Consider the following 135,938-nt stretch of genomic DNA (forward strand, 5'->3'; position numbering starts at 1 on the left):
CCTCTGTCTGTATCCATTTGTTGTCTCTTATACTTAGATTGTCAGCTCTTTGGGGCAGGGAGGGCCTTTTGGCTCTGTTTGTACAGCACCTAGCACCATGGGATTCTGGTCTATGATGGGGGCTTTTCAGCACTATGATAATACAAACAAACAATAATAATTAATTCATAATAAATCAGAGTTGGCTAAATTTGTACTAGCTAACTTTGACCTCTGCTCATAGCCATGTTATCACTCAGAGATTATCTCTGACAAGTCATTCTGAAAAATTAGGAACTGTGAAATGACTGGTTCTTAGAACTACCGTTCTGCCTTCCCTCTGCGGATTCTTCTGCCCCAGCATGTGTCAGGCAGACCTTGTACCATAATGTTGACATAGGAATTACCGTAACTGGTGGGTTCGCCTTGACATTAATGTATGCAACCCCCATTTGTTATGTTCCTCTTTTATGTCAGTGGAAAGAGTGGGGTACATCGATCTGCATTAAAAGCTCAGAGGAATGAACAGATAGAGAAACTGTTGGCAACTCTTGGGGTTTGAGCACAAGTCTCGCGATATTTGGTGTTTTTAACTTAAGCCCCCACCCAGATGCTGGAATTAAGAGATTGCAGGAGAAACTCAGCTTTCATTAAAAAAAACCACCAGCAAACAGCAGTAGGTCAGCGTACTGGGGAACTTTTAGTGTGCAGCAGCAGGGTTCACACAGACAGTTAGTATATGGCATACTGGAGTGCTTTAGCGTTACACTAGGGTGACCAGATGTCCCGATTTTATAGGGACAGTGCTGATAGTCAGGGCTTTTTCTTATGTAGGCGCCTATTACCCCCTACCCTCTGTCCCCAGTTTTTCACACCTGCTGTCTGGTCACCCTAAATTACACTTCAGCTTGCCACACAGCGTTTAGACATGCCCTAAGCACTTTTTTAACCCCCAGGGTTGCAAAGAGAAGTTTGGAAGTGTCAAGCAAGTGTATCCTAAAAGACTGAGAATCCAGAAGGCAAATAAGAAGCCCCTAAATTTGCTATTTAAAAAAAAAAAAATCTCATGAGTTTTAAGCCAATCCTGTGATTTTGTGGGGCGTGGCTCCGGATTTTGGCGCTCGTGAGTCTGGCACGACTCCGACACCCCAACAGAAGTGCAGCCCATTTCTGACGATAGGGAAACGATGACATATATGCAAATGAAGGGTCCCCTTCTCTGTATGGGGTGCAAAACTGGGGCTCCCACTGATTTAGGAGACTCTGACTCAGAATGCGTTGATGATAGTTGGCATTTCTGAGCTGATGGTGGCCGTCTTGACTCGACCGTGGCAGACTAGGGGTGAGGAGCAGAATTCCTGTCCTCCCGTGATAACGATTTAATGATTGGAAAAGGAGCTTTTCTGCCCTGGGCATGTGCAGCGGCGCATGAGATTTGCACGTGTGCTTACCACAGTTGTGCACGCAAATCTTGCCACGTCTGAAGCTGCCTGACTACACGTGCGGTTGCACTAAGCCTCACGCAGTGGAATACCCAGCATCCCAGCTCCAGCCGCCCCAGCCCCTAATATGCATGTCCCCGGCATCATTCTTCTAACATCCCTCACGCATCCTACTGTCAGTCATCCCCCATCCCACGATAAATAAAAACCCCGGCAAGGAACACAAAGTAACACTCACTAAGACTATACACAGTTCTCATCATTAACGATTACAAGACTTTGGCGGGAATGTTAAATCTTCCTAGAGTGTACATAGCACTTTTGAGCCACAGATCTCAAAGGAGGCTGGTATCGTTATCCCCATTTTACAGGTGGGGAAACTGAGGTACAAGGAGGAAAGGCAATTGCCCAGGGTCACTCAGCAAAGTAGTGTCAGAGCCGCGAACTGATCCCCAGTTCTCCTGAGTCCCAGTCTAGTGCCCTACGCACTAGGCCTCACTGCCTCCCCTTTAATTAATCTCTAACTATTAGAGACCAGGATGAGAGCCAATGTAGAGGGCAGATTATCCCCCATATGCTGCAGTGGTGGGGAGAGGTTCTTACACCTTCCTCTGAAGCTCTGGTGCTAGCATTGTCAGGCAGGCCAGGGGAAAGGATGGCCCTTGGGTCTGAGCCAGTCTGGCAATTCCTGTGTTAATCCCAAAGCTTTCTGGGTTTGAGGCAACTGCTGACCAACCGATCGCTTGGGCACGTTGTTGGGGGATGAGCAATACAGTGTTTACTGCAACCGCCCGTGCAATCACCTGCCACGCCCCCACATTTAATGTGTGACCCCACCCCATGCCCAGATTGCCAGCTGGGGCAGGTGGAGGTGACGTGACAGACCCCAGGTGCTCCAAAGCCCCTGACAGGCTAGAGGCTGGGGCGGCGGGCAGCTGATACAGGTGGCGCACACAGATAGACCAGTGCCAGCCGCCCTGTTACGTACTAAAGGAGGAAGGCGGAGCCGGACGGGCTGGGCAGAACTGGCCTCTGCCGCTGAGCATACGTCAGTTCTGCAGGAGTCACCGCGCTGGTGCTGGAAGGAGCCGATCTGAATCGAGCCAGTTTGGGGAGGGAATCGGATGCCACCTCCCCACCCCAACTGGAAACAGCCCTGTGGCCTGGCACTGCAGAAGGGGGGCTGCTGGGTGCGCCGTGTCCTTGCTGATGTCAGGGCCCGTGCGTACATGCCCGTGGCACAGGCTGAGATGGATATCTGTGCACAGAGACCTTCACTCCCCAAGGTTCCTGCTGCCAGCCAGATTTATCACCCCAGTGGTTCCGGTGCCCTTCACCCCGCCCCCCGCCCGCTGGCAGGGAGTCAGCAGCACAGAGCAGCCCTTTATCTGGGTGATTCCCTCTCCCGAAGCGATGCCTTGTGGTCAGGAAACAAGGTGGTTATTCAGCTAATTAACTCCGATGTGTCCCTGGCCCCCATCTCCTGGACCGTGTTTCTGCAGGGATCTCTGTTCTCCCCAGTGCATTATGGGAGATATACTCCCAGGCCTCCCAGGGTGTCTGTCCCCCCAGTACATCATAGGAAGTGTTTCCCCCAGTGCATAATGGGAAATGTTTCCCCAGGGGCTCTCTGTTCCCCCAATGCATTATGGGAAACATTCCCCAGTCTCAGGGGGATCTCTGGTCCCAAATACATTATGGGAAATGTTTCCCTAGACCTGGGTCTCTGTTTTTCCCCAATGCATTATGGGAAATGTTTCCCCCGCCCTCAGGGGTCTCTATTCCCCCCACTGCACTGTGGGAAACGTTGTCTTTGGCCCAGAAGCATTTGTGCCCTCACCTTACAGTACAGGAAATGTCTCCCCCATGCCCTGGGGCTTCAGACAATCCCAGCGCTCTATGCTGTCTGTCTGTACCACAGTCAGAGCAAGAGAGCCAATTAGCACTAACTGAGGTGGTTGCCATGGGGTCTGGACTGAGGCTTCCCCTCCCAACCCGTTAACTCAGAGGTGGCCGGTGTTTAGGAGAGAGAATGGCTCCAGGAGCTGTGGTTCTCCTCTCAGACAGTGCAAAGCTCAATGGCAACAGCATGAAACTCAGCCCCATGGCAGGCTCTCGTGTAGAAGGGAGTGGGGACCCAATCCCTGCCTGGTAATGATCGGGTGCATTGCCGAGGCGATGCAAGATGCAGTTGAGCTGCAGGGCACGAGTGCGCGCTACCCCTGGCTGGCCAGCCCATGGAGGGAGCCATGGACGAGGCACGTGAGGGAAATGCACCTACCGCACAGCTATTTACAAGCGGGAGGGAAAGAGCCATTTGGACAGACAAGTGGCTAGTGCTTGGTCACATCGGAGAACCCTCACCCCCGTTCTCTCACCCCCAAGTGCTCAGGAACTGTGAGCACAAAAGCTGGGGAGACACTGAGACCTGGGAAGAAAAAGCCACACGTTCTTCAACAATGAATCCAGTTGTGGGCTGGGTTCAGCCTCTTGCATCTCCAGCCACTGGGGAGGAAAAGGGGGACGGAAGAAGGGCAAGGCACTCCTGATCACCAGGAGGGTCCCAGATACTCCCACCCCACCATGGCCCCAGCCCCTCAAGCCTTCCCCCCAAGGGCTATTCCAGGACTGGCCTGAGATGCACAACGAGCCCGGTCTATGGTGACATAACTCCTGCGGCACCAGCAGTAGATTTAGGTCAGTGTTGTCTGTTCCCAGCCTGCTTTCCCACCCCAATCCCCCCAGTGGGTATTGCCCAGCCCTCCTTAAGCTGTTAACTGGAGGCCAGGTGGGAAAACCTGAGAACCTTCTCTGTGTGCATGCATAATCGTTCCTTTGTCTGCACAGGCAGGTGGCTGGCCTGGAAGTCCTGTTTCATTCTAGCCTGAAGCCCGTTGGTGGGGTTCTTCCTCGGACACAGCGAGGCTAGCCCAGGTACCCAGCTGAGTGATCAAGTTCCCCTCACGCCTGCAGATTTAACCTGTTGTCTTAACTGCCAGCCCAATTATCTGACTCAGTGTGGTGTGTAAGCCCGGCCAGCAGAGCAGGAAGTCGAGGTGGAGGGAGGATTAGAAAAAGCAGCAATTAAGATAAATGCTTTGTCAATAACACAGCAGAGCTGCCGGGTTCTCAGCCAGAAGCCTGGGAGAGATCCAAGGAGGGGCAGAAGACAGGGGTGGGTAGGTCAGGAGTAGAGTTGCCACCTATGAGAGGCAAAAAATGGGACATCTGGGATGATGCTGAGCCCATACACTGGACAGCTGGCAGGGTGTACTGAGCACCCTTCCAATGTCTCAGAACAGCTACCTCAAAAAAGGGATGATCCTGGAAAAACCTGGCGAGGTGGCAGCCCTAAATGGGAGTGCAGGGATTTTGGGGAAGCCCAGGAGGTCTGTGTAGGGAGGGCAGGGGGCATCTGTATGGGGTGCTGAAGAGAAATCTTGCAAGATCAAGGTCTGTAGAGGGGCTGGGGCTGAAAGGGTATGTAGGAGGAAGAGACCTGTCCAGGGTCCAGAGGGAGAATGGGGCACCCTTGTGATAGCACTTTGTAACTATTACCGTTACAGCTGGCCATCGAATTATCCTGCCTCTCATAGAGCCCAGCGGAGTGTATAGGAGAGGGAACTCGCCCCTAACATAACCCGCCGTGGCTGGGGATGGCACAACAGACTCCACTTGCCTAAAGCTTTCTGCCAACAGCCACTCCAGCCCCATAGTCGTGGTCTTCCTCTTCTTGTGACTCAGCTCTCTGGCTACGTCATGTTTAGTTCCATCCCTCCCAGGGTAAACGGAGGTGAGTGTCTATGCTCAGTGCAGGATCGATTTTGCGGGTTCGACTGAGCGGCAGTGAAGGCTCGCTCAATGGAACAGGGAAGCCGACTCTGTAAATCCATCCTGGCAAGAAGCGTAGCGCTGCGTCAAGGGGAGGGCATTTCCCGGCGGCACAGCACAGTGGGGACGCCGCGGTGAGTAGACGTTAGGAAATCGATGGGAGATACACAAGTCACTGGACATAGCTTGCCTATCTCCCATCGACTGCCGCCGAAATCCGCAGCCAGTGTAGACCAGGCCAGAGAGTCCAATAAATTAACTCAGATGCACTCCTATCAGGGCTCACTTCTCACTCCCTGTAGGGGTGTCCCGTCAGGGTGATTTGTGCACTACCTTTTCTAGTGGCCAGTAGGGGAATCTAGGCCCTCCCTCTCCTCTGGGCTCTAGTCCAGGGATCATGTGATGAGCTGTCACAGATTCCTCAACGCCTTCTTAGACATCTTCTTACCGTGGCCTTCCTTCAGGCCTTTCCCACAGCTCCTTCCTGGGCTTACTGTACACCTGCCTCTCTAAGCCAGAAAGGAACTGCATGGTTCTTCACTTCTCTCCTTGCAGCTCCTTTCTTATGTGGGCTTCCCCCCTTTATGCTCACCACCCAGCTCCTCCCGCACCGGGCTTCGTCATCAGGTGCAGCTCAGTGTTTTAATTGAGCTTGCTAGCTCCAGTTAACCCTCTTAGTGCTAGTGTGGGGTATATTGCGTATCACACAGTGCTTGCGTCCGCCCTCCTGCAACAGTGAGTTCCACAGGTTGATTATCGGCTGTAATGATTGGTTTTAAGGCCCCAACCAAGATCAGGACCCCATTGTGCTAGGTGCTGTGCAAACACATAGTGAGAGACAGTGCCTTCCCCAAGGTGTTTATAATTTCAATAGATAAGATAGACACAGGGTAGGAGAAAGGAAGGATTATTATCCCCACTTAACAGATAGGAATTGGGGTCCAGAGAAATTAAGTGACTTGTCCAGGGTCACACAGAGAGTTTGGCAGAACTGGGTACCAAGCCCAATTCTTTTGAGTCCAGGTCCAGATTCATAACCACAGGGCAATCCTTTCTCTTCAGTTCTTTTTACTTGTTTTAAATGCACCTGCCATTGATTTCATAACCCGATCCCTTGATCTTGTTTTATGGGACAGGTCAAACCAGGAGTGACTCATCTCCATAGTCCCCTTCCTAATCCTCAATACCTCAATCAAATCCCCTCCATCTCTTGTCCTGTCTAGGTTAAATAATCCTAGTGTTTGCCGTCTCTCATCACATATAAGTCCTGCCCAACTTCTAACCTTCTTGGGACCTTCTCATTCACCCCTCCCAGGTCTCTTATTTCAGCCACTGGGATTGCAGTATGCAGATGAGTAGAGGAGGAGACCAAGGAGGAAGAGGGAAGAGATGTAGAGGTGACTTATCTCTGATTCCTCATCTTTACCTCTTAGCAATATCTATGACCCTCGTTCCTCAGCTCAAGATGAAACGGGGCATGTTGGGAACTGCAGTCTCTGTGCACTACTCCCCTGAATTAAGGAAGGTGGATGCTGGCCATATGGTAAAACATCACAGGTAAAATCCTGACTCTGTTGAGACCAATGGAAGTTTTCCCATTGACTTTAATGGGGTAGGATTACACCAAGTGTGTGAATTTGGGACACATTTTGTCTATCCCGGAAGTAAGGCACGGCTCCATGGATGCTGAGATAAGGGGAGCGATGGACAGACAAAATTTTAAACAGACTAGCTGGACCGACGGAATGGGGAAGGAACGGTTGATTGATATGCAACTTTCTTGTGCAGAGTACAAACAATGGAAAAGAACCAAGCCTACCATGTTCTCCAGCTTCTCGGCCTCCCTCTTGAAAGTGTCCGAAGCGGAGTCCTTGTAACTGGGATGGTAGGTTTCATTCATCAGCTGGAATGAGCCCATGAAATACTGACTGGCTTTAATTCCTTCAGCCTGGCCAGGAATATTTTGGGCTGAAGTTAGTTGCTGAGGAGGTGTAAAATTCCTGGGTAAGTATCCAGAAAGGATCCTGCCAGATGAAGAGGCGTTCACTAGCCCAGGCTGTTGTGTGTGTGTTTCAATGGCAGTTTCACTTGTTAGGACCCTGGTTATGTTCACAGCATGCGGTGACACAAGCCTGGAAAACTCTGGAAAAGAACCACAATTTTATTTTCAAACAAGCTGTTTATTAGAGATGGGCCCAAACCAAGACCCAGATCTGGGAGGTGGATCTTTCTAAATCCTAACCCAGACCCAGATCGGAATTTTGCAAATGTTCGCTGAGCCAAATCCCCAGCGGATGTAAATGGGCATAACTCCACTGGCTTAATCATAATACCTAGCTCTCATCATCCTTAGATCTCAAAGGGCTTTCAACCCAGGTTAGCTGCCCCATCCTGGGGTATAGGCCAAAACCCAAGCGAGGCTTTCACTCAGTCTAGTAACCCACCCACTAGCCAGGGAGGATGCAGGCTAAAGCGCTCGGGTGCTCTGACCACCTGAGCTATTGCAATGCAGACACACTGATAAAGATAGTCTGGAAACCATCTGACCTGTGCGGGTCAGGACAGCTCTCCTCTTGCCCATGGAATCAGTCCCACAGCGGCTGCATGCCCCGCTCCTGCCGGTCGCTGCCTCCTCGCTGGCTGCGCATGCTGCAAACTGAGGGTGCAGAGGAGTTGCAGCGTCTCTCTCTGTGCAGCACACGCAGCTCCGCGTGGGGCAGCGGACGGCAGGTTTAAGGCACGCAGCCATGGGCACGCCAACGCCACAGGCAGGAGGGGCAGGGGCAGTGCTGACCCAGGTTCAGAGGGTAGCGTCGGGTTGGGTCGGAAACAACTTGACCCGCTTGGGTCAGAAGGGCTTGGGTCTGATTCAGGTCTATACATTAGGCCCAAGCAGACCTGTCGTCTTAAATTGGGCCCCCCACGCAAATCGCTGGTCACTTGGGGAAATCTTACCCATTTCAATACGCCTGATTCCCCTCAGCGTGTCTAACAGACTGCCCCCCTGTGAAGTGAGGCCCTTACCTAGAAAATACCACAGCACCGTGAAGGCTGATGCTATCAGGATGAGCAGGACAAATCCACTGAGCACCTCAATGCAGCAGTAGCAGCCACGCGTGGCCCGCTTCTTGGGCTACAGAAACAGTCACCAGAACAATTCGGTTTGTTCATGCTCCAGATAAAGAGCCTTGCCCCAGACCCTGATGGAGAAAAGGTCATAGGCAGGCTGGATGCCCACCTACTGCTAGTTAATAACAGTATCCTGTCTGAGCATGCGGGGGGCCTCACGTGCTACCTGGGGCAACTCATGCTTCGGGGCACGCGGCAGGGTGGGCAAGTGGCTAGAGTATGGGACTGGGACTCAGGCAATCTGGGTTCAAAGCCTGGCTTGGCTCCAGCGTTCCTATGTGCCTCAATGGCCCTGTGCCTAAAATGGGGATAACCCTACTCATTTAAAGTGTTAACCCTTGGGGATGGGAACATGTCTTCCTATGTGTTTGTACAGCACCTTGCACAGGGGGCCTGTCTTCCTGACTGAGGTTTCTGGGTGCTGCTGCAATAGAAATAATGAAAGATGGGAGCAGTGAGGGGATCTTTCCTGGAGCGGGGAGGCTGGGGAGTTAGTTATACAGGACCAGTTTTGGGGACCATTCACTTTTTGGTACCTTTACCTTTCTGTAGAAGAACTGCTGTCCACTGGCATTTTCCGAGTTCTGCAGGGAAGCCATCTGGGCTCAGCTGTAGACAGGTTTGAAGTGTTTATATACAGTTAATAGCAGATATACCTTTCGGCCCCTTCTTTCCCCATGGCAGGCTGGCTGAACAGCAGCTACAGTAACCTCGTTTGCTCCCTATTTTTATTTCCGTGTTAAAACATCGCCCGGCATTATGAGAGATTATAAGAGCTCAGCACTGATAAATCCATCACCACCGACCACTCCGCCTTGGTCACTGTGCTGAACATCACAGACGCTTAAAGCTCCGTGCTGACAACGCCCCCACCTGCAACACTTAGACCTAGTCTTCACTTCAGTGAAGACCCGCTCAATCGATCCGGAAGTCGACTTGTTAAAACCACCCCCTCCCGTGGCGCAGCACAGCGAAGACACCGCGCGCAAGGGAAGTCAAGAAGTCAACAGGAGTTACACAAGCTACGCAGAGTAGCTTGCGTAACTCCCATCGACTGCCGCTGAATTTTAAGGTTAAGTGTAGACCAGGCCCGTGTGATGACGCAAGGTCGACCTACGTTTTAGGTGTAGAACAGGCCTTAATTTACACACTGGATTTACACAATACCTCTGCATGTGACCCCAAGTCTAGCTGAATGTGAAGAAAGTGAAGTAGGTGTAAGAAAAGCAGCTACAAAAGTATATGAAAGGTAAGGTAGCACCCTCCCTGCTTAAACTCAAACCTTCTCAGCAGGTACATTACACTCTTACTCATCCGTAAGTAGGTATAAGGGAATTGGATTATGAGTGTAACTTTCCCTGCCTTATGCAATCACTTTGAATTTGGCTGGTTATCCAGGCACGAGGGGCTGCTGCAGTCCAAAAGTTTGAGTGGCGTAAAAAAATAGGGGCTGTGCCTTAGACCAGCAAAATTGCAAATTCCATATAGACCCCAATCTTGTAGCTGGAGCTGCCTGCACAGACCACTGCTGCCACGTGGATTCAGTTGCTAGCCTGGAACTTTAAAACAGAGAAGCTGCTTTTCTGGCATGTGCAGGAGGCAGATAACTCGCTGACCTTGGCATCGGGAAGGGGCGGGTGTTTGGAAGATGGCACAACCTCCCCTTTTCATGCTTCCCCTTTGACATCAGGAATGCAGATCAGCTTCTTCCCCTCTTTTCATCATAGCCAGCTCCACAACTACCCCTCACTGCAGACTCCGCCCAGTCTGCACCCCACACAAGGGACTTTTTTGTTCTTTGCTAATACAGTACACTATTTGCATCAGGAATTCTGAGTCATGAAGATGACAATGGTGCTTATTTCCCTGCAGCCACCCATAAACTCCAGCTCATAACTTGGCATGTGTCCCACGTTTGTATTCCAACAGCTAGAGGGGTGGATGCTCCCACCTGTCCTATGCTACTTGATCGCACATGTCACAGAGACCTTATCTTATCTGGTCCTTGTTACACATTCCCATGCAGCTTCAGAGCCCCTGTCTTCTTCATCTCTGCTCCTGCACCAAGGACTCACCAGCAGAGTGGGGCGAATAACTGATTTTTCAGCTCGGAGGCTGAACTAAAAAATAAACTAAACTAAAAAAGAAAGTTCTGGGTTGACCCCAAATGAAAAATGTCCTGATTTTTTGGCACACTGCCGGGGTAAAAAAATGTGGTTTGTGTGACCCGAAATAAAACGTTCCATTTCATTTTTGAGGGTTGTTTTTTTTTGTTAAGCTTTTTTTGGTTTTAATAAAACTGACGTCAAATTTGAAATGTAAAGCTGTTGCCAGTAAAAAACTTAAAACGTTGCATTTAAAAACTGTCAAAACAAACCGGGCCGATTTTGTCAGACTGTGTTTTGGTTGATTGGTCGGGGTTGTTTTCCCCTGACTGAAACAATCTGGCGGATTTGAGCCAAATTCACAAAATATTTCGGCTGATCCAAATCTGCATTGTTCAGTGGGAAAGGTTTCATCTGAAAAACGTCACCTGGCAGAGGGGAAAAGAGAAGCCTGATGAATAGTGGGGAAATACAGGGCTCAGCGGGGTAAAACTCAAGCCCCCAAATCAGCACTCAACCAGGAGAGCCGTGAAGCCCTGTGTCCTCAGGGCAGGGGCGGAACACACAGCTCTGAGGTCAGAACTCAGCATGAGAGAGGGGGAACATGGGGTGAAATCCTGAGTCCATTGAAGCCAATGGGAGTTTTGCCATAGACTTCAGTGGGCCTAGGATTTCCCCCCTTCCCTCTGGGCTCACCAGGGCAGCAGGGCAGGGAGCTCTGAGCTGAGGACTCAGCAGCAGAAAAGTGTGGCGCCAGAAAGCTTTATTGAGAAAGTTTTGCCATCCACCTTTATAGTTTTGTGCTGCTAGGCTGTGTTCTGCCTCTTCTCCTATCCCCGTGGCCCTTTTACCTTTCCTGCCAGCCCTGCTGCCTCTGCCAGACCTTCCCTGACCAGTGCCCCAGCCAGCTTGTTATATAAGAGGCTGAAGAATCACTTGTTTGTCTCTTGGCATTTATACAGCCACGTATTGAAATGCTGAGAGCGACAAGGCGGGCCCAGAACGGCAGGGATCCAGGAGGTGAAAACTCTGCCAAGGTTCCCAGCACAGCATGGAGAGCGGGTCCCCGATCTAGTTATGGTACCAGAAGCCAGAGCGTGGGAAGCGGGATCCTTGCTGGAGCATCTAATACCGCACAGCCGTGTATCGTAGGCCAGGAAGTGAAAGGGCTCTTGTCCCCAGGCTGTGATTAGTGAGAGAATGACGGGCTCCGGGCTGTTACGCAGGAACGTTTCCCCAGTGAGACATTCACTTACCCGCGCAATGCAGACTATACTGCCCTGGGGACTTCACCACGGCAAACAGCCTTGAAAGAGTTAACAGTCACTGTGTAGTGAGATCACTGGGTGGAAGGCATGTGCTCTGTCAGGTTCCATCTAGTTCAGCTCCTGGAGTCCTGTACCCTCTATTCTCCAGAGTACTGCCCTGAGGCACTCAGGGTATGTCTACACAGCAATGTAAGACCAGGGTTTGAACTCAGGCTCAAGCCTAATCCCCCTTCCTTCTACACAGAAATCACACTAAGCCAGGGCTTGGACCCAGGGACCAAGGACCCGTGGGGGTGGAGAGTCCAAGTCTGAGTCAAGTCGGGACCCAGGGGTTAAGCCCTATTGCTTTGCAGTGTAGACTCATGCTCTGGGAGTCCTCCAGAAAGTATCCCACAATCCCACAGGCCAACTTTTTTTGTCCTCTGGACAGTCAAGTTTGATGGACAGTCTAGTTTTCACACCCTGCACCACGAACAAAGGACTAGAGCGGCCATATTTTTTGGGAGGGCGCTAGGAAGTCTGGGATACGGGTGGTTGGACTCGGGCCTGCATAATGCAGTGTAGACACTGGAGCCCCAGACTGGGACCCAGGGTTCAACAATTCCTAACCTGGGGTTACAAGTGAGTATAGGCCCTCAAGCCGTAGGTTAACAAACCCAGGGCTGCTAACTCAAGTTCTACTAACCCTGGACTTGCATTGCAGTGAAGACAGACTCTGAGATACCATGGTGGTGAGCACAGAATAGAGGCCTGGCTCTGTATCATTCAAATCAATGGGAACTGTGTCTTTGATTTCAATGGGTGCATAAACACCTGGATAGAGGGATAGATTTGGCCAGTCTAATTTTAGATGCATCATGCAGTCCTTTCTTTCCATCCTCAGCCATTGGTGGCTTCAGCTTTCTCCTCTGGTTAGTTCATTGTTTTTTTTGTTTGCATAAGGTGGTATTGTGTCTCTTCACTGTTTGTTTATTTATTTATCATCATCACCGTTAACACACCCATTTTGTGCAGCTCCTGGTTCAAGGAAGCAACTGATCTGCCCAGACAAACAGCATGGAAACACAAAGCAAACAGCTACACCCCATGTGAAATGTGGGCTGCCCACGGCCAGACTATCCAACAAATTTAACCCTTTGTCATGCCATGGAGAAGCTGAGTCTACTTAGGGTGACCAGATGTCATGATTTTCTAGGGACAGTCCTGATATTTGGGGCTTTTTCTTATATATGTGCCTATTACCTCCACTCCCACCCCCCATCTTGATTTTTCACACTTGCTATCTGGTCACCCTAAGTCTTGATCTTTGTTTAAAATGTCCACTGACATCCTGGGTAACTTACGGCACATACACTGCAGTCAATATACCAGAGACAGGTTCTGTGGGATGTCCTGAAGGCCAACTCCAGTTGAAGTCAGTGGAAAGGTACCTGTCTGTCTAGCTATGGAATTTCTAAGGTACCTATCCCTTTGCTATCCAAGCACTTGAATAAGGACCACAGCAGGTCCTGGGCCTGTATATACAGGAAACCAGCAGTGCACACGTAAGTATTTATAATATAGTCCCATCCTAAGCTTTCGGTGCACCTGCAGCCAGGACTCTTAGATTCTATTATCACCCCCGACTGCTGACTCATGGTGAGATCTTGAGCCCAATTTTTCCAACGTGACCACTAGTTTGGGGTGCCCGGTTTTAGAAGCCTGGAGTTTGGGGAGCTCAGCATCTCTGAGAATCAGGACCACAGTCCCTACAACGGGACCCCCTGAAACGGAGGTGCTCAGAACTAGTGGCCGCTTTAGGAAGCGTGGGCTTTGGGACTGAGTTTGCAGAGGCTCCTTCACACTCAACTTGATGGCATTCCTCAGTCTGTCTGTAACACAATCGCTTTTGAATGGCACATCTGATCAATTCCAAAATTGCAGGAAATGCTCTGGGCATCAGTGGCCAGCACCCTATTGATGTGGGAGGGAAATTGGAAAACCAAAAGGGGGAAAATAAAGGAGGGGAACACATGAAACCTCCGCAAGCATCTAGACATCAAACAACTGGTTAATGGCATCCATTTATGCCTTCCAGCATAACAATACCTGTATGTCTTTTCTGCCCACCCTGCCAGTAGAATTTAACATGCCGACACCCTGAAGGACTTATATCTCCAAGGCAAATAATAATGATGGTGTGGAGACAGGGAATGGGGATGTGCCGAAAAGTCCCTGACATGGGGGAAAAATGGGGGTCCCTGGTATAGAGGGAGGAGGGCATACAGAGTGTCCAGCATGGCGGGGAAGGAGGGAATGGCAGGTGAACCTTAGAAGATTTTCCCTTAACTGTCGGGAACTCTCCTTGAGAACAGGTGGCTCTGGAGTAGGTTGCTGGGCCGTTAACATTCCTGACAACCAGTGCGAGCTCATTGCAAGGCCATGGGGCTCTGCAATTCCCAAACAGAATTCGAGGGAAATCATCTTTAAAACACCCATTGAAAATGTTACTCCCCAAAATGAGCCATAACTTGCCTTCCAAATAAACATATAATCAGAAACCATAAAGGGCGCCATTAAGTCTTTCACTTCTTGCCCCTTGCCCCGACTGTGCTGGATATCATGTAATCAAATATCATGTTCTATATGCTGACACAGCCTTGCCCCCAGAATTGTTCGGAAATAGCACCCCAGAGCTATTCGGAAAGCGTCTCTGCAGAAGCGACATTGTGGAAGGTTCTGTGTTGGCCTCATAGCGATCACATTTCCTCCATTTCCAAGCAAAACTCTTGGTTTAACGGCCAGCCCTGCAAACTCCCCCTGGGATCTGGGCATTAAGCTGGGTTCTGCCTGGTTTACGGGCTGGCACTGCAGATTCTACCGTTAGAACTTTCTCCTCTCCATGCCCTGCCAGTTCTCCACCTGCTGGTTCTAAGCCCCCCGCCCACACTCTGCTGGGGATTCCTCTCCTTTGCCGCATCAGTTCTCCCCCCTTCTCCTCCTCCATGCTGTTACCTCTCCGACAGTCCTGCCGCTGGGCTAGGAACCCGCCAGATTCTCCTGTAGGGAGAGCGAAAGGGCTTTCGGGCTCCACAGCTTGGCTTCCTCCAGCTGGATGGCAGGGATGTTTACCCTGCTTCATTAACTTCCCAGAACAATGCCCAATGATGGCTCTAATCCCCGTCACTGTAGAGCTGGCCCTGCCCACCCACCCTCTTGCGATGGCGGCCTGATACATCGCCAGTGCTAGCAACCACAGTTGCTTTGCAGAGCCGTATTGGACCAGCAGGTGCAGACTGGCTTAGAGGATGCATGATGCAGTATGCAATTATTGACGCTGGAGATGGGCCCACACCAGCCCTCCAGCCCCAGCCCCATCAAACTCAGGGGAAGGTCAAATCCAGATTTCATAGCTGTTATCTATATAACAGGCCAAACCCAACCTCTGGATTTAAACTCCTTGCACTTTGGGGAATGGCCGATCTGACTTGGATAGAACGGTGCAGCTCGGGCCCAGCTCCAAGGGGTATATTGTATGATACAGGCCGCAGCCCTTCTGTTACACTGTGTAAAATCAAAATGAAGAGACTATAAAAGTTTGCCTTGTTTAGCTTAGCAAAGGGGAGACTGAAGGGATCTGCTTGCTGTCTATGAATACCTTCACCAGGGAGGGAGAAGAGCTACTGAAGCTACAGAACAAGCTAGGCACAAGAACAAACAGGGATAAACTGGCCCTGAATAAGTTTAGGCAGAACATTAGAAGATTTCTACCCACCCGTTGAGGGAGATGCTGGAACTGCCTCCCAGTAAGCGTTGTGGAGGGAAAACAGCTAAACTTGTTTAAGATGGAGCTTGGTAAATTGATGAATGGGATTGTATGACGGGGTTACCTGTGAATAGCAGGGGACTGGACTCGATGACCCAGAAGGTCCCTTCTAGTCCTGTGGTCCTAAGATAAGGCTGGAGGTGGAAAATGAAGAGAGCCAGCTGCACAATACCAGTTTGCAAAGCAACCAGCCAAAGCGAGCTGGGCTCTGTCACATAGGTGCCATTATCCAGCCTGTCCTTCTTCCTTCACAGTAGGGCTGGTTCTAGGGTGAGTGAGCAGGGCGCCTTCCCGAGAGGCCACCTTCCACGGGATGCCATGCCCCTTGCCTTCTTTTGCTCCTCTCTGATCCACTGAAAGGGTGGGGAGGGGCATGGACACTGAAAACGTTTTCAAAACAGCGAGGGCTTCTCTTGTTCCCAGGCCTTTCCTACGGTGCAAGAGAGGCAGCATGGTAGGAAGATCTACTGCTGTGTTTCTTAAGTTGGTGACTTCAAAATTCTTCATGCCCCCTGTGAGGCTAGGCCCGAAAAAGCCAACCAACTTTACAAATTGCATGGCCCAAATGTGACCCTTAAAGATATATTATAGGAAAATACAATGGTATTGAGGGTCATTCCTCATAAGTAGACTAGAGCTTTGATATGCAAGTATATTTTTGGCAGTTATTTGATGTTGTTCACATATCTCTTGTTAGAGGTTAGCAGCGTAGATAAACTGCTTTCCTGTCTATCACTGTTCTATTGATTAAGAGTTCAAAAGGAACATAGGAACATTTAGATGGAACTTTGACTGTAACAATACTAGTGTTTGTATTTCTCTTTGAAGGTTAACTAGTAAATACCTGTAAATAGTTGTAAGTGGCCAGTTACCTTGTGCTAATGTAACTAGTTACCGTTGTGCACAGGACGTAGGAGACGATACTTCAGAGTCCCAAGTAATCATCTATTAATTGTTCAAGGAGATACCTGCTGTCAATAGAATATCAGTCAGCCTGCATGGATCCATAAAAGACTCTAGTGGACTGATCTTTTTTATCTCAAATCTGTCCAAGCTTGTCAGGGAAAGTTTGGATCACAAGACTGAGATCCCAGCACCGGCCTGGAATCGCCCAGCTAATTCTCATGGGAGAATTTGAACAAACTCTGCACATGGACTATTTAGTCTTCATTTCTCTGGGCTGGATTTCTAACAAAGAAGCTGTAAACAAGGACTGATGTTTACCCAGCTGTTTGGGTCATTTCAGAGACTTTGCAATTTAAGAACTTGGCAATTCAGTTATCATCTCTACTTTGAAACTGACCTAAGAGCATCATTTTCATCTGTGTCTGTATACCGACCTTTTAACCCATTACTCTCTTTCCTTTTTTTTTTTTAAATAAATATGAGTTTCGTTAATAAGCATTGGCTTTAGACATGTGTTTGGGTAAGATCTGAACTATTCATTGATTCACTGTTTGGTAATGTGTCCGATCCTTTGGGATGGGTAGAACTTTTTTTACATATAATGGATAAAGATTGTCAATAATCCCCATCATGTTTGACTTGGCTGTCCGGGTGCTAGCCAAAGGGCTGGATAGTTTGAAGGGAACTGTGTTTTGTCTCCTGAATGACCAGTGAGGTCACCAGAACCTGTTTGTTGCTGGCTTGGTATATCTGATGGAAGAAAAACCACCAGTTTTTAGGGCTTTGCCTGCCCCATTCGTTGCAGTTTGCCCTGTTTAAGATATCTCAGCATGGCTCCCCTGGAGGCCGGTGTCACCCCCCACCCTTACATCTACTATGAAAGTAAAAAAAAAGGCAGCAATGATAATAATGCTAAGCCGATATCACTTAGTTGTGAGGATGCTCTGAGAGACTGCCAGAAAATACTTGATCTTGAAGGGTCAGGATGGGCAGGGAGTGAAGCAGGGAGCAACATTTCCTTTTCTTTAAATTGTAATAAAGTTTTCAGTGCTTCACAATCGCCTGCCCCAACTGCCTTTTGTGACCCCTGTGCTCCAGGGGTCACGTCCCACTGGTTGAGAAACACAAGTCTAGTGAACTAAGCAGGGGACTGAAAGCCAGGAACGTCTGATTTCCAGTCTTGGCCCTGCTACTGACTCCCTCTGTGGCCTTTGTCAAGTCATTGGATCTTTCTCTACAATCACACAGAGCTGAAGGTAACAGGACCAGCACTTCCCAGATAGGTCCAACAGTTTCTGCAGAATTTTAAGCTTCTGGTTTAGCATTTCTTTTTGAGGTGGTAGGTCGACACTCTGCCACATGACAAAGGTGTGACACATTTCAGGGTTAACCAAGCTGTCTGGGGTGAATCACTATCACCTGCTTCCAGTGGCAGGGAGCCCTGTCTGCATTCTCCAGAGAAAACTCTCTCCAGCTACCAGCTGCTGGCAATACAGGCACTTCCGTTTGCTCCAGGCTCTGTGAACTGCCCTCTTTCCTCCTGCAGACTAGCAATTTACACACTCCATTGTGTTACACACAAATGCCAGTGCTTTGTCTTTTGGACATCTGCAGTTCACACTGATCTGCTGCCTCTATGAAAGCAGGGCAGCCCAGCTCACTGATTTCATCTCGGTCCAATATGCTTGTTAGTACAAGGAGCTTAGGTTTATAGTAAAGCCACACCGAAGTTCATTGAACAGAGCTTGAGATAAAGATTCAAATAAAAGCAAGCAGAAGGATTCAGAAACATCAGGTTATAGGTAACGGAAAAACATCAGATGCAATCCATAGTCTATACGTATTAAGAGGTTACTTTCCTGTCTAATAACGTATTCCTCAAAAAGGTTATTGCTTGTAACACTTGCCCAGTCCAGTGAGCACAGATCCACTTTTCATAAGATGCTTCTGCTGGCAGAAAGTCCCCTCCTGTAATGGATCACAACTTGGGCCATTTCTTCTGCTCTGATACATGTACAGGCCATTGTTTCTTAGCCCGGGGATTCCCTCCGTTTGTCTTTGTGGATGCTCAAGTCTCCACTTGACCCAAACAATAAACAAGGTGCTTGCTCACCAGATGTCCATTATTTTCAACATTGCTTAAAGTAGCCCTGAGACCACACCTCACCTCAGTCTGACTTCAAACCTTTTGCCGCCTGATAGTCTACATGTCACATATGTTAGATGCTATTTCCAATAAAACATCTCGCAACACCAGGACAATCAGCTGGTTTTTAGCTCTCAGCAGAGACCACACACGACCCCATCCAGCGTCATATTGAGAAGATGATTGGACCCAGGCGTAATATAACCCTCTAGGCACGTTTTGGTGCTAAAGGCATGATTGCTGGGAATAGGAAGTGGTTTGGGTCATCCAGGAGGAATCATGACGTACGTGCACCTGACCTGGGTGTGGTTCCAGCGTGTGAGTGTGACTGATTTATTAATCATTATTATTATTATAGGTGGAGCTGGTAGCTGTGTAATAAGTAGTAGGTGAGCATGTAGTTAAAAACTGTATTATAATGTAGACACACAAGGGGGTCAAATTAAGGGTGGACAGGAACTTTGGTGTGCTTGACTTTGCACCTTAAAATTCTTTTCACATCTTTTTTGTAGGTAATGTATCGTTTATATTGCAGCAGTGGCCTGAGGGCCCCATGGTGACACACAGCTATGGCTGTAACCCTCGCATCTTGTTCATTCATGCCACTAATGACTGTCACTGCTTTCATGCCCGACTGCTTCCGCCAAAGGATTTCTTTATCCTTACATTCATCTATACCAGTGATACACATTAAAGCAAGCCCCCTAAAGCAGTGGTTCTCAACCTGTGGTTTGCAGACCCTTGGTTCCAAAGGGGTCTGCACCTCCATTTGAAATTTTTTAGGAGTCCGCACATGAAAAAAGGCTGAGAACCATTGTCCTAAAAAACAAACAAAAATGCCATTAGGAGCAGTAACTACCAGGCTGGTGGAATTAACTCTTTAGCTCCCAGGCTCCAAAGAAGTGACGTGTCGTGGTGGCGTGTACTTGCAGCATAAACTGATGGGGAGGCAGAAGGGGAAGTGCCTTTTGCTTCAGGGATCACACCTGGATCAGTGCATGAGGCAAAAGGGTTCTTGGCCCTCCACTATTTAACATTTCTATTAATGACCTGGAAGAAAACAGAAAATCATCACTGATAAAGTTTGCAAACGACACAAAAATCAGAGGAGTGGCAGAGAACAAAGGGGACAAGTCACTGATACGGCGCGATCTGCTTTGCTTGGTAAACTGGGTGCAAGCACACAATATGCATTTTAATATGGCTAAATGTCAGAGACCTGCTCTAGGAGTTACGCTGGGGGAAGTGCTCTGGCCTGTGTTATGCAGGAGGTCAGACTAGATGATCACAATGGTCCCTTCTGGCCTTGGAATCTCTAGGTCCAAGCAGAAGGAGACAGAAGCGCTGCTCTGGGCCCTAGTTACGTCCTGTCTGGCTGCCGCTGCAGTGCTCCTGAATGACTGAAGCGTGTGCACGTAGATCGCTCCTGCTGCAGAGTTGAATCTCTCCACGTGCACCCTGATAGTGGGCTGTTGATTTCAATGAAATACTGAGGAATGATGGCAGCCCAGCAGGTGTGGTAGAGGGCCAGCAGTGAAAAGGTTAATTGTGTAACCAGCTGCCATTTGAGAGAACACTGGCCTCTTCCAGAGAAACGTGCAGATTCCAACCTTACCGTAGCGTATGGATGGGAAAGTACAGGGCGTCCCTAGGACACTTCCAACTTAATATGAATTATCACTAGATAATTCTAAGGGGCTGGGCTGTGGGGCAAAGACAGAGCCACAGCAACCAGGTTTAGCATAACCCCTCCTCCCTGCCTTCCCCGCCCTTTCCACATCTGACTTTCCCCTCGGCTTAAATCACACAGGGTCAGCACCAGAGATAAAAAGGAAATTGGAGGACAAGTTTGTGCAGGCACAATTCTTCATCTTGCAGCTACGTTCACCTCTCCAGCAGAACTAAAGAGCCCCCAGATCTTGTTAATCAGCTTTATGTGGAATAAGGAACCCAGAGAAGGACCTTGCCTGTGGATGTGTGAATGCAGCAGGCTCTCCCACCTCAAGCAACATCATATAATACCAACTGGATGGTAAAGATCAATTGATCAAAATAACCAAACAAGGACCAGAAGAGAGCCAAAGTTGGTGACGTTGGGAAGATCTCCCCTTGAGAAGGTTGGTGGTCTTAGTTCCTCCCTGCTGCAGTCACTTTGACTAGTGTCCACAGTTTTTGTACCAGTATAACTCACATTTAGGGGGGATGGTTTTTACTGGTACAACTCCTTGTGTGAACACAGTTATATTGGTGTAAAGGTGCTTAGTGGATAGAGCACTAGACTGGGATTCAGGAGACCTAGGTTCTATTCCTGGTTTTGTCCTGCTGGGTGACTTTGGGCAAGTATTTCACCATCCTGTGCCTGAGTTTCTCCCTCTGTAAAATGGGGACAGTGATACTGGCCTCTTTGTAAAGTGCTTTGAGATCTATGAATGCAAACTTCTACGTAAAAACTAAGTATCGGTATAGCTCATTCCCTTTCCCATATAAGAACAAGCCATACTAGTATAAACACTTTATACCAGTATAACTTGGCCCACACTAGGAGGCTTGCACTTCTTTTACTAGATCACTTAAAGCAGTACAACTTTTGTCTGTAGACAAGCCCAGAAAATCTTTATTGCATGTTTGACTGGTCTGGCTTCTGCTCTTCTGATCACCGGTTCACTCTTGAATGAATATTGATTGTGTAACAGAGGCAAGGGGCCTGAGTCACCACTGTTGCTCCACTTTTATGCTGACGTAACTGCTGAAATCACTAACTGGATTTATACCAATGTAAAGGTGGAAGAATGCAGCGGGGAATCAGGCACAGGAAATCCAAGCCATTGTCTGAGCAATAACTAGAGCTGAAATAAGAGCGCTCTACTTCGATGTAATTTAAATAATTAAAAATCATCATAAATTATACATAAATCAGACATTCTTTGTTTGAAATTAAGTGTCCCCATATAGACATGCACTGAAATAACTGAAGATTGAATTACAACCCATTTAGTTATTTTGGTTCTAGTCATCTTGTAGACGAGCCCTGAGATCAAAATATGACAATATTAAAATAGGTTTTCCTTTGGAGTTAGATGGTGAATTATCTCTGCAGGGACAATTGTTTTATTATTAAATCTAAGAGCGTGTAACATGGATATTTCGGGACACACCCACAGCTTTTTCTTAGGAAAGATGCTCTCCCGGTTAAACCTGGGAATTAGAAAATCTTTGTTTAGTTACCAACTCTGCCACAGCCTCTCTGAGAGACATGGCCTAAATGGACTTGCCCAAGGTCAACACTACGGCCACTACAACAGCATCGCTGCGAAACTGCAGCTGTAGTATAGACGCTTCCTATATCGACAACAGGGGTTTTTCCATCAGTGAAGTGAATCCACTTCTCCGAGAGGCGGTAACTAGGTCACCTTTCTGTCGACCAAATTGTGTCTACACCAGGGGCTAGTCGACCTAACTATGGTGTTGAGGGTACACAATTTTTCATAACCCCGAGTGACGGAGCTAGGTGGATTTAATTTTTAAGTGCTGACCAGATCTTATGCTCATATCTTCAAGGGTAGTCAGGTGCTTGACTCCTACTGATGTCCCTGTGAGGGTCTGGGCCTTAATCTGGCAGTGCCTCAGTGTCCAGTTGTAAAATGGGGATAATCCCTGGTCTGTCTTGCTAGATAGACTGTACACGCTGGGGGTCAGTGCCGGTCTCTTGCTAGGAAGGGGTCCAGCTTCTAGTGCAATGTACAGCCCCAGCAAACCCAGCCGGGCCTTGCACCCTGAACCCCAGCCCCCAGATGGGCCTGAACCCCAGCAACTCCCCATCCTTCTCCTGCCCCCCCCAGCTGGGTCTTGTCCTCCAAGCTCCCTTCTTCTCCCTGCCCCCCACTAGCCCTGCCTGCGCCCCCAGCACCGTCCGGCCACGCCGCCGGCAGAAAGTCAAGTCAAGTCAAGTCAAGTCCAGTCCGGTCCAGTCCAGTCCGGCCCGCCCCCCTCGCCCTCTCGGCTCTCAGCCTGGGCGGCGCTGTCTCTTTAACAGCCCCCCCGGCCCGGCCGCGCGCGCGGACTGTACCAAGCGGGGACGCAGGAGGGGGGGGGTGTTAGCGCCGCTCCGCGGGGGGGCGGACCGACTCATCGTGGGGCTCGGGGGCGCGGAGGGTCGCGTCTCCGCTCCAGGGTCCGAGCGGCGGCGGCGCAAGAGGCCGCAGCGCCGGGGCCAGGCCCTCGCCCCCCGGCCCCGAGGTGGTAGGTGCCGCCGTACGTGCCGGCCGCGCTGGTGTACTCGGGCGCCCCCGCTCCCCCCCTTCCCCGGGCCGGCTGCAGCCGCCGAGACAGAAGGTGGGTCCGGGCCGGGGGACGGGGCTGGGGGCCTGGAGCCGCGCTGGGCCGGGACGCCTGGGTCCTCTGCCGGCGGGGGGGGGCAGGACGCCTGGGTCCTCTGCTGGTTCGGGGGGGGGGGTCTAGTGGGGGTAGAACGAGGGGAAGGGGGCAGGACTCCTGGGTCCTCTCCCCGGTTCTAGGAGGGGAGCGGGGTCTAGTGGTTAGAGCAGGGGGTCGGGAGCCAGGACTCCTGTGTTCCTTGCCCAGCACCGGGGGGAGCGGGGTCCAGTGGTTTCAGGCTGGTGAACTCGCAGGTTCTGTTGCTGGCTCTGGTGGGTTCGGGCCGGGGAACCAGGACTCCGGGTTTTGTCCTTGGCTGGGTCTGACGCTGACAGTTTTCCTAGAGCTGCGGGGGCCTGGTGCTGGCTCGTCAGCTCTGCCCCCTGTGCCCCTGGCTAACCGGTGCGCTGGGGTGAAACCTTTCGGATGCATAGTTTTATTTCTTGACGAATGCAGTTTTAATGGACCCAAATCCGACAAGAGTCTGCCAAAAATGCAGTTTTGTCAGAAGAGGAAAGTGAGGCTGGGGTCACCAAACTGGGGGTGGGGTGGTGGTGGTAGCAGCATCCCTGCCCACCTTTTAACTCTTACTGCAGTGGTGAGGGCTCTCCCCTGGGATGTGGGCATCAGATCCTGGTTCTGGAGCAGGGATTTTAGTCGAGGTCTCTTCTTTCCCAGGTGAGTGCACTAACTCCCTTTCACTTGTTTCAGTGGTTTCACTTTGTATACATAGCTAAATGTTCACTGGAGCAGGTGAGTGCCCTAATGATCACTCTGTAGAGTCCTCCTCATGCTCTGTTTCTGGCCTAATGACTGGTCGAGTATTTTAAAACAAAATGGAACAGCTTCAACAGGAAAGATGGAGGGAGACCTCCCCCAAAATACCCCCAAGCACTGCAGTCCAGTGATGTCTCTTTCCTCTCCAGCTCCTGTGTTGTGGTATAAATCTGACTTGGCTATTGAAACTCAAACTCCTGTGTTATCTCAATAGCTGTTTTACTCACCACCTAGACAGTTTGGCCCTGGAAATGTATTTCCGTCTTTAAAGTATAGCTAGACAAAGGAACATCAGTAGGCATAATAGGGTGAAGTTAAAAAAACAAAACATAAATGTATGTTGAATAGACTGAAGAACAATCTCCACAAAGGAAGTGGTGGAAGCCTCCCTTATTTGAGATATTTAAAACTATCTGGGAGAAGCTGCAGGGAACATAATGGCCAAGATTAATCAGTAGAGTGGGTTCAACTGTCAAGTTTCTTCATGCATAAGAGTAAATGACCCATCCTGTAGCACTTAGATTGGGTTTTGGCAAAACATTTTGTGTAGTCTTGGTTGAAAGTGGCTATTGAAATTAAAATAAGCCATTGGAAGAGGGGACCTGATATAGAGAGGAGGACTCATTTTACAGTTTGTCTGTTCATTTCATCTGAACAGGATGAACTGTATCATTGAAGTTCTTTTGCATTTTCACCTTTCTGATTTTTTTTTTTTTAAATCAGAATTTGTTCAATAGCTATTTGCAGGCCATAAGCCAAAAAAATTGAGACTTCTTCACTACTGTCACTTAAAATATTTCCCAGTTCTGAATGTGAAATAGCATTATTTACACTTATATGGAGCCTTTACTTCCAAAATGTTTCAAGCTTGATGTACTCTTCATAGTGGTCACTTTGTCCGCAGCTGAAATGTAGCCAACCCGGGAGTGAAATAGAGTAACTGCTTTCAATAATGCACACTGACACTGTTCAACAGTTCAGACTTGGAATTAGGGAAACTTTTTACCTATTGAAATGTCCTATTAGCACCAGGCCAGGGCATTAATACAGAGGGAAGAGCACCATCTACTGGATTGCCAACCCCACTTTTTCATTGGCAGCCTCTCATCTATGTACTAACAAGTTTAACTGGAGATCTCCTGCGGTCATAGCTGCAGGTGGCATGGGTGCAGAATTCCACAGCATTTTTTGTGTGTGGACATTTCTGTTCTGTGCCTGTTTGTTCTAAAGAATCTAGCTGTAAGGGCAATAACAAGACTGTCTCAATAGGTCTTTTGTTTTTCCTTCAGACCCTCGAATATGTATTTTGAACATTCAGGTCCTCCTGAATGTGTTTAAAAAGAACAACAAACAAAATCCCTCCTTGTACTGCATAATGTTAATGCGATACCCTTTAGAACTTGAAATGTGCTTTGAGATGCTTGTCAACTAAGCAACTATTTAAACAATAGGTTGAAAAACTTGAGACTATTGGGCATTGTAAGTTGGTGTCTCTTTAAGCAATTAACCTGTACTTACAATAACTCGATTTACAGAGCAGTCTGTTACTGAATAGTCAATTTCTCACTTTTCCTTTGTTGTTCATTTAATCAATTTCCCATTTGTGGGGATCTTTTATACAGCAACAGGAGTGAGAAAAAAATTTAGAATCAGGAAAACTTGATTATGAAAACCATCAAAACAATTGGGAAACCTTAGAGGCAGGTGTTAAGACCTGACATGCCTTTAAATTTCTTTTTTAATAATTTGAATTCCAGTCAGTTAACAGTGCCCTTTGAACTTAGACATGTGAATGAAGCAAATTTGATACAGAAGTCACAGAGTAATGGAACTTTTTAGTCACTTTTCTGACAATAGCCAGTGTTGGTGTGATCTGCAAAGGATTGGGGTAATCCATTACCTTGTTCAGCGCCATACACATTCTGTTCTCACCCTTTTTCTCTTATATAAAAAACTGTCCAAAGGATGGTATCTATCCTGGGTGAACTTTGTTCTGCTTTCTTAACTTAGACACTGTAAAAACATAGTTAATGGATCTTACGTAAGTTGCTTTCCCAGTATAACTTGATCTTACTAGATGCTGGGATCACTGTTTACATGGTATTGTAATAGGTGAGTCACATGTTCTACAGTATCGGTGTACCCTTTCAAAAGATCAATATTTGAAGAGTCTTTAATGAGCTTAATTACCTGTTCTACTGTATGCAACATGGACCGTCTGAAACTTAATAATCTGTGATTACCTCTTACTCAGTTAAACACCAAAATCCATTTGTGTGCTGCTTCTGTGCCATAGAACCTGCAGAAGGAAAACATTGATCAAGAAGTCTTTGTAGTACTGGAGGCTACTCCGAAGAACCATGACAGTTTAAAGTGACGTGTAGGGGACAGTTGGTTTCACTTATAGCTGCATAATATTGTAATGTTCTTGCTTAATTAGCAACTAAGGGTGTTTGCCTAATAGTTTTTTTTAAATGATACTTACCTTTTTTCTTTGGAATGTTCTGAGGAGTAATAATAGCCTAACTGTTCTTTTAAATTTGTACAGCGCCTTGCATCTGAAAATTTCAAAGGACTTTGCTAGAGGGTCAATTTCACCACCTCTTGTGAGGCAGGTAAATATGTTTCTGTTTAATGGATCAGGAGAGGAGAGCGATTGGAATTGTATAGAGAAATGGGTCAGATTTTCAACTCTGAAAATCTAGCCTCGATTGGGGATGTTGAAATCTTTTAAAAATGTGACCTTAAGTGTCCTGCTGAACTCACTGTAAGTTGGTAGCAGATCTGGAAACAGAAACCAGTAATCCTGGCTCTTTCACTTTTCTGCATTGACAACCACACTCTCAGTATAATATCCAGATACCACACCAAGTCACTTCTAAAATGCAACTACTGATCCCCTCCCATGGAACATGACTAGTGTTTATTCCGGTTTTTAGTCAGCCACTCCTTTGGGGTATCAGCCTGGTAAAGTGCAGGATAGAAGGATTGCACAAATCATAATTATGTAATATTGGAGTGGAGTATACATAACTGTGTGAGGCGAAAGATAAGCCATTCACATTGAGACAAAGAAAAACACTTCAATAATTTTCAGGTACATTAAGAAAAAACAAATACATGAAATATTTCACGTTCATACTCACTCTACCCCAGATGCAAAGACTGTGTCAGAGAGCACTGAATTATAACTGTTCCTCTGAAGTGTTTCCTGGTTCAAGCGAAATCAAGCTCTTTCACTCAGACTTCTTAACCTTTAGCAACTATCATGGATCTTGCACATTTTGCATAGGTTGGTTGTATTTAAAACACAGGACTGGGAGTCTGGAGATCTGGGTTCTATTTTGTGCACTACCACTGATGTAGTGAGTGACATTGGGCAAGACACAGCATCTTTGTTCTCTCATATGCAAAACGGGGGTAATAATACTTCCCACCCTTATGGGGGTGTTGAGACACATTTAATGTACGTGAAGTGCCTTGAAGAAATAGTGTGATAAGACACTAATGAAGAAACGTTGGGTTTAAGAAAAATTGTGCTGATGTTTGCTAGTTTGGCTTAATTATAGATCTTTGCAATTCTTAAACTTTTGCAGAATCTAAGCTTTCATTTAACATCCCTCTTCTCTACCATCACCACTTTTTTTTTTTTTTTTTTTTTTTTTTAAGCACATACAGTTGCAAAGGAAACTTGTCAAAATAAGAACGGAGGAACCGCTGTAGGTCTGTTTGCCTGAGTCTGCAGCCAGACAGTTCCAGTGCCTCTGCTGCTGCTCAGTGCTTTGCCAAGGGGCAGCAGAATGAAAACTTGGTCTTTTCCCTTTTCAGGGCTGCTGCTGGGATCATTGGGAAACAGTGAAACTGACAGAAATTCAGTCAGTTTCCTTCTGCTGGTCGGGAAAGCTAAGAGCAACAGCAGAGGCAGACACTGGAGTTACTCACTGGGGAGCAGGATTTCGAGGCTGGGGACATACCCTTGCAGCAACTAGGAAACAATGGGCCCAGAGAGAAGCACTTTCCCTCCTTATAAGTAGCTGCAGTGGGGGGGGGATGGTGGGGGCTCTGTGTTTATCAGATATATCTCACCTGTTGCTGTGTGAAAGGCCTGTTTTTCCAGTTGTGTCGGTCAACTGTGAGTACAAGGGGACTCAGTGGAGATGACTATGCACAAAGAGCTCTCAAATGCACAGAGCAAACGAATTGATAGGGGGAGAAGATGCAGTGATTGTAGATGTTGCTTGTAATGTTTTCAGACAGGAGTGTGATATGTAAATTGGCGGTATCCTTTTAATCATATCAAAGTCTCCAAACATAAATCCCTGCAGATACATTCTGGAACCCTCCAGAATATTCAGGTTTACGTGTGGCTTTTAAAATTCTGTGCCTAACCCTGTGCTGTGGTGTTGCCTGTGTAAATAATGCCCCACAATACAGTGTGCACAAAGTTAAGTTAACCGTCTTCTGCCCTGTCTTGTTACAAGGATTTTTTACAGTGTTGTTTTTGCCCTTCATCAAGATGCTGTTTATAATCTGAACTTGTTCTCCAATGGGAAAATCAAATTGATCTATGGTTTTGATTGGAAGATGGTGTTATTTTACCTCATGAACTCATTGTTTCGAATGATCTAGGGATGAGAAACAAAAACTCCATGCCAATTTGTGTTAATCTGTGTATAAGTAACTGTGGAGTTCTTGCTAGGGCAGTTTGACATTGAGACAAATGCCTCACAACAGTAACTGCTAAAAATCAAAAACAAAGATGGCTTTTCAAAACTGAAATTTTGCAAGTGAATGATTCAGGGTTGTTTAAAACAGTTGTTCCGTAAGTTCACAATAATGAATAACATCGAATTAAATACAAGAGGCATCACATAACAAAAATAAGCTAATCTGAATTGGCACACAGTATGCTACATAGAGCTACCATCTTTGTCACCCCCCAAAGGACAGAATTCTCTTTCTGTCCTGGTGAAACCATTTTCTTTTTTCTGGTGTTCTGTCTTCTAGCTTTTACAACCATTCTGCTCTCCTCAAGTGAGGGCTGTTGCCAGTTTTCTTGGTTGGTAGTGAAAGCCCAAATGTACAATGCTTGAAGCTGAAATTGTGTTTTAAAAAATTCCCTAGGAAGAAATACACTTGATTTCTATATTGTATATTGTACTTTGAATACAATCTGTTCCAGTCTCCATCTTGTGAGTTACAGCATCAGGCTTTGATTAGCAGGGAATACATTCATGAGTGATGAAAGTGGCGTTTTTTTTGTTTACTCTGTGTAACTAAAAAAGTACCCTTCCAAGTTATGCATTATGCAACATGTTTTTTTTACTCCTTGAGTTGCTCCTAGAGCCAAGCCATTTGCTTAGATTGGGAATTCCGAGCTGTTGAAAATTGTCAAGAAATCAATGTGTCTTGCAAGGGAAAACACCGAAAGTGCCTTTTTTACTGTTGCATGGCGAGGCTGTACCTTTCTGCTCCATGCTCTAGTTTCCTTATCATAAAACAGGATTGATAATACCTATCTTGGTTGTGAGGCTTCATCCATGCTGCTTCTGTCCTTGGTTGGAAGGTGGTGTAGAAGTGCCAAGCAATGGTATGATAAATATTTACGCAAAGCAAGAAGAGATTTATTTGAGCTTTTCCTCAAAACTTTTACATGAACTCACTTATTAGCTCACATAAAAACTATGGAGTAGGTGCCTGATCCTGGCTGGTGCTGAGCAGTCATAACTGACATGGATTTTATCAAGAATTGTTGGAGCTGAATATCAGTCAGGGCTGGGCCCTACTGCAGTGAAATGTTTGCAGTTAGGGTAGGAATTGGACTTGGAATGTGCTTTGTGTCTGGGTATTAAATTACCCTCTCACTGAGATTTGTGAAAGAAGAGAGGACCTCTTGCGTCAAGGCTTGGGCAGCTAATCATGCCAATCGTGGGGAGTTAGGAAAAATTCTTTTCACCCAGGGTGAATAGAACATTTTTTTTCCTTGGGGGGGGGGGGGGGGGGACAGGGCCAAGAACAAATGGGTAAAATATCCTTGATAATGAGGAGGAAAAACTAACCATCTGGGTAGCTGGCAGGCCAGCAGACTCTGTGCCTGGCTGATGTGTCTTCTTGGAAGTTTTGTAAGGCTGGTTAAAAGAGGTTTTGGCATTGACATTTTTCTTCTATAACTAGGTGTATTCTTCTGTCATTGAATCAAATAGCTGCTTGCAAAGTTTTCCTTGTATGTTTCAGCACTCCCCCTCTGAAGCTTTCTCTATAGTTTCAATCATGAATTAATTTTACTGACAGAATCCTGTCAGCATCTTTCTGGACCTTTTCTGTCTTCCTACTGGAGAAACCACATTTTCCTCCTGGAAGTTGTACTTTGGGTCGCTGTCCTGTACTCCCACTGACCACCGTGCGAGTTCTGTTTCCATAAGGAATATAAAACCAGGCCCTTTGACTGTAGCAGGCTGAAATAATGCCATGCTCGAAGAAATGCCATTGGATCTGCTAGAGAAGGGGGGTGAGGTCTTGGATTGGACCAGCTTCTGTCTGCGAGTGGGGCAACCTTTCCAGCTACACAGAGCTCATCTTCAGGCCATCTGTTCACCTTTGCTGAAGTGAGTGTGACAAGCAACCAGAATAAGTGGTTCTTTAAATTCCCTCGGGATAAAGAGGGAAGGAATGGTAATACCTATAGCAAGCCACCCTGAAGTGAGACACTCAGCAGCACATCTGCCTGGTCCTCCCTGCTTTATCTGGCCAAGTGAAGGTGTATTATCAGGGAAAGCCATGTTCTTGAACTGCACAGGTGTGGAGAAACTGCTAAGCAAAATGCATTAAAAAAAATCTACTGAACTGCCCTGAACTCAGAAGGTGAGGAATACTAAATTGTCCAAATCCGAGCTTTCATTATAGTGAACTACGTTTGTTTGGCAGCAAAAGTGCTGCTGAACAGATATGGAGAAAGACCCCAGGTGCTTTCACTGCAATGCTGCAATGTATAAATGCCATGTACCACAAAGGCTGTGAGACGAGTTTCTGTGCAGAGTATCCTGCCGCAGCGGAGACTGACATTTAAGGCAGTGTGTTGTTAATAATCAGAATAACGAATACCTAGATCTTGTTCATCATTAAATCTCAGAGCGCTTCACAAAGGTCAGTGTCGTTATCTCTATTTTACAGATGGGAAACTGAGGCCCAGAGCTGATATGACTTGCTCAAGGTCACCAGCAGGCCAGTGGTAGAGCCCGGAATAGAACCCAAGTCGCCTGAGTCCCGTCCAGTGTGCTATCCACTAGGCCACAGTGCCTCCCTTAAGACGCCTTAATTTATAAAACACTCCAGATATGTGGGTGTGTGTGTGTCTGTCTGTCCCCTCTGCATATTATGACACTGTTTGGCTAACATTAATTGTGCTCACTTTAATAGCTCTCTATTAATTATGCTTTAACAACATCTCTCCCTTGTAACTTTGATAGCTGAAAGAACTGAGAATCCCTGCCCTATACAGTATTTCAAAATGAACAACTTCCTTCATTTATATTGCATGTTAAAGATCACCCCCTGCCCTATTCGTAAGAACTGGGGAGTGCTCCTCCACTATGCTTAGGCAAAACATCCTGCTCCTCCTGATTCCCCCTCTCCCCCCACTGTCATGCTGTGTGACAGTTGTTCATCTTGGCTCCACTCCAGAGGTGATTGCAGTTCACTGGTGCTGTTCGTGTACAGTTTGTAAAGTGCTCTCATGGCTGATGTATTTGACCAAGCACTTCACTCCCCTCCCCCTGATATTTTTGTTGGTATCTCCAGTTAAGTTGTAAAAAGAAGCAAATGGTTCTGCTGTCTCTCATCTTTGTTTTCATTTCTGCACCTCAGCTGCACACAGGGAAAAAGTTCGATTGTATCCTCCTAATGGAGGGAGAGGATGATTTCTACAATTGATGGGGTAATCCTCTGTGTTCTCTCAGGGATGCTAAAGTTCCTGGGGTGGAAAATCATTGCTGCCTTATGTTTCAACGTCCTTTTTATTAATGATGTCTGTGTTGAGTCTTGCTGATTCAGGGGTGTCATGTGACACAAAGTGCTGATTTGCTAGGCCATCTCATGTGTTGCCACAGATATTGAGCTGTGATTTTCTATATCCGCGTCACGCTTTCTCCAGCTTCCCCTTTCTTTGGTTACTTGCGTCAGCATTTTCTCTGTAACAATCGTATGTTGCTTTGGCTGGATTGAAGTTGCTTCAACAACTCAGTCTTAAAATAAATGTTTTCAAGCAAATTGAACTTTGTTTAAAGCTTGAAACAGGGGCTTTTAGTGTTTGCCCCTGTTCTGTTGAAGCCACCGTTAGATGTGGTGCTGATTTTTGTTCTGTGGATACCTTTCCACAAAGAATAGCACAACGCTCAACTAGTAAGGACTTCCCCTTACTATCTGCTTGGTGGGATCCATGCCCCATTCTCAGTTCTCTGGCTCTTGTTTGTAATTGGAATGTACATCTTGAGCAACTCAAACTATTCTCTTAAATTCCTAATTGCAGGTCTCTGTTTACACATCCTCTGCAGATCTGCCAGCAGCCTCCTGTGCTGTGTTAATCTCTGACCTAACCTCTTACAAGTTGCTGCTGCCACTGATTTTACCTGTTTGGAAACAGTGAGTAGCTTGGCTTATTGCTTAGAATAAAAGTTCCTGGCACAGGACAGAAGAGTTATGGTGTAGGAAATCTCATTCTACCCCTCTTTTCTTCTGTCTTCTGCATTGCAATGTCCTGAATCAAAGGTACCAAAATCAATGATTAGATAAAGGCTATCCAGAATCTAACTCTATGTGGGTGCACAGTAGTGGTAAATGGAAATGGGACACCTGCTTCCTCACCCATTTCTACCTTGCATGGCTTGTATATGAGCTGGGCACAGTTCCAGACCTGATGGCAATGTGTCTTGGATGATCCCCACTGGTTCAGTGGCTGAAAACTCAGTGAGCCTGAAATTGCCAGAGACAGAGTTGTCAATTTAGGAAAGAGGATTGAACAGCCCAGGAGAGTAACTTGGAGCTTCACGTTGTGCATGGGTCCTGAATCTTCTCTTGCACGTTACTCCATTGGTGTCAGTGGAGCTACACCCGATGTACACCAGTGCACGGGAGAAGAGAATTGAGCCTAGAGGCTTTGTCACTAGGTGTTGTAGGGAGAAGCCAGAACTCCAATCATGGTGCAGATGTGAGACATGGGGTAATTCTTTCACTCTGTGTGACACTGGTGAGGTCTCAGCTGGAGAGTTGAGTCCAGTGTTGGATGCCACGTTTAAAGAAGGATGTGGGCAAATTGAAGAGAGTTTGGAGAAGAGCCACAAAAATGACAGAAGGTTTAGAAAACCTGACCTGTGAGGAAAGGTTTAAAAACCTGGGCATGTTTAGTCCTGAGGAGAAAGGCTGGAGGAGGCCTGCTAACAGTATTCATGGTCTGTTACAAAGAGGATGGTGATCAATTGTTCTCCATGTCCACTGAAGGCAGGAAAGAAGTAATGGGCTTAATCTGCAGCAAGGGAGATTCGGGTTAGATACTGAGAGAGCCTCTTGAACTATAGAGATAGTTAAGCTCTGGAATAGGCTACTAAGGGAGGTGGAGGAATCTCTGTCATTGGAGGATTTTAAGAACAGTTTGACAAAGGTGTCCGGGTTGGTCTAGGTTTACTTGGTCCTGTCTCAGCTCAGGGGAATGGACTAAATGACCTCTCAAGGTCCCTTCCGGCCCTTCATTCTTATGGTTATAGAACTGGAAGTGAAGCTGACCTAATGTGTAATTGCAACAATGTCTCTACCTCCATCTGTGTCTATGAATGTAGGGTCACAGATATTTGTATTAAAAAAGGCTCTTTTGTTTACCTTTGCAGACAGCCAAAACATCAATTTTTTAGAAAGTTGGTCGGGTCTCACGACTCTGGGATTTTTTGGGCACATTCTGAGATTTGATTCTTTTCCAGTAACTGTGTAGTAAGGGCGAAACAGCACAGTCCAGGCACCACCATAGGGTGCTGGTGACAGGATGGGTAGCTTAAAGCTGTATTCTTGCCCACCCACAATTGCCACTGAAGTCTGAGTAATGCAGGATCAATCCCAAAATTAGCTTTGAGGAGCAAAACTTTCCTTGCAGGTCGAGGTGTAGTACAGAACCACTGTGGTGGATAGAAAATCCTTGAAATTGGGACAGAGGAAACTCCTTTATTTTCAGGTAGCAGGCTTCTGTACTTTGTGCCAACCAGCTTGAGTTTTCAGGCTATCTTGTTTTCAAGGATGTCTGTGCATCTCCATTTTCTTTTGACATGTCGTTGCTTGCAAGATTTTCAGGGAGAGTTTTAGGCTGCTGTCAACTCTTCAGGACACTTCCTGCCAAGGACTGTGTTTGTGCATGACTTAGTTGACCGTAATTCACTAGTGCTAGGACCTGGTCCTGTGACCTCCACTCACTCTGCGGTCAGTGTTGAAGGGTGGTAGGCACCTGTGTTGCTCCTGATTCAGTGAAATGTCTGGCACTGAAGTTAAAAAGACGACTTTAATTAAAGACAAATGTAATGCGGGGGAGTTCACGGCGGTAGAACATCTCTGCATGACTTCACAGTGACCTGAACTTTATTGAAACTTGTGGCCAGTTGCTGCTCCTTCTCTCTTTTGGACAGGGCAAGTGGCTTTTGAAAATCACCAGCTAGTGCATTTGACCGGTTTCCTTCTAAAATTCAAGCCCTGCATTATGGTTTGTGCCTGACGCACAGATTACGCTGTGATCAATGCCTCTGATAAATGCCTTGACAGAAGCCAGCTGTAGCTAAAAGACCTAGAGCCGAACTTGGCTTCTTGATCTCAGGCAGGGCTTTGTGCTTAATTGCTCTTGCTTGCACTGTGTCTTGGTATCTATCTCTTGAACACAAGGTGGTGACTTTGCCTAAATTTCAAAATAGACTGTGCTTATTTGCCGCGCTTTGAAGGAGTGGAGTGAGCATTTGCATTTTGATTATCCCCTTATCTTCATTACTCCTGTGCCTATGGCCTTTGACTGAGAGCTCTTTGAATGCAGAGTGGAAGTGGCATGAGCTGTAGTAAGCTGATGGGGAGACTCTGCATTAATCGGCAGGGTTTTTTTTTCCAGCAGGAGTAAATTTCTGTTGCTTACAGTAATGTTTCATCATATGTTTTTGATGATAAACACAATAGAGTCCCTTAGGGATCATGCAGCCCTCTGCTTCCAGGGGTGTGTCTACACAGCATTTTGTAGAAAGCCTACCAGCCCGGGTTGACAGTCTTGGGTTAGCAGGGCTTGTAGACAGTGCTTCGAAGTTGTGGCTTGGACTCTGAAGCCCATCCTCTATTTTAGGCTTCAGAGCCCAAGCGTGAGGGAGAGGGTCCCAGAGCCCAGGCTCCAGCCCGAGTTTGAACGCCTATACCTCAATTAAACAGCCCTGTAGTCCCAGCCTCGCAAACCCAAGGTAGCTGACCTGGGCCAGCCATGGGTGTTTAATTGCAGTGTAGAGATATCCAGTGAACGGCACACAGAGGGTGGGTTAACTCAATCGCTTAATTTATACATCGAAGAACAAAGAATGTCAGCTGTACTTACACAATGGGGGACTTTCTCCTGGGAAGCAGCAACTCTGAAAATGATTTGGGGGCTGAATCAGCTGAACAGGCACTCTCAGCGTGACCAAAAGAGCTGCCGTGATCCTGAGATGTACACATGGGCATTTCAAGCAGGAGTAAAGAGGTTATTTTACTTCTGTATGTGGTGCTGGTGCGACCAAATTAAAGGGTTAGAAAACCTGCCTAGGAGCTCACTCTATCTAGCTTAACAAAGAGAAGGTTAAGGGGTGATGTGATTACAGTCTTTAAGTCCCTGCATGAGCAACAAATACCTAATAATGGGCTCTTCAGTCCAGCAGAGAAAGTATAACAGGATCCAATGGCTGGAAGTTGAAGCTAGACAAATTCATACTGAAAATAAGATGTAAATTTTTAACAGTGAGAATGATTAACCATTGGAACAATGTAGCAAGGATCGCGGTGGATTCTCAAGTTTTAAATCAAGACGGGATGTTTTTCCAAAAATCTGCTCTAGGAATTATTTTGGGGATGGTCTCTGGCCTGTGTTATACAAGAGGTCAAACTAAATGATCACAGTGTTCCCATGAAGTCTATGAATCACTACTCTGCTGGTTTCGTAATACGACACCACCTGCCTCCACTTCCCCTCTGTCAACTTTGTCACTATTCTGTACACAACATGTCCATAGTCTTTCTGGATTGGCAGAAAGCCTGATCATAAGGGAAGGAGCTTCTCTGCCCCCCTGAATCATGGTTCAAGTTAATCATCTGCTTGCCTGCTCAAAATTGCATTCTGCCCATCATGAAACTAAACTTCCAGTGTGGATCATGATTAATAGAAGTCAGCAGCTTTGGGAAGCAATGGAGTAGGAGAAGGAGTAGCTGTTTATTCTGAAGGGTGGGATGGCTGTGGTTCTGGAAGCAACCTGGGACTTGCAAGACCTGGGTTCAAGTCCCTGCTCTGCTACAGACTCCCTATGTGTCCTTGTGGAAGTTACTTAACCTCTCTAAGCCTCAGTCCCTCACCTACACAATGGTGGTAATAGCGCTGCCCTGCCTCACAGGGCTGTTGTGAGGATAAATAAGTTAAAGATTGAGGCACTGAGCTAATGCAGTAATGAGGACCAAATATGTACCTTAGCTAGGTGGATCAGTGGAACTGCTAGTCAAACTGTGGTCAGTGATCAGCTCTTTTCTGGGCACTTTTCAAGGCTGAGTGGGAAATAAGAACCATTGTTGAGAGATCATAACACCTGGTTAATTGCATACAAATCAACATAGAGGTAGGTGTTCCCTGAACAGTCCCATCCAATCCATTACATTGCTCTTGATCATTTCAGAAATCTGTCTTCAGCTAATCACTTTAATGGTCTAGAAGAAAGAAAAAAGCTGTATATTCATAAAACTGGCAGATGCTAAATTTGAAGGGTGTGCAAATACCCATGAGCACAAAGGCAATGCTATCAATGGACCTAGGATTTACTAGAGAGAATAAAAGGTGGATAGAAATAAATAAACTGGGCTTCATCTTGGAGGAATGGGCACTCGAATTCAGTACTACCAACAGGGAGCTAGAGGTGCTAGTGGACAGCAAATTAGACGTGAATTTGAAGCCAAAAAAAGAAAAGTGCATGCAGCTTGGGGATCCTAAGCGGCATCACACCATGATGCAGGAAGGGAACGGTCCCTCTCTGTGGCTCTGGTGTGGTTGAGTAATATGGCAGTAAGTTCTGGGCCAGAAAGATACAAGAGGGAAGAGCAACAAAGACAATTGGGGTGGCTGGAGGAATTGACTCCTCCAGATTTAACATGCTGAATGTGTATTACTGGGGTAAGGGCCAGCTAAGAATTTGGTCTGCCTCCTGTTACGAGCTTTGCCACTGGCATCGAGGGAAGCCAGATCAGGAACTCTGAGATGGGCACGAAGCTGCAGGTGTTTGAATTGTGCTAACGCCAAGGATGGAGTGGAAGCTGTTTAGGGCTGATGCAACTGCAAAGCAGACATTTGGGCTGAATATAGCAAAAAGCTTCTTAGCAGTGAGATGCATTAGGCTGTGGAACGATCTGTGATGGCCTCTCGCTTGGGATGTTGAAAGCTATACTGGAGTAAGCATGTGCTGAGAGGTCTTTTCCATCTCACTTCAGTGATGCTCTGGTACTGTTTGCACTTTGATTATATGTCTTTTTTTTTTTTTTTCTTTCCCCTTTCTAGTGTTGTTGGTTGCCATGGGGGATTCTGCCATGGACTCCACCGTTCCCCCCACTGAGAGCACCGTCCAGGAGGGCGCCCTCTTTAGCATCACTGACGTCTTTCTCTTCTCTCTCATCATTGGCCTCCTTTCTTACTGGTTCCTCTTCCGCAAGAAAAAGGAAGAAGTCCCTGAATTCACCAGAATCCAGCCAATGTAAGTGACTGTCCCGATGCACGTGGGGTGAATGTGCTTCTAAATTGTATTGGTCGGTTGTGAAAGGGAGGCTTACCGCCAATCCTGCCTAGTGGTCAGGCAGGGGTGTGGCAAGTTGTTTTCCTCCCGGGTGATTCCCTTTCTCATTACATATCTGCCTTGTGGAGATCTGTCTGTTTAGTGTCTCAGCACTCTGGCTGGGTCACATGTTCACGCCCAATTTTTGCGGGGTACACTTAGAGTCCAAAGATGGAGAAGTCTTCAGAAGTCAGCAAGAGCTTCAGGGTTTCCCCCTGGCATCAGGATGTTGGGTATGGAGCCCGGTATCTTCAGGGTCTTGGTTCCTTGGTGAGGGAGAGAATTCTGTTATTGTCCCCTCTTTAGTGGCTGAGCGGGGAGCCTGGGCCCATCCACCTTTCCACTGGGCTCCAATCTGGAGCTCGATGGTTGGCAGCTAAGCTCTGCACCGTGGGGTGCTATGCAGCTACCTCCCTGGATCACTTCCTGCCAGTGCCCTCCCTTCCCACAGGTAAAGTAAATAAGTGAATTGCAGGCTGGGATGGGGGACTTGCCACTCAGAACTGTACCTTGCAGAGCAGGAGTAAAGTCCACCTCGGTGCTAGCCGTTAAACTCCCCCCTCCCCCCCCATGCCTTGTGTACTCATTTACCTCTGTGTTAAACACAGCTGTCTGTGGGGTAGCTTTTCATGCTCACTTTGCACAGGTGTCCGTGACCACACCAGTTGCAAGGCTGGGGAGAATCAGGCTGCAGATCTCATCAGGACCAATGGCCAGGTCCTTGAGATGAGAGGAGCTCATGTCCTAGCAGCCCTTCGGTGTCCCCCAGCCAGCAGAACATGCCATCCATGTGCAGTGAACACGGCTTGGCTGTGCTGCTTGGTACGGTGGAAGCACCCAGCCACACACATTCAGTTCTTTTCCTCGCTACACCTAAGTCGCTAAAGCAGGGCATGTAGACTTTTAGCTTAGAATGTGGCTAGAGGTCTGGGGCCAGTGTGAGTGAGTTCACAGGATTTTAACCTTTATCCTGCACTGTCACTTATTCCAGTTCTAGCAGTTTTGCACCCCATGCTCTATATCCACCCTGCCCTGCTGCTCCACTGGTGGTCATTAGGAACTGTGGATACCTCCCTGAAGTGCGAAAATCTCCTGCCCACTGGGACGTTGCCCGTTTCCAACAGCTGAATGAGCATGTCTCTCAAGGTTGCTCCATAACTGGTGTGTCTGGCACGATTGCGTGTTGCACTTCAGCAATGCTCCCTAAGTCTTATCTATTTTGATACCAAAGGAGGGCGGGGCAGTGCGCCTTGAAGTGGCTTCTTCCCACGCGATCCAGAGTCAGCCCTGCTGCAGTGACCGTCAGAAGCTCCATAACAGTCATGTTACCAAATAGCCTGGAAGGCTTTGCTGGTTGCCTGGCCCTTAAACCAGTGGCACCACAAACTGTGTGCCTGCCATCAAAGGCAAAACTAGAGGCTGCAGCCAGACAGTGGCCCTGTGATTGTGGTTGTAGCTACATTTTTAGAATAGTTGGAATCCGGAGAGAAATGAATGAGAGAGGCTGTTTTATCTGGGGATTTACTTCCCTCCCATCCTCAAGCCCACGGTCAGGTTTCCTAATTGATAAATGTGCAGACAGCATGAATCCGTGAATTGCAGAATCAGTCAGTCAATTACTACTAATCCTGGTTTACAGATTTGTCAGCTAGCCTGGCCATCTTGATGGGTTAGCCTGACTCTGATAATGGATTGATTAGTCAGCTGTTCTCCGCACCCTAGGTTCTGACACACAATGCAGCTGGGTATATTAACCAGGCAGGACTCAGAAGGCCGGATCCTAGTAAATGCCCGGCCCCCAACTCACTTGGATTTCAGTGCACATTGCAATTGCTCAGCGCCTCAGAGAATCAGGCCCATTAGGGCAGACGGCCCTCGGGGCAAGGCTACCAATGTCTTCAGCACAGACCTCGATTGTTACAGTGTGTTGGCTTTATTCAGTGCTGTGATTTTCCTCCCTCTGCTTGTCTAACCCTGGCTCAAAGAGGCTCCATAATCTCCCTCTGCTGATGGCAGACATCATGGTTTGCAGAAGGCTTCCTGGGTTGCATGTTTAGTACCATTCCATGTTTGTCCCACCACCGTATAAAGTTGCCATTTGTTTCCTACCTCTCGGAGCAGTGCTGTGTTTTTGTGTTTTTAAGTCATGAAAGACAACTTTGGCACCTTACACTGATTGCTTCCCTCAGTGGATTTCTTCAATATGCTTTGGTTCACCTGTCACTTACTAATATAACACTTCACTGGTGCTAGACATTCACACCAGGGCTGTGTCCATTTAAAGAGGTGAAAAATCAATTGCTTGTTTTCTTCCTAATTTATTAGCTACTTGCTCAGCATCCACTGGGTGTGTCAGGGCAGTTAAGTATTGATTTAGGTTACTGGCTGTCTGTTGTTGCAATGTGGAGCAATTTAGTTTGTAGCCTAATCTCATGGGGTGGAATTGAATAGGTTGCCCTAATGGATGGAAAAGGCCAGATAAAAAGACCTCATCTTTGCCCTGGAAAGTAGATAACTATTGATAGTATCCAATATGTCTTTTGGACTAATCTAAAATGCTACTCCTGGAGACATGAATTAAAGCCCAAATTGAGATGTAGCTATCTGTGTAAGTGAAGAATTTGAGTAGTTATCCAGATTTCAAGGGGGATAATCCCTACATGCCCCACTGGAGAAAATGCTTCAAATCAAGACTATTTCCTAATTGCATTGGGCTAGAGCCTGCCCAGATCTCCATGCAAAAACAAACTGAGCAGCGGAACCAAGAGTTGGGAGGGAAACTGGAGATGTCTGTGCACTGTTACTTCCCAGGACGATTTATTTAGTATGGCTGCTGCTGCTACTTCTCCTTCAGATGTGTAGGCTGCTCTTTGTTAGACAGAAAATATTATCTTGATTGTGATAATGCAGAAGAGGAGGTGATGGTGGCTTGGACCACATGTTCATGTGTGGTGGGAGTCAAGTGTACTACCGTGTTGAGATTATTATGGTCACTAGGGAAACTGCTTGATCCAAAGATCCTGTTCTGGACAGTCTTTATTGGGGCCCGTATGGAGAGAATTGAGCAATGGCAGCATTCTGTCATGGCTAGGGCACAGCAGTGGAAACCAGGACTGCTTGCTCCTGTCCATAGCTCAGTCACTGACTTTCTCTTTTGACTTGGGCAAGTCACTTGACTCCTTTGTGCCTCAGCTTTCCATCGGCAGAACAGAGATACTTTTCCGTGCAGGATGGGTCGTGAGGGTTAATATTCGTAAAGTGCTTGAGGCCTTTGTTACAAAAGACTCTGTATAAATGCCCCCTGTCATTAGCCATTCATGGCAGGCTAGAACATTGAAACCTAGAGCAGTGTGCTTGCATTTTGACCATTCAAAGACTTAATTGAAACCGTTAGGGTAGCATTCTTAAAGCGCCTGCTCCACAGATGTCATTAGAGAGGAATGTCCCTTTGATCTCCATGGGTTCATGGACTAGTGAGTTTGCAACTTGCATTTGGGGGGAGTTATTGGGGAGCTAGCTGTTTGCAAGGCTACATATGCATGTTTCATTATCTTCGATTTCTCACCATGTCCTGTGGTATTCCTCTTTCTCTGCTGTGGTATTTGTTGGACAGTTACCTTAGGAGAATACGTGGAGACACGTTAGGTGGTATGTCATTATTTTCCATCTGTCCTGCAGCATTATTTGGGACGAAAACTGGTTTATCTGTATCCTCAAATATTAGGGAGATTAATTCCCTGAACTTAAAGGGCTTCCTAGTTTTAGGAATTGTTCCAGTTTTTTAGCTTGATTAGTTACCGGAGTGGTAGAGGGGGGAAGAGTAATTGTGAGGCCATCTCTAATTCAATTGAATATGATCCCAAAGAGAACAAACTCGCTATGATCAATACAGCCTTTCTTCCTAATGGATGGCACAGCCACAGTAACATTCAGCGCTGCCTCTCTAATGTCAATCGCTTCATTCAACCTACCCGGTTTCCTTAAAAAAAAGAAAAAAGAGGCTATGAGATAAACTGTTGCTGAGGTAACAAGGGTTTGGGGGTGGGAGTTTTATCCCTCTTCCATACAGAAGAAGGGAAGTTGGGGGGGTGGGGGGGGGAGTGTGCTGCAGAGAATCATGGGAGGTTTCATTCTCCACTCCTAATTCCTTTCTGCCACTGCTGCCAGATGTTGCAGTTTCTCAGGATTGTGTGGATCTGCTTGGTAACTTTCAAAGCGTCCGGCGAGAATCCTAGCGAATTGAACTGCTCTGATTATGACCTGTGCAGGGACTTGGCGTGCAGGCTCCGTTCTCCTTAACAAAAGGAGACTGGCGATTGCCTTTCATTTCTGAGAGGTGCAGAATGGAAAGGCCTGCATGCACCTTTTTAAACGGCTTAAGTTAAAATCTCTCCCCTCTCTGACGGATACAAAAGCTGTGGGACTCTTTTTTTTTTGTTTTTTTTGTTTGCCTTTTTCCACCCTAACCATGGGATGTCTGTACTCCCTACCACAAGAGGAAGCGACCCTGGGGAGGTGAGTCAATCTGCCTGTAGATCTTACTCCCGGGACCGCGTTTCTCGTAAGAGTTGTATGTAATTGTATATTGATCTCCCTGCTGAACTCTGAGGGCAGGAAGAGCTGGGAAAGGAGAGTGATGCTACTCAGACAGAGAGTACGAGAGACTGCTCTCTGTCCGGAGGGGTGGAGGGTGCATAGGGTGGTTTCTATCTTTTCCTGACTCTGTGACATCTAGACCGAGGATCTTGTGCTGAAAAATACATACAAGTTAGTGCCGGTGCTAGCCCATTGCATGCCGTAAGCAGGAATATTTTTTGGCCCCCTCCTGCCCAAAAAACACCCCAAAACCCACATATTAATAAGGAGCCACCTTGAGCTGCTTCGGGCCCAAAGCAATTGCTTAGTCTGCTTATGTCTAATGCCAGCTCTGCAGGCTGATGAGTAAAGAAGACTGCTTTGCTGGGACGGCGCTGCCCCGGGAGCTTTCTGACAGAATGTGGATGGTTCTGATCTAGAGATTTCCAGACCCTCATCAGGCTGTGTTGGCGTTTCTCTCTTTTGGATTGTTGGGTTTAAACTCAAACCGGAGGAAGAGTCTCTCAGGGAGGTTCTCTGCATTTTTGGATGTTGGTAGGAACAGAGAGAAGCATGGTTGTATGGTTGTATATTTCAAAGATGTAGGTTAAACCAGGTTAACCTCCCCTCCCTCTGCCTTGTTCCTCACTTGTGTTACAAACCATACCTCCGACTGTTAGAACTGGAAAAGAATTGTACGCATTGACAGTGCTTTTCACCCCTTAGGCTTACGGTTTTGATTCTCTCTGCTTTTGGGCAATGAAAATAGACTTCTAATATGGCTTTTATCATCCATGTCTGTCCTTTGCACATCCAGGTTCTCATGCTCTATCAGGGTGCTGCAGTGGAATGCTGATTTTAAAAAACAAACCCAGACCTGTTGCCTTGAATCTGTTTCATGTTTATGGAGTGCCTATCACCACAATGGCTAAACACTAGAGGAGAGAGAGTGTCTGTCTGTCTTAAGATGTGTAACAGCTTCTAACAACCTAATCACCTGGTTGCTTTCCCTGAAAATTGGTCTAGTACAGCTGCTGTGTAAATTACATGGCATAAGTGGATCTAATAATGGTCTGACACTGGCCCATAGTTCTTTTGTCGGAGTAAAGTAAAAAGCTAAGTTAGGGTTTGATTTTGCCAGGGGTACTAACAATAGTAGTGCTCCCTGTTGTAAGTAGCCACTTTCTTTCTCCCCGGACACCTAAACTATAGCTGCAAGGGACTTATTTCTTGCAAAGAGAATTGGATTCACCCAGAGCGGGCAGAGCCTACTGTGGGAGCTGTAGCTGCTCATTATTTTGGGGTGGGGAGAGGAGGCCTGGAGAGAGATTTATTTAAAGCCCTCTTTGCGCTGGGGATGTGCTCAGACACATTCTCCAGGATCCTTCTCTTGGGGCCGTGTGGTTTAGGAAACTGTTAGCAACTCTGCACATTCTCACACTGTCAGAAGCCAAAGCCATTTGTTTTTGCCCAGAGGCCCCTCTTCCCACGGGAGACCCAGCCTCGCATTCTTCCACTGTGAAAGGGAAATGGGAACGGGTCCCATGTTCCTTGCCTCCTGTGTGCTGCTGAAGCCCCATCCGGTGAATGAGAGTGAGCAAACGGCTGGCACTCATCCTGCTGTCTGGGAAAAGGCCCCAGTGTAGAATGTGACTCGCTAGAAAACCACCACCTTTCCTGGGATTCCCGGGACCAGATCACGCACTCATGTAGTTTACTTCTGTCCACTTCCAGAGTCCTCTGGGTCACTTACATCCATGCCACCTTGTGAGGCCATTGGGGTTGCACTGGTATAACCGAGACATTGTTTATACTGCCTTTCTAGCCACTGACGTGGCTGCACCAGCGCACGCCCGTAGTGTAGACGCTATTTGAACTGGTGCGGTTTGTCCCTCTTTCAGGCTAGAGCGAGCTGCCCTGATACAAATGGCACTACGCTAATGTGAATTGTGTCTGCATCAGTGGCTGCAGTGCCTGTGTAGACAAGGCCTGAGACCAGACTTTAGCCCTCAAATGGCAGCAGCCTCCTTACAAAGGGACTCTTTGCAACTCTGATCAGTAATAAGTCTTCACATAAGCACAGCTCTGTTTCGGGGAGGTCTCGAGGTGTTTGGTTTTTAGGGTGCGTCTACACTGTGGTGTCACTACACTCGGGTCAGCTGATGCAGGCATGCAGGGCTAGGGCTGCGGGGCTGTACAAATGCTGTGTAGTCGTTTGGGCTGGAGCCTGGGCTCTGAGGCGCATGAGGAGAGACGTAGCCCAAATGGCTACACTGCAAATTTTTAGCTCTGCAGCCTGGGCCCTGTGAGCCAAAATCAGCTGAGCCGGGCTCTGACACTTGATGCCGTGGGTTTCTTATCACATGCCCGTAGAGGCTTGTGGCAATGGTTTATTCTGTGAGCAGAGCAGACGTGTGCCCTGGCTCAAGCGGCAACCACAGAAGGACACAGAAGCTTGTCCTAGAAGCTTTGTAATGGAGGGCAGCGGCACCTGTGGGCCGATATGCCTGTCTTCTGAGTCAGGTGTTGTGTTTAAAACATACTCTCCTCTAAAGCGAAGCTTCAGGTGCTGATGAAAGTGCATCCCTTTACGGTCCCAGGAGAGAGGCAAGAAGTTCATCCGTCTCTTCTCTTGCCTGCATTTCCCTCAGCTCTGCTCTACGGGTAGTGCATCTCTTCAGCTATTTCCAAGGGACATGGCCCACTCTTGCCCAGATGCACCAGGAAAGGGATGTTGTTGCAGGGCAGTCCTGAGAACCAGTAGAATGATTAATCTCAAACTGGATCATTTCAGCCAAGAGGTGGGGGAAGGAGAGCAGGAAAGGATGCTTGAAGGGATTCGTGTTGAATGTTGAAATCCATCTGAATCGGAGGCCTCTAGAACAACAAAGGGGTCGAGACTTTGTAGTGTCAGGCTGCGAGTTTCCGAGCTTTTGCCGCATGGAGGTTTGCCCGAGAGGGGGAGGAGGGCATTCTGTGGAGCTGTGAAAACTGAAACGTCTCTTTGCAATAGCGAGCAGTTTGTTGGCTGGATTGTGTGATGAAGAAGCCCTGCAGCTGACCCGCTGGGGTCCTTGAGGTTGCCTGAACTTAGGAACTGCCAAACCAGAACAGAATAATTGCACATCTAGTCTAGTAGCACGTCTCCAGCAGTGGCCATTGCCTATCTCTGCCTCCCCACTGGCAGCACTGGTAGGAACAGGAAGACTGGGGATCTGCTTTTACTCAGGCCAGGTCTCCACTAGAGCACTTTGCTAGTACAGTTATACTGTTAAAACTATACTGGCAAAGCACTCCCAGTGTGGACACAGCTTATACCAGCAAAACTGCGCTTTTCCCAGGCCTCCATCCTTGCTGAGCCAAGCGAGCTATCTTAGCAAAAGCAGGGTTTGATTGATATAATTGTGTCTACACTGTGGGCTTTGCCCAGCCCAGCTGTGTCAGTCAGGGATGTCTCCCCTTCCCACCTCTGACCGATAGGGCTCTGCCATCCAAAGTTTGTAGTGCGGATCTGGATTTAGAAGTCTGAGGAGTGTCAGCCCCTTGCAGTCGGTATCCTAGCTAGGTTAAGTGCAGATGCTGTATTTATTCACATAGGCATCTAATTGTTTGCGGTTTTTTAATTCTTCCTCCACTCAAGCTGTCTCTTCCTGCTGCAGTTTGTTCAGGGGTTGATGTGCCTAAAAGCCTTTCAATTGTTTTCTTTTTATAACTTTATTGAGTGCCTTGTGGGACAGGTTAAATAAAAGCATTTGATTGAGCATCTCTATGGACCTTGCTATGTTTACAGAGATCTATCAGATCTGCTTTCTAGATTAAATAGTCCTTGAGCTAGATTTACAAAGGGATTTAGGTGCTTGAAGATGCAGACGGGCACCTAGAGGGATTTTAAAATTGCCTAAGAGAGTTAGGCACCTGAGTCTCATGGATGTCCTGATCCCAGTGACTCTGATTATTTCTGTTGTCCTCATCTGTCTGTCCGTTATGACCGAAGCTGACTGCACCACTGTTCAGGGTGGGGGTATGCCCATTGATTCATAACGCAGTGTTATCATAAACTTGGTGACTGGGGCAATGAAGCCAAGAAAACAATTGCTCGGAGGAATAGTGTGTAGGAGCGAGGGAGCGTCACTGTTTACTACAAAGGAAGTGAGCTGAGGAAGTGAGCTGAAGCCCACGAAAGTTTACGCCTGCTGACATTAAATGTGTTAGTCTTTAAAATGCTACAGCACTCTGGTTGTTTTTGCTGTAGACAGACTAACACGGCTACCTCTGGAACTGTTTACTATGTGTTCTTCGTTTCCAGTGAACGTAGCTTGTGAAGATCAAGGAGGTACAGAAGTAGTCAGGCTCTACCACCATGAGGGGGTTTATGCTTCCAACATAGTTGTTGTTTCAGTCTACATCCATAGACCAGTGTTCCCCAGTCTGGGGGGCATAAGAGCAGTCTGGGCGAGGCAGAGGGGAGAGGAGAAGGTTCGTGCATAGCATGCAGCTGGTTAAATAATCATGGGAATCCTGAGTCTTCTCTGCATTTCAATAGCTGCTTATAACGGCTATTGGGAGAGGGGAATGAGTATTGTCATCTTCTTTTAGGGCTGACTTTCTCCTTCCCCAGCTCATTGATCTGCCCTGTATGGGTCACTCTTCGGATCATCCAACTGCTAATGCTCTTGGAGTAGGCTGATTTCACCTCTTGGGTGGAGAGGGAAAGTCCTGTCTGCCCCCTCACTTCCATCCTGCTCCACGTTCCATGTAGGTGGGATCTCAAGGTAGCTAATGAATCTGGGCCCTTGTGAAGGGTGGTGGGACCTGTTCACCCAGCCTGCTCTCCTCCATAGCCTTGCTCTGCCTTGGTAAAGTGGGTCTCTTCCCTCGCTATTTGTAGCAATACCCTCTGGACTCCACGCTACTTGCTCCAAGCTCTGATTGCCCCATTTTGCCCCTCTTCGGCTTATACACCCATTTAAAGGGAGGCTTTTGCTGTCTTTCAGAGCATCCTCGGTGAGAGAGAGCAGCTTTGTTGAGAAGATGAAGAAAACGGTATGTTTTTCTTTCTCCCTTTTCGATGCTGTGACAGGAACAGGTTCTTCCTGTTCAGCCGGGGTGGAGGGGATGGTGGCCTCTTCCTTCCCCATGGTGAGAGAATTGCCTTTCTGATTCCTGCCAGCGTCCATTGCACTCTGGGGAGCCAGACAGCTTCTTGTGTGAGTTACTGGACCCTCCCGCTCTAAAGAAGCAGGAGCCGCTTAGCAACTGAGCTGTCTAGCTAGCATCAGCAGGGAACTGCTGGGATATGGATTCAGTCCTGCTACTAATGAGCGTCCTTGTGCAGTAGCTGAGACCTGGAAGGCCAGTAAAATTAAATAAAAGGAGGGGGAGATCAGGGCTGTTTTTAGAGCGCTCTGCAGATGCCCTTTAAACTAGACAGATGAAATCTGCCTTACTGAAGAAAAAGGTAATTCAGGTGAGGGCTCTGCAGCAAAGAGAAGTGTCATGTGGAGTTGGGGTCAGGAGGAAAATAGTGGAAGTCCTTAAACTCACTGGCTGATTATTCTTTATGGTAGTACCCACTACATGCTAGCTGCTTTCCAAATGTTTAAGAATGGCCAGTCTTTGCTCCAAGCGGGAGCTTTTCTCCAATCACGACATTCATCGCTCCCTCCAACCCCGTCCACAGAATAATAATTGGCTGCATTGTAGCATGTTTCCATGGTGGATCTCAAAGCACTGTACAAGCATTAGTTTTGCCTTCCAGTCGACAGGTATTATCCCCATTTTACAGATGGGGACACTGAAGCCCAGAGATGTGATTTGCCCACATTTGTGTCAGAACCAGAAATAGAATCCAGGACTCCTGGTCCTTTCCTTTAACCATGGCAACATCCTCTTTTCTCCTGAATGCCAGTTACTGGCCAAATTAGCAATTTGTGTGTAATTGGGTCTCTCTCTCTCTTTCCAGGGGCGAAACATAGTGGTGTTTTATGGTTCCCAGACTGGTACAGGAGAGGAGTTTGCCAACCGCCTTTCCAAAGACGCCCATCGTTACGGCATGCGGGGTATGGCAGCGGATCCGGAGGAATATGATTTGGTAAGTTAAACTGGCAAACGTGGGCTCGCTGTGCACAGCATCTTTACTCCATTATCGAATTCCATGCATGCGAAGAGCACAGAAGCAGTGTCTGAGAGCAGCTCTGACACTGGCATGCTGAAGGGATATGTTGTTCATTAACAAAGAGGGGGATGAGCTGTTAGCATCAGCTGCTTGTAGAAATTATGCAGTGAGATATGGCACAGAGATGAGGAATGTGTCCCTGAACCACTTAGTGCTAGCAAAATCTAGGGCTTTAGCCCCTGGAAAGTGATGTGCTGCCTCCTGTGGGAATGGGGAGTGGCACTTTAGAGTTATTCCAAAAAGTGGAGCAATCGTGAACTGAACCAGCCATTTTTAGGGTCCCCAAAAGTGCCAGACCTTCCCCTCTGCTGGGAGGGGAGAAATCCATTGGCCCTTATGGCAGTGGGGCTGAAGGAGGAGACAGGGCTGTGAGTTGCAGAGCTTTGGGTGTGCTCTAGGTCTTCAAGCTGCTGCTTGCTTGATTGTTCCTGAGGCGTTGCTGACCAGGGCAGATCATGCCGTGCAGTGAAAGGGAAGGAACAAGCAGGAAGCTGTTGTGGACGTTTCGCCTCTGAAGAGCCCATCCATTCTGCTCCATGTTCCTCCATTAGCTAACCTCAGCCCTCTGAACTGAGACCTCTGTGATCTCAGCGTTCTAGTCAGAGGTGCTACTGAAGAGAGAGAAAATAATAGCTGCTAACAAAGTGAAATGAGTCAGAAGCCACTCTTCTGAGGCCTGGCTGGGTGGGAGGCCCCCTTGCTCTGGCTTTGGAGTCAGAGGAACTTTACTCCCAGGAGGAATTGGACCCCATACGCTGAGGTCAAGTGAGTAGGAGAAACATCTCAATTGGGACCAGAACTCTGATGTCCTTGCAGATCTTCCATCCCTTCAGTATCACAGAGCACACCAAGGTTCTGGTGATTTGATAGGTCACGTTTACCTTGGAAATCTGTTCCGTGGTCCATCTCTTAGATTAAACGTTTGGTCCTGGCCATTGGTCGTCTGTCTAGAATCTCTCATGGTGCTTTCCTCAAGAGTAAGAGTGTTAATCGCAGTGTCCTGGCCCCAATCCAGTTTAGGTAATCAGCTTTTGTTCCCTCTACCCTCCCACCAGTAATTTCAGGTGGATATGGTATTCCCCACTTCCTGTTCCAAACTGTTAGTTAACACTGCAAAGTAACACCAAACAGTTGCCACATTGCACACCTGAGGCAGTTGCGTTTTAGTGGTGGTGATGCGACCCCCATATAACACGCACAATAACTTCTTTGTGATCCTTGAAGTTGAAAAGTGCTACGTACATGTAAGGAACTTAATCTCTCTGGCCTTGTTTCTAGTCTGATCTGAGCCGCCTCTCTGAAATTGACAATTCCTTGGCCGTGTTCTGCATGGCTACATATGGAGAGGGTGATCCCACGGACAACGCCCAGGATTTCTATGACTGGTTGCAGGAGACTGACGCTGATCTGATGGGTCTCAAATACGCAGTAAGTCAACCAGCCGTGCGTTACTGCTTATGCCTGATTTAGGCAGGAAAGTCCCTCCAGGCATGTGCCCAGATCAGACGTGACCCTACAAATGAGCATGCGGTCTCAGTTTGCATGCCTTGCCTCTCTGACTTGCATACCTATCTCAGGTGCGCACCGTTGTGTGCTGCACGTGTGTGCAAACATGGGTCTGTGTCCTTTAAAAATAACTATCCTGTCTCCCTCCTCCACCTCTACATCATGAAGGATCATTGGGTGCACTCTGCTGCAGCTGGCGTCTAGCCTGCACGTGACCATGAAGGCTGTAACTAAGTTACAGGCTCCTGTTGTTGTTTAGCAGGCTAATTGGACAGCCCTAGGCCAGATATTCTCCTGCAAATTAGATCATTCCCAGAAATGTATCATTTCTTTCCTGTACTTAAATTTAATAATCGGCTGAGATGGAGCTGCCTTACCTAACTCCCCTGCAGATTTCCTGGCTAGGTGATACCCAGAATAGCAAATCATGAGATAATCCATTGCCTGGTCTCCAAATTAAGCGTGTTTCACCCCAGTGGGTGCATAACATACAGTACAAACATGTCCCTCGCTGACAATGGACTGGAAGGGGTGGTAGAGTAGAGAGCTGGATTTTGATGGTGGGAGGAGATGCTGAGCCCCAGAAGAGGCACCGCTTCCCTCATGCAGTCCCACCGATGTGCCTGAACCAGTGTGGCCTAGTGGCTCAAGCACAAGACAAGGACTCAGGAGAGCTGGGTTCCATTCCTGGCTTGCCAACTGGCCTGTGACCTTGGGCAGGTCACTTCCCTGCAGTGTGCCTCAGTTTCCCCATCTGTGCAATGAGCACCTTTGCAAAGCCCTTTTGAAATCTACTGATTAAAAGTGCTATAACAGAGGCTGGTGATGGTATTAATATTATTTATAACGGGACAACTCAGCCTCACGGCTCATTCAGTGCAGGGCCCTTCTCTTAAGGCTTCTGAAAAGGAGCCAGTTGTGTTGATGGTTTTTACTATGGTTCTGTCCACAAGGAACTTAACAACCGCTGTCCCCCCCTCCTTCCCCTGGGCTCACTACATCTACCACCGAATAATCAGCAGATCGTAACAGCCTTTGGCCACTGCGGGTCTGGGCTGAATTTGAACCGGTGGCTGACAATGGTGATAATGAATGATGGGCACAGAGAACCTATCCCCTTAGCCAGCCAGAGCCCTCCAAATGGACTCCCCGACTCCTTCTGACAGAGACTTTGTATGTTTATAGCCAGCCCTGGGGCATGGGGTTTTTGAATTCATGCACTGGCTTAGTCTGATTGGCTGTCGATCCCTTCCAGGTGTTTGGGCTGGGCAACAAGACTTACGAGCACTTCAATGCAATGGGGAAGTACGTGGACAAGAGACTGGAGCAGCTCGGAGCCCAGCGAATCTTTGAGCTCGGGATGGGAGACGATGACGGGAAGTGAGTAGACGGGGATGTGTGGTTCGAGTATTCGCTAGCTCCGAGCAAGTGTGGCGGAACTGAGCATGCCATGAGCGCGTGTCTCTGTGAAACACATGGCAGCTTGGTTTGGGTCGTGGGGCTAACTTCCTGCTACGTCGTATAGGTACCTGGCTAGAGTATGTCTGCTGAATTGGAAAGTGGGCTTTCCATCCTCGCCGAGGCGGAGACCAGTGGGACCGCTGTTTGGTTTGGAGTCACTTGTGCGCCAGTGGCTGTCTGTGTGTACGCAACAGGGCGTAGCTAAAATTTGTTAACTTTCAAGTGTATGAACTAGCTGGACTGATCTGTGTTTCTTCACCCCCACATCCATATCTTCCGGACACAGTGTTGGTACGGTAGCTTTTGATTTGCTTTTACATGCCTGGGTGCACAGCAGATGGAAACTTACGTAAGCACAGAGCCTGCCTTAAGAGTTCACCCTCTCACTCTGCAGTTAAACCTATTAAATAAAACATAGGCCTCATGAAACCTCTATTGATCTTTCTAGGTAATGTTGCCTGCAGACTCACTACTTAGTGCTCTGATCTTATTAGTGGGGTCAGGCCAGGATAGGAAACCTCCAGAGGTGCAGGAAGCATTGCTGCACACATTCTTCTGATTCAGGGGTGTGTGACCTGGAGTTAACCAATGAACATGGAGTTACCAGTCTTGCACCTGCAGCCTGTTGCATGGGTGCTACATGAATCACTGATCATGCTGCAGAAATGGAGACGTGGCTTGGGTCTGAAAGTGAATGTGTCGTCATAGCTCTCTGGGGTTCAGCTAACACTACTCATCTGGTGTGTGAACTGGAGGAGGGCAGGTATGGATGGGAGCACAAGGCGACGTTTCAGTGGGGCATCACCGCAGTTTGCTTCAGGAGCACCCTTCTGCCTCTGTCCAGGACATGGCATTGATCCTTTTGCTTCTCCCCTCCTGCCCTGAACAGCCTGGAAGAGGACTTCATCACTTGGCGCGAGCAGTTCTGGCCGGCAGTGTGCGAGCATTTTGGCGTGGAAGCTACCGGAGAGGAGTCCAGGTAAGTGTGGGAGCAGAGGAGATACTGGCATGGATTTTTGCCAAAATCCCAAGTGAAAAGTGGCATTTTTGCCATCCAGTCCCCATTCAGGCCTTAACTGGCATCTGCTTTTAAACCCACTCCATTGAGACTTAAAACTTGAGAGAAGCATTAAGTAGATTCACCCTTGGAAGTGAGAGATGGGTCTAGTTCAAACATCCCCACCTTCTGGGGTAAGTTTGACTCCAGCTCAGAATTTTTTGGCTCAATTTATTGAATTCACTGTTCCATGGCACAAAACCCTTTGTAAATAGCCCTCAAGTAAATAATCTGGACATGAATCCAGCTGTGCTGATGCTGCTGTTTCTCTGGTCTGCCTCTTGTCTGTCTCACTGGGTCATCTACCAGGTGCTACCTTACCCTCAAATTATCTGTCCTTGTCTGATAAGACACTTAGATCATCCACCATCGCAAGCCTAGACACCAGCATGTCACGCTGAATGCTGATGGACGGCAATCTGTAGCTAGAACCAGTCAGATGAAATCTGAAGTGCCCAATGCATCTTGCTGAAGGCCTTGTGAGACAAACATCTCAAACCTCTTGGAGATCTGCACGCTCCAAAAGCTCAGGGCCATGGAGGCAGTAGCATGGGGAATAGCCCACCTGCTTCAGCACACCCCTGGCTCCAGTCAGCATAAGACAGTGAGGTTGTACAGAGAGCAAGAATCTGTCGCGCAGTGAGGAGGAGCCTCCATTAAGGGCTTTAAAAGCCAAAGCCCAAACCTTGACTTCCCTCCATGTGAGGCGTCTAGAACGGAACAGCTGGGAGGCAGCAGCTTTCTGCGCAGGGGATGCCAGAGGGCAAGCAGATCCCCTAAGTGATATCACATTAGCTGTGGTTGAGAGAGAGAAAGAGACGAAGTCTGGCTAAAACCCTCCCCTCCCCATGGCCTGCACCTGAGCCATCGGAATCCGCTCCTGGTCAAGGACAAAGCTGTGCAGCAGCTCCCCATTAAAAGCCAGGGAAACGTCTGTCTCTCTCTCTCCCCGGAGCTCCCCACTGACCCTAGTGGTGAACCGTGTTTGGTTGGGTTTATTCTTGGCCAGCTGAGTGGTGGGTAGAGCGGTATAAACGCTGACATTGCATGGGCCCCTCCGAGCTCCGCAGGAGTGAGGTGTAACGTGCGCTATCTTTGGCATAGTAAGTGGGAGCCGCTGTATCTATTGGGAGCATTGTCGAGAGGCAGCACATCAAGACTGGCCTGCATCAGAGCCAGCCCTCGCCCACCCTAATGCAGCCCAGGGGCACGGACTAAAACTCATTCAGCATGTTCTCAGTCATGCCCAACTCTTGTCAGCAGAGAAGCCAGGGCTCGGATGCACGTGGAGAAGAAACTATCCTCTCCTCCCTAGGGGTGGTCAGTTGTCAGATACCCTGGGAGGGCCCGGGCAAGTTTCCCCGCCCCCAAGGCAGTGACTGGAGCTGCTGCATGTAAAGCAGTGGCGGTTAGTCTCCAAAGCTGCCAGCCTGTCTCTTTCCTACCATTAATTTATTATAGAGCAGATAAAATGCTTGATAATGGAATGTTTCAATGCTCCGGGTTTTCTAGGAGCAGTGGTATTAATATTCAAATTTTGAACGTATTCTTTCTTATCCTGGACAGCACCAGCACAAGGGGCTCCCGGGGCATATGGATATTATTGCAATACGGAGAATAAATCCAACGTTTTCCCAGTGCTGCAGCTGTTCTTTGCCGGGGGGGATTTAGCATGGTTTCATGAGTGAATTTGCAGTAGGTTAGAATTCCTGACGCTCATTTCCACAAATGCTTTGAAAACAGGGAAATGGCTTCTTTTTCTCTCTGCTGTTCCAGCTCCCCTGTAGTTCATAAACTGGGAACATTTGTCCTACAGCCTGAAGCTGATAAACTTTGCATCGATTAACAGCATGGGAGCAAAGTCCCACAAAGAACGTTTTCCAATAAACCATAAAGGGTTCAGCAAAGATCAGCACTTGGTGAACTTCATTTCTTCCTTTGGAAGCTTCCCCCGGTAGCTCTGGCTCTGCTCTCTTCTGAGTAAGCTGAGTATTGTGCCAAAATACTGAGTGTATTTTGTGATGAGGCCTGTGTTCCCTGGGCTGTTAGACTGAGACCTCCAAACTCATGTCGTGTGTGACCTAAGCAGCTCTAATGAGCATTTTTGAACTTTAAAATGCTAAAATAACCCATCCTGCTATTTCCCACCGCTTCCAGAAGTGCTTTGTCTGCAAGGGGGCAGGAGAACAGGGTTGTTGATTACACCCAGCAAACCAGGAGTTGCACATGATCCAAGCCATGTTCAGTGGTTCACAACCGGCTCCTTTCTCTCTCTCTCCAGCATCCGTCAGTATGAGCTGGTGGTCCACACAGACGTCAACATGAACAAGATCTATACTGGCGAGATGGGCCGGCTGAAGAGCTACGAAAGCCAGAAACCGTGAGTACCAGATTATCGCAGGTACCTTGGCCAAGTGCGGTCAGTGCAGAAGTGTCCAAGACCGTGGGATTTAAAGCTTCAATATTAAATGTTTCGCTGAAAGAGGTCATTTCCCTAAGGCTGCCTCCTAAAATACCTGCCACCGGTGGAGAGATGGTTACAGTGCTTAGACCATAAACTCTTTGGGGCAGGGACAGTCTTCTCTTATGGGTGTACAGTACATAACACAACAGGACTCTAACTGGGGCCTCTACGTGCCCCCCAGAGAATGCGGATTAATGATCCAATAGTGATGAAAAGTCAGCTATATTAGACTTGTGGTAGGCTTCTGCTTTTGAATGGAGCCAATGCTGTTAAGGGCCACATGAGGACTTAAATTGTACCTGCATGGACATGCCGTTGTATATACAAATCCCACGTGCAGATGTGTACTCGGCCTGCATTACATTGTTTGTGTGTGCACATTTTGTAGATTAAACCCCATTATTTGAATGAGTGGCTGTAAAATACCAGAGTCCAGATTGAAAAACAAAAGTGGTGTCCCACAATGACTTGACGAGCGTTGCTGCTATCTTTCCTTTAGGACTTTGGGACTCGAACTATATTCTGTCCTGTATCATTCCTGAGCCCTGATTTAGTCTGAGAAAAAGCATTAGGCAGGTGACAATCTTTCATTCCCTCTGTGCTGTATTGAGCTGGGGTTGGTCGATGTGGGATGGGTACGACTGACTCTGCTGGACTGAGAGATGGATCCAAGGCAGTGATCAGAGTTCCTGAGTTGGAAATAACCCTGTAGCTTCAGCGCTGCACTTGTAATGTGGGTTTGGGTATTTCAGCTTTATTTATCACCTTTCCCAAGAGACGAATGCATGGGGAAGTTCAGGACAGAGCAACAAACGTAATGAAAGATCGAGACCTGGGGGAAATTGCTGTCTTCTGCGGGGAGAGAGGGACGAGTTACTTTCATATAAGACAGAAGGAAGAAATAGGGGTTACTTGCAGCAGGGTAAACTCAGGTCAAGTATCGGGAATAAGTGTAGGAATCAAACAGCAAAGGGAGGCTGTGCCTGAGAGTCCAGGCTAGACACCCATTCCTTAGGGATGGTGTGAAGATAACGAAATCAGTCCTGTTGAATTGCAGCGAGATGGTTTGGGTAGATGTCACACTAAAGAGCCTCTTCGGACCCCAGTGATCCTATGATCTGGTCTTCCATGCGGCCAGGAGGAGCCATTTTGGTCCAGAGAGAGAGCGAGCGAGCTAGCATTGATGCATCTTCTGACACTTTGCCAGCTTACAAGATTGCATCATGCTAACTTTCAACTCATTTAGAGAGTGGGAAGAAGAGAGGAAGGGTGGTACAGTGGTTAGGGCACTAGACTGTGACTTGGGAGACCAGCGTTCAGTTGCTTGCTCTGCCAGTCTTCATGTGTGACCTGGGGCAAGTCGCTTAGTTCCTCTGTGCCTCAGTTTCCCATCCCTAGCCTTCTCTTAGCTGCCCTTCTGGAAGGCTGTTCCTGAAAGCAAGTCCTAGGTAGCAGCAATGAGGGATTCAGAGCTCACTGTGTTGCAGAATTCCCTCTGCTCCCTTGAGTGTAGATGGCCACTGAGGAAAAGCCACGTAACAAATGTGACGTTCTCAGAAGAACCATGCACATGTTGCAATGTCTATTGAAACATGCCCCAGAGAGGGTGGGGACAGCGTCACTAATTTGCAGAAAGATAATAGAAACCAGTGCTTGGCCCAGAATCTTGGCGGACGAAAGCTGTGAAAAGTCCATCGTGTTTTCCCTGTGGCCTCTGTTAACCTTCAGAGGTATGGCCTGGAAAGTTGCGATCCAACAGAGAGTCATCTGATGCCAGGTGCAAGGTCATCCTCTGTGTTCTTTTAGTGAGGACACTGTGGCCGTTCTTTGCCTTAGGCAGTGATCCTTTAGGCTGACTCATGAGCAGCTCCGCATTTGGTAACATGAGTCTGGCATCTGTGCCAGGCGCACCCTCCTATCATGGTGTTGGTGGGTGAAATGCTAGCTGTGTTCAGATCACAGGAACTGCTTTCTCTTTTGGGAGCTCTGGGGAAATGCAAACACTTGGAACAGGCTGTGGCAAAAAAAACCCTTTCTGGCGGGAGGGAACTGAAATCTAGCATACTTGCTCTAAACACTAGGGGCCATGTTTTTAACCAGGGCTTTTTAACTGCGTGCAGATTTGAGAGGCTGAATGGATTTGTGTTGGAGTCGTTAAGAATCAGGAGATCAGGTTTCTGTTCTTTGCTCTGCTGCTGACTTGCTGGGTGGCCTTGGAGGAAATTGTTTCCCCTTCAGGAGAAGAGGGATTATAATCCTTCCCTATCTCACCTGGGCATTTGTGCTAAATTCATTAGTGCATGTGAGGTGCTCAGACACTATGGTGATGTGTGCTGTAGAAAGGCCTATAAATAAATAGCATTTCAGTGCCTGTGTACCTCTTGTATCTACACACCAGGCAGTTTAAGTGTGTACATATTGTCACCTGCCTCTGTGCAGGAACAAATTTAGAGGCCAGATTTGCCTGTAACCTTGATTAAAGCAGCACCTTTAGCAGCTTGGATTGGTTGGGCATCAATTTCCTTGGACTTCTGGGGAGGTGGCAGATGCATGAGGGTTGGTATGATTGGGGGAGAGAGAGGTGGGGGGTCTCATATCCCTCTGGCTGGGCTAGTTCTGGGCTGTTGGTGAGAATTAGCTGCTAGGTTTTATTACTTCTATATGGACTGTTTTAAAGCTTGTCGGAAGCAGCTGGACAGTCACACACATCATTGTAAGCAGAAAGAGACTCATTTTTCAAAACTAATCTCCCAGGGATCTGCTTCTAGACTGAATGCAGGCAGCTCTGCATTCATCCCTATGGGTCAGCAATCAGGCCGTAGGTGCTACCTGGGCGTTGTCTATAACCAAGTGCTGCAAACTGTATTCCTGCTGTAGAGGGAAGTGGGAGCATTAGCGGTTCAGATACTATTGCGGTGGGAACAGTAATAATAATACGTAGCTCTTATATAATGCATTTCATCAGTAGATCTCCCAGCACTTTACAGAAGAGGTGGTATCCCCATTTTATAGGTGGGGATACCCATAATGAGAAGGACCTAGACAGGGTAGGACTTATCCATTGCTGTTGCCATGCCATCGAGCCAGGCAGCTGTTCCTCTCAGGGTGAAGTTACCTAGTGACCTGTCTATTTGAAAAAGAAAAAAAGAAAAGCTCCATTAGAAAAAGGAAGAAAACGAACCAAAAGCAGGATCAGCACAGTGGGGTGAAACGAACCATGCTCTAAGTTGCACAGAACAAGGATACTGGAAAGTCCAGTTGTAAATGGAGTGCTTGCTATTCCCTGCAGCCCGTTTGATGCAAAGAATCCCTTCCTGGCACCTGTTACGCTGAACCGAAAGCTGAACCAGGGCGGAGAGAGGCACCTAATGCACTTGGAGTTGGACATTTCTGGTTCCAAAATCAGGTACCTTTCCACTGGGGGATATTTTCCTTATACTGGGAAGGGGTGGAGGGACATAAGTTAAGTTTGGGAATACACGTGCCTGACTTGTCCAGAGCTTAGAGTAGAGCCTCGCTGTTGAGTTTCCTGGCACCAAGGATATATGAAGTTCTTTTGGATCAGGATAACTTTGAGAGATCAATTTTAATTTTTTGCCTTGACGTTATTTCCTCCTGTCTTAAATACTGTGTTGCTTCATCACAGAATGGCTGCCGTGTTCCTCCCCAGAGGTGGCTGTATGTGTCAGTAGCAGTTGAGGAATCCCGATAGCTGCAGTCAAGTGTTCTTTGGGCTCCTTCTCCAGTAAATATGCTAGAAGAAGAGAGCATCCTAATGGGATCAGTAGCACTCCTCTTTTTGGCCTAACTTCGGCTAGTGCTGTACAGGCCCCGCAGATCATCTGAGATTGGAACAGGCAACTTTATACTGAAACCTCTTTAATGGTAGTAAATGGCTTCGCTAGTTCTGGTATGTGGAAGGCTGAGGCCTGTGAAAAGAGGGTGCAAAACTTCGTTGGTGGACTCTTAAAGCAGAGGAAGATGTCACAGAGGCTTTAGGGCCCATTGTATTCAAAAGCAAAGGGCATCTTTTCTGAGCTGAAATCCTGTGCCTATTGAAGTCCGTGACAAAACTTCCATTGATTTCAGTAGGGCCAGGGTTTCTCCCCTAAGCTTAGCTTTAGGAAGCCTTCAAGAATGTAGGATAATCAACCTGGTGCTGTTTAGCCTAATTTCTAGGTCTCTTGGCAATGCTGATGGCTTGTTAATGAAGGACCAGAGTCTGCTCTCTGCTGTGCATACACGGCTCCCTTTGTTCACTCAGTGAATCTCAAGGGATAGAATCTGGCCCTATGCTTTTGTGATTGCGAGGGGAGGGGAGAAGCCAAGTCTAAAGACAAAATAAATAAACCTGGACCAAAAGGTTTTGTCGTGTCGTCGTCGTCGTCGTCGTGTCTCTCCCCCCCCCCCCAACCTCTTTTGGTTCCTTAAGCCTGATTGGACTCTGAGCCAAATGTTCCCGGAAGCTGATGATTCTGTGTGGAATACTGTTGTGTTCTGGAGATTGGGGAAGTCAGAAACATCAGTGTGTTCATTATAGCTTCAAAATATTGTCTCACACTCATCAGTTTCTAGCTGTGTTAACTCAGTCATCTCCCTTTTCTGACTGGCTGAATCTCTTTGCTTGCAAACACGCTGGACAAGATCTGACATCAAGTAGTGATGATATTTCACTGAAATTAACTCTGAAACTAAGTTGTTGCAAAGGGGTTGTCAGTCCATCCTCCTGAAGAGACGCCTTTTTAAAATGGTTATTACAAAGTGTGCAAAAACCCATAAGAAGATAGCTCTTGCCTCCTTCTTATGACTAGTATTTGGCCGTTAGATTAAACAAGCACAGAGTATCTCCCTGACCCCTACAAATCCATGCAAATAATAATTCAGTGCAGATGGTAAAAGAGACGCTTTTTGCATATCATCCCTCTGCATGCTCCACTTCATGCTGCACTTCTAGCTGGTTTGCTTGCACCTGTTTGAGTGGACGTGAACCAGTGTTGGTGTTGCATGTTGATGTCGTTTTCCTCTCCCTAGGTATGAGTCTGGGGACCATGTTGCTGTGTACCCAGCCAACGACACATCACTAGTGAACCAAATCGGCGAGATTCTGGGTGCAGATCTGGATGTGATCATGTCCTTAAACAACCTGGATGGTTAGTAGTCCAAACGAGCAATCGTTCCAGCAGCCTATTGGAAAGTCACTCCTTTTCCTTTATTTGTGTCTGAATTTCTGTGTGTCACTTGCAGAGAGTGGGGGCATCCCTACATGAGACAAGCTGAAGAACAGCTTTTGATCACGATATCAGTATTTTTGAAGAGAAGGATCTTTTAGTTTGGTTTGGATCATATTTTGTATGAGGCCCACAGAATCAGGCCAGTGGATTTGCTCCTTCTGCCTTTCCATCAGGACCACAAGAGAATGAACTTCAGATCCTGCTGCCTCTGTGGGGTGGGGACCATGTTTCTGTTCTGTGTTTGTGCAGCAGTTAGCACCGCTGAGTTTCGGTCTTTGACCATGGCTGTAGGTGCGCCCAAAATATAAATAATTCATCATCGAAACGAGAGGCCAATTCCATCTCCTGTATGGAGGCTGGATTAAGTGTAACTGGCATTTCTGTCCCGCGCACTGTTAGCCAAACATTTTGTTTCTTTCAATTTTTAAGTAGTTGGCTCTCTTAGGCCATGTGAAGTTTTTATGAAGAGCCCGGGCTTTGTTGAGCTCTGCATGTCTGTAACTCCTGCAGAGTTGGAGCGCTGTGATGTAATTCAGTAGCTCTCGTGTAAAACATACTATGTAAATATATGCACAGGTTAGGCAACTGATGGGGCCCCTAGTAACAGGATATCAGAGCAGGTCTACTGTGTCCTCCCCGTACATCAGATAATCCTCTCCAGCACCATACCAGCAGTTTCCTAGTGCCACTATTGAATCAAAAGATTAGTCTCTGGTTTGCACTGTATTGAACTGCAAAGATAATGCCCCTCCGTACAGCACAGTACAGCACATACTTACAAACAATGTTCTTGGCAGAGTCGGCCAAGGTTTCTGACCCTTCTAGATGGTTCTCTGGCAGTACCGTATGTAAAAGCTATGAAAGGACACTTTATGGTGTGTGCGGTTTTTCCCACCTACAGTTCTGTTCTTTTGTATTGTGCATTAGCCTAGCCAGGACTCCTTGAAAACGGGTTGTTATAGGGCAGGGATGCCCGAGCTTTGCCCTTCTGAAGGCTTCGAAGGCAACTTACTGGTGGTCCAAGAACCAGTGCCTCAGTTTCTAGAAAATGAAGCAGTGTGCAGCTTGCCCACATCTTTAATATGCAGGTGGTGACTGCAAGATCCCAGCCTGCAGTCCCCTATCTCAGTCTGTTACAGCCCCAGGCAGCATACTTTGGGTCACTCCTGCTGTAAAGGGCTTTCTTCCTAGCTCACTAAACTGAATTCACTACACTTAGCGATCACAGATTTGTTCGGAGCATGCAGAAAACAAAGAGAACCCAGTGTGTTGGTGATGGTTCTTGTCCTGTCTCTGATGACCCTCCTGCAGCATCAAAATGGAGCCTGCAAACTCCCCCCTCCCCTCCGTGCCTCAGTTTTCCCGTCTGTAAAATGGGCACGCTACTGGCTTCCTTTGAGACCTTTGGGTGAAAAGTGCCATGGAAGTGCAGAGCTCGATTGCTGGCCAGTCAGCAGCTAGGCTGAACATAAGACCTGTACAATGAAAAGAAGGAAGGGTGGGCAAGATGGCCATAAGGTTTCCTCCATCTTTGCTGCTCAGTACACCTCCATTCTTAGTGTGCAGGCCAGAGTCCTGCTAATGCAGCTGACCTTGCGCTGGAAGAACAGACAGCTGGTTACCCCGGGATGGACGCAGCACTGACTCTCATCATGCGGGGCAGCACGTTTCCATTGCTGCTGCTTGTCTCCTGGCCAACAGGGCTTCTGTTCCTGGTTCTGCCACCGGGCGGCGGTGTGACCTTCATAATAATAGTCCTCCATACATAGCGCTCCTCATCTGTGAATCTCAAACCCCTTACAAAGGAGGTCAATATCCTTATCCCCATTGTGCAGATGGGGAAACTGAGGCACAGAAATGACTAGTCCAAGTCACCCAGCAGCAGAGCCAGGAATTGAATCCAGGGCTGCAGAGTCCCAGTCCAGTACTCTATCCACTAGGCCACACTGCCTCCCATGAAATCAGTCCCCCATTCTGCATCTCTGTTTCACTGTGGATGTGGTCTGTCTTTCTAACAGACTCGCAGTGTCTCTGAACTTCACCTTCCTCTCTTCCCTTTCCCAGAGGAATCCAATAAGAAGCATCCATTCCCCTGCCCCACCACCTACCGGACAGCCCTGACCTATTACCTGGACATCACCAACCCACCGCGCACCAACGTCCTGTACGAGCTGGCTCAGTACGCCACAGACCTCAACGAGCAGGAGCACCTCCGCAAGATGGCATCTTCTGCTGCCGAGGGGAAGGTGAGCATGCTGCTGCTTCTGCGGGCAAGGAAGCGGTTGAAGGGGGATTCTCTCTCTGCACGTGTGCTGATGGTGGGCTGGATAGGAATTGCCAGACGTCTGTCTAGCTCAGTATCCTGTTTCTGACACTGACTGCTACCAGATTCTTTAGAGCAGGGTGTGAGGAAACTCTTGACGAACAACTAGAGAGTGACCTGTTTGTAGAAATTCCTTCCTGGCACCTGTCTGAGGGTGGCTTCTACCTTGAAGTCTGACGGTTTATATGGATTTTTTTATTTGTAAATATAAAATATTTGAACCTGTTTGGAATGTAAGCGGGATCGAACTAATTATCTGTCTACATGTCCAAGGCTGATTGTGGCATGGTAAAACGAGAGGGGGGGAATCATTCTTAAAGTAAATAATGGCCTGCAAACCTTTTAATTGGCTTTGCCACCAAGAAAGAGGTTAACTAAGTGTCATCAGTAAAATCCCCTAAATATCCACCCAAGAGATCCAGGTGTATACAAATCACTGGTAGAGTCTTGGGCGGCAGCAGGTCAACGGGAAGAAAAAGACAAGGAAGTTGGGTTTTTTTGGCTTTTGTTTGTCCTTCCTCCAAAAAAACGTTGGCAGTAGAAGCCGAAATCTCATTGATTTCCCGAGTGCCTACGTCCATTCTGAAAACGGGGCTTCGGAGCCTCTACGTGATGTAGGCGTTTCTGAAAATGTTGCCCCTTATGTTTGTCAGGGCCAAGTATCCCTTTGTGCCCGGGTGATGGGAAACAGGACAAATATAGGCCTTAGCGCCGGCTCGCCTTGGTTATTCGGTGAGAGGCTGGGGGGCGAATGCCAAGAGTTCCACGGAGCTTGGTCTGTGCCAGCATGTCTTTGCCTGGTTTTTTTACTGGGTGTCAGGATGGGAAGGTAGCGCCTCTCTGGGTGGGGTAGGGTGGGCGGACACAGGTGTCCCTGGGAGTTGCTTTGCTGATGGTAGGCAGAGTTGCTCCTACCTGTCCTGCAAAAATCACTTCACCAGGCCCCATCCATCTTGGGGCAACGCCCCACATTTCTGCTAAGATTTCCTCTTGTGCTGCCCTATGCAGAGCTGCTCCTTCATTGTGCAAAGGGAAAGGATGGGTGCAAAGAAACCTAGTTCCTGATGTGTAATAGAGCCCCAGATTATAAGTCCATAAGGGATGGTTGCGATCCTCTAGTCTGACCTCCTGTGTATCACAGGCCATAGGATTTCACCTTGCCTTTGTTCTCATGTGTTCACTCTCTCTGCACATAGGCGCTGTACCTCAGCTGGGTTGTGGAGGCCAGAAGAAACATATTAGCCATCCTGCAGGATGTATCTTCTCTCCGACCTCCCATCGACCACCTCTGTGAGCTGCTGCCACGCCTGCAGGCCCGTTACTACTCCATTGCTTCCTCTTCCAAGGTGAGTCCTTTCCCTGTGTCTCCAGGAGCTGGGCAATCTACCAGCCCTGGTGAAGGACTCTGGTTCTTAGCATATCAAGGCCCCTGAGCAACCCAGAGAGATTCCTTTCTAAACCCGTGGCCATCCTCACAAATCCCTGCACCACTGAGCATCTAGACATCTGTGGAGCCTCTTCTAGGATTAGCCTGAAGGGCTGGGAAAGGAATGCAGGGATTTCCCTTGGAAGAGAACACAGCTCATCCTGTGCAGAGGGGCTGCCTGTTTGCCTGGGTGACCAGGAACAGCAGTACGTGGTCTTTCCCATGTGGGATGCAGAATCGGCGCGGAAAGCGGAGTCTCCATCACAGCTACCACCAGGGTGCCCTCGGGCTGCCTCCAGCTCTGCTCTCGCTGCTGTAGGGCCCTGCTTTCAGCAGGTAGCGAGATGGACTCCGGAGGTAAATACCTCGTGCCTGGGGATGGTTTTCACTGGTGTTTTGTACCAGGCATAGCCTTATAGCTCAGCTCTGTGACTATCCACTAGTCCTCATTGTGCACCCGGCTTCAGCAATAGCTGACCCTGTGTCTGGCGTTAGTTCTGCTGCAGTAATAAGCGCCCTGCAAGGCCGGTGATGCGTTGCAGGCTGGCTAAGGACACCGGGATGGTGAATCTAAAATGTCGTCGTTCGCTGTAATTCAGAGAGAAGCAGAGGAACATCTTGGCCCAGGATCTGACACCGGGTATAGCCTGAGAGGCTGTGCCCTCTGTAACTCATGGTGCAGATCACAATGTCCTTTCGCTCCAGTTACGTCCTGCACTCATGCAAAGTTCACGTTCCCCCAGGTAGCCCCTGCTGACCTCCAGCAGGAGGAAGGTCTAGCTGCACTCCCAACTCAAACAGAGAGAACTTGTGAGCCAAGGTTTAGCTGCTCCCTCTCGAAAGCACTGTTAGTTACTCTTCCAGCAATGCAGGGAGAAGGGCACCAGAATCTGACACCAGATTTCAGTTCGAGAGCGTGTCCTACCCGCCCTCCTCCTCTTCCTCCCTAGCCAAATTAGTGCTGCATCTGCGCAGGGGAAGGGAGAGTCTAAAATCAGCACGCTGGGAATCCGGCATTCCTCCCGGCAGGGGTCACTAAAGGACAACTCGATAGACTCTAGCATCTTGTCCCTGGTGCTGCAATGTAGCAGAGGCGGTGGGCATGTCTACCCTGCAGTCAGTGGTGTGACGGCAGCATCTGTAGCTTTCATCTAGCGAGCATGGGTGAGTGAATGATAGCAGTGAAGCTGTGACGGCGCTGGTGGTGACGGCTCAAGAACATATCCAAGATCCCAGGAGGGCTGGCATAGGCTGTTCTGCCTTCACTTCACTGCTGTTGTTACAGGAGCTAGCTGGACCAAAGCTCCGACCTGTGCTGCAGTCGTCATGCAATGGAGACATACCCGGAGTGGAATATGTGGAGGCTAAATTGTTCCTGTGGCGCAGTGGAAGACGGGCGCGATACAGTTCTTGTCGATGAACAAGCAATGGGGCTAATTCCCCCATAGGTGCTGCCTGCCAACACATGGGTGACTGCATTTCTCTAAAGCTGGTGCCAATTGTCTTTGCTCCAGGTTCACCCTAACTCCATCCACATCTGCGCTGTGGTTGTGGAATACGAGACCAAGACCGGCCGCATGAACAAAGGAGTGGCCACCACCTGGCTGAAGAACAAGGTGCCCAGTGAAAATGGGCACAAGTTGATGGTGCCCATGTACGTGAGGAAGTCCCAGTTCCGGTTGCCTTTCAAACCCGGCACGCCCGTCATCATGATTGGGCCCGGGACCGGGATCGCCCCGTTCGTTGGCTTCATTCAGGAGCGAGCCTGGCTGAAGCAGCAAGGTGAGTGTGTGGCAGCTGCACAGTGTTACCAGATCAGCTGGTCCAAAACCCGACCCCAGAGTAGCCATCGGTTGGATGCACTACCTTGTCCGCTGCAGTGCCAGCCACCGGTGACCATCTCCGAACCCCCAATCTCCTGTGGGCAGCCAGAGGGGAGACCCCCCCGGCCCTGCAGCCAGAGGGGAGACCCCCGGCCCTGCAGCTCTGGCTCGCTCCTGCTGGGTTCAGAAGTAGCACTCTAGCGTTTGTGTGGTCCCATCTCAAAGCCGTTTCCGGGGAGCAGGCGGGGAGGGGACTTGCAGCAGTGGTAAGATTTTGGAGTCTCGCCCCCCCCCCCACCTCCATGTGCCCCCGAGTGCCTGGCGGCACCCCCACCTCCATGCACCCCCAAATCCCCTAGGTCAGCGCTGTTTGCTGTGGGTGTGCGGGCGGAACCCCCACCCCCCCAGACCCGCAGTGACTGACAGCAGTGTGGGCCAATCACGGCTCTCCTGTGCTGGCCGGGCTCTGGGGCACACTCAGGGCACTGGCTGCAGCCCATCCTCCGTGTCCGGTTCACCTGCAGCCCGGGAAAGCTGCACCACGGCTTGGCCAGAGTCCGTGGGATGACGAGGGGCAACTCCCCCCATCCCACCTCAGTGCTGCCCCGTCTCCTCGTTGTAACGTGGTCCAAAGTACCTTTCCCCAGCACACGCCGCTGGAAGGGAGAGAAGTCCCTTTTCCTCTGTGGGCCCATCTGCTGGGCAGCTCCTTGGTTCCTCCGCCCGCAGCCGGGGCACTCCAGAGCGCTGGGGTGGGCAGGAATGCAGGAGAGGGCATCCTCCCGTCCCTTCTCTGGACGCGGGCGGCAGGCTGGGTCTGACAGCGCTGGGGAAAGTGGGATTGAAAGACCAGGGCTGGCTGTGAGGTGCCCACACCCGAAAGGAGGAAGCGCCTGGCGCTGTCAGCAGCGGAAGAGGTTTCAGCTCAACCTCCTGCCGCTTTAACCTACCCTGGGCGCAGCCTGCGCTTGCAGCCCGGTGGGCGGCGCTAGATAACCGTGACGTAGAGGCTGGCCCGGTTTGGAGCAGGAGGCTGCTGGGGAGGTAGCTGGTCAGGGCTGGAGGACTGCCGGCTTCTGGTAGCCGGGGCAGGGTGGAAAGATGGTCCAGCGACCTGGCTTCGGTTCCCTACTCTGCCACAGACTCCTTGTGTGACCCTGGACAAGTCACGTAGGCCCAGATCCCGGTTAGGTGTCTAAATCTCTTTGAGAACATGGGCCTTAGTGTCTTTATGCCTCAGTTCCCCATGGGAGAATAGCCCGGCCCTTCCTTATGGGAGTGTGAAGACAAAGGCCTGAGACTGCGGGGCTCAGACTCGACGGCGGCAGGGGCTGTGGAAGTCCCGCAGACAGCTCACTGCCCAGCCCCGGGGAGACGGCAGGGCTGGGGTGACAGCTGCCGTGTTGTGTCCCAGGGAAGGAGGTCGGCGAGACGGTGCTGTACTATGGCTGTCGCCATGAGAACGAGGACTACCTGTACCGAGAGGAGCTCACCCAGCTCCACAAGGAGGGAGCCCTCACCCAGCTCAACGTTGCCTTCTCCAGGGACCAAGACCAGAAGGTAAAGCCCAGCTAAGAGGCTATGGTCCTTTCCTCCCTGAAGCCTGTGTGTGGAAGGCTGGACTCCTGCAGCTGGGTGGGTGCTGCCTTCAGACGGTGTCAGGACAGGACCATGGGAGCTGCCAGGCCATAGCCCAGGCTACTGCTCCGATCGGGCCCTGGTGGCCTTGGTCTGGACCCTGCGCTTCAAAGCAAGGCCGTGGGGAGATGCCACAGCCCTGGGGAGCATCAGTCTCCACTCCCGCTTGGCTTGAGAACCTGCCCTTGAGCCGCCCCCCGGCTGGCGTGGCCCTGTGCTAGTGCCGGAGTGGGGCAGGCCCGCTGACGTCCCCTCTGCAGCTTTGGTTTTCCTCCCCTTGGAGGGACACGCGATGAAGCAGCCAGCCCGGCTGCTCGCTGCATTTGGCGCGTGGAATCCTGTCCCCGCTGCGCTAAACCCAGCTGCCATTGTTCTGCCAGGTTTACGTGCAGCACTTGCTGAAGAGAAACAAAGAAGGGGTCTGGAAGCTGATCCACGAGGGGAACGCTCACATCTACGTGTGCGGGTAAGGCCAGCCAGCAGCTCGTGGCCCTTGGCTGGACTATGGGCTGATTCGGGGTGTCCCATTGTTAGCCCCAATTCCCAGGGGCTGGGGTGAGTGAGGAGGGGGCGGGAATGTGGCTTTACCAGGACCTTGCCCCTCGATTTGCTTGAAAGATTTCAGCTACATGGCTGGACTCAGGCTCCTTCAGCAATACATTGGGTTCAGGGACGCTCCCCCGGCTGTGAAAGGGGAGGAGCCAAGCTCTCAACTCACATGCCAGGTTCAGTGAGTGATGTGGCCCCCTTCCCCCACCATGCACCTGGGGGTGGAATAACAGCAGTGTGGTCTAAGCACAGGCTTGGGAGCCAGGAACTGCTTGGTTCTCCCCCAGCTCTGCCACTGCCTTGCCAAATAGCCTTTGTCAAGACACCTCCCGCAGTGCAGATTTCCCAGACCAACGTGCAGGTACCAGGCTGCTGGCCCAGGGCTGGGAGCAGGTGCCGGGCTGATGGGCAGTGCATGCTGCTGGCCCAGGGCTGGTTGCTCACACCCAGTGATGTGCAGGTTCCTGCTCAGTGCCCCTTTGATCCCTCGGTAGCCAAGCTCCCTAGACCTGTTGCTTGTCCTGGCCAGGCCAGATGGAGCAGCACGTGCCCACATGGCAGCCTGGTATTGCCTGTAAACCACCTTCGGCATGGGAGACAAACATCTCTGGCCTGGCACCAGAGGCTGGGGGGCTGGGACCTTTTCTCCAGTCTCTGCCCAGCCTGGCTCCTGCAGCATCTCACCTTCCCCCGGGGCTGTGATCGTCAGGCTCGGCCCGGTGCCCTAGCCTGGCTGGGTTGCTGCGTCTGCGCAGCCGAGGGAGGTGGAGGGACGTGATGCCTGCCCTCGCTCACGTCCCCTCTCTGCTCTTGTCATTCCAGCGACGCTCGGAACATGGCACGGGACGTGCAGAACACCTTCTACGAAATCGTGGCGGAGTTTGGGAGCATGGCCCAGCCCCAGGCTGTGGACTACGTAAAGAAACTGATGACCAAGGGCCGGTACTCCTTGGACGTCTGGAGCTAAGCCGGGCTGCCGGGCCAGGGAGAGGAAGGATTCCCAGCCGGCTGCTGGATGGGAGACGAAGAGCACCTGCCCAGCTATTGCAAGAACGTGCCACTGAAACAAAATGAAACCCTAGATCCCCCTAACTGGTAATTGTTCCTTCTCCGCCCGCCTCCCCCTCTGCTAGACTGGTCGCAGGAGAGCCCTGGGAAGGACGGGGCAGAGGTGGGGAACACCTAGAATCCCCTTTGGTTTTCTGGGGGAGACGCATCTCCACTGGGCTGGACGGGCTGGGAGCCAGGGCTTGATTTGAATTCCTTCTGGGGTTCCCATGTCCCTGGCTCAGGGCCAGGCCCATTAGCTGGGGGGCTGCCCCCTCTGCTTTGCCTTCTGAACAGCGACCCATCAGCAGTGCCGCTCACCGCCCTCCCCTCTCTCAGGAACCGCTTTCTGCTCCCGTGGAAACTGAAGTGGGAGTGAGGGCGCCCGCCCCGTACCAGCCCTTGGCTTCCAGCCAACCCCCCCCGGGCGCCTCTGGCTAGTTGCCTACCTCCTGCTGCCCCCTTCCCTCCCAGGGAGCTGCCTTGGTTTTGAAGCGGTTCTTTGGTGACGGTGTGGCCCCTGCTCCGGCATGGCCTGGAGGAGATCTGGCCCAGAGCCCTGGGCGGGCAGCCACTCTGGGCTCCAGAAGTGGATCCTGGCCGTGCCATGGGTTCTAACCGGGCCAGCTGAGACTCCAGGACGCTGGGTTGGAAGGTGCCCAGCCCCTGCCGCTGCACGTGGGAAGCAGCACCGAGGAGGGAGGGATTCTCCACGTAGCTCCCCTGAGCCCTGCAGGGTAGCAGGGCTGCACGGGCAGAGGCAGGGATGCTGAGCCATGTCTGCCTTGTGTCTGCCCCTATAGACTTGCCGCCCCTCGTGCTGTGAGGGGGCAGCCTGCGGCGCAGTCAGTGCCCTTTGAAAGCCCTTGTGGCCTGAAACCAGCCTTGGCTATCGGAGCCTGCAGAGCCCTACTCCAGCCTGGGTTAGGGCCGTGTGAGCTTACCTAGGAGATGCCAGTGCCAGTGTAAACGCCTGCCCAGCTCCTGGCCAGGCTCTGAGTGTAGAGGCCTTTCTAGATGTGTTGCTCTGCTCATGACTCCTACCGGAGCCTGCTCTGCTCAGCCAGGCTGTGGCTGATACTGCCAGCGCCAGCCCCCTTTCTCCAGTGCTGCTCTGACCACAGCCTAGCCCCCTGTGGATCTGGCCAGAGCTCTCCCCACCTCTGCCCTGGTCTCACGGCCCCCTCCCCTACTGAAACCCGCTCCAGCCCCCGGGGCCCTCCCAGGAAAGTTGGCTGGGGGGCGCAGACTCCCAGTGGCTTCCTGCACACACAGCTCCAGTCTCAGCAACTGGTGCCTCACTACGTAACTTCCCAGCCCCTTGACAGAAAATCCCTCTGGAAGCCTGGCCCCTGGGAGGAGGGAACAGCTGTTGAGGCTCCTTTCTTAACACAGTGTCTCACCTCGGGGCAGAGAGAGAACCAGCTCCCGGGGCTGGCTCCTGTGTGTCCACTGCTGCCATGCCAGCAGCTGTGTGTGGCAGGGACTGAACTGCAGCTCTTGCATTCATTGACCCTTATGTTTCCTTAGCCCCAGGCAGAAGGGAAGGGAAATGGCTGAAGCCTCCTCAGGGGAAAGGGGGGAGTAATTCCAGCCACTGCCCTGCCGTTAAATGGGCCGAGCTGTCCTGCAGGAGGCAGGGCTGTGCAGCGGCAGGCAGCCCCAGGGAGCGGTGACTGCGTGGTTAGTTACATGACTTCACCCCCTTTCGCACCTTGTACAGTCCTGGCTTGGGATCTGTTGTATGTTCACCCCTCGGAGACTCGCTGATGAAGAAGCTGCAGCAGCCTGTTCAATGACTGTACATACTTCTAAATATACTGCCCTGGGAATAAAACAGGCTCTTTATTTTGCCTCTTGAGATCAGTTTCCTCTTGCTTCATTGCACTGAGAAATGTATCCAAGGGGCCTGAGCTGCTACCAGCCAGTCACTTCCTCGGCCCCCGTGGTCACCCTCATCCTCTAGCCCCATAGCTCCACACAGCCTGCAGGGCCCAGGTGCAGCTGCCTGCAAGAACAGACCGGGCTGTGCGAGTCTGGGCTTGAGACCCAGCTTCATTTCCCTGCTTTGCCACCACCTCTCCTGGGTGTCTCAGCTGCCGGCTGTTACGAGCATGAGATGGTGCTGTGCTCAGCTACTCCGCTCATGGCAAGCGTTCCTGTAGAGGGGCTGGTTGTGCCTGTCAGCCCCCATGTGTAAATGTCGGAGCAGCATTTACTTGAACGGTTACGTCTCTTCTTCCCTCGGTGTGGTGGCAGACGCTGGCTGTGCTGGAGAGATGGTGGGCGAGTTACGTCTAGGGGAGATGATGGGGGGGGGGGGGGGATCCTAAGCACATCATGTCCCGTGTGTTTAACACTCGCTTCCCAGGATGGCTGAGCCTGGGCAGCCCTACCCCCTGCCACCAGACTCCACCTGGCTCATTTTCCCACAGCAGCAGGGCCTGGTCACCCAGTACACCCCTAGGGCCGGGCAGGCTTGAACACACCGCCCTGCTGCTGGTCAGGCGAGCTGGGGCATGACAACACGTGCCATAGGCACACGTCCCTACGCTGCTGCAGTGTGGCCGGCCTGAGAGCTTCTCCCCTGGGATCCTCAGCTCAGGGGCTGACTTCAGCCCCCCTGCTAAGTCCCAGCCTGGCTCAGAGCTCCCCCTTCCTTCCAAACAGGCTTCCCGGGGAAGGGTGATAGAAAGCAAACGTCATTGCAGCCAGTCACATGGTCATCACTAGGCTTAACACTAAGAGCAAGAATTAACCAAGTAACTTCATCCATTCAGAAGCAAATGTGGATGGGCCCCAGGGCCCTGCTCCATGACACGCTCAGTCCAGCTGCGGTTTTGGGGTTAGTTCAGATCTGCTCTTACTAAAACGGACAGACCTCAGCCCATTCCCACCTCTAGCCACAGGAAGGGGGGACTGGAGCCCAGGCCCAGTGCACCCCCACTTCTCCCCACTGGAGATTTAACCTTAGGGTAAGGCATGTGGCTCTCCCCCAGGTACCGCCTCCCTCCCAGCCAGGAGTAGGCTTCCTCCTGCATGCCAGGGCTGGCCCAGCAGCAGCAGCGGGCAGAGGACAAACAGCTCCTGACCCTTGTTGTAAGAGCCTTGATGCTAAGTTGTGCGCCGTCCCAGCTGGACTCTTCCCTCTGCACTTTGCCATGGGGGGTGGTGAAGGTATAAACCTAACCCACAACCTCTTCCCCCCCCCCCCGAGTTCAAGGTCATCCTTCAGCAGGCACAGAGCTCTGTGCATAGGCCCTGCGGACAGACTAGGACACCCCCACCCCCTCTTCCTTCCTTTGAAGCAGCATCTCCCCCCTCAGCCTGCGCCGATCCCGGGGGATTAAGAGCGGTTCTGGTCCGACAGCTGTCAGGGGCCAGCATCTCCCCTTCCTCCCTTTCTTCTGGAGAAGTGTCCTGGCAACGGCGGCACAGACGTGAAGACAGGTATGAGCGCTCGCTCCATGACACCTCAACACAGCTCCTTACCTGAGCAGAGCAGTGACTGCAGCTGATTGGCCAGGCTGGGGAGCCTGCTGGCTAGTAAGTCAACAGCTCCGGGAGCCAAGCTGCTTCCTAGCACTAGCTCCACACACACCCACTCTCTCTCAGATGGTTTTTGGCTTCTGCTGCCCAATGAATGGATTTGTTTGGGGGGCAGGGCGGGGGAAGGGACAGGAGGTTGCACCAGTTCCAGAATCATTACACCATCCTGTGCTCTAAAAGCATCGGGCTGGTAACAGGATGAGTTAGGACACTGCTGGGGCCGGGGGTAAAGACCAGCGGACACCGCCGTAGCGGAGCGCTTTGCCCATTGCGTCTCAGCCGCCCTGTCCCTGGCAGTGGGGACGGGTAGCTTGGAACAAGGCTGGGGCCTGTTCCTTCCCCGCTGGAGTGTGCGGAGCAGAAGCCAGGTAAGAGGCAACCACAGCCGCTGTCACTGGGGAACTCGGGTCTTTGGTGGCTTGGCGCTAGTGAGGGTATTGTTCGGCCTGATGCCCAAGAAAGGGGTCACCACCGACATTTGAGCTGAGCACGGGGGCTCTGGAGTAGCTGCCGCAGTCCCAGCATTTCTGGAACACAGGAGGGGGGAGCTGCAGTCCCTGCCCCGGCTAGAAGGGGACAATGGGGGCTGGCTGTGCAGCCCTCGGGGGAGATTGCTATGATCCTCCTGCCCGGGCACCAGGCGCACAGTGGCTCCCACCAAAGGCAGCGTTTCCCGGGGCCAGGATGGGTAATGAGCTCGCCCAGGCAGGTGCAGCAGCTTGGTTTACTTGATCACATACATTCCCCTGAGGCTGGCACCAGGTTAGTCCCACTGGGCCTGCCTCTGCGTAACGGGCATGTGTTCGAGGGGTGAGGAGAGTTGGACGGCAAAGCCTGGAGTGTGGCGAGGAGATGGCAGCGGGGCGGAGAGACACCCCTGGTCTCTGCATCTGCTCCTCTTCTCACTTCGTCTTAGCCTCTTGGTTCTGGTTCTGGAATTTCTGGTGGACGACCCGCAGGGTGGTGAAGAAGTTCCCCGCGAAGAGGACGAAGAAGGGGAGCCCGCACATGAGAACCTGCAGGATCCAAGGGACGAGAGTTTTATGGGAGACACTAGAATTAACCAACTAGGAGGCGTCTGAGTCCCCCCAGGCCTCTGAGAGGGGCCCCAACCCGTCAGTCACACACTTGGTGCTGCTCCAGCTGTGTCACTTCCCAGGAGAGTTTCCAGAGCCTGACTCAGGCCTTCTCTCCACACCTGGTTCATGCAGACTTACTCCCGCCATAGCACAGGGCGGGGGATGGACTAGACCTCCTGAGCTCCCTTCCAGCCCCGTCTTTGCCGTGGGGACAGGGGCTGTCCATTCACCCCTGGGCTTTGACACCCCTAAGAGTGAAGGGAGGAAACCAGGCAACCGGCACCAAACTGCAGGTGCCCAGGCAAGCCAGCAGCAGGCACTGAACGAGCAGAGGAAACAAGCGCAGACGAACACCGAGGGCTGCAGTTGTTACGCAGCTGAATGGCTGCACCACCACAAACCCAGGGCAATCTCCCCCGCGCCAGGGAGTCTGTCAGCCAAGCACTCGTGTTGCTGCTGGGAGGACAAGGGGTTTCCAGGGCATCTCTTCCATGCTCCCCTACCCCTCCTTCCACATTCCCTTTGGCCAGGCCGCCCGCTCACCTGCCATTCCTTGCACTCCGGGTGTCTGGCCAGACGGAAGAGGGTGAGCGCATTGTAAAGCTGCCAGAACTGCAGGAGACACAAGGGGTTAAGGAACGGTTTTGCCTTCATGGAGATGGTCCCCAGCACCGATGTCGCAGGCCAGCTCTATCGGCCATGGTGCCTGCTACACAAATACCTAGGCCGAGGCACTCAGACAGCAAGAAACCATCACTGCACGTCCCTGGGATTTGGGGTAGTCCCCAGAGGTTTCTCCTCTGAAAATCCCAACTTGCTGTGCAGGAGCAGGTGTATTCCTCAGCAAAGACGCTGCTCTAAGAATTTAAGGTCTGCCTGGTTTTCTGCGTGTCTCCAGCCGGAGGGGCCCCCTAGAATTCGTGTTCCCCAGCTTTCTGCGCCTGCAGGATGCTGGCATCTCTCTGGTTGCGTTACCATAGCCTAGAATCTACCCCCTGCCAGCTGCTTGGTACCACATCAGCCCGTGTCACTAGCTCCCACGTCTCCCAGGCAGATGGAATTGGGAGCACGTGAGGGACGTTAAATCAGTTCGAATCCCCACCACGCCGTAGCTGGGTCTCTTGCGCCAACAGGCGGAGATGCTCCCATGGTGGACGGTGTCTACTCACGTGCCCAAAGAAGAGGAATGGAAGTAAGAAAGTGAGGCCCCTCCACATCCACGACTGGAAGCCCTCTGCAGAGAAGGGAGATACGCAGGGGGCTGGAGAACTCAGAGCAGCAGGGACTTAGCAGGGAGGGTAGAGACCTGCCAGCTAGAGCCAGTAGCCATGCAGCCTTGGGCTCAGAAGCCAGGGACAACCCTGCTGTCTTGAGAATCCCACAGCTCTGAGAGAGGCTTTAGCTTCCACGGGGCTGGCCGTGAAGGGCCTACAGCCATGCAGGGCTGCACAGTGAAGGAGACTCCATGGCGTGCTGGCTCGGTGTGCTCCAAGGTGTCTGTCTAAACCAGTTTGCTTTCTCAGAAAGTTTCACTATTTTAGAAGGAACCCAAATATTTCCACTTCCCTTCGAGCAGTGCTTCCCGGGAGCTGGCATTCAGCTGCTCTCCACTCCCTTTCTCCTCTAGGGGCTGGGACCTCCGGCCAGACTACATCTCCCATGATGCACAGCTGACAGGGACCCCATGGATGCGGTGCATCATGGGAGGTGGAGTCCAGCCAGAGAGCTAGACAGAGCCAGATACCTTAGACACATGCCCAGCAGCCCCAGCTGAGGTAGGCACGTGGGGAACAAGCCATCTGAATGTCATGGGGAAAGTGGCAGATCTGCTCTGGCCCCCAGACGGTCGACTTACTGCACTGAGTTTGGGGAAGGACCAACCTGCCCCATGTGCATGGGCAGGGGCAGGTGCCAGGGACTGAGACCAACAGCTTTGATCATTTCCAGGCCAGCGGAGTGCTAGACGGCAGCTTCCTGCCAGTGCAGACAGCAGTGGGGTCATTTCGGCTTTGGCAATGTGTGGGGACATGGGAGGCAGCTTACCGACGGTGAGATCCATATTGTGCCTTTCCCCCAGCGCTCTCAGCCGGTACAGGCAGCCGCTCTGATAGTAATACTGGAGGAACTGCACAAAGCCTGCAAGGAGAGGAGAGCTCAGCCTGGGAAACTCTGCTGCTCTTACTCGGTCCAGAAGCCTGGCTGCCCCGAGGAGCTGGTCCCCACAGCTGAGGCAAAGGCGCTTTGGGCCCGTGCTGGGGAACGAGGGGAAAAGCAAACCCGAAAGCATCATCCCTGCTGCTTCCCAGGCCGACCCTCGGCAGCAGCAGCCCAGGTCGACGGCACGAGGGAGCAGCTTGAGTCAGAATGGGCAAGAGAAGGCTGGCATGGCAGGCCCTCCCAGCTGCCTCCTTCCTCCAGGCGCAGCGCCATACGCCGGCCAGGCCAGCATTCCGCCACCGCCGGAGCCTGCAGCAGCGCAGAGCGCCAGCGAGGAGAAACGGGCTCCTCGGCTCTGGGGATCCTGCTGACCCGTCAGAAAATCAGTGCCGTGGACACAAGGGGCATCGCTGAAACACAGGCTAACGGGAGAGGTATGCGGACGCCAGCCTGCTGCTCTGATGGCGGGTTCCAAGCAGCCCGCTTTCTAAAACCCATTGAGCCCAGCCGGCGCGTTGCCGGCACACCCAGGGCACTTACTCTGATACATGGAGAAGGAGAGGAACTGGTTCCGGAACATCTGGTACATGCGCCCGTCCGGCCTGCAGGAGAGAAGAGACGGGCTGGAAATGCTCAGCGTGTTACCGGATAGGCACGGTATCGTACCCTGCTGAGATCCGCCAGCATTCCCACAGCCCCCAGTAGAGGGTGATGTCAGAGAACCACTGGCCTTCGCCTTCCCGTTAAAACCATAGCGGGTTCCCCCGAGGCAAACTCCCGCCCTGGGCCCACAGGTCTTGCTGGGGTTGCAGAGTGGCAGGAGGCTGGGAGAAGGAGTTGCCGCTGGGCGAACGGAGGAGGTTCGAGGGCTTGTCCCCCACGTAGACGCGGTGGAAAGCACGTCAGCACCAGATTTAAACATTAGGAAGCTGCAAGTGCATTTCCCCAACCAGCGCAGAGGAGGCTCCTAGCCTGTCCGTCTGTGAGCTCACAAGCCCCTGGCTGCCCCCTTTGCGCCCAGATGTAGGGCGGCTGGCAAGTCCATCCTCTAAATCATCCTTGAGACCCAGCTGTGAACCAGGGAGGAGAGGGCAGGCAAAACGCAGGATGATCTGGCATCACCAGCACCAGGGAAAGATGGAGACTCACCAAGTCAGCATGACGCCCGAGAGGAAGGTGGAGACGTAGTGATGGAAAACCCACCAGCCCTTGATCCTGGAGGAGCAGAGAAGAGGAAGCCAGAATGAGACCCCCACACAGGTGGGGCTGAGTTTGTAAGCGACGCGCCCTCCCCCCACCGTGGCTGACCCCTCCAAGCCACCAGCTCCCCTCCTGCTCACAGGGAGGGGGAAGGAAACAGGGCCCGGAGCGGACGCTCAGCTGGCAGTGACGACAGAGTCAGGCATGGCCTCTCCCACAGAGGGGGGTTCATACACTGCCGCCTCTGCCGGGAGCACCTCACAACACAGAGCAGGCTGTTCTCCCCCTCAGCAGAGGGGACGCCCCCAGTGCAAGGCTTTCACCAGCTCCCCGGAGCGCGGGGTGTCTCTAGCCATAGAGGCTAACGCAGCAGGTAGGGGTTGGTCTCCTCTGCGAGGCAGGGCTGGCCAGCTGTTGAGTTCAGTCCGCTGCTCACCTGGACCCATTGGTGATGAGGATGCACTCGCGGATGGTGAGGGTGCAGTAGTACCAGACCAGCAGGAAGTTAAAGACGGCGTCCGTCACCCTGTCACAGACAAAGCGGACGGTGAAGAGGGCAGGCAGAGCAGGGCTTCCGCAGCTCTGCCAGGAACAAGCCAGCCACCAGCTCAGGGCAGCTCTGAACCTCTCCCTGCAGCCATTCAGACGCAGCGCTGCAGTCCCTTCCGCCCTCAGCAGCTTCCCGCTCATACGGAACTGCAGGTACCAGCTACACCAGCCAGGGAGGGCGTGACACCATGCAAGCACTCTGGTGCAATCCCACTCCTGCCCCACATGCTGCTGGAAGGCAAGGTCTGGGCTGGCCTCTAGGGGGCGCAGGACGGGTGAGGCCTGACCAGTCCTGCCATCAAGTGCAGGGAAAACTCCGAGTGGGGCACTGGGAGCCTCTCAGTTGAATCAGCCTACACTGGGAAGCGACCTAACCTGCTCCCGTAAGGCCAGGCTCTTGGGAAAGGACTTGAAAGCAGCAGCATGGCCCCGGGATTAAAGACAGGAGAATCCAGGGGACGGACGGGCTGCACCCCTCCATGGGCATTTCCAAGTCTGTGGCTATTTCCGCGTGTGCCCCCCGCTATGGCGCGGCCCCAGTGGGGGGGGGGGGGGGCCCATTGTACATAAACGCAGGTGCTGAGACAGTGCATTGACACAGTGACGCCGACCAGCCGGGGCACAAGGCTGCAACAGGTTCACCAGCTATTCGGCGAGTCTTGATCCCAAGTCGGTTACAGCCCACAGGCCTTTGGTAAAGTCAGGGCAGACCTGGTGCCCCTTCGATGCCACGTTCCTCACGCCAGGGAGGAGACCAACATTTACGGCAGAACAGGCACAATCCCTAGTGGGGAATGGCACCTCGTGGAAGAACTGTGTTCAGCACCCAGATCCCTCACCCAGGTGGGAACCATTCCACACGGCCTCAAGCACGTCAGTCAGAACGCGTAGGATAGCCAGCAGGGACGCGGCACGCCTGCACACGGTCAGACGTGTTCCTTATCTAGGGGTCCCATCTCCAGCCCCCGAGGGGACTGTTTGAGCTCAAGATCTTATTACCTACAACAATCCTATCATAGTTCTTGCAGGATCCTATACCCTACAGCACCAGTCTGCAAGTCGAGTCCCGTCATCTGGAGAGGATAGCGCAAGTCACATGAGCCCCAGGCATCTCACCCAAGACGTCTGTGAGCGGACCCTGGTTTCAGCCCAGGAGATGGTCTCTATTTTGCGGCTGCCCAAATGGCTTGGTGAGCATCTGGCTGCTGCTACAGACTCACCTGGAGTTGAGAAGGAACCTGCAGGAGAAGGAGATGATGAGCAGGATGATGGTGAGGTAGAGTTTGAACTTCTCGTACTCATCTTTATAAGCAAACCTGCAGGGAAGCACAGCAAACGGTCACAGCGTGCGGAGAATAAGCCCAAAGTCTTCAGACAATGTTCCGTTGACAAGGGCCATCTCCCATGGGTACAAAGAGCAACGGGGTAACCCGGAGTGACCCTGCAGACATACTAGCTTGGGCCGTGAACTAGCTGGATCTTGGAGGGGAGACCCAAGACGCTGTAGGGGAGGGTGCTGGGCTCTTGGTTGAGCAAGTCTTGGATTGTCCCCCAACATGGCATTAGAGCCAGAGGCTCCTCCTGCCCGGAGACCAGCCCCAGCCCACCCATCCTAACTGCAAGGGAAGAACGCCACCTACTGAATTACTAACAAGCCCGGGTTCTCCTTGTAGGTCTCCCATCAAGGCTTGACCTAAAGATCCCCGCCAGAGGTGGTACAATTGCAAGAACATGCAAAAGGTGGTCAAGTGTCAGAGGTTAATTCAGGGAAGGGAGCGTCCTAAGCCCGGCCATGTGGCGGATCCATGTGGTGCTCTGTCAGCTGGTGGAAAAGGTTCTCTGCAGCTGCTGGGATTGGGAAGAGCGCCACGAGGCACTCAGCGTGGCACGGGTCAGTGCCAGCTGGCAATCCGCCGGCAAGCTCACATGCCGGCAGAAGATGTCTCGCCTCTCCGAGAGTGAAGGGAATTCTACTGCCTTTAAGGCTTAAGCGGACGCAGATAGATCGGCAGCAGAGGGACATTTACTTAGCCTGCTTGCTGAGTAGAGTCACATTCACGTTTCCAAGCACCAGACTGAGATACAACCTAGATGAGAACGGAAGGAGACGTGAGAACACACACGGGAGGCGAACAGCACCACGTCACAGCGGCGGTACCTGCAGCCAAGACGGAAGTGGATCCTACTATCCACACACATGCATTGTACGGCTTCAACGCCCAGCTCCACGGCGTATGCGTGCCACTGCGCAGACGTATATAGGATTATTCCCAGCAGAGTCATTCAGCTGTCGGGCCCTTGGTAGTGACAATGGCTGGGACAGGTGCCCACACATTTTCCATGTGTCAGTGATGCAGACACAGCTCTGTCATTAGCATGGCAGAAGGTGGCAGCTGCCCATCTTCCCAAGGATGCAGTATAGCACCTCGGGCACCACAGCAGTCTGGGTGAGCATGGCTAAGGGCAGCACTTACACCCCTAGAACCGTCCCACCCCCACTCACAAGGGTCCCGGGACAGTGGGCAGCGTTTGCTGGGGATGAGAACTCTGGACCAAAGAGGGGCCACTGCTGTTACCAGAAAGACAATGGTAGGAGGATTTGCCCTTTTAGGAAAGTCACTAACGACAGGTGTTACCGTGAGTGGGTGTGTGGAGACAGGAATCCTGCACATCCCGTCAGGGAAAATCTGGGGCAGCTCCCCAAGGGATCAGTCGTCTTCCCCCCCCCCCAGGACTGGGATGGCTTCTCCCACGCCCCAGCCTGGCGTGAAACTCCTGAATGGACAGCTCCCTGCTTAGCAGCACGGCAGACCTATGCTCCGCTGCTTGGGACCCAGTGTGGGACCTACCTGGGGGTGTGTGTGTGTGTGTGTGTGTGTGTACTCCTCACTGCAGTAAACATCTGCTCAAATACCACATGAGCAGGTCTCTTGTCCAGCCAGGCTGCCGTGACCACAGCTAATCACTGGGTTACACCAGCGCATGCCAAAGCCTGAGCTCCGTGCAGCGGTGTGCACAGACACTGCTGATCCAAGCACCCCGTCCCATGGGTGATACCCTGGGCTCCAAACTGGCAGCATATGCGCCAAGACAGCCCTGGCCTGGTCTGTCTCTGGTCGGTTACTCTGAGGTTTTCCCTAAGCCATGGAGAAATGGAGGCTTGGAATCTGACTCAGGAGGACAGGGATTCAAAATAAGCAATGGGAAAAATTAACTAGTACCAGCTGTGTATCAGGTCTTTCACTGACATCCTGCTAGCGTCAAACCTGAGAGTCTGTGCAGTTTGGGGCTGGTAACCCTACCAATCTCTGCTAACAGCTGCATAGAAGTCAAAAGCTTCAGTCCTTTTACTGCTAAGGGCCCCAGACCATGTCGCTATCTTGACCCGAGATGGCTTCTTACCCATTCTTCTTTGGCAAATAAGCCTCCATTTCAAAGAAGACACTCTGCCTCTCTTTGATGAGGCTCTGGATCTCCTGGATGGAGTCTTCCTGTTCCGCCGTTATTGAGGACTTGCATCTGGGGAAAGGAAGGGGACTTGGTCTGCCAAGGACCGACAGCTGCTGACATGTGAATTTGTCTCAGAGCAGGACGGTGCGATAGCAGGAAACGAGAGATTAATTCAGAACTGGGGGATAAATCTGGAAGCTAATCCATGGGTCTGTCCCTAAGTTTCAGAATGGGACCTAGGTTAAGAGGAAGCAGGGTGGAAATCAACAGAAGTGAGGAGCCACCAATTTTCGAAACCTTCAGCGACGTCAGCGAGCCTAGTGCTGAAGGGAAAGCCTCGCGGAGCAGTTACCAGCGTCAAGGCGGCTCCTGCAGGGAGAGTCAGCACTGGGGAGTCCCTTGCCTTTCCAGAACTCTGTAGGCACTAGGAAATCAGCATGGGGAGCGGATATCTAATGTGGACAAGGGGTGATGCAGCTATTGGAGACAGAAAGATGGTCAGAGAAGCTACAGCTCCACCCCACACCCTCATAATTCATCTAACCCAACCATTTCTCCCCCCATCAGCACCCCAAGGTGTAGGAACGCCGCGCGCTAGGCTCCCTCTGACCAAGGATCTCCTTACGTTGCACTCACTTTTTGAAAGCAAGAGAAAGCTCCTTCAGCTGCTTCTTCTGCCGTGCGATGGAACTGGAGATCCCATCCTGCAACTTGGTTAGCTCTTCGAGCTGCTGCTTGTACAGTTTATGGGTCTCCTAGCAATGGAAGGGACAGATCAGTGGAGCGCCCAGCTGCCTCAGCTTGGAGACCGTTTAACAATACGGGAGGCGGGGCTGGTGATTCCATTGGCCCGATTCTGTTTTCATGAAACACATGAAAGAACAGAGCCACAAACACCCCCCTCCCCACTTCCTACCAAGAGGCACTTCAGCCTGACATATTGTAACTTGAATCAAAAGTTACAACCTCACCTGTCTCTTATTGTTCTACCCTTTGAAATGTTCACTTCGGTCTTTTTAAAATATCCATTTGCTGCAGAATAATTCAAGTCTGTCTGTACTTGTTTGTAAAACCACGCCACTGACCACTTAATTTTACCCACTTTCAATATATTTGTCAAAACCCTATTTTAAGTAGAAGAAGCCACACTGGGAAATGTAATATACCGACCTAATTGTGAAAGCCACGGGCAAAAATGAAATGTTTCTTTAAAAATAATCTGTGAATTCTTCAGCTAGGAGTTGGCACTGAGTGATTGGAATGTGAATGGCTGAGCAATCGAGGTGGGTGTAGACAGGGAGAGTGACTGAACAATTGGTCTGAGTAAGGGATGTCGAAACACAATGAAGAAAACACCAGCCTCACCTCAAATGTTTGAGGGAGGAAGAAAGGAGCGAAGATAATCTCGTCGGCCAGTTGAGTGGTAAAAGTTAAGTCCATCCTGATAACTTTGGAGTCAGCCCACTTCAAAGAACAAAATCTGATCAGGTTTGCAACAATGTGGGTGATTAAGGATCGCACCAAATGCAGAAGCAGCATGACAGAGCAAAAACCCACAGACTTACATGGGGTCTTTTTCCTGTAAAATGGGACAGAAAGATGAAGGCTGGAGGGTCGGATCTACATCACCAACCACCCAGGAGTACCGATGCGCATGGGCAGAACCTTGCTCCTCACCCTCGTGCTACAGTCACCTGGACAGTGACTACCATGAGCACCAAGAGGCTGGTAACTATAACATCTGAGAGACCACTATGTATGTCTGTCTGTCTCCCTGTCTGTGTATGCAGTAAAGGGAGTTTAAGGAGCCCCCCCTACGCTTTATTGCAGAGTGAGCTGCATCTTCACTGACCTCTGCTCCTCTGAGCCTTCTCCAGTATGAGAGAGAACTCGGAGGGTTCAATAAAGCAGGGTTGGAGAAAGTTCTCCAAGACAGGCGGTAGCTTGCCATCCCTCCTTTTCCTCCTCCAGCCCCCTCCCAGTGACTGGGAGCAATCTGGCTCCAGGATAGATTAAGGTCTTGTCTGCACCATGCCGCAGTCCAGACTACAGCTGGGTGATTCGTAGAGAGTTCTCAAGTAGTCCCAATGCAAACTAGGTACCTTTTAGTTCACACCGGCAGGCTCCACATGGGGCAGTTATAGTGCTATGCCAATCACCCCCCTGGAGTCTGGACTGCAGCACTGTGTGGACCCGAAGAGCAGCAACAGAAATTTCAGTGCGCTCGCCAGGGCAACAGCGTAAAGGTTCCACATTGACGGGTAGTGGGAGAAAGTGTGAGTAACCGTGGAACGGAGAAGCGGTTCTGATTCTGAGGAGCAGACCAAATGGGGAGACACGTGCTCTTGGTAAATCAAGGGTCTCAACCTGCTGCATGGGGATTCGAGTCCCGCCCGTCTTGAGTCACCAGTGAAATGAGTTTGCTGGTCTTATTCCAGTGTCCCTATTTGCCCCTTCATTCAAAAGGCCACTGTGCAGTTTTTGAAGATCATTAGTTCGTGCTTGAGAGAGACTGGTCTTGGAATACTGGGGTGGTAGGATAGAGGTAAATTGCTGTAACTGCCTAGGGACGTTTGCGACACCATCTGCCTGCTTCATTCCTAGCTGTAAGCGGTGCCAAGCAGTATAGCCACCAAGTTCCATCTTAAATCATCCCCGGCTTCCACAGAGCTACTGGGCTCCCACTTCTCTTAGCAGCTTCCTTCCCCCTACACGCCGGCAGTGAGACTCAGAATGGGAACATGCAAAGTATGTTAAATCACAATCAGTGGGGCTGGAAAAACCCTACTCCAGGACTGAACTGCTAGAAAACTCTCAGGTACTCTGCTGCTGTGTTAATGGGCTCACAGGACTGGCCCTCTATAAATCACGGGGCACGACACTCAAAAGTTAGGAGCAGCTGTAAAAGCCTTCGTATGAACCAATACAAGTGAACTCAGGAATGCAGTGAGTAATTGGCAAGAGCTGCAGTAATTCAAGCAGATGCATCAGCAGTCAGATATCTAGGAAACACTGACAGAAACAATATAAACAGTACCAGAGGTAGCTGTTTCTGAGCCAGGACACCCACAGCCTTCTTGACTCCCCCCTGCACCATAAGATATTACACTGGGGAACTCTAAAGGCCTTCACTGACGCCTACTGTGGCCCTTGCTGCAATCTCCATTTCTGCTCCCTCCCCCAGGCCGAGCATCCCCCTACAGCGTAACCCCTTCCCTACTCCTCAGCAACGGATGCCACGTCAGTCATTGTTGCCATGTTAGCGGTTAGTCATCTGTGGTCGCAGCTGTGGGACAAGTTGACTCCTGATGTCATGAAGTACAGCTCCACTGACTCTGGTGGAGCTGTACCCACTTATGACAGCTCTGACGTTCGGCCTGCGTGCCTCGCCAGGGAACGGGAACATTGCCAAAGCGGTGGGAAGGTTTACTGCACTTTGACAAGAGGAATGCAGTTGCAGCAGGAGTAAATTTTTACTTTCACTCTTTTCAGCTATTGAAGGGTTAGGACACTAGCTAGGACTTGGGAGACCCAGGTTCAATTTCCCACTATGCCACAGACTGGTGTGGGACCTTCGGCAAGTCACTTATTCTCGCTGTGCCTCAGTTCCCCGTCTGTGAAGCGGTACTTCCTACCTCACAGCGGTGCTGAAGATTAAAGATTATGAGGTGCTCAGACACTACAGCGATGGGGGCCATATAAGAACCTAAAATAGATGGAACCTTCTATGGAAAAACATGGGAAATATGCCATTTCATCTTCTATTTGGTATAGCATATATGCTAAGAGTTCCTGTTGGGTACGGAATAGCAGCCTGGTAGGAGGCAGCTAGAGAGAGATACTCAAGGTCATGTTAAAGGCACACGGAGTGTAAACCAAACCAGGATTCTCAACTTGACTCTTTAAACTGACTTGGTTGCTGGCAAGTTCGAAGTCACATTTGAAATGCTAGGTCTTGAGCTCGGAAGTTGGGAAATAACTCCAGAAGTAGGCAGGTGGATGCTAGCAGAAATAGAGCCGCTGCGTGAACAGAGCTAGTCCGGCTCCCCTCTTGGATGGCATGCTCAATAGAGCTTCCATTGTCGGAATGCTGCCCTACCAACGTGATAACAAACTATCACTCTTACACCCCAGGTCTACGAAGAGTCGACCATAAACACAAGGGAAGCATTGCAGACACAGGAGCTCTAGACGGGGCGTGCCAGAGAAACAGAACATGCTGGATAAGAGGGACTAAAAGCAAAGTTCTTAAACAAAGCATTTCCTTTGACTGTAACTAAGCCAAAGGTACCTTCACTTGTATCCAGTAACTCTCTGGATAGCTACATACTACAGTATCTGAGCACCACCCGGTCATCAACAGATTTTTACCCTGAGCACCCCTATGAGGCAAGGAAATGTTATCCCACTTCTACAGAGGGGGAGTCAGCGCACAGGACACCCAGGTAGTTTGCAGCGGAGCCAGAACTAAACCCAGGTCTGCTGAGTCCCCATCTAGTGTTCTATCCCTTATACCTTCCCTCCTGTAGAACGTGGAGCTACGTATGCTGTGCAGACTGGCTTTATTGCTTTAGGGTGGGATTTTTAAAAGCAGGACTTGGTGCTCCTAAGTCACTTAGGTGACTTTGAGAAGCAGATCTTGAATTTGATCTTTCTATTCTTAATAAATCTTGTTCTGTCAAGTCCACTAGAGTGACTGATTAGGAATTTCATGCAGACTGTCCCAAGATGGAAAAAATCATCAGCATCTAAGAGGAGGCAGTGAAGAAAGGGTGTCCTGAGCATACCCTATACTCATGGTCTGGGGCAAAAGGGCCTGGATTGAGGAATCTTTTCGCATACGACACGTCACTGGTAGGGTGCCAATCTAATTGACACAGGAACTGCCAAGTACCATGGACAAGAACCAAGTGGAAAAGAGGGGAGTTAAGGGGACATGTATTCAGACAACGTACATCAGAACATCCTACATGACGGTACGTGTGGTGTAAGTCACACCAGACAGTGGGACAAACACGCTGTAGTGTATTCACTGCACAGTGAACATGTTAAAGAATTCAGTCATATACCAAAACAAACACAAATCAAGGGGCAGGATCCTACCACTAAAACAGGTGCATCTCTGAACCTGTCCACAGACAATAGCCTTCTGAAAGAGACCCTAAAATGATGCTGTCTCCTCTACAGCTGCATCCACAGGAGATGAAAATCCTCGGAGAGCCCAGCTCAAAAAGACATGAGGGCTTCCAGAGCCAACGAGACTGCTTAGTATCGGCTGCCAGGAACACCAGATTGCCAGTCTCTGACAAAGCAGGAGAGACACAGCAGAAGGAAATGTGAACAGGGATGGGGAAGGTCACAGACATTCCACTGATCACTGATAAGCGTGCATGAGGCCATGTGGAAAACTGACAGCCAAACATGGTAGACTCACTTACCCAATGATAAGCTTAGCAACAATTAAGTCCCCTGGCGTCCCACAGATGGGGATACAGAATGTGGGCTGAACAGCAACTTGCTATTTCATCTCAATTATTGTTTTTCCCTCTACCCTTGGCTGAGGTCACATCTAAAATGCATGTTTTGTTTTGACACCAGCTTACAAGAGTCACTGCCTCACAATTCACTCAGCAGTCAATGGAGGCAGAGTAAATACATCACTGGAGCAGCAGCATTACACTCCCTTTAAAAGCCACCATTTTTCCTTCCCCCCGATATTCAGAACACCAGGATAAAAAACTCCCTCCAGACTGAAAGCTTGGCTGGCCACAGAAGGACCATCTCTCACTGTGTGATCCGGATGGGTGACCACTGAGGAATAATGATCAATATTTGATTTACACATAAGGAGAATAGATGCCCAAAATGGCCACTCCGGCAAGTTTGCACTATTGTGTCTGCTTCCCTCTTGTGCAAGAGATCATTGACTGGGGCTGTGAAAAAAGCGCTTTTGCAAAATTTCACAGCTGCTGGCAGTGTGCAAAATAATGGGATGAGCGAGTCTCAGAGCAGCAGCGACCGTGGAGCGTGGATCACAGCCACGGTAAACAGCCCGGGACTGGATGCACACCGCTCGGAAGGCAACGTGCTGAGCGCCCAGCCGGGGCGGGGAGGTGTCGGGCTCTACGGTGCACAGCCATGGGCGGGCGGTCACTGGGGCATGGTGGAGGCAGCGGGCGGCGGGGGGGAGGTGCAGTGCCAGCCCCGCCGTCTGCACCGCGGGCTCTGGGCAGGCGGGTGCAGCGCAGCGCCGAGCACGGAGGAGACGCTCGGCGAGCGGCTGTTCCCCCACGCACCGCCGGTCTCCTGCCCCAGCCGCAGGCCCTGCCGCGCAGCGCCGAGCACGGAGGAGATGCCGTCGCTGACCGGGGGAGGGGCGGACTCGCCAGCCCTGGAGACGGGCCCTGTGGCCACCCGCGCCAGGCCCGGGCTGGCGGGGCGGGGCTGGGGGGGTAAAGCCGGGTCTGGCCCGCGGTACCTGCACGCGCTGGAAGCCGCCCTGCAGCTCCTGCCAGTCCCGCAGACACTCGCCGACCGAGGCCCGGCGGCTCATGGCGGCGCCGGCAGCTCCGCTCCGCTCGTGGAGCGCCACGCACCGGCCGCGCCGCCCGGCTCTCGGCAGCCTGCCTCCGGGGGGGCGGGGCGGGGGCACGTCCAGGAGCCGCCGCCGCCAATCGCTACGGGGGAAGGGGACAGCTCCGCCCTGACGTCACAACCAATCGGCGCTCGGGGGGCGGAGCTCGAACGCCGCGCGGGGCGGGGCCGGGCCGGGCCGGGCCTGTCCCGGGGTGTGGCAGGGACTTGTCCCAGGGGCTGTTTAGGGGGCGGCGCCTCCTCTCCGCTCGCGCGGCAGTCACGGTGCTGCTGAGTCTGGGGAGCAGCGGGGACACAGCCCGACGCAGCCGGCCGGCCTTTGGTGCTCCCTCCCCGCAGAGACGGCAGCGCTGCAGCAGCAACCTCCAGTAGGTCGGGTTTTCCCTCCTAGTTCTCCCTGTTAAGTGCTAGCCTGGCCTGACCCCCTGGACCTTGGGAGAGCCCCGAGAGCAAAGCCCAGAGTGCGGCGTCTGTCCTCACATTACATACTGCCCTTAAAAGAAACAACCACAACCAAACAAGGTCCATAGCGTCCAGTGCATGAACCTGAGATTCTGCTCCTCGTGGACAGGCTGCAAGCCAGGAGTTTAGCCTTTGTAACTCCACCTTACAGTCCTTAGTCCTTCCTGGTTTTTGCCTGAGAGTTGCCCTTACCCATCCATCGATTTACCTTGGATTGAACAGTAATACAGCCGGAGAGACACAGTGTTTATCTCTAGGGCCAGATCCAAAGTACACTGCAACCTGTGGAAATCGTCCCATTGATTTTAATGGACTTTGGCCCATTCCCTTATCCGACGCTTATCACCACACTGTCTGAGGCCCAGCTCCTCAGAGGTATTTAAGAACCTTACTCCCATTGATTTCAAAATCAACAAAAGCATCATCACTTTAAAGATCACGTGATCCAGATTCCTGTCCTCTCCCTCTCAGACAGCTGGGGATTTTTGTATTCCTTCTCCATCCTCTGCCTTCTTCCCCTTCGCTGTTGTTTTCCTTGTGGCTGTGGTTATATCTGCAATACCCTGAAGTCCATCTTCAGCCCCAACCCCCTAAATGTGTTCTTTTGATGTTCTTGTCAGATTAGAATTACCGTTTTTTGTGCAGTGTTTGGGAGGAACTGTTCCTTCCTTGCTTATTTTCCTCTTAGGCTGGTAACTCTATCACTTGTTTGCCCTTTCATTGTGAATCAGCACGTCTTCAGCACCACATACAGTGCTCGTTTCTGGAAGTCCTTCTCCTGAAGGGAAATTGGAATTGGTAAATTTGGGATACTAATGCAAGTAGAAGACTTAGTGCTGGAATTTTCAAAGAAGTCTAAGGGAGTTAGGTATCCAAACACCATTGCACTACAATGGGAACTGGGTGCCTAATTCCCTTGGGCCCCTTTGAAAATTCAGTCTATGCATTTGCTACAGGGCAAACTGGAAGACAGCACAAGCCTTATGCCCCTTGGAGAACAGGAAAGAATAGTATAAGAGTCCTTTACTGAGAGGTGACACCTAGTGGCTAGTACTTGGAACTGGGTGTCAGGAAGCTTAAGTTATAGTTCCTCTGTCAACAGAGGACACATCTACACAGCAATTAAACATCCGCAGCTGGCCTGAGTCAGCTGACTCGGGCTGTAAAATTGCTGTGTAGCTGTTCAGGTTTGGGCTGCAGCCTGAGCTCTGGGGCCCTGAGAGGAGGGAGGGTCCCAGAGCCCAGAAAAGGCAATGAAACAGCCCTGCAGCCAAAGCGTCGTGAGCCGGTCAGCTGACATGAGCCAGCCCTGGGTGTTTACCTGCAGTGTAAACATACCCTCTCTTGCTTTGTGATCTTCAACAAGTCACAAGCTCTCTGTTGCTTCTGCTTCCCCATATGCAGAATGAGTAGAATGAAATCCACCTTTATAAATTGCTCTGAAATCCTGGGAAACGAGCAGATCCTCAGCCGGTGTAAACTGGCATAGTTCCCTTAAAGTCAATGGAGTTCTGCTGGGATACACCCGCTGTGGAGCTGGACCATAAGGTCCCACCTACGTGCACAGTATTTTCTTAAAAAATAATGGTTCTGAAACAGAAAGTACAAAGTTGATAAACCCATTTATAGATCTCACCGCAGTGAAAGGACGTTAGTACAGAAAATCTACGTTTGATTGTGATTTACAGCACAGTGCTGTGTTCTGGTCATTCAGTTTCCACAAAGCAAATGCATTTCAGCATTCTGAAGTAGTTAGCTGTCTAAATTCATTAGCAAGACTGTCAAGGTTGTGAATAGTTCTGGCCCAGACCAGATACTTATTGAGGCTGTAATAATGTTCCGATACAAACCACTCGAAAAACCTGAAAAGGTTCAGATCTAGGATGAAGATTCAAAAGGAGGACATAATATAACTATTAGTGTAGGGAGCTCAAGATTTGGTGTAAGGCCTAAATAGCATTTTCTATAAGCTCTTCTCCTGCACTGCTAATGTACAGAATTTACAATGTTAAGGAGACAGATGGTACTGAGCTTGGGGAGGACTTACATTTGGCTTTATATAACAGGGCTGGAGCTTCATATTGATGGAACTTCAATGCAAAGAAGTCTGACTATTGCAATGTGAGGATGCAAATAGGAGGCAAAGCTGGAGAGCCTGGGCCCAGATAAAGAAATCAATGGGAGAGACGTGTGTGTGTGAAGGCGTAACTCAATCTTGATATTGGACTGTACACCTGAGAGAATGCATTTATAATGGATGAATTCCTGCACTGTTGAAATTCTGCATCAAGTATTTATCTGCTGAAACTGAAATTGTGTATGATAAAGTACCCAGCCGTTACTATCCGAGGGTAGAGATCAATGGACTGGTTTTCAATGGTGCTGCTCACCTACTGACTTCAGTGGGAACTGCAGCTGTTCAGCATTTTGATAATCAGCCCACAATTGTCCTAGCCAACAAGAGTGACCAAACCAAATGAGCCAAATCTGGATGTCTTTACTTATGCACAACTTCCATTGGCTGTTCAGCAAAGTTTGCAGGAGTAAGGGATTCAAAACTGGACCCCAAATGATGTAAATAATACCATGTGAAGATGAAAACCAATCCTAAGGGTTGGGGTTATTAATTATTATTATTATTTTACTTACAGCAACCAATCCTAGTCAGACCTTACCTACACAATACAGCACAATTTAAACTGTGGTACAGATGGAAAGGCTTCTTTGCCAGTCGGATGTTCTCAGTGCTCCCTGTCAGTAATGTGGTTCGGAGATATCAGTGATCACTGATCCATAGATTTGGCTTTCCCAATCTGACAGCTGTTGCACAAAGCCACGGTTTGGTCTCATATTTGTTTTGCATTTCTGGACGTGTTTCCAAGCCCTCTACAAACACAAGTAAAGACAGGGAAAAGTCAGGACCATGCTGGCTAGTAAAAGCCATTTCCCTGAGATATATTTAAAGTGACACGAGCTATCAAGTCTGTATTCCAACACATGAATTTCTCCTAACAATTGCACTGGATTGCAACGTACTAGTTTTGGGGAGGAAAAATAATCTACCATGCGTTGGTCTCCAAAGCGAAGAATCTGGGCACATGCCTTTATATTGAAAGCTTAGTTTGGCCTCTGGAAGTACAAACACAGCAATGCACAGGACAGGTGATCTGTAACACTCCCTACTAAGGGAATACCCTGCAGAATGCGGATTGGTCCTGATTTAGAAGTTCAAGTTCAGGGCCTTGCAGTGTTATTAAAAGACACTAAATTCAATGTCACACAGATACCGTAGGAAGCAAATGTAATGTAGCTACACTGTAGAGTTATATATGTAAACTACACAGTTACATATTGGTTTCCACCACATTATGCACTGCACAGCTAGGTATTGGCATGAACCAATACAAACCTGGAGGTAGTTTGGATCCAAATCTGAACTTCAGAGTAGTCCCTTATCTCTATAATGAGCCAAACTGATATTTTGGTTATGAATATACCTGCATTGTGCAGCTCAGGCCTCTTTCTTCATCTGTGAAGTACCTTCCATCATTCTGCAGCAAGACAGTGCCACAGTTCTACCTTAGGCTACTGGGTCTGATTATAGCGTAAAATGCTAGCAGTCTCTTTCATCTTTTTCAATGGAAAGAGCAGAAAAGCAGCAGCCACCTCCAGCTGCATGTCAGAGATGCTTCTGTTCCTGGACTGATACTATACGCTATTGCACAAGCACTGATCTATAGGTCCAGCTATTCCGAAGTGCTAATTACAGCCATCTCAATTGTTTGTTAGTTTCAGGCAATTAGCTGAGAATGCTGTTACACAGCAGGGTTGTTATGCAGATGCACTGCAGGCTTCTCAGGCTACACTACAGAAGTTGCTGAGTAATGCCTCTCTCACCAGATAAAAATCAGTACTTCCCATAGCAATCAGGAGCATAATTAGGATTGCTTATGCTTAATGAGATGAAAGGTGAAATGGTACTTGCATGGTTTCTTCCTAATCTCTGATACTGGAGACCAACAGCCTAACCCTCCAACCTTTACTCTAGTAATTCCTATTCACACATGTAGTTCAGTGGGTCTATACATGGACAAGTTACTCATATCAATAAGGGTTTGACAGGATCATATTCTAACACTGCTGTTTCTTTTAACATACTCATTTCTCCAGACCCCTGATGCCTCACTTAAGCATTCCAAGACTTTTGTCCAAACTGGGTAAAAGACTTAATTGGAAGAGAAGCTTGCGTATATTCCACTGCTGCAGTCCACCGGAGAGCAAGTTTGTCTATTTGAATCCTCCCTTAGGAAAGTTTCATGCGACAGGAGTCTCAGGCATTCAACCTGTTTCACTATTGGCAGCCCATGGTGGGGGTGCTCTGTCAAGTTTAGACTCGACAAGATGTAAGACAGAAAAGTTGATCACAATGAAGGGCAATGTCAGTTACCAGACTTTGACTTTTGCACTGTGGGTGCAACAGGTTACAGTATTTCAGTAGGGCTCAGCATGGGAGGGAGTGATAGCGACAGAACTGTTATCAGTCTGTGGCAGCAATCAGATCCAATATTAGTGGGATAGGTCCATAGGTTCCAGTGCCTGTGCTGAGTATGCAGCGAGTCTCTATTGCTCTGCAGGCAAACTCATCCTGCAATTACTCTTAGACGTGTGTTGCAGGGTAAGAGGCCTCATCTTGTATTGCAGATGTTTACACAAAATCAGTAAAAAGGGTCTGATCCAGGCTAGGCTTCAGGACAGTTTGGATTCAAATACTCAATTTCCAGAAGGGGGCAGGGGGCTCACTTTCCAAACATGACCAAGACTTTTAGAGGGACTCACTTCAAAGATGATGGTGATTTCCATGGAGGAGATCAGATAGCACTGAAACCCCAACCTGCCTGAGAAGGCAGAATGAGAGACAGACCTACCTTTTCAAAATGCTGGGACACTGAGTAAACTGAGGAACATCTGTGAATTTGGGGATAAGCAACCAATCTAGTATACAGCTAGATATCTCTCAGCCTTTGCCCAATATTTTTCTGAAGACCTGTAGAGCTATATAGAGAGATGTACTGGCCCTTTAAGGTTTAGGAGGGCACCCCTCCTAGACTAGCATGACCCTATTCTGGATTTCCCTAGAACAATACTTGTGGGATGGGATATGGTCTTGGGCAAGCAATTTTGGGTTTTAAAGACACCCATGCTGCTGACCCCAGCTTGAGGACACAAAACCAGAGTTCCACAAGCAGGGTGGGCTGGATTCCCATATCCCTCAGTAGTAAGGGACAAAGCCAGCTCATGGTAACTTCCCCACTCAGAAAGTCTCTCTCATGTTTGTAGTCCTGGTTTCTGGGCAGGTCTGCTGGGAAACAGGGGAGGGTAGATACATATCACTCTCCCCACAGAGACTGAGCTACGTTACACAGGCCCAGGCACCAAACCCAATGTATTATTTCATTAACCAGGGAATCTGCCGGAAAGCACAGGTGATTTGCTACTCATTGCTACAGCACCTCAGAAGACTTCAGAAATAGAAGTGTACATGACACCAAGTCACTCTCTGCAGAAAGCAGAAGTGTGGATGTACCTTTAACGGATAATGAAATGAATGCATGAGGAAGGCCATTATTGCCGTGCTGCTCCGACTTAGACCAAGGGTAGAGAAAACCAGAACTGCTCCAAGAGCCATCTGAGCATCTAAACAAAGAAAAGCACATTACAAATTAATTTCTCGAAAAAATCAAAGCCAGAGAAGTCTCCCCACTCCTGTTATTTTTTAAGTGAATTTCTAATGCTGGTGAAAGGTGCCAGATAAAGAGTCCCAGAGACACAAGCCCTCTTAAGCCACTGAATAGAAGTTAGGATTTGGACCTAAGTTAGCCGAAGTGTAGGGGAGCATGGAAAATTGAAGTTGCTAGTGTGAGAAGTTAGAGATAAATTGAAATCAGTGTTAGTCAGGGAAAGTAAGAGTTAGCAAGGACATGACTCAGGGTTATGTTACCGTTATGTTTTACTTATAACTGATTTAAGCATGGTTTTTAATGAGTGTTTTTGAGAATTGTGAATGTTTTATTAAAAAGCTATCAATACTGGTAGTGTGGGAAGGACACTGGTGCACAGGTTAATTTAAATAACGCAAAGAGCCAATAAAGAGCTGAAATATACTTATGGTAAAGGGTAGTTTAATGTTAATTAGTTTTATAATGGAGTATAAAAGGAGTAGCCTTGCTAAATTGCTAGAGAGCTCCAATTAACATCCAAAGGGTACTGTAAGGTTCCAGGATTAAAAGGCTGTATTCACTCAGTTGTTAGGGAACTGATCACCCACTGACACACGATTTCATCTTTGTGTGTGAGTGTAACAGTAGCATTTGTGTAAGTAGTAATTCAATGCCTGCTTGCTTAACTACTCATTCTTCTTTTAATAAAGTTTGGTTTAAATCATTCTACGTAGCGCCTACTGGTCCTCTGTGAAATTCATTTTCTGTAACTGACCCAGAGGCTTGAACCCGAACACTATGCTGGGTTTCACTGCACCCTTATCTTTAACAACTGAATATTAATTGGGATCATTTCTACAGAAAGGTTACAATCTTCTCTAGAAAATGCCATTTTGTTTAAACATAAGTTGTGAAGTAGATGACCATAACTAACCGGTCAGTGAAGAACATGGCAAATCAGTGTCACCGTTGTGTCAGTAACTGTGATCAAACTTGTTCTACAGTTCCCGGTCAGGATTGTGTCAGCTAACTCAACTCTTCACAGTTGTGATTAACGACAATAAAACTTCCTAGTGAAAACAAGCCTAGAGGCTCTTGCCCTTGACATGGAGGATGTCACAGGGCATGTCTCCTCTCCTGCCTTCTCCCACAGAAACAGCACGGACCCCAGTGCTTGTGCCTTCACTGAACTCTTTTATTTTAAGTTCCCTCCACCATTTCCACAACAATCCCCATGCAACAATCTATTTACAGCACCAACAGTTCTTTTTGGCCCTCTCCCCAGGACCTGAGGGGAACAGAGATCTCCCTCCCTTGAGGCCTCTGTGTAACTGAGCTCAACTTGCCCTGGTCCCCTCTCTCTCCTCTCCGGCACAATCTTCCTGCCTCTTTATCGACCTTGGCTGAGAGGTAATTGGCTCCTTAGACCATCCAGCTGGCCAGCCCGATTGTCTAATTACCCCCACCAGTTTTCTCAAGGGGAACTAATTAACATCTGAGTGATCAGTGTGCGGGCTCAGCTGTTTGCACCTTACACTCTATCACAGAGGAATCATCTCTAAGGTTTTGTCTACACTAGCCCTTTTGTTGGTCACACTTTTGTCAATCAGGGGTGTGAAAAAAACACATCCCTGGCTGATATACATTTCACCGACAAAAGTGCTGGTATGGACAGCACTATGTCGGTGGGAGAAGCTCCCCCACCGACCTAGCTACCGCTGCTAGTTGGGGGTAATTTAATTATGCCGGCGGAAGAGCTCTTTCCTGTCAGCATAGAGTGGCTACACAGGAGACCTTACAGAGGCGCAGTCGCAGATTGCATCCAAGAAAATACCAGACTCCATCTATTTCTACTTCCAACTGAAACATTCTCAGGGCCCTAAAATTTGACTAACTGTTAGTGTTAAAAAGGTGCAACGATATGATGTGGTGGTACTCACAATTCACTTGTGGTAAACAGTATGTACAGACAATGCTATCTGAAAGTGGACTTGTCTCACAAGAAATTTACCACGATGGGACTGCATGGGACTGTCCCAGTCTCCTGGTAAATTTCACATTGTACATGCACACACTAGTTATGATTATATAAAGCTTCAGTTATTGTAGGTTTGGGGTCTTTGTTCTTATCAAAAGACTCTAAATGAGAAATCATTTAGTATTAGGGGCATGAAGGTTTATTACGTGTTCCTGTGGAAATCTCCCAGATCCTGTTTATTTGCCTCCATATTACACACTAAGGCTAAATTCAAACCTACACCTCATTTGATTTCATGGAGTTTGCCCTGGAGTAACAGTAAAATTTAACTTCCTAAGGCCAACTCTGAGACCATCAGTGTCATCTGACATACACTGATACAGAGTAGGTGGTGATGGCTTTGCAGTGGTAGCTCCGTACAGTCTCAAATTCAAAACTATTGTCATTATTTATAGTTGAATTCACTCTGATTGGAACACAGCATTCATTCATTGTTATTCCTTTTGCTGATTGAATGTACAGAGTATCGTTTGACTGCAAGCATAATGGATTCTACTGTTCATTCTAGGCCAGATTCAGATACCCTTGCACTGAGGAATACCTTATGGTGTGCAGTCCCATTTAAATCATTGGGACCACTCACAGAATCTGACCCCCTCCAAGATCTCCCTTCCCTTCATCAGGAAAGTTACCCGTAAATGGACTGAGCACTTCCAGTGAGCAGAAGTCCTTAGGACCAGGCTTCTAGGTGTTGAAAGACTATGGCCTTCCACACTCCATGGAACAGTGTGCACACTTGGTGCTTACAGATCAGGATCCACTCACCGATGAAGTGACAAATGGTGGGGAAAAAGGAAAAAAGATCTACATCGGGCGAATCTGCCACAGAAATATGAAGAAGTTTTTCGCTTTCTTCTGTGAAACTGGAAAGGGAGTACACAGGAGAGATGTTAAACAGGCCAATAAAGTAGTTTTGCCAAATTCTACTTGTTCGGCGCAAATCAGTAATATTTTATTTGTGGTTACATGAGTAATAGCTTTTCATTCTCATCATCATGGTAAGGGAGGGTGAGTTATTCATTGAGGCTGCATTAGGTGCATAAGTAATAGTTCCATTATCAGTCAGCCACTCTAAACTGTAGTGGTATTTATGTATTAACATGACCCTGTAGTATGTCCTACCTGGGAACTTGATGAAAGCAATAACATTTCAAAGCAAATGTTTTGTCATACATGTTTTGAGAGTTTTCTAAATATATAATTAGCACACATAGACGCTGCTTTATGTGGTTTCTTATTAAGGTGTTATATACCTTACAAGGTATCTCTCATCTCACTAAGCAAAGGCTGCAAAACAATGAAGAGGAATTTTTAAGCTATGCAGATGCATTTCATGTAATGAGCAGTGACTTAGAGATGAGAGGAAGCCCAATTCTCTGAGATTTTTGTGGGTTCTCTTTGGAGCCAGATACACAAGAAATGCTTGGTTATTAGTAACACTGGCTGTGTACATTTAACCAGGCAGAAATCTGTATTCTTCCTCACTTGCTTCAGACTGGTCACATCCTTGAAAAATGTCACTGGGTTTTGGGCTGTATCGAGTTGTATTTCTAATATAGCTCACTCACTGACTTGAGTGGCTAGTCAAATAGCTTTGGTCATTGACAAATACAGAAAAAGTAGTAATAGAAGTCACATGAAAGGTAAATGAATTACATTTTAAAGCATGTTGCTTTGTAAGTTTTCTTCTTACATGTTTCAAAATTTAGCATTAGGTTCATTGTGAAGGTTGGTGCTAAGTGTTGGACTCCCAGGCCCAGAACCTCACAGCTATTTAGATGTCTAATTTCCCTCAATTTCAATGGGAGTGAAGCACCTAAGTATCTCTGAGGACCTGGGCCCCAGTGCTAAAGATCCCATTCTTGCTCTACATAATCTCATTCCTTCTGATTTATGGAAGGCTGATGCAGTAATGAGTCATTGCTTTGCAACCTCTATAGTAGAGAAGTCAGAAGAACAAGCATTAAATAGCTTTAAGTTTACCCCACTACTTCTAATTACCACCCTACTCTTACTGAATGAGTATCTCGCGAGGTTTCTGAAAGGTCTACAAACATACAGCTTCTGCTAACTGGCTCTAATGCTCTCCAACCGCATCACTTGGCAGTTTTTCACACACACAACCATCAATGCCAATCCAATTGGACCATTTGACTTACAGTGTTGCAATCTCCTCTGAGATGTTGACTTGCGCTTTGATTTTCAGATCCTTCTGAATCTGCTGGTCACAAGCCTGCCTGCAATCTCCCATATATAACTGAGCAGGCAATATCTCTACAGGGTATGGCTGAAAGGCATCCAGTTCCTGCAGAAGAGAAACAAAAGGATCCATACAGTTGAAAGAACTTTCCTGTATTTCTACCTGCCTTCATCTTAGCTTGAAAAGTTCTTAAACCTGAATCCTGAGAAGAAATGAACCAGTGCTAAGTCAGTGTCCCACAGCTACATTCAAATAGAAATGGAGTACATTCATTTAATCAAACAGATATTCTGAAGAATGGAAGCGATCACTAGATTTAGTCAATGAAATTAACAGGGTCACTGCCATAGTGACCCTGCTGAAATAAAAAAAAGAAATATGAGATAGATTATGTCCTTTGTAATGTAGGGAGGGACACTAGTAGTTCAAATTAATTAATGTTTGCTGATTATTTGGTCCACGGCCAAATGAAACCACTTGTCAAAACCGGGCTGGCAGGTGTAGTGTAATTGCATAACACAACTCATACCAGAGCACAAAAAATTTGGAGCATAGCTTAGCAGCCTTCCATCGGGGCAGCATGAAGGCTAAGGACAAAACTCTATAGCCACGCCAAGACTGGAAGGGAAGAGAGTTGAATAGTGACTATGCACCAGCATTCACCACTGAAATGCAGCCACCGCTAGGGTGAAACACAACAGCTATTCAACCGCACAAAGCAACACTGAACAATAGTTTGGAGAAGGAAGTATAGAAGAATGCTGCATCCAACTGTGACCGCAGGGAGAACTGAGGTAGATGGAGTGTTGGACATCATGAAAAAGCAAAAAAGGGTACAAAGACAATTTATTTTCTCCTTTGCAGGTCACCCAAAAGCCACTTTATTAAGCCAACACATGGCACTGGAGCACTGCACAGCTTATGTGAAATAGGAGTAAGAGAAAGAAAATACATGTTTCAATGACGTGCCACTACTTTTTTTTTAAGCCTTGCCCTAGATGGTAAAGTGGGATGCTCATCTCTCACAGTCTAAACAGGCTCCAGCGGGTTAATGTTTTCATAAGAAAACAGGGTGTTGCTGGAAGTAATATAAATGAATCAATACGTGGTACTTTTCTCCCTGAGTCAATACTGAAAAAATGTATAAGTGTTTGCTTTGTGGTCTTTTGGGATGAAAGCCATTGCATGTAAGAAATTTTTAAAGACACCCTATCATTTTAAAAAATAAAAATCACACTTCTGCCCAAACCTATTTACCTGCTATTGTTATAACACTGCAAATTACTATAACTGAAAGAGATTTGTTTAATCTAACAGCACTTTCTGTTTAGTCAGTTTCCCACGTTGTTTGTATGAGTTTTTCCACACAGTATCAGGGAAAAAAGAATAGATACTTGTGGTTGTAAAAGAACAAAAATTAGCAGAGGGACTCAGGGATAAGCATAATGTTGGAAACGACTTTTGACTCCTTTTTTAAATTGACTAGACATCAAATTGACAGTGACCCTTTAATTATTATTAAGGAATTCATTGGAATAATTTTAATGTACATAGGAAAAAATCTATGTATAGAATGAAAGCCTGGCCCTTCTATCCAATCATCTCACCTGAGGCATCCAGAATATCTTCTGAGTCCTCAAGAAATGGTAGCATGCAGTGAAGCGCTCATACCCTCCTTTCAGGATGCGGACTGGGTGACGGGTGAACTGCTCTAAGACTCTGGCACACCGGGTGGCAGCCCCTACCTCAGTGTCTAAAGACATGGAAAAGCTATTACACATGGCTGCTGCTGGGAATGAGATGGGGGGAGGGCTATTTCCAACAAGTCCTGAATACTTGGGGTGAAATCCCGGCCCTACTGACACCAGTGGCAAAACTCCCTTTGGCATCAATGGGGCCAGGATTTCACCCTTGATGTATGAAAGACCTCGAAAGAGCAGGCTACAATCGCTCTCCAGCTACTGCTGCTGCCAGGAAGCCATTGGAGACATTTCTGGCAGTCCCTGCGAACCTCTTGTCTGGAAAGCTCCCTTTTTTCTGTCATCACATCTTTTTTTTTTCCCTATGGAGAAAATGTTTTTATTTCTCTTGTTCCTTTCATAGTTCCAGGTATTATTTTAACTCCTGTCATTCTCTGGGAATCCCCTGCAGCAAGGTTTACTATAGAGAAGTATTGCTGTTTTAAAACTAAATAATATTCCTGGTTCTAGGGGTGGCCTTTTATTTGCCCCATTATGCCACCAAAGAGAAGGCAGGGGGGACACAGGAGGCACCTTGGAAAATGTTTTCATAGTTAATCTTATCATGACTCCAAGTGGGGAGATAATGTAGGGTGTAGGATCTTATTTTCCCCAGACTCATCTCTGATTGCCTTCAGCTGTATCTCCTTTAGTACTCATTAAATTAGCACAGTGGAAATCTGATTCTGGTTCTCCATCTCATTCCATTCCTCATGTCTCATTGGAGATGATTTTCTCTCCAATAAAACTCTGAAATAAAGCCCCATTTTAGCATGTACCTAACGAGACTATGCCTGTGAGCAAGTTATGCATGTACTTAAGCGTTTGTAGGATTGGCTCTTAGATTTGGCACAGAAGTCTAAATCAGACTGTTTCAAATCAAATTATATTGATTTAATATATCTATCCATCTTGACATATTGTACAATGTACCACAGATACAGAAGAAAAAGATTAATGAGCTTGATGTAGAGAGCAACGCTTTACATTTTCAAGTGACTAAAGATTTAATGTGTCAATTTTGGGGTGCCCAAGTTGAGACACCATAAAGGGATCTGAATTTCAGAAAGTGCTGAGCACCTGCCCGCTGAAAATCAGGCCTCATTAAGAAACCTCAAGTTGAAGCACCTCAAATTGTTAATCACTTTTGAACACTTATGTCCAAGGATTCTCTTGTGCAGAATGAGAGCCCTAAGACACTGATTCCACAATGATCTCTGAACAGACAAGACATTGCAGAATCAAGGCCTAAAGCTCTGATTGGAGGATATGTCAAAGACAAAGATATATCAAAATCCACACCCCTGAGCAATGCGGTTAAACTAACCTAACCTCCGGTTTAGACAGAACTCGGTGGACAGGAGAATTCTCTGTCAACCTAGCTACTGCCTCTCAAGTAGGTGGATTACCTATGCCAACAGGAGAACCCCTCTTGTCGCATAGGTAGTGTCTTCACTGAAATGCCACAGCAGCACAGCTGCAGTGGTGCCACTGCACCGGTTTATGTGTAGATAAGCCCTTCATTAGGTTTTATGGAAAACTTGATCATATCTACAAATAGGTGGATTTTAAGAATTCACAAAGCTATTTTTAACAAGTTAGCAGTTAAAATTTCAACTTTCTTAGCTTCATCAATTTCAGACTAATGCCTGAAACAAGGAAAGATGTGCTAAAAGTGGATCATATACTCTTAAAAAGGTCTGTATTTTGCAAAATACCTCTATGCTAGTGTTATAGGCACTTTGCAATGCTGGACAATGGGGGGGAGGAGATCTAGAACCAAAGACATGATTCTGCAATGAGCTCCAAGGTCACTGCAAGTTCAGGGTCTAAAAGGTAATTTGCAATTCGAGAAAAATAAAATTTCAATGTTTCCTGATATCTTTAAATTAACCCAACAAATGCTCTTTATGCCATGATCTGCATTTTATTTCCTGGGTTTCCAGACCTAACCATTTTCCACAGAACTTCATCTAATTACTAATCTTATGAAAGATAAATCCTATTTTTGTTACTATGATAATGCAACATCTTTTTTTTATCCTTAGCTTACTAATAAAAAGAAAGAACTCACTTTTTGAACATGAAGAACTGGATTGAGATATTGAGATCTTTGAGTCCGCTTTAGTCCCTTAAAAACAATAAATAGACACACTCAACCCCATCTGAAGTGGGAAAAATAGCCTATTTTCCACTTAAATGACTTTGAAAGTGAATGGTTCACAGACTGGAAGATGAACCAGCCTAGATGAGACACAGGGACCTTGAAAGAAAGTCTGGATTTATGAAGCCCAAAATAGAACATGTGAAATATTATGACAAACAGAGGCTCATTGATAGTATAGTTTTACCAAAATAAAGGCTATGAATGTAAGTGTTCTTGTCAAGTTATTTGAAATAGAAATAAGATGATAAACGTAAATAAGGAATGAGAGGCATTCACGTACCAAGATGGTGGTCCTGATAGAAGAGAAGAGAATAGAGCTGAGCTATGAGTTGTAGTAAGAATCTGTCTTGCTAGCCAGTAAACATACCTTTTTCATCCTCCTCTTTCTCATAATCATCATAATAGGCATCATCCAAAGAGCTGGTTTTGCCATCATATACGACACAATATTTGACACACTCCAACTCAATTGATTGAGGTACAAGATATTCCCCCATAGGATTCTACCAAAATCACAAAAGAATCTTATTAAGAAAGAGACTGCATTTTTCCTCATAGAACTATCCCTAGTAATTTCTCCCAAGTTACCACTGTACCTTATTTTGAAGAAACTAAGCGGAATTCAGAAGTGATGTAAGTTACATGTCATCAACTGGGTCTGGGTCTATGTGTATGGGCGAGCTAGGGTATGTAGCCAAGGAACTGCAAGGTGTACCTTACACCAAGTGTACCTTACACCTGATTCACTGTTGCCTTGCACCCTGTGCAATCTTTTTCACCAGTGTAATGATCCAGAGCATTCACCCCTCCTGAAACATAGGGATATAAAGTGTTCTCCTCCCATGACAGCAGGGGCTGTTGTGCCTGAGAAAGATACCCTCCTGAGAAGTGCAGGTGGTGTTTGCATTGCTACTTTCTGGAGGAGGGGCAGCTTTAGCTTGCAGTCAGCTTCCTGGAGCGCTGACACTGACCAGATGATATGGTCATTAGTGCATCTCCTCCCCACCGAGGACAGAAGGTCATGAAAGACAGCACACATGGATGATAAACTTGCTTGAAACCACAACTTACCTGTTTAACCCTTCTTGCTGTAATTACATGGCTTTCATTGTACTCACGTGTTGTACGGGCATCTGAAAATAACAATGAAGATAGTGTGAATGGTTTACATAGTGTCTACAAGGCAGAATCCTGCTCCTAATGAAGTCAATGGGAATTTAAGCACACTGACTTCTATGGGCGCAGACTGGAAAGAGCTCTACAAATCTTACACCTAAATATTCACCAACAAAATACAAATTATATACATTTCTTCATGGGATTCCATGTTTACTGTGCCTAATCACTTTCAGGTTAAATGTCTCAATTTGCAAGCAAAACAATGTTTTTTCAAGATGTCAGTCTTGTGAATTTAACCTGGGATCTGAAAATCAAGCTGAATTATTTCCTTTTCATATCATCACCAGTAATAAAGATTCTGTAGGACCAACATTTGCAGTCATTGCACAGAGATTGCACAAGTATAATACAGAGCAGAATCAGGTGCTGCAACTGGAATTTAGAAAACAATTTTAATCATGATGCAAAAGTCAGACTAGAATCCAACTATTTTTCCTATAACTCTATTCCTCTAATACAAATAATAGTTACAATTTGTTTTTGTCATTACATTAAATAGATATGACTAAATGCACCCAGACAGCAAGTAGGTGTAGTATGTAGGTGCCATTTTTACACAGCCACTTTTATACTATGGCATCATTAAATGGTGTTGTAAATTACACATTGGAAAGGTGACTTAAGGGTGTTTAACTTGGCGGAATTTACATGCTGAGGGGGTAAGACTGGAGAGTGGCAGGTCAGATAAAGCAAATAATACCACTGGGTAACAGAAAGCAGGAGCTGTCTGCTTTATCTTAAGCCTTCCTACACTTTTTTTAGTTGTTTTTCCTATTATACCCCTCTCTTCCACCCCCATGCAAAGTAAGTTACACCAACTTAAAGGAATGTAATTAACACTTTCATTTACACCATTTATAAATTTGGCCCAGATATATTAATTGGACAGCAGCAGAGCAAGCAGTGGAACCCAGCATTTTCCTGGATTCCAGTCACATGCTCAGTCCTCAAGACCATGCTGTCTCTTCTAAGGCTATGTTTGCGCTGCAAATAAAGGTGTATTTATTACAGTGAGATCCCTATTTTGAGAAAGCCACTCAATGTGAAATATTAGTGGAGACAGGTCAACCCCTGTGCCTTGTGTCCACTAGACTTTTATGTTGAGATGCTTATCTCCAAATAGTAATCTTGATGTAAAACACCTTTTTATTTGCAGTGAAGACATAGCTTAAGAGAAATAGGTTTCCCAAATTCTAATCAAAGAAGATACAGCTACAAAGTAGAATACTAACTGCTATACATAAAATCACAGTGACCCACAAAGCCCTCTAGGCACTATACAATCACATGCATGCTATTGGTTTAAGAAGGACTAAGGGACATATCTCTGTTGCCTTGAACTTTGTACTGTCATTTACCCAACTCCCATTACAGTTAATAGGCATCTTTTCACTGATTATTATAGTTAGGTCAGCCCCAAAGCATGCACAGATTTCCAACAATATAGCCCCAATAATTAAACTAAAATAATGTATCACAAATTGCAATTACAAATACATATCAACATTCTCATTAGCTTACCCAGTAAACAGAGATAGTTAGGCTCAGTTAACCTGGAGAGCTTCGTGGACTGGTTCAAGATGTTGTAAAGCTCTGTAGGCTCACAGAGAACCAACCCTGCCATTTTACTGGATGGAAATAATAATAATAATAATATAATAAAAGAGCCAATACATTCTTAAAAGGTGAGTTCTTGCAAAGTAACCTAGTTAACATGAAAAATTTACTTTTTATCTGTTGCAACTCATCTGTGAATGAAAACAAGCTTTGAACCCAACCTTGAGTCCTTAAATCTTTGCCTTCATATGGGATATTTGCTCCCTGAGAACTGCAAGATTAGGCCCTTCAAAATATAGAGGTCAGAATTCAATCTAAAAGAAATCTAATTTAAATAGTGAAATATAAAAATGAAGTATGATGTACAGAGCATCCAAACCTGTGCACATCACTGACATGAAATGAACAAGATCCTATTGCCTAGAGTCAGGACTTACATTTTTTAAAATTGTTTTCTTGGGGGAAAAAAATCCCTGTTCAGCATTTCCATATTTAGGAACCGATCCTGAGTAGTGCTGAGGCTGACTTCACTAGCAGTCGTAGGAGCTCAGCACTTCACAGGACTGGGGCCGTAGTCATTAACACTTTATTCCTCAGTAACTTAGAAACATGTTTCCCAAGTATCTGTGTTATTAGGCAACAAGACAGGTTGGCATCACACCTGCCAGCACTGGGAAACTGAGAAGCCTGAGACTTTCCTCTGATCTAATCCAACCTTCCCCGACCTTCATACCCTTGCAGTTTCTCTCGCATTTTGTAAAAAAATAAAATAAAAATCATATTTCAATTAATACTAAATAAAACTATGTCCCGCGCTGTAAGTGGCATCAGTTGCCATGGGACCTATGGAGGTCTGTTGCCATGACACCCGTGGCATCAGTTGCCATGGCACCTGTGACATTGGTTGCCATGACACCCGAGACATCAGTTGCCATGATACCCGTGGCATCAGTTGCCATGACACCCGTGGCACCTGCCGTTGTGCCCGCTGTGGTGCCCGTGGCCGCGCTCGATCAGGGAGGGCCCTTCAAAGGCCTGGCCCGCTCCCATCCCCACTTACCTCCTGGTTGCTATGCGGAACGACGCACTCGACCGTAAACACGGCTGACGTCAGGTGGGTCCACAGTCCCCAGCTCTCGCGATCCTTTGATCGGCCCGACGGGAGCCGGCATCCGGCGCCTGCGCGTTGAGTGGGGCCGCGCGGCAGGGTGGGAAATCTCGCGGTGCTTGAGTGCGGGGCTCTCGCGATGCCTGCGCCGGGAAGTCTCGCGGTGGGTGGGTAGGTGGGGGGCGCTCGAGAGCAGCGCCGCGGGCGATCTCGCGGTGACTGGGCTGCGCGCGCTCGGACTCGCTCGCTCGCTCTCTGACTGGGCTGCGTGGAGGTCGTTGGAGTCACTGCGCCGGACCCGCGATGCTGCTCTCCCGCCTCAGCGGCCCCGCCGCCGCGCTCCGCAGGGGGATCGCCACCTCGGCGCAGGTACCGGCCGGGCGGGGGGGGCGGAGCTCTGGGGGCCGGCGGGGGTCTCGGGGCCCCCCTCTCGCCCGTGACCCCGGGCCGAGCGCTGGGCTGGGCCCCGCCCGCCGCCGGCCCTGGCGGGGTCCCTGCTCTCCCGCGCTCCCCGCCCGCGGCTCAGCTTGGAGGCGGGCTGGGGAGCGAGGCCCTTCCCCAGCGCGGGCTTGTGGGCCTGGCGCTGCCGAGCCGAGACCCCCCCTCCCCGTCCCCAGGCGGGCGGCGCTGTGCACGGCGCTGTGCTACCCTCGGCCCGCAGGCGGAGCCAGCTCCCCTCCCCCCCCGTGCCCAGCGGCTTGGGGTGACGTGTCCGGGGGGGTTCCCCGCTTCGGCCCGCCTGAGCGTGCAGCGCTACGCGGCTCGGCTGTCAGCCTGGGAGCTGCGCTGCCCGACGGCGGCCCCCCCGCGCCCTCCCCGTGTCTAGCTGGGGGGACTGGGGAGCAGCCTGGGGCGGGAGTGACTTCCCCAAGGTCACCCCGCACAGCAGCGCCTGGGCTTTCTTTCACCTGCCCTCACCGCCGGGCCACACTCCCTCCAAATAAACCACTCGCTTCGCTTCGCCACCCTTCTTCCCGTTTACACGGGATCGGAGCTGCCAGCGCTTCTCCCTGACTCCCAACGCCGCGTGGCAGGAGTTTGTAGGTCTCCTGCTTCCAGGCCTTTTCTCTTCAAATGCCTCTGCACCATCCTGCGTTCCATCGTCTCGTCTGTCTTCCCCATCCTTTCTTGCTGTCCTTTTCTCCCGTTCTTTCGTTGCTTGTCGCTCTTCTCCCATTCTTATCATACGTCCAGCCCACCTCAAGAATGTGTTCTCCATCCTGTCTCCTGTAAGGTAAACCAGGTGTGTTAAAATGCACTTACTCTCTTTTCAGTTCAGTGAGGCAACTCTACTATAGTAATGGCCCGTGTAGTTAGTTATGGTGCTATATTCTACTTGTTAAATTCAACATTTAGATTTAAATGACAAGTATTAACTTGAGAGCCAAGGTGGATGAGGTGATATCTTTTATTGGGCCAAGTGAGGTCCAGTAAAGCTCTCTGAGCCCTGGTCTACACTTACGTGGCAATTCGCCGGCAGTCGATGGGAGTTAGCTTGTGTAACTCCCGTCGACTGCTGTGCTTCCCTTCTGCGCACCGTTTTCACTGCACTGCGCTGACAGGGACTAGCGCTATGCCAGTTGAGCGGGTGGTTTACAAGAGTCGACTTCCTGATCGATTGAGCGGGTCTACACTGACCATTCAATCAATCCAGAAAGATCAATTTGACGGCGGCCACTTTGCCGCCCTCAGTATAGATATACCCTGAGGCTCAAAAGGTTCTCTCTAACCAACAGAAGTTGGTCCAGTAAAAGGCATTACCTCCCTCACCTTATCTCTGTAATATTCTGGGACCAGCACTGCTACAACAACACTGCAAATAAGTATTAACTTATTTAATAGTTGAATCTCAAGCTAAATAGTCACTACAAATAACAAAACAGGTTAAAAGTGGGTTGAAAACCCTGAAATATTGAAGTAAAAAGTGGGCCATATTGGGCATATTTAGGTGTCCAGCAACATAGACGTTGAAGGTCTTAATCTTGTGGTACTAGGTTATAAAAGAAAAATGCTGTTCTGCTTCTCCATCCATCTGGCTATTCACTTCTGATCAGGATAGAAGTGGACTCTCCTTGGTAAGATGTAATTAGGCCTTGTCTACACTAGCAGTTACGCTGGCAAAACTTTTGTTGCTCACGGGTATGAGAAAAAACACCCCGCTGAGTGACATAAGTTTTCCCAGCATAAGTGCTTGTGTGGACAGCGCCATGTCGTCAAGAGACGCTCTCCCACTGACATGACTGCTGCTGCTTGTTTAGGTGATTTTATTATGTTGGTGGGAGAACTCTCTACTATTGACCTAATGCGGCTACACAAATGCTTTTACAGCGGCACCGCTGTACCAATACAGCAGTGCTGCTTTAAATTTTAAGTGTAGACTAGCCCTAGTAATCAACAGGTGTGTGGGAACTGAATATTGACAGCATTTTATTGAGCTAAGGAGTAGATTAGTATTGGTTATGTCATTACTTTCCTGAACATAAGCATCTAGTTGTTTGATTAATGATGGAAATTAAGGATGGAGCCTGCAGATTAAATCTATTTAACTCACTTAATTGATGCATGAAAATTGGACTCTGTACGGAAAGGCTAGAGCTCTATTGCCTTCTATCTTAAATAAATAATTTCTCAATGGTAAATTGTTCATTTAAGAGGACAATGACATAATCGCAAGAGAATAAAGGGAAACTAATACTAGAGAGAAGCATTCAAATATCATACTTAGAAATGAACTCACTGCCTACTAATTCTCTCATGACTTCAAGTCTTTTAAGAGATTTATAAGGCCCTTGTCTACACTAGCACTTATGCTGGGAAAACTTTTGTCACTCATGGGTATGGAAAAAAACACACTGTTGAGTGACATAAGCTTTGCCAGCATAAAGTTCCAGAGGGGTAGCCCTGTTAGTCTGCATACGGCAAAAACGAGAGTCCTGTAGCACCTTAAAGACTAACAAATTTCTGCGGGCATCTGACGAAGTGGGTTGCAGCCCACGAAAGCTTATGCCCGCAGAAATTTGTTAGTCTTTAAGGTGCTATAGGACTCTCGTTGTTTTTGCCAATATAAGCGCTTGTGTAGACAGCGCTATGTGGGCAGGAGACCCTGTCCCATTGACATAGCTACTGCTGCTCATTTAGGTGGTTTTATTATGTTGGCGGGAGAGCTTTCTCTCTCCTTGACATAATGTGGCTACACAAGCGCTCTTACAGCAGCACAGCTGTACTGATACAGCTGTGCAGCTGTAAATTTTAAGTGTAGACTAACCCTAAGACGACTTCACCTAAGTGTGAATTCACATTGCAGACTGGAGATCACTTCATAGCAATACACTTTCTATGACCATTGCTAGATTTTGATCTTTGCAGGAGAAAGCATTTATGCAGAATTTTTCTTCCAGTAGCAAGTAGGTTGGATTACTGCCAAAGTGAATCTACTTGTGGATAAGTAGTCTAATTACTACCTTATCACAGTCATAGAGTCTTTCCCTCCCTTTAAAGATAGAGCCTCTTAAAAGGAGATTTTCAAAGGGACTGAAGAGTTTAGATGCCCAATTCCCATTGATTCTTAGTGGGATTTGCTCTGCTAACTTCTTAGGCCCATTTGAAAATCCCAGCTTTAAACATTAGTCATTAAAGCTATGTGATTTATGTACTGAATCAATACATCCATTCTAAAAGGGCACTGATTCCAATGTACCCTGGCAAGATAACTATCAACAAAAATAAATGTTCTTCTATTAAACTTCAACTGCATTTAATCTTCCTTCTAAAAATATGCACATGAGGCAGTGCAGAAGTGAGAACACAAAACTCCATTGCCGGCAACACTTATGAGTAAGAAACTACTTCTCAAAACTGCAGTGGGGACCTAGTCATGTATGAAGACATCCTCATCGATAAAATCTAAGTGGATAGGCTTCTTAATCATGATCTAATAGTAGAGTTCTGCATGACAAGAGCTAACTACTAAAATTAGTGTATTCTGTATAATTCAAATTTCTGCTTTTCAAGCAGTAGTGATAAGCACATTCATTCAAGAAAGCTATTCAAAGACTTTCACACAGCTTTTATGCTACACCATACAACCTGATCGCTGGTTAAGAGCATAACTGTGTGTGTCCATGTTCTGCTTGTTAAAGGCTTGGAGTTGTCAATCAGACATAGTAAAGGTTCTTTAGTCACAGAAGATGTATTGCAAGGCAAATATGGGTGTTCTATCTCACTGCTCTCCCAATACGTCTTCATCCTGATCCAGTGCTTTCAGATGGCAGCTTAGTTACATGAGTTGGGTTTCATCAACTAGCAATGTACTGTAGAAGATAGAGGCTTCATATTGATTCACCAGACCATGCCAATTTAACACTGCTGTTAAGCAGATCCTGACACTCCAGTAGCAAAAGTGGTGCAAAGCTTGTTTGTGAACATATGAATTTAGCTGCCATATCTCAGGGTTTTTCTTCACTGCATTGTTAGCTTGAACTACAACTCAAGTTTTGCCCCAACCCATCTCCTGTCCACGAACACATCTAGCTTGAATTAAGTGGTGCTTTAAACTCAAGCTAGCTGGCCTGTTGTGCAAGGTGGGTTGAAGCTGAAGTCAGAACTGAGACAAATAGAGCTCTTTAAAATGACAAGCAAACTAAGTGTGATGAAGGCTCCAAAGCCATTACTGAGTAACTACTAGAAACCATCTCAGTGTCTTTTTTTTCTTTTCTCCTCAGAGCAATGCTAAAGTGGCAGTGCTTGGTGCCTCTGGAGGGATTGGCCAACCTCTTTCCCTTCTACTGAAGAATAGCCCCTTAGTGAGCCACCTCAGCCTGTATGATATTGCTCACACCCCTGGTGTTGCAGCTGACCTCAGCCACATCGAGACAAGAGCCAATGTCAAAGGTAGCGTAAGTCATTATAAATTATCTGAGGCATGTTACTATACACACAGAGGTCCTAGATTGAAATGATTCTTACATGTATTCTGTGAAGATTACACAATAATATTGCAAGATATATGAACTAGGGCACTACTTGTCCTTCATAAATAAATTCCTGTTAACTTGAAACTAAAAATGAAAATGACTTATTTCTCTAAATAACAGAAGAATATTAGGTAATAGATCAGCTGCTGCTGAGATGATCAGAACATCTTTGACAACTTTTTCATTTTTTATCCACTGAAAAAAAAAATTTGATTAATATGAAAGCTCACACTAGCTGCCAGAATAAATTCAATAAAAATTGAGAAGTTTGATCATAGGCTTTTGCTATCAGCTATATTTTCTGATTTTGATAAACTCAGAACTTTGTAGGAAAAACTAGTTACTATAGTAACTCATTGAGATGGTTTGCATGAATCCATGCTCCTAGCATGCATCTCTCAAGGTGTGGCTGGTATAGGCAATTCTCAGAAAAACTATTTCCAAATTTTCACTTTAAGATGTATATTCACTCTTCGGGTTTCCATTTTATTTATAGGGTCTGTTGTTATCAAAGGAGAAAGTTTTGCTTTCTGCTTGATAGGAGGCATAGGGATTTGTTTTGATTCATGGAATGTAATTACAAACATTTCTTCTGAGGAAAAAGGTACTTGAGTCCCTCTAGTAAAATTCAGCCATTCTCATTCTAAGGGATGAAATTAATATTAAAGAAGGTGAAGGCTACATTAAAAATTAACATGGATATTCTTAAACATATAGTTTCATACACTACTAAATTTGATTTGGACTGTTTAATCTTTCATTGGAACAGTGAAATGCATAGTTACCTGGATCTTCCATTGCAGGTTTCATCGGACCTGAGCAGTTACCAGAATGTCTGAAGGGCTGTGAAGTTGTAGTTATTCCTGCAGGAGTCCCTAGAAAACCAGGTAGGTCTTAATTTTATTAAGTATACCACTCTAAAATGTTTGGATTATTGTGGTAAGGCATGAAATACTGCACCATTCTATCTTAAGTTTTCAAGTCCCTCAGAAGATGATCTTGGGCTTAGAGTATTGAATGAACTCTGACATTTGGATTCTGTTTCTGGTGTGCCATAAAATTCCTGTGTGACATTAGACAACTCAGATAATCTTTCTGTTTCCAAGTTCCTCATCTGTAAAAGGGTGATGTATTCCTACAAGGTGGGAAAGTATTTAATGAATGTATAGAATATATGAGGCATTCACACCACCGTTATGAACATCATAGAAAAGCCTATGAAGGCTTCATGTGAAAGTAATGTTTCAGGAACAAATCTTCATTTTATTCTGCTGGTAACGGATTAGATACCAGTTGTAGGAGTGTAAAATTAATATAATGCTGACACTTTTATAGTACTGTCCCTTCTGAGGATCTGAGAACTACAAATACTAGTGAAGCGTCACATCACCCTTGTGATGTATTGCCTGAATTTTACAAATTGGTGAAAATTGCCTTTTATTTGTTGGTGTTTGTTTTTTGTCCTAAGGTCACACAGGGAGTCTTTTCCAGCTCTGCTAGATAAACCCAGACTTCTTGACTCTTAATCTTGTTCTTAAAGTTATTGTGTTAGCAACATAACCAGTAGTGTGGAAGAACATAAGAATGGCCATATTGGGTCAGACCAATGGTCTATCTAGCCAAGTATCCTGTCTTCAGACAATGGCCAGTGCCAGATACATCAGAGGGAATTAACAGAACAGGATAATTATCGAGTGATCCATCCCCTGTTGTCCAGTCCCAGCTTCTGGCAGTCAGAGGACGTGGGGCACCCAGAGCATTGGGGTTACATCTGTTACCATCTTGGCTAATAGCCATTGATGGATCTATCCTCCATGAACTTCTCTAATTCTTTTTTGAATCCAGTTGTACTTTTGGCCTTCCTAAAGGGGGCTGTAGTACCCATACAGCAAGCAGAGTATTCATATTTGACAGTTAATGGTCAGATACTACAGTGATAAGGGCCTTTTAAGGACCTGGATACATAAAATGGGGGGTAAAAACTGTGCAGCTGCCGTTATTCTGTGCACTTATCTTTGAATGACGATCCCTGACTGGTATTTGTCTAGACTGATGTGGTGATAGTAATACATTAGGTTGCTGTCCATATCATTTGGGTTATGACCTGTGGAACCTGCTCCCCAGGCCAGTAGGTAGTCAAGCCCATTTCAGGAATGAGACATTTAGAGTATTTCTCCTATAGAGACTGTACCAGCGGAGCTACATTGTCGTAGCTATGCCGACATAACCCCAAAGTGTGGACACAGCCTGCGCTAGTGGAAGGGATTTTCCATTGCTGTAGGAACACCATCTCTCCAAGTGATGGTAGCTAGGTGGCATAGCTGTGTCTATGCTGGGGGTTAGACAAGCATAGCTACATCAGTCAGGAATGTGGACTTTTCATATCCCTGACTGGTATAGCTATGTTGACTTAACTTTTGAGTGTATACAAGGCCTCAGTCTTTTACTAGCTGAAGCTATTTTTACAGGGTAACCTTGACACTAGCTTTGGAAGACATTAATTGCCTTCTCACATGTGAAGAGTCTGCTGCCAGGAGAAGTAGGCAAGAATTCAGTGAGGTCTGACACAACACTGTTCCCTCCTGGTGTTATAATTGGGTAGGGCTTGCTTAGTCTGGTTTTCTGTAATGGACACAACTTGGCTAATTTCTGGAATTGTATTCAATTTGTTGATTCCCAGGTATGACCCGTGATGACCTGTTCAATACCAACGCTACCATTGTTGCAAATTTGACGACTGCCTGTGCCAAGCACGCTCCAGAAGCCATGATCTGCATTATTGCTAACCCGGTAAACATTAATGTCTGAGACACCTTGAATACACAGTGGAGAGACGCCAAGAGACTGACAGTGTTAGTTAACTGATAGTATTAACAAACCAAGAATTAATGTAGTACCATCCTTATTAAGTCATGTTTTCCAATCTTGTTGTGAGTGAAAACAAATTGGCTACAACTAAATTTCCAAGTTTGTCATGTGAATATGACCAGTTCCATAGGTATAAAATGGTAGGGAGAGCCTAAACCAGCAGTTCCCAAACTGTGGGTCGTGACCCCAAGTGGGGTCACTTCAACAGCAGATGGAGTCACAGCAATCCTGAGTGTGCAAAGGACACCATTTTACAAAACGGCATCCTCCACACAGTGTGACTTCACACACACCATATGCACAAGGTCACGTTGCATGGAGGATGCTATTTTGCTCTACAAAATGGCGCCCTCCATGTAGCAAGACCTCACACACATGGTATATGTGTGAGATTATGGAGTCCAGAAGACACCATTTTGTAAAGCAAAAAGGCATTCTCCTTGCAATGTGACCTTGCATGTATGCTGCATGTGAGGTCAAACTGCAGGGAGGACACCATTTTTAAACTGCAACTTCCATGCTATCTGGGGTAGGGGGAAACAACACGTCTGAAAATGGGGTCATGCAGGGAAACTGTTTGGGAACCGCTGTCCTAAACAAATATACAGTACACCCACAAAAGAAACAGCTACACAGGATTTACGTGTGTACCAGTAAATTAGTCAGATAGAAGCTTCAGTTCTTAACTTGCAGATCTTCATAACGTGAATAAACCAGTGAATGTCTTGATGCAGGCTTGATGAAGCATTATTCTAGCCAGTGTGAGTTCTGTTGTTCAGTTTAGTTATTGACAAAGCTTTTGAACAAATTTATGTTTGCTGAATGCATTTAATGCAGGAAAACTGCATGCTGGTGTGTACAGAGGTATTTGAACACTACTGTCAGCTTGTTTGTATAATTGAAGTTATGTAATTACATGTCATAAATATTGTGAAGATGCTCACTCTGTACCCTGTTAGAGAGATCTGATGATTACATTACTATCATTTTCTGTAAACAAAAGCTCAGTGTTGTAATGATTGTTTTGTTTCTGATATTTACATGACAAGGATTTGTAAACCTGTTAACATTTCATAAATAGCTATAAAAAGTAGTAGTGTGGTAATGCGTGCCTACCTGTTTCTCAATTATAGGTAAATTCTACCATCCCAATAACCTCTGAAGTTTTTAAGAAACATGGGGTCTATAATCCCAACAGAATCTTTGGTGTTACAACACTGGACATTGTCAGAGCAAATACTTTTGTGGCTGAACTAAAGGTAGGTTGTAATCTTCCTGTTTCAATAGATTTGTCACTATGAACCTTTATCATTCATGTTAGCAATGCTATTTGTTATAAATCATGAGTGAACAGAGCTAAGGTGATCTCAGATTCCCCAAGAACTAGAAGATGAGGGGGACATGATTTGCTATTTCCAGTCTCTGGACTACCCTAAGGATAAGGTTTCTGTCCTTGAAGGTGAAGTTGTAGTCAGAAGAGAATTTCATAGCTGTACTCTGAGAGTCAGAGCCACATGTTTACCATACTGACAATGGCATTTTCACTTCTGCTAGTGCTGGAGTCCAGTGAAACTGGAAGAGTGAGCTGGTTGCTTCCATGCCTCACTGAGCAACAAACTTGTTGCAGGATGTTGTCTTGTGAGAGAACAGCATGACTTTCATACGCCAGGTGGAGTTTGTAGTGCTGGCATTTCAGTTCATGTATAAAAGCCTAGTGAGAGTCAGGTAACTGGGATAACAAACAGATTTCTATGATGTGGTTTTAATTCACTCTTCAGAACATTACTATACCTTAAACTGTTTCCATTATTCTACCCCATGTAGCATTACATTTCAGATATCTATTTAAGTGTCTGGGGTAGAAATAGAGCACAATGCCTTTAAAGGCATACTGCTTTTCTTGCTAAGACACTTAAAAATAATTGCTGAAGCTATGGTTTTTCCTACAGGGCTTAGATCCAGCTCGAGTAAACGTTCCTGTTGTTGGTGGCCATGCAGGGAAGACTATCATCCCTCTGATCTCTCAGGTAAGTGCCAAGGCACTAGAGGATGTCTCTTTCTAACTGTCTGTATGTACTCATTCATAAGGGAATGTGTTATATGATTGGAAATTCATTCTGCACACTTTCAACATCTGAAATATAAATTCCTCTAGGAGTTGACTATTTAAAGTGCCATAAACTTATGTGGCATTTCAGAGTAAGACCGTTTTTCCCAAGGAACTTTTAGTCTGATAGACAAAACATGGCACATCTGCTCAGGGAAGAGAGCTGGGAAAGATCATTAATACCTGCGTTTTAGTGACAGGCACTGTATTATGTGTACACTTCACAACCATAAATGAATTAAGCTGCATTCACCTCTGAGCAATACATGTAACTGAAGCACAGAGGTGAAATGTGTGGGCATGTGGTTGTATGAGGAGTCTTGAGGCAGAAATGAGATGAGAGCCCACATCTGACCACATTAGTCCTGTGCCGAAAACACAGGTCTTTGAGAAAAGGAAAGGAAGAAATCCTGAAAGTGGGCTGGTGCAAAGCTAGGAGATGGCATACTAGATGAGTGCTAAAAGACATAAAGGGAACAGTAAGGAGAGAGGGCTGTGAATGGGAGGAATTATGTTCAGGTGTAAGTGAGGAGTTTGATTATATAGAGCTAGAAAGGAAAAGCCAGGGATCTTGAGTTTGATGTGGTAAGAGGAGGAAACTAGTAGAGGGGTGGATAGCCAAAATGACTGGAAAAGATTACTTTAGCAAGGTGGGGAACTCAGCTGTCAGTAGTTGGTCTGGATGATGACAATAATAGAACAGAGGACTTTAAAGGGTTCAATATCCTCCTAAACACCAGCAGAAGACTAGATTCTCAGCAGTGTGTATCCGGAGGCCTTTCCTTGGTGTAATCCACTGTGCTGGAGGTGTGGAAATCATTGCCATGTAGTTTTGAGATGCCAAAAGCCCACTATTCACATTACTTGGAGGATGTCTGGTGCAAGAGACTGAAGATGGGTCTGCTGAGTTCTCTTTCTATTTCTACCAGGAAGCAGCAGTTTGAACTTGGGCAAATCACTTGGTGTGGTCTAGCTCCATTTATAGTCTGAGAGAGCTTCTCTGTTGACTGATAGCATCTGGATCAGACCACATAATGGCTTTGCCTGTCTCCTATCTCTAAAATGGGGATACCTGCCACCTGCTTTGAGTGATTTGAATTAACATATGTGAAGCACTCTGACTTTGCTGATGAAAATTACTATAGGAATACAAAAAATACTATATGTGTATTTAGGCCTCATAATGAATGTAAAGGGGTCTTGAGATTTACTGATAACTGATACCTTTCCATTTTAGTGTACACCAAAAGTGGAGTTCCCTCAGGATCAATTGGAAACACTTACAGGGAGAATTCAGGAGGCTGGTACTGAAGTTGTGAAAGCTAAAGCAGGAGCAGGTTGGTTCTTGGAAATGGTTCTAAATCTTAGTTGTTTGACCAGTTCTGAGTGCAAGCAATACTTTTTTATATCCAGAATAGGCTGGAAACTACAGGGCAAGGTAGTGCATTGGTGTTTATTACAGACCCTTTGTGGAATGGGTTAGTGCTGCCAATGGTATGCTCAAAAGCAGTTCAGTCCTTAGGGGAGGATTAAACAGTAACCTACCATATGGAATTTATTACTGTGCAACAACCCTCTTCACCAGAAAATTAAACTGTTCAAACACATACCACTAAAATGGCATGCCAGTGGCTGAAAGCTACTGCTTTGTGTTAGGTTCAAGGCATTTGTGCATTCTCTTTAAAAAGAAAAGATGCACTTGGCATGGTGGGGGACAGGTACTGAAAGCATTCAAAATACATAATCACAATATCTTCTGTACTTGTGGCAGCCACCTAGCCAAAAATGTGACACTAAGATTCAAATGGTAGAGACTGTAAACAAGTTTCCATCCTACACTAGTACTAACTTCTCAATTGGGTGTAAAGTTTAAGTAACGAGTGTATTAGTCCATGCTACTAGGATCTCTAATACTTTTGTTCTGACTCCTATTTGTACAGGATCTGCCACTTTATCTATGGCATATGCTGGTGCCAGGTTTGTCTTTTCTGTCCTGGATGCGATGAATGGAAAGGAAGGGGTTATTGAATGTTCCTTTGTTAGATCGGAAGAAACAGAATGCCCCTACTTTTCTACACCTTTGCTACTTGGGGTATGTATCTTGGATGGTGGCGCTTTTAACTGGCATTTACTGCACCAAAAGTGTAGTGTAATAAATTGTACTTGAAATTGGAATGGTGTTGCATAATTAGCTTGCGTGACTAATGCAACACTTTTCAGAAAATATTTTAACACTTTGGATACTTGATTCAGGCTTCTAATAATCCTATTCTAATTTTTTTAGAAGGGGCAGTGGCCTAACTCAAAAGCTATTTTAATTTCTCATTAAAAATTTCAAGGACTATGGAATACTTTAAACAAATGTATTCAATAGCTTTTGAGCTCCAGGTATTTCAACAGAGTTACTTAAGAGAAGGACTAATCTATTTTAGTAACTTATTTACTCAAGCAACAGCAAACTTCCTGCTTCAGTTGCTTCCTGTCCTTAGTTTTGCATTTGAATTGACTGGATAACCAGGTCCTCTAATTTAAATCTTTGTTTCAGCCTGAACTCTTGTTTCTTAGTTACACTGTCTAGGAGGTTGTAGTGTCTCCATTTATGAAGAGCTTTCAAAACTTCAATAAAAGCACAATTATATGGTCACCTTACATTAATCTGCTAAAAGGAAATCCTTTACACGTTGACTTGTGTGTGTGGAAGTCACACTGAGACTTTCAAAGTTCTACTGGTGTCCAGGAATTGCAATTTGATGGCCAATGCAGGTGCTGGGTTAAGGGCTGTCCTGTGGCCTTTGGGAACCACAAAAGAGTGTTTTATAGTATCAGTAATACACAGTAATGCAGTTTGTTTTATGTGGACTGTGTAAAGAGAAGCTTTTGAGGCAACAATGAAAAAGGAAAGGGAGCTGCGGTCCTTGAGGGAAGGAATTCCATATGGACAGTGAAAGTATCGTACTCACTCCTGCCAACTGTGGTGAGTGGACAGAAGTAAAGACTGGAGTGAAATTAGTGGGCTAGGAGTTCAGATACAGGATGATAGTCTATAAACTCTTTGGGTTCTAGAAACTAGAAGGGTAACTATGAAAATTTGTAGGAAGCCAATGGTGAAAGTGTAAGTGAAAGTCTTCTTCCTACAGAGTAAATTTCGGGTCTTTGGACTAGTGTATGGCTTTAGGAAAGCAACAAAACAGTTGAGGGGAAAGGAGGAATGAAGGCACAAAAGGAGCAGTTGGTATCTCAACTCCTTTTAGGAAGGAGTCAGTCCTAAAATTAGACAGGACATCTTTCTCCCCCATCCTGACCTATGGGTGGGAAATTCATATGGGGGTATTGAAATATAGTCATTCTATTTAATTAACTGCTTTGTGGGAGTCTCCTGCAGATATACGAGTTATAGAGACTTGTGGAGGAGGGAGTTTGTTTTTAAACCCAAATTTAACCCTTTAACTAGGCACAGGTATTAAAGCTGTTCCTCGCTAAAGAATTCAGTGAATGTATTAACCCTAGAACCCTTCTTCTCCTGTCAGAAAAATGGAATTGAGAAGAATCTAGGTATTGGTAAGATCTCTCCTTATGAAGAAAAGATGATAACTGAGGCAATGGCTGAGCTGAAAGCGTCCATCAAGAAAGGAGAAGAGTTTGTGAAGAACATGAAGTGAAGAGCGGATGCGGAAGAAGAATCACAGTTTCCTTAATTTATTAAGGCATCATGTCACTTTAAAAGACTTCAGATGCAAAGCACAAGCTTTGATTGAAGTCATTCTGTATTAGTGTATTATCTGCTCTCAATTTGTCAATTGGAATTCTACTCATCAATAAAACAGCCTCCTATTTTTTTCAGGGTACTCATTGAGGAACTGTTCTGTGTGCTTTCTGGATTTCTAAATCTGGAAACATTCAGATGGGGGAAGGGGAAACAGTATTTCAAAGAATACACTTCTAAGTCTCACTAATACTGCAACACTCAGTTATGCTGCCATTTACCTCCAAATGCCTGTATCTACGTAATATTCACAAACAATACTTCTGTATTGATCAGACATGAGATCAGTTATTCCTTCCTACAAAGAAAGGAACACAGGAACATCTGCAGATGCTGACATTCACTCCATAACTTCTTGAGCTCCTTTTTTAGTTGTATTTAGTCTCTGGGAAATCCTGAGGGTCATTTCTGGAGAAATTTTGGGTGCTTGTTGAGGAAATCATACACTGCCTTCTCTAGATGAGAGGCTTAACAAGGCAAATGCAGTTGGCCAACTGTTGCAACAAGATATACTCCTGTTAAACTAAAGATAGACTTTCCCATTGCTTTGTAACATTCAGCTGCATTAGGCTTCCCTGATGCAAATCTGCAGATCATCTCAAGCTTGGTGTTTCAATTCCCTTGAGCAGCATCTTCGTAAAACTAGCAAAGACAAGGCTACTGAAAATGGCCAATATCCCCACACCACTGTAACATTCACCACAATTAGTGGCAGATATGTAGACTCATCATCTTTTGACCTCAGACATATAATACAGTAAATGACTTCTATGCACACAGCTTTTTCCTTGTTTTACACTAAAATGTACAGTTTAGAAGGTTTTTGCTCTCTAGATGGTGCTGTTCTCTCAAGGTTTGCGTTCTGTTGGCTGTCTGTTTGGTATAGCATTGCCAAGTGCTAAACTAGATAGCGCGCTCCAATCAAGATAACGGTGTTGGAATGTTTATAAAATGAGGAACTTCTCTGGTCAGGCTATCAAATCAATCGCTTTATTTCTAAACACTTTTTTGGGGGGAGGCAGAATTGCCTCTATATCTAGAAACTGGCTTCTGCTGCTAATTATCTGGGGCCTAAACTTACGGAGAGGCAAATATACAGCTCAGAGGAAAGACTAGAATTTAATACTTGGCATTTCAGCTATCTTGAAGGATGATCCAAGTGATTATCAGCACTATTCTCATTTTACACAGGTTAACTAACTAAACTAAGGCCACACTGACTCAGTGGGAAAGCTGACTGGAATCTTGCTTTTGTCTCCCCTCCTGGTGTTACTGACTTGTATTACCATCATGCCTGCTCAAGTGATAAGACTTGCTAAAACAAGCTATACATTAGTAAACTGCTGCCTTCTATGATCAAAATTAGTAAGGTGCTGTCATGGCAGTTGAATCAAATTACATAGAGGTCTTATCTACATGGGAAATTTACCAGTACTGTTATAGTTCCACCTTGGAAACAACCAGCTTAAGTCATAAAAGGACACTTATTCCAAGTAAGTGTTCATGCTGGTGGACATACTGGTATAATAGGGCTAGTAAATCTCTGGATAGATAAAACCTGAGTCACAGCAAATAACACAGCACAGATGTACCTTCCCTCCTGTCCGATGCCTGGTCCTGCATCAAGCTTTTCTTAGCCCCAGGATGGGTAACTGTGGCTGGTGAGGCCTCTGGAAGGCCCCTGTAGTAATATGGGTGTCTCTTGGAAGGCAAATAACCTGAATGGGACAAACAGAAATGGGCTCTGTTTAAAGCATAATGTAAGGATCTTAATTCTTGTTTCCAGGGCTCATGAGCTTTCCTCTATTGCCTGCTTCTTCAGCATTCCTTGGTAAGGTATAAAGCAGGTGTCACCTTTCCAGATGACCATCTCATACCCAAGAGCAAAGTGTGAAAGACCCCTTTTTCAGCCCAGGTAGAACATTCTTTTAGCTTTTTGCTATGACTTAGCTCCTGTTTTTGAGTATTTTCAGTGTATGGGACCCAAGGTCACAATTACCTGATCAGCTGTTTTGATATTTAGGCTGAGGAGGGGATCCTTAGTCAGAGCAGTTGAGACTCCTTAAAAACCAGAACCAAAAAGGAAGTAATTAGTAAATGATTATTACAAATGTGATGTGTGAGATACTATTCTATACAAACTCCATGGGGATAACCGTTAAGTCTATACAGGGTCCCCTTGTTGCATTTCTCTTGTTTAGCAATCCCCAACTGATAGATGAGGTGACTTGTCTTTAAATTACACCCGTGACAACTTCTTACATTCTTAAATTACACCCATGATACTTGCTGTGTTCTTTAGTTGGTGATGAGCTGAAAGGGAGAGTGAACTCAACCCTGTTAAACCTGCAGGCAACCCACCTGGGTGAGGCACAGCAGATTGTCATAGCTGTGCCAGGGGAATGGGGGGTTGTAGATTCCCCACAAGGGTAGAAGGCTCAACCTCTCCTGATTCTGAAAAGGTGGATTAAATCTCCAGGTAATTTACTGTTTGTATCATGATAGCACCTAGACCAGGACTTCGTTGCGCTAGGTGCTGCACAAACACTGAACTAACAGACGGTCCCTGCCCCCAAAGAACTTAGTCTAAATCTAACTGCGGTTAGCACTTTCCAAGGCTCTAGTTTTAAGAATTCCTAACCGTTAGGCCTGGACTATCTGACCTAGTTTTGAGAGCTCAGCTCTAGGTGTTCTTCGCTCCATTTTCCTCTGATCTCAGCCAGTCAGCCCTGTCTTTTTTTCCATGTTTCTTTTGTACATCGTTTCCCTTGCCAGGCCCCCCTCATCATTATGTAGGGCTTGGGCTTTAATCCCTAAAACAATCTGCTATTTTAGCCTTCTCTGCCCAGCTGGGGGGATATCAACATTCCGCCACTCATGGGGGTGGCAGAGAGGAGAAAAGTGAATATTTTGCTGTTTCTCTCATTCAACTCCAGGGGAAGCTGTACACAATGCCCACAATGGGGACTGGTATGGAGTTATATTTTAGTAACACTGCCAGGTCTGCTCCTATGATTCCAAGATGGCATCAGTTGGTAATATATACTGCTGTTACTACAGGTTCTTGTATTGTGCCCATCATGGTGTCTGGGCACCTGGCTTGTCCTGAGATCCTGCATCCACAGGAGACCCAGAATGCTAAGACAATGCTGCTCAGTGGTAAGAATGCACAGTTCTCTATTATAGCATTAGAGTCAGGTAAAAGGTGAAACAAGCTTGGTTGTTGGTTTTTCTATATTTCCCTTGGGGCCAGTTTTAATATAATTAGAATATCCTTTAGGGTTATCCCTTAACTGAATCTTCCCTCTTGGGCTGTGTCAGGCTGTATGATGGATTGCGCCACCGTATAAATACATAGAGTACATTGAATGTTCAAGGAGATCTTGCTAATTTGAGAAATTGATCAGAGGAAGCTGATGTTTAACATAAAGAAATGCAGAAGTTAACACATGGGAATTAACAGACGGTGCCACTCTAAGAGAGGAGAACCTTATCTAGGAAACAGCTCCACAGAAGAGATTGATCGATAATTGAATAAAAAGTGGTATCTGAAGACTGATGCTGTTGCAAAGAGCAACTGGTTCAGATCTTGGCTGTATTTGCCCTAGCATCTTTTGCTAGACAATATCCCATGAAGGACTGCTGAGCTGCTCCAGCATGGCATTTCCCATGTTCCAATCCCACTGCATGTGAGCGGGATGCAGCTGGAACACAACGCCTGATTCTCTTTAAAAGAGATACCAAGCAATCAGAGAATAGAAACCGCAAGCCTGGAGAATATAACATACCAGGAAAGAGTAAGTGAATTAACACATTTCACTTGCAAAACTTCATTTTAGGGGCAATGTGATGATGCTAATTATTTAGAAGGTAAGAGAAGCAGACATTGGACACTATTCATAAATCAAGGGAAAGTGGATTAATGCTTGAGAGTGATAAATTGAACTTGTATAGTAGGAAAAATGGCTTGGTTAGATAATTATATGGAAAGCCTAACACCGAGTGCGTCTTGCTGTGGTAGGTGGCTGGACTTGACCGGAGAGGTCCCTGCTTTAACATAAACTGGTAATGTTGGGTTAAGATTTGAATATGGACTTTGTTTCCACTTGGAGTCCGGTAAGCAGTCAACAAGGTGGTTTGCTGAAAAGGTGGATGCCTCTCAGACCTGCTCATGTCTGACCCGATATCAGCTGTGAGTGGAAATGCTGACAGATGCACCCTCTCAGTGGGCTACTCAATCGGAGGCTATGTTGCTCCTTGGCTCTGCGGTGACTACTGCTTTTCCTTTCATTTCCAAGAGCTAAATCCTCTTGCTAGTGCTCAGTGCACGGAAATGGGCTCTGGGCTGGGAAGGGATGGAATCTTTCTTCGGTCCACCCAGCCCTACCCAACGCACCACAGTTGCTGTGCTTTGAGGTTGAAGGATGGGGTGGCTGGCTGGATACACCAGGCTTCCTCCCAGCTCTGCAAATCCTCGGGCATGCTCAGTTGTAAGGAGCATGCCACTCACTCTGCACAGGCTTTCCACATCCCACCACCTCTCCGCCACCGTGTGCACAGGGAGGAGGGACTGCACTGGTCCCACTGAATTCCAGAGCCAGACCCTCCTTGGCCAGGGAGCGGTGATGGGGGCAGGATTTACCTGTTGGAGCTATGGTCAGTTAGGGGCAAGGGCAGCAGGAGGAAGCTGAGTGAAGGAGAAAATTTAACTGTCATAGAAATCGCCAGACTAGATTAGACCTGAGGTCCATTAGCCCTATATCCCATCTCTGACCGTGGCCTGCACCCAATGCTTCAGAAGAAGGTGAAAGAAATCCTTCAGTAGGCAGATGTGGGATAATCTCCGTCATTCCCTCACTTGCCTTGGTGCTTGAAAGCTATTCCATGCAGGGTGGTTTATACCCAGTCTTTGCACTCCTGGGAAGCAGAGAGTCAGCAGAGATTGATTGCATAGGAAAGAAGTCAAAAGAAATATAAAGTAACTGGCAATTTCCATCATGGCTAAGCTGACCCCATTTTCCTGATCTGCTGTCTTGTGAGAATTACCTCCAAGTGACATGCCTCCTGTGAGATGCATTTCCTCCTCACCCTAGAGGCAGTCCTGTGATTTACCCACAGGGCCATATCCTTCCAGGGAAGTCACAGCACACCATAGCTTTTATAGCAGCAGAAGCATCCTTTTTAAAGACAGCACTGGGGAACACATGGAGAGTTTCCTCCAGTCTCTTACTACTTAAGGATGTACGATTAGCAGTAACTCCTTGATGCAGATCTACAACCACAGCTGTGCTCATGTCACTGAAGCCTCCACCCAGTGTGCAGCACAACTCTTGTATTTGTTCTACCATCTTTCTCTGGTCTTTTGTTAAGATAATGGATTGGGCAGGGTCTGGGTTCAATTGTGGGCTCTGTCACAGACTTCCTGTGAGACTTTAGGTAAGTTGCTTAGTAGAACTGGTTGGATTCCCCGTCCCCCCTGGTTCCCCCCCACTGAAAATGTTGAACTTTTGCTGAAAAAATGAAAACCAAAATAGTTCAATTTATCAGTGATGATTTTATGTTTTTTTCCAGGTCATTAATAAAAAACATTAAATAGTTGATCCTTGGGGGACCCCACTTGAAACACACCCATTCAATGCTGATTTCCTGTTTACAATTACATATAAACCTAGTGAGATTAACCAAGAACATATCTTACATCCATTTCTATTAAGTGGCCTTTTGTAGTGTTAAAGATTTGGGCAACCCCTTTCATCGATCAGCCATTAGCATGGAAATGAAGATGAGTTCTTTGTGTGCTGCATAGCTCAGCTGTGATGCGTGGGTGTAAGAATCGTAAGAGATGCACGTTAAGACCAGTAAATACGGATATCCTCCCAGTGGTCACTTTCATGCAGTCGGCTCAGAATAATAAAGTAAAGGAGAGAAGAAATCAGGGAAAGAAAACCACATGCAGATCCTCATATGGCGCTAGATTGTGGATACAATTTGCCTTGTTTAGGGGGCCTGTGCTATCCCATGGTGGCGACAAAGCATCACTGTTTCATCCCTAATTTCTCTCCTTCCCCCTGGCGGAAGCAAACAGCTACTTCCCTTTGCTCATTGCAGGTTACTCCCCACTCCATGTCGGCTCAGCAGTGCATTAAGGAAGTAAGCATAGAATCATAGGACTGGAAGGGACCTTGAGAGGTCATCTAGTCCAGTCTCCTGCACTCAAAGCAGGACCAAGTATTATCTAGACCATCCCTGACAGGTGTCTGTCTAACCTGCTCTTAAAAACCTGCAGTGACGGAGATTCCACAATCTCCCTAGGCAATTTATTCCAGTGCTTAACTACCCTGACAGTTAGGAGGCTTGTCCTAATGTCCAAGCTAAACCGCCCTTGCTGCAATTTAACCCCATTTCCTCTTGTCCTGTCCTCAGAGGTTAAAGAGAACAACTTTTCTCCCTCCTCCTTGTAACAACCTTTTATGTACTTGAAAACTGTGAACACATTTCCCCTCTCAGTCTTCTCTTCTCCAGACTAAACAAATCCAATTTTTTCAATCTTTCCTCAGAGCTCATGTTTTCTGGACCTTTACTCATTTTTGTTGCTCTTCTCTGGACTTTCTCCAATTTGTCCACATCTTTCCTGAAATGTGGCACCCAGAACTGGACACAGTACTCCAGCTGAGGCCTAGTCAACCTGGAGTAGAGCGGAAGAATTACTTCTCATGTCTTGCTTACGACACTCCTGCTAATACATCCCAGAATGATGTTTGCTTTTTTTGCAGCAGTGTCACACTGTTGATTCATATTTAGCTTGTGATTCACTATGACCCCCAGATCCCTTTCCACAGTACTCCTTCCTAGGCAGTCATTGCCCATTTTGTATGGGTGCAACTGACTGTTCCTTCCTAAGTGGAGCACTTTGCATTTGTCCTTATTGAATGTTGTCCTATTTACTTCAGACCATTTCTCCGGTTTGTCCAGATCATTTTTAATTTTAATCCCATCCTCCAAAGCACTTGTAACCCCTCCTAGCCTGGTATCATCTGCAAACTTTATAAGTGTGCTCTCTATGCCATTATCTAAATCGTTGAGGTCTTCACTTATTGACTAGAATCGGACTCAGAACTGATCCTGCGGGACCCCACTCATGTGCCCTTCCAGCTTGACTGTGAACCACTGATATGGTTTTCCAACCAGTTATGCATCCACCGTATAGTAGCTCTATCTAAGTTGTAGTTCCGTAGTTGTTATGAGAAGGTCATGCGAGACAGTATCAAAAGCCTTACTAAAGTCAAGATATGCCACATCTACCATTCTCCCCCCATCCACAAAACTTGTTACCCTGTCAAAGAAACCTTGGTTGGTTTAACATGATTTGTTCTTGACAAATCCATGCTGACTGTTACTCATCACCTTATTATCTTCTAGGTGTTTGCAAATTGATTGCTTATTTATTTGCTCCATCATCTGGGTATTAAAGTTAAGATGACTGGTCTGTAATTCCCCAGCTTGTCTTTATTTCCCTTTTTATAGATTGGCACTATATTTGCCCTTTTCCAGTTCTCTGGAATCTTTCCTGTCTTCCATGACTTTTTGAAGATAATCACTAATGTCTCAGATATCTCCTCTGTCAGCTTCTTGAGTATTCTAGGATGTATTTCATCAGGCCCTGGGGGACTTGAAGACATCTGACTTGTCTAAGTAATTTTTTACTTGTTCTTTTCCTATTTTAGCCTCTGATCCTACTTCATTTTCACTGGCATTCATGTCCAATTGCTATTAAACTTTTTGGTGAAAACTGAAACAAAAGTAATTTAGCACTTCTGCCATTTCCATATTTTCTGTTATTCCCCCCTCCATCATTGAGTAATAAGCCTACCCAATCCTTGGTCTTCCTCTTGCTTGTAATGTATTTGTAGAATGTTTCTTTTACCCTTTGTGTCTCTAGCTAGTTTAATCTGGTTTTGTGTCTTGGCCTTTCTAATTTTCAAGGCTCTGCCCCCACCCAGCTGCATATTTAAATTATTTAAACTGATCACCTGCAGGGGAAGTTTGGCTCAATAAGCCACACCCACAAAGCCTGGGAAGGCAGTTTGTAGAAGAGTTTGTTCTAAGCTGCATCCTCTAAAAACCGTTAACCCTGCAGTAAAATTGCTGCCATTGGTCAGGGGTGGGCCTGCATGGTTGGTTGGGGGTGGGCCTGCATGGTTTTGAGTGCAGGACTGGGGCCCTGTCCCTATGCAGTGCTGAGCAATTCCATGCCCCATTAACGTCATCTAGACATGATCTTTGGCGGGAGTTGTGGGTGTTCGGCATCTCTCAGGATCAGCACTGTTGAATCGTGCTCACATAAGGTAGCATGATCTACTAGCTGGGCTATGGGCCTGGGAGTCAGGCGACCCAGCTTCTATTCCCATCTCTTCTCCTCACTGACCAGCTCAGGCAAGTAATTTTGTTGTTTCCTCTCCCAACCTGTGTCTGTCTTGTCCATTTAGATTGTAAACTCTCCAGGGCAGGGGCATGGCTGTCTTGAACCTCTAGGTGCTACTGTCATATACATAATAAAAGAGGCTTCACCGTAGTTCTCTGAGCATCCCTTGAAAAGCCTCCTGCCCTTGAAGAAAGTCAGTGAGAGTTAGGTGATGAACTCCCTGAAATGCTTCAGAAAATCCCTCCCATCCCCTCTTCATAGGAGCTTTTGCTCCACTACAGCAAACCCTTCCTTATCACACCCAAACAGGAGCCAGAGCTTGAGTGACCAGGAGATGGCAACAGTGCTTTGCTTCTTGGATAATACTTTTCTGCAGACAGCAGGAGCATTTGAGCCCAGGAACAATCAATGGCATTTAAGGATATTTGACGGAAGGATTGGGGGACGGGAGGGACAGGCTGGCATTTGACGGCAGTGTGAGCATTGGCAGAGCTGGCTGGGTTCCCAGCTCCCAAAGAAGGAATAAAACTCCCAGGCCTTTGATGGGAAGAAGAACTTTACAAGGGTTGTAAAATGGCACTGCCGGACGAGTGGAATTGATAACCCCCTGTTTCAGATCAGCAAAGCTGATGTTCCCACAGTGGTACTCCCATTGAGACATATAGCCTTTGGTTTAGTGGTGCTTGTAGGTTAGAGCGGGCTTTATCACTGATCGTGTTTCAGTGGTTCATGCTTTATTTACCATGTTCGACAGGTTCCTTGTACAATACCAGAGCCAAATCCTTCTCAGTAATAAGGACACCTACCTTTTATATAGCTCTTTTCATCAGCAGATCTCAAAGTGCATTACAAAGGAGGTCAGTATCATCATCCATATTTTACTGATGGGGAAACAGGCAGAGAGCAGTGACACGACTTGCCCCAGGTCACCCAGCAGGTGTGTGGCAGAGTCACCTGACTACGGTTAGGCTGCTGGTGTGGTAAAGGCACAGCCTTTCATGCTGAACAATGTTTTCTCATATTTTCTCATTGCCCTGAACAGCTTACAGTCCAAATAGAGAAGACAAAGGGTGGAAGAAAGGAAAGATCATTATCCCCATGGTACAGGTGGGGAACTACACCACAGAGAGACTCAGTGACTTGCCCACGGTCACATAAGGAGCCAGTGGCAGAACCAGGCCTTAAACCTATATCTCCTGAGTTCTAGTTCAGTGCCTTCACTACAAGACTATCCTTCTTCTTGGAGACCTGGTGTATTTTAAGACTTCATGCATTTAGCAGTAGGGGCACAGGTACCCAAAGCTGGGTCAAGCAAGTCTGGGGGAACATGTTGCCTTATTGTAACTTCTAATGCAGCAGTAATAGCTCTGATGGTAGCTGGTATCTGTTAGACTCTTCCACTGCCCCTTTATTGGGGGACAGCCCAGCTTCCTTGCTGCAAAGGCAGCTCCCATGTTTGTGTTGAGATGCCACCTGCATCAGATGAGTCACATACACTGTGCTCTCTTTACTTATGGAGACTTTACTTATGTTCTTTCTTGGGCAGTTGTTCTCTTAGTTTAAAATAAAGGACAGTGGTGCTGACACCTTGTGCTTGCTCTTTATGACTGGCAAAGCATTGCTTGGCATTGTGTAAGCACCGCACAGACACAATTGTAAAATGACATTGGGTAGTCCGAGATACTATGGAACAAAAGGGGCTGGAATGGCAAATTCATGCTACAAGTGCGGGGCTGCACAGCTGAACCACGGCACATTAAGTGACTACAAAGAAAACACGTGAGCACTGAGTGGTACTGAAATCTCACGGAGCGGCGAATTCTCATTTCAAGTGGCTGGTGTCCTTGCTCTCCAGGTTACCTTCCAGGGATGCAGAGGAAAGGAAGATGAATAAGACCGCAATGTCAAGGAGAGAGTTTCACCTGTAGAGAGAGGAAGAGAAGCCATCTCATCGGCAGTTTCTATAGTGCAGGGGCATTGTTTGTCAGTTTCCCTCCGGCAGCTCCACTTGGCACTGTGCAGTTTCAATTCACTACCTTGCATTCACCCTTCATGATTTACTAAATCCCTGGGAGCTGCTGCTTCCCTCCTGGGCTCTTCCAAGGCAGATTTGGAGCATAGTGATGAGACAGCAGGGTCTGTTTGCGTTTCCAGTGAAACCTGTTAATAAAGGACACCAAAGGGACTGCTCTTTTCCTGGGTGCTATAACAGATGGCTGCATAATGCTGTGCAATTAATACACAGACACGCCTGCAGAGGCTGAGATTTTACTGCCTGTTAGGAGAGGTCTCTGCAGTTAGCAGGTGACTATTAGCACAAGCTTCCCTGTGCCTCTGCCTTTCTCTAGCACCCGCCATCCGAGGATCTTAAAGCCCTTGACAGATATTAGTGTCCCCAGTAAGGTAGGGAAGTATTAGCTGCCTCTCACAGATGAGGCCTTGTGAGTTGATCAAAGACACACAAGAGTTTGTGGCAGTGCTGGGAGTAGACACGGGGGGGGGGAATATAGGGAGATAGGCTGAGAGAGCGGTGATATCAAAACAGAGTTTGCTCAGTGGAGTCACTGCGTTGCTAGTCAGGTTAGTGAGACTCCTTGAAGCTCTCCCACAATTCCAAAACGGGCAATTTGAACTGGTCCCAGAGGTGGTGTTAGCACAGAATCCCCCAGAGCACAGGGCCCGGGCTGCCGGTGTCCACTGTCCAGTGTGCGCCGCACATACCCGGACGGAGGGGAATGAAGGCAAGAATTGGGGTGCAGATCTCCAGCTGACTCTTTTAAGTCTGTTTTTGGCCAGCACGAATGATGTCTTGGTTCAGCTGGATTGAGAGAGTCCCAACTGTGGAGCTGGTGGAGAATTTTCCAGTGCAAAGCTTTGGCATTGAAAATTGCAGGTTTGTCAAAACCCAAACTTTGTGCAGGAAGGAGCTAGTTTTGACAAAACTTTTGTCAGGCAGGTTTCTGGATGGTGTCTGTGGGGGCGCACATGTGCACGAGAATAGCACAGCGCTGTGTGTGTGTGCACATGCATGTGCTAGAATATCTTAGTGGCTACCGTACTGATGCGAGAGGTTCAGGTCCTTCAGTCTCTCCTGCTGGAGGCGTTTCACGTTTGTATAAATCAGGGGTTCTCAAACTTTTTTTTTGCTGGGACCCCCTTTGAAAATATTTCCAGCTGTGACGACCCCCCGACAAAAGTGATGACCCCCGCCAGACCGTGCCGTCCTTACCGGCATGCATGAGGGGCTGACAGCTCGCGACCCGCAGTTTGAGAACCCCTGGTTGATGATAATTGACTATTCATTGGGCAAGTAAGAGACTCCATAGTTCAGTCATTAGGTCAGCTGGAATGCAGGAGATCCAGGTTCAAGTCCTTCATCTGATTCAGGAAAAGCGGGAACTTGAGTTAACTTGCCTTAACTACTGGGCGATTGGCTCCTTGGGCATTGGCTGCTCTCTGGTTTTCTTGTGAAAAACTTAGAAAGGTCTTGGTTTCATCTTGATGCAGAAAGGGGAAATGTGTGAAATCTCAAATATGTTTGTGGGACGGGAAACCCGTTCCCCACCCAGTTGACACACCGTGGAAGTAGCAACTGGAACAGAACCCAGGGGTCCCGAGTTCGCAGTGGGAACGTGCCCACGTGAATGGGTCACATTAAAAACAACAAGGCTGAATCTCTGCAGTCCCTGAAACATCATCTGCAAGTCTGGGGAAGGGGGCGATGGAAGTGCTCAGTGATTTCACAGCCCTTGGTAATGAAGCTGCTTTGTGGGCCACTAGCTGTCCCAGGGACTCCGGAGATAGACCGTAACTGACAGGCAGGCAATTTTTGTCTCAATAGGTTGCATCTGTGCCTCTTCCCTTTCCAGCTCTTAATGTATGTTTTCAGGGCCACCCCACTTCCTCATTACAGCTGTCTCAGGAGGACCTTTTCAATTAGCCCATTTAGAGGTTCCCGAAAAAAAAAGCCTCTTATCTCTGAATTCTCTCTAAATTATTCACTGTGCTTATTTAGGCTAAACTCTGATGCCGAGGGGGAGTGGGCTGTGCAAAAGATCCCTGTCTCCTCGCCAAGTAACCTGGGGCATCCCCAGATCTTTCTAAAAACTTTGGCGTTATCCCACTTTTCCCCGGCCTGATCCCGCAGCCCTCCCAGTGACTCAGCCCCAGCGTGAACTCCATGCTCTCAGACTGACAAGCTCCCACGGACAGAGCCCCCTTCTCTTCATCCATGGAATAGGCACAATTGGGCAGCTACGGAGCAGGCTTCCCTTTGAAGCCCACCCCCCATTCCTAGGGGTGAGAGTGAAACACGGCCACGCTGGCTCCTTGGGGCCTTTGTCCAATTTCCCAAGGGGGATGGGGCAGAGGTTTGAACTGCTGTACATGGGATCAGGTGGCCATATAGCCATCAGGGGAAAGTAATCTTCTCTTGTCACTAAGCTGGGTTGGATTTAAACCAGCATCCTCAATGTATCTAGGTCAAGCCCTCCAATGAGAGGAACTGTAGGCCATGAGCCACATAGCCCTCCGGTGGATTTGCTTGAGAACATCATAAGAACGGCCATACTGAGTCAGAGTCACGTCCAGCCCAGTATCTTGTCTTCCAACAGTGGCCAGTGCCATGTGCTTCAGAAGGAATGAACAGAACAGGGCGATTACTGAGTGATCCATCCGGTCATCCACTTGCAGCTTCTGGCAGTCAAAGGCTTAGGGACACCCAGAGTATGGGGTGGTGTCCCTGACCATATTGGCTAATAGCCTTTGATGGACTTATCCTTCAGGAACGTCTCTAATTCTGTTTTGATCCCATTTATACTTTTGGCTTTCACAACATCCTGTGGCAATGAGTTCCACAGGTTGACTGTGTGTTGTGTGAAGAAGTACTTCCTATGTTTGTTTTAAACCTATGTTTGCCTGTTAAATTCATCAGGTGAGCCCTGATTCTTGTGTCATGTGAAGGGGTAAATAACACTTCCGTATTCACTTTCTCCACACCAGTCTGATTTTATAGACCTCTAGCATATTCCCTCCTTAGCTGTCTCTTTTCTAAGATGAACAGTCCCAATCATATTAATCTCTCCTCATATGGAAGCTGTTCATCCCCCTAAATCATTTTTGTTGCCCTTGAGGTCTTGTCCTTTCAAGCAACCTCTTACCTTCCAAGCTCACAAATTCCAGAGAAGCCACAGCACCAAAAGGGATAATCTTGCATTGACACGTGAACTGAGAACAACACAGAGGCACCTAGTCAGGGACAACCCAGCTCCTACCAAGCATTTTACGTACAGGGGAGTCACCCGAGAAAATTCTTCCGTGCAAATAAAGGGACAGTTGAGCTGTTTGGGGATCACTGGCGTATACATTAGCTAGTTTGCTACTGCTCCTGGGGGAGTCTTGGAGCACCGTGGGAGAGACTTTCTCTTCACAAGGGCTGGAAGCTGAAGGGACCAGTCCAAACCATGCCGTGGAATCGCTGATTTCAGTTGCAGTTATGCTACCCGGCACTTTCTAAATAAGGCCCCAATGGCCAGCTGTTCCAAAGAGCTCCACACCCACCAGTGTGCGATTTGCCCAAGGTCACACCAGAGATGGGGATTAAACTCAGGCCAGTCCCGTGCCTGCACCACAAAACCATCCCTAAGAACGTCACCCCCGAACCCTAGTTCTATGGGAGCAGAAAGCATTGGTTGGAACAACAAAGGCAAAGACCTGAATGCAAGGCAGACTTGGCTTATTTTCCTGGTCATTCGGGTCCACAAGGCCCTGTCCCATCTATAACAGCCTCCCGAAACCTTGTGGCCCTTTCTCCACGCTGCAGGGCCTGCTGACGTGACAGACTGGGGGTAAGTCTGTGTCAAAGGGTGAGCTCCATTTTATTTGATGGCCACCATTTTGATTGTCACCTTCGCTCTGGATTGGAGCCTCCATGTTGACGAAGACATCCAGGCGGGGTTGAGAGCCTGGCTAACCTTGACAAGGCCAGTGTATTTGAGACACTGTCCTGCAAAGGGCTGGGACACCTTGGAGAAGTCTGGCAATGAGAGAGCTCTCAAGGCCCTTTCATTCTGTTTTCTCTCAGATGCCAGCCCATCCACATGAACGGTCTACACAGAAGCCTGGCTGGGGGAAGGGGCGGCAGTTCCTCTGTCGGGACACATGGCCACAGGCATTCAGAAGGAGCACTGTCTGTGAAGGACACTGACCACTGCCACGTGCAAGCAGGATAAGCCAAGAAGATAAGACAGGCTGCTTGATCTCAGGACACTGGCCCGGCCTCTGACTCACGAGAGGGCTAAGATCAGACTGCATTAAAGGAGGTGCGTTTAGGGCTGTTTGTTATAGTCCAGAGACCTGTGATCTCTGGCGCTTTCCTGAAGGGGTTAATGGAGATGCACAGTGTGCCCACAGCAAGGGGAGAGCATGCACAAGCAATGGGGTGGGGCAGGCACAAGTTCTGGGATCTGAGGCAGCTGGACTGTGGGGACCCGCTGCCCAAGAAGGGTGTCAGAGACAGGATCTGCCCCTGGGAGAGTGCCTGAGCGACCCAGAGCTAGGCCATAGGGACTGGTCACGGCCCAGACCCAGGGGGTTTAGCAGCACATGGGCTCCAGCAGCTGGGTTCACTCACACAGGCAGAGGGGGGCCGACCCAGCTGCCTGCCAGCCCCCCGCTCTCGGCTGGAATACGACATTGTATTTATCAAATCAATACCTGCCTCTGTAATGACACTGAACTGGGTCCGAGGGATCCAGCCAGACCCTTCATTTCCATAGTGCTTTTGTAATTAACCCCTTGGTGGCTGCACCTGGGCCGCCTCACCGGCACGAGAAGGACTGAAAGTAATATTATTATTTATTTGTATTATCATCACGCCTAGGAGTCTCAGCCCCGAACCAGGAACCATGATGCTAGGCGCTGTGCAAACACAGGACAAAAAGACAGTCCCTAATCCATTCTCCGGCCACCCCAGTATCCTTGTTCCCCATCCAGTGCCCTAACCGCTAGGATGTGCTGCCTCCACTGGCCATGGCACCCCCGAAGCTGTTCACCCCGCTGCTGCTGGGGAGCAAGACAGCCTGATTCTCTTCCTGCTCCCATGGCTGTAACTCAAAAGTAACTCCGCTGCAGGCAATGGAGTTAAACTGCGGTGAGAGGAGAATCAGGCTCGACTCCCAACCCCTTGGGGACTGCAGAGGGGTTGACAGTCAATGGGACTCATGTTCTAAGTTACTTAGGCACTGCTGAAGATCCTAGCCAGGGATACTAAGGCCTGAATTTTCAGAAGGGCTCAACGCCCCCGATCAGGGCCAGGATCTCAAAGTGCTCGGTATTTGGGGTGCTGCTGAAAGCTTGTCTGAAAATCTAGCCTCCAGTGTCCCAATGGGAGTGTCTGGAAGCTGAGCACACCTGAAAATTTGGCCTTTATTTAGGTGCCTAAATGAGAACCGAGCCTTTCGGAGAATCTGGCTTTGATCGCGCACCCCAAGCACTTGGAAATCTGGCCCGAAGGCTCTGATCCAGAGTGCCAGGAAGTCAGTGGGAGCCTTTACATCGACTGCTTTGTGGGCTTTGAATCGGGCCACAATTGACTTGCCTGAGATCACACACGTGGTGTATAAGGGAGAAATCAAACCCACATGACCCATCTCAGCTCCCTTCCTTAGCCACAGAGCCACCTCTCTCCTGCTTTGCCTTTCTTCCAAGCATCTGGCCAACTTTTCCTTTGTCCCTTAGGGGACATCTACAGCAGCTGGCGGAGTGATTCCCAGCTCAGGCAGACGTACCCACGCTAGCTCTGCTCCAGTTCGTGCCTAAAAATAGCAGTGTGGCCAGGCCAGTACGGGCAGCCAGAGTCCAACCCCGCCCGACCCCTGGGGATATACTGAGGTGGCTAATTCGAGTTGCCACCAATGATGCTGCAGCCACGCTGCTATTTGTAGTGTGAGCAGAGCTAGCACATGTA

General features: G+C 47.9%; 4 protein-coding genes and 1 long non-coding RNA gene across 11 annotated transcripts; 3 read left to right on the forward strand and 2 right to left on the reverse strand.

Moving 5' to 3' along the window:
• Window positions 1-20,436: 20,436 nt before the first annotated feature.
• Window positions 20,437-69,883, forward strand: POR (cytochrome p450 oxidoreductase). 5 transcript variants are annotated; one of them, XM_067537799.1, is made up of 17 exons: window positions 20,437-20,728; window positions 26,311-26,377; window positions 37,549-37,741; window positions 47,389-47,437; window positions 48,357-48,485; window positions 49,848-49,997; window positions 51,331-51,455; window positions 52,426-52,515; window positions 54,875-54,973; window positions 58,347-58,463; window positions 60,089-60,207; window positions 62,353-62,534; window positions 63,808-63,957; window positions 65,552-65,819; window positions 67,275-67,420; window positions 67,879-67,964; window positions 68,870-69,883. In XM_067537799.1, exons 3-17 carry the CDS (start codon window positions 37,563-37,565, stop codon window positions 69,012-69,014), a joined length of 2,034 nt encoding a protein of 677 aa, XP_067393900.1. In that variant the 5' UTR covers window positions 20,437-20,728; window positions 26,311-26,377; window positions 37,549-37,562; the 3' UTR covers window positions 69,015-69,883. The 5 variants fall into 5 exon arrangements, with proteins under 5 accessions (XP_067393900.1, XP_067393901.1, XP_067393903.1 ...); XM_067537801.1 differs by lacking the exon at window positions 20,437-20,728 and adding an exon at window positions 23,648-23,663; XM_067537800.1 differs by lacking the exon at window positions 26,311-26,377.
• A 1,617-nt stretch (window positions 69,884-71,500) lies between these two features.
• Window positions 71,501-87,709, reverse strand: TMEM120A (transmembrane protein 120A). The gene is made up of 12 exons (XM_067537803.1): window positions 87,557-87,709; window positions 81,715-81,833; window positions 81,031-81,147; window positions 79,656-79,715; window positions 78,849-78,944; window positions 77,516-77,605; window positions 77,029-77,094; window positions 76,420-76,481; window positions 75,766-75,858; window positions 74,892-74,956; window positions 74,266-74,334; window positions 71,501-73,659 (listed from the first exon to the last, which is right to left on the reverse strand). Exons 1-12 carry the CDS (start codon window positions 87,629-87,631, stop codon window positions 73,546-73,548), a joined length of 1,026 nt encoding a protein of 341 aa, XP_067393904.1. The 5' UTR covers window positions 87,632-87,709; the 3' UTR covers window positions 71,501-73,545.
• Window positions 87,710-87,832: 123 nt separating this feature from the next.
• LOC137146512 (uncharacterized) lies at window positions 87,833-94,577 on the forward strand. Its single transcript, XR_010917960.1, has 2 exons — window positions 87,833-88,040; window positions 90,201-94,577. It is a non-coding gene; the product is annotated as an uncharacterized lncRNA (long non-coding RNA).
• STYXL1 (serine/threonine/tyrosine interacting like 1) lies at window positions 90,870-105,860 on the reverse strand. 3 transcript variants are annotated; one of them, XM_067537804.1, is made up of 10 exons: window positions 105,792-105,860; window positions 104,696-104,802; window positions 103,067-103,128; window positions 102,363-102,498; window positions 101,903-101,959; window positions 99,697-99,842; window positions 98,049-98,194; window positions 96,655-96,752; window positions 93,719-93,828; window positions 90,870-91,020 (listed from the first exon to the last, which is right to left on the reverse strand). In XM_067537804.1, the coding sequence occupies exons 2-10, from the start codon at window positions 104,796-104,798 to the stop codon at window positions 90,889-90,891; spliced, it is 990 nt and encodes a 329-aa protein (XP_067393905.1). In that variant the 5' UTR covers window positions 104,799-104,802; window positions 105,792-105,860; the 3' UTR covers window positions 90,870-90,888. The 3 variants fall into 3 exon arrangements, with proteins under 3 accessions (XP_067393905.1, XP_067393906.1, XP_067393907.1); XM_067537805.1 differs by lacking the exons at window positions 99,697-99,842; window positions 101,903-101,959; window positions 102,363-102,498; XM_067537806.1 differs by lacking the exons at window positions 99,697-99,842; window positions 101,903-101,959; window positions 104,696-104,802; window positions 105,792-105,860 and having other exon boundaries at window positions 103,067-103,114.
• Window positions 105,861-106,048: 188 nt separating this feature from the next.
• Window positions 106,049-119,632, forward strand: MDH2 (malate dehydrogenase 2). Its single transcript, XM_067537807.1, has 9 exons — window positions 106,049-106,208; window positions 110,561-110,729; window positions 111,616-111,699; window positions 113,493-113,602; window positions 114,814-114,939; window positions 115,630-115,707; window positions 117,025-117,124; window positions 117,728-117,879; window positions 119,315-119,632. Exons 1-9 carry the CDS (start codon window positions 106,143-106,145, stop codon window positions 119,444-119,446), a joined length of 1,017 nt encoding a protein of 338 aa, XP_067393908.1. The 5' UTR covers window positions 106,049-106,142; the 3' UTR covers window positions 119,447-119,632.
• Window positions 119,633-135,938: the final 16,306 nt, after the last annotated feature.

Source organism: Emydura macquarii, unplaced genomic scaffold (assembly GCF_026122565.2).
Source record: "Emydura macquarii macquarii isolate MOO-44397 ecotype Brisbane River unplaced genomic scaffold, CSIRO-AGI_Emac_v2 contig_450, whole genome shotgun sequence".
Lineage (NCBI taxonomy): Eukaryota > Metazoa > Chordata > Testudines > Chelidae > Emydura > Emydura macquarii.

What these genes read in the sequence shown, in the direction of transcription:
- POR (XM_067537799.1), top strand. Translation starts at nt 37,563, where the DNA reads ATGGGGGATTCTGCCATGGACTCCACCGTTCCCCCCACTGAGAGCACC. An exon ending in ATCCGGAGGAATATGATTTG is followed by an intron (nt 48,486 to 49,847) that starts GTAAGTTAAACT and finishes CCTTGTTTCTAG; the next exon opens with TCTGATCTGAGCCGCCTCTC. An exon ending in CCATTGCTTCCTCTTCCAAG is followed by an intron (nt 63,958 to 65,551) that starts GTGAGTCCTTTC and finishes TCTTTGCTCCAG; the next exon opens with GTTCACCCTAACTCCATCCA.
- TMEM120A (XM_067537803.1), bottom strand. Translation starts at nt 87,631, where the DNA reads ATGAGCCGCCGGGCCTCGGTCGGCGAGTGTCTGCGGGACTGGCAGGAG. An exon ending in CTTTCTCTTGCTTTCAAAAA is followed by an intron (nt 81,148 to 81,714) that starts GTGAGTGCAACG and finishes TCCTTTCCCCAG; the next exon opens with ATGCAAGTCCTCAATAACGG. An exon ending in TCGGGCGTCATGCTGACTTG is followed by an intron (nt 76,482 to 77,028) that starts GTGAGTCTCCAT and finishes TCTCTCCTGCAG; the next exon opens with GCCGGACGGGCGCATGTACC.
- STYXL1 (XM_067537804.1), bottom strand. Translation starts at nt 104,798, where the DNA reads ATGGCAGGGTTGGTTCTCTGTGAGCCTACAGAGCTTTACAACATCTTG. An exon ending in CAGTTCTTCATGTTCAAAAA is followed by an intron (nt 99,843 to 101,902) that starts GTGAGTTCTTTC and finishes CCATGTCTTTAG; the next exon opens with ACACTGAGGTAGGGGCTGCC. An exon ending in CACCATTTGTCACTTCATCG is followed by an intron (nt 93,829 to 96,654) that starts GTGAGTGGATCC and finishes TTCTTTGTTTAG; the next exon opens with ATGCTCAGATGGCTCTTGGA.
- MDH2 (XM_067537807.1), top strand. Translation starts at nt 106,143, where the DNA reads ATGCTGCTCTCCCGCCTCAGCGGCCCCGCCGCCGCGCTCCGCAGGGGG. An exon ending in GAAAGCTAAAGCAGGAGCAG is followed by an intron (nt 117,125 to 117,727) that starts GTTGGTTCTTGG and finishes CTATTTGTACAG; the next exon opens with GATCTGCCACTTTATCTATG. An exon ending in CTACACCTTTGCTACTTGGG is followed by an intron (nt 117,880 to 119,314) that starts GTATGTATCTTG and finishes TTCTCCTGTCAG; the next exon opens with AAAAATGGAATTGAGAAGAA.